Raw genomic sequence first — 144,179 nt, forward strand, 5'->3', positions numbered from 1 at the left:
TTCCGGGCGCCCGGATCCCTTCCGGGCGCCCGGATCCCTTCCGGGCGCCCGAACCTCCGGGCGCCCGGACCACCTTGTTCCAGAACGACTCCTTTTTCCTGCAAAACAAGGTTAGTCCGAGGCAAATATACATCCTGTAAAACAAATTGTTAGCACAGTTAAAGTTCAACAGATGGATAAAAAGAGTATGACTTAGATTCCGTCTTTCCGAGACCGGAATCTAGTCACGATCTCGACTTAGACATCCGAAATGGATCTAAGCCGGATCGACGCCTAATGTCCCCTTCCCGGGAACGCGTCCTCACAGTCACTCCCCTCCAGTGACTTACCTCACTTACCTGCCAGATCGACCCGCTTGGACTTCTCGCCAGCTATCCGGTCAGCCCGTCGACCTAGCTGGACTTCTCGCCAAGCGTCCGGTCAGCCCGTCGACCCGCTTGGACTTCTCGCCAGCTATCCGGTCAGCCCGTCGACCTAGCTGGACTTCGTGCCAGACATCCGGTCAGCCCGTCGACCTGTCTGGACTTCTCCTGCACGCTCGATCAAAGTGTCAGACAACAACAAGACTAACTTAACCTATTTGTCATTCATCAAAACCTGGGTTAAATCGTTAGTGCTAGCCGCACCAACAGAGTTAAGCCCCGAAGGCTGACTGTTTTGGGGGCGATTGAGTTTATGCTAGGAGTCATGTCCATAATAAATGCAGATTTGAGCTTCGATGGTCCGACCGACTCTAAGGACGATCATGTTTATGCTAGGAGTGATGTCCATGAGAAGTGAGAAACTAAGCCTTGAATAACTCGTGAAGCCTTAGGGTTTAGATATGATTCTTCCTTATTATATTTTAATACTCTCGTAGAAAATGAAATAAGCAAGGAGGGCACTGTTGTACTCCTTGAGTGTCAGAAATCCACAGAATCTGAAATGAGTTCAATCGAACATGTCTAGGTTCATAGTGGATTTTGACTGAAATCTACTGATGAACCTAGTAGGTCTGATTGAATATATTTCAGGTCCTTTGGATTTTTGAGGCTACAAGGAGTTCAACGGCGCCCTTTATTATTTATTTTGGTTTCTCTGAATATGTTAACACATTATTAGAAGAATCAACTCTAAACCCTAATGTGGGTCCACGTTGGGTTTGATATGATTCCATATCATTCTCACGTTGAGTTTTAGAGTCAATTCTTCAATTCCTTATTATATTTTTACACCTCTAAGAAGTCAAATAAGGAACAGAGGGTATTGTTAGACTCTTTGCAGTCTCAGAAATACATAAGATCTAAAATAGGTCTAATCAGATATATCTATATCTATCAGCAGATTTTGACCAAAATCCACTAATGATCACATTGGACCTAATATGATTCATATCAGGCTCGCGTTGAAGTTTAAAGTCGATTCTTTCTTATTATATTTTAACACATCCGAGTAGTCAAAATAAGCAACGGAGTGCACCGTTGAACTCCTTACAACCTTAAAAATCTATAGAACCTAAAATAAGTTCAATCAGACCTATCTAAGTCTATCAATGAATTTTGATCAAATTTACTAATAAATTTAGATAGATTTAATTGAACTCATCCCGTGTCCTATAAATTTCTAATGCTTAAAGAGTCCAATAATATCTTCTATTATCGATTTCAACTTCATCAGAAATGTTAAAATATTATTAAAAAAATATCTTTAAATTCAACCTATGAATATTTATAGGTACATGAATGAAAAAAAAATCATATTTAACCGGAGGATAAAAAAAACACAATTAAATACACCTTTGATAAATAATAAAGTAGTGTTCGCCTTTCATCAATTCGAAATCTTAATTGCGCTCTCTCATTAGTTGCCGTTATGTTTAAATTGTCCTTTCAAGTCTTAAATATCGATAGACAGACTAACCATTTCACACGTGGAACCATCTAATGTTGGAGCTCTTATGGTTAGGAACACGAATTTTTCCTGTTGGACCATTTCATCATGCCACCCACTATGATACAACGATAGGATATTCAGATTAACATTTAAGTATTCACAATTCGAGCCCCAACTATAATGAATTTGTAAAAAAAAAAATTTCCAAATAGAACACGCAACTAAAGAATATTGAACTCCTGAGCTGCCCGCTGCAAGCACTTTCCGATTTATCCTGATGATCGATGGAAAACTTATGTAAAATCGGACCGATCCTTTTAGGCTCGATGTTACCCAACTTGATTAATCATTTGTTTATATTGTTGAAAACTATTATTATGAGATTGCTTGAATCATGTAAGAAGCTATAATACACTAGACAATTTAGACCTAAAATTTAAAATAGTTTTTAATTTTATTTTTAAGATTATTATTAATTATTAAAGATGTCCTAATAATATTATATTTTATGAATTAATTATATCCTTTCTCATCTATTTTCATATTTAATTTCATAAATAATACCTAATTAATTTTTATTAATAATACTTAATTAATTTTTTAACTAACATAATTAATTTTTAAGCTAGATAAATTCAGATTTTGGCTCGTTAGATTTACCATAATACAATTTCTTATACAAATGAAAGCAAAGACGATCTTATCTTTTAATGTCGGGATGTGTTCTAACTCACTGTATTAACACAAGTTTCAATAAAAATTAAGTTGCTCAAATTTATGTATCAAAGCCAGCTTGTAACGTTTAGGTGTGAAGAAATTTGTCGGTGACTAACTTTTAGATCAATAGAAAGGATCGATCTCGTCTGACCAATGTATCATGGTGCGCAGCAACAAAATTTGATTAAACAGAGGAAGGAGCAAATAATGAACCCAACTAAATGCCAACCTATTTCACTTCTATGTTCAATCACAACTGCCTTCAGAATCGATGAAAATGCTGGGAAGATCACAAGATCCTTCTCGACTTGAGATAAGAGTAGAGTAGAAAAAACGCAGCCACTGCGCCAAATATTATCCCTGTTGTAGTCAACCAAAATGCCCACTGCACCGTATACCAGCATGACATCGTAACAAAATAATGCTTAAAAATAGCGATTAACTATTTAACTTTATGTTGGAGAATTAAAATGAAAAGGGAAGGAGTTAATACCGCATGCTCCTCAAGGTAGGATCTTAGATTCATGCCGAATATTCCTGCACAGTGAATTATATACAACCAATTCATCATCAGAAACAGGAATAACCTTACGATTCTGTTTTTCAATTTTTTTATTGAACATATTGATACAGGAAGCATGCCCCATTTGGCAATGAAAAACAGGATTTAATCTCTTTAACATCTAAGATCACGTCTATAAGAAAAGATAAAAAAGGAAAGCCATAGTTGGAATCCATGTCTGTTTCAGAGAATAGACAGCAGGGATCAGAATGGGGCCGCAGTACATTGACTGTCTAAATGGGCCCTTACAACTAGACTACAGAATGGCACCTTAGAGGAACCAATGGAGTTACATTATATCATATGCAGTGATTTAATTCATCCTCTCGGTAGGACTGATGCCTAAGTCTCTATAATAAGTTGAAAAATGTTAGCTTCTACCTTTTAACCAAAATAAATAAATAAATAAAAATTATGTGCAGCGAAGTCTGCAGGATTGTGAACTTTACTTAATTAATTGGCATGCTTCGGGGATGAAAAAAAGTCAATGCTCTAAAACCCTGTAGAATTAAAATAGCATGCAAAATTTCTGAGGATACGCTTCTGTTGAAGGTCATAGAGGAGGCAACTTTTGAAAAACAAACGCATACGATCTAAATTAGAGGTGCACATGATATAGAATTAAGAGTTCATGATCTAAAGAACGAGCACCAGTGTCCTCTTTCTATGGGGTTTCATTAAGGGCCCCTCTCGAATTCGCATCCAATAGTACAAGGCTTCAGTAACAAAGATCAGCCTTAGGAGATGAGTCATACCTGCTACTAAAGCCCCAACTGCAACACAGAACGTCCCAACTTGGAGAAGCAACTCTACTCTACTAACTTCAAGTCGGCGAGAGCTGGCGATAAATAGGTAAATGAAATTTGATCCATATAAAAATAAACTTACTGAATTGGAACATGAAAATTTTAGACTGCATGTACAAAATCTTTGCGATCCAGTTTATTGTTAAGATATACCAACCTTTAGAGTTTGAAGTTCAAGCCTCCATGTCAAGGTTGAATTTACACAAAATCAAATGATGTTTTCCTCTGTGAATGTTTTCTTGTTTGTAAAATTGGATTTGGAAAGGAAACAAGAAATTAGCATACTAAGGAGCTGAAAGGAAGCCTCAACAATCCATTTGAAGATCATATCATAGGCATCTCCAGGATAGTTGGTGTATTAATCTTAGTCTTTGTGGTCATATAGATTATCCCATGATAAAATGACCAAACATAAAACTATGATGTATTCATTTAATTGCTCTACTTGAACTTCTCTATTTCATTTTTTCAGGAAAATTTCCAACAAAAAGATCACCAACTCCAAGATCAACACAGAAGCAAGGTTCCTACATCAATATTTTTGAAGAAAAATTATATGCTTTCAGGAGGGAGAGTGCTACATCAACATTTCAGATGTTTTATACCATCCTAAGATTTAGGAGGATATTGACATGGATTGCTCAAAATACATCAAATTGAAGGAACAACAAATAAGATGGACAGATCCATCATGAGCCAGCAGTTGGGAATGCAGATATGCTCCGATATGCAGCAAAAATGATCCAGTAGTATGCTGATCTATCTTTTTTCATGACACAGTGTAAATATCATTGTCAAAAGCATCTATCGGACTTTTCACAAAAAAATTTGTAGTATGAACTAAGCTACTGAAAACAAAGCCTTTTAATCTTCTAGTTGCTCTAACTTTTATATGTTAGTGTCACAAAGACAACTTAATTTAGAAGAAATTGCAATCTCCAAGATGCAATACAAAAAATACTAATAATTTAAAATAAAAAAAAACAAGATGGAAGGAGTTATAATGGAAAATTTGAAATGAAAAAATGGCATTCTAGCAACTACACATGGCATAATGGTAAATTTGAAATGCAATATAGAAGAAGCAGCAGTTAAGTATATAATGTTACTAAGCATCATCAAGGCTAAGAAGATAAAAAATTGTAAACCTCAGGTTCACAGCAATAGAGTCTTCCATTTCCTTGGCAGAATCAAGAAGTCTTTCAGCTTGACCATGGCAGGATTCACATCTGAGAAAAGTGAAATAGGTTAAAGCGTCGCAAGAACTTGATCAGCTTATGGGTGTGCGTTGTGTGCTTCTGCTGTCAGTGATTGAAAGGTACAATCCACCCAAATGAGAGAAGCCCCTAAGTTGTTGAGAGCAAACACCATTAAATTGTTAAGACCAACCATTGGCTCAAAGGTGTTAAGCGCAAATGAATAATATTTCACTCATCCAAGCCTATGACTCACCACGTGAGACTAAATTAGGATGTCATAATTTCAAGCACTTAAGGAGGACCATCACAATAAAAATCTAAGCCCAATTCATAGACCAAACCATCCCTATTCAGCAGGTTCAAGTTTTCTTTCCAAAACACCTTCCATATCTAGAATTACCTTTGCTCCTATACCAATTGAAACAATTGCTCAGACAAGAAAACCAACTCAATAACTCGTGAACTCAATAACTCGTGAAGCTCAACTACTGACCCACAATGCTTAAGCCCAAGTTAGTGATAGTTCTCTGATTTACACCTATACCTCTTTAATTAGAGCACAACTCTACATGTGAACTTATTGAGATGCCAGTGTGCTTGAGAATTCCTTAGGAGAGTTAATGTTTTTGTATCCTCGAGTGACAACGTTATCATATCCTAGAAAATGATACACGGTCCCTATAAATGCCCCTGATTAGACGATGAGACTCTTTGCTGAAGTTTACTAAATGAATGAATTTGTCAATGCTGAGGCCGATCATGAAGGTTCTCTATTAAGGTATGAACGTTCCCAAGTAACAGAAAGGATATCTAGATTTATTTCCTTCTCACTATAATTTTTTAAACAAATGTGAAGTTTCATATTTATTAGAATACAGTACCGTTGAAGATAATTCTCCAAGAGCATTTCGATCTCTTCCTCTTCTTCTGTAGAATATTGTCCCATCATGAGACAAAATGAAGACATTAGTGGAAGAATACATTACACAATATTCTATGGTCCAAATAAAAAAACATGTAGTGTCAAATAAGTACATAGGAATCACAATAGTTACTTTAGAAAGAAACAAGATAAATTATAATGGAAAGATGACAAAATAAGCTTACGAAAATTTAATGTCAAACTAATAACAATATCTAAAATGTTATTTTAGCAATAGCAAGGAGTGGTTGTGGTGTGTAGAGTCTTAGATATTTTGATTTTAGAATATCTATTATTCTACCAATATTGATGAGAATCTATTATCCACAGAATTAAAGCTGTGTGGTTAGAATTTTTTTTTCCCATCACATCAAGCTCTAATGATGAAAAAAAATAAAAAATCAAGGACCCCAAACAGTTGTGGCTTGCAACTTATTATGGAAAAGTTATGGAAGTATGCAGGCCTTCCAAAGAGAATTTATATTAGAAGCCTGTATTTTATGAAGAAAAGCAACATAATCTATAAAACCAAGTATTTGACCGGGAAATATGTGTAGGGTACAAGCTACATCAATGCATGAGTTCATGCATATCAAAAAGATCCTACAAATTATACTGTCATACCTCATTTGCATAAAATTTGGCCACAGTGCATAGGATGGCAGATAAATATAAAATCACAAGTATACAATCTCTCTGATATCATTCTTCTAAGATGTGACTAGAGTAAGGAATCTGGAGAGAACCTAGAGTAGGAAAAAGAAGAAATACAAATTCATGCACCTTCAGCAATTTGTTTGTCCAAGAGAAGGGAACATTCCACGTCATTACTCCCCCGGCGAATTGTGCAATTTCTCCCCATTATGCATATGCGACGAATTTCATGAGGATCCTCAAGAAGATCAAGAAGCATCTGTTTCAACTCTCCTGCTCGTGAACCCAATTCAACCTTTAATTGCACACAGAAAGAAAAATTAATACACAATGTTACACACATCTAAAATCAAAGGATACTATATCAGTCATTTGACATGCCAAAGTTTGTTTGCTCAGACGTAGATCTTCCAACACATCGGCTGTCAATCTATTGGGAAGAAGAAGAACTTCAAGTAATGCAACCACCTAAGACAAAAATCCAGTCCATCATTTCATATTACGAATAGAGTATATTCGAGTAGAGAAGTATATTTGAGTAGAGAAGTTGGGAGGGCTAAACAAAATAGTATGATGATTTATCTAAATATGAGTGTCATAATTTCTGCTCTTGGATAAGTAATTTTCAATGATTATGGTTGTAATATTTGATAAATGCTCCACATAATTGAAAAGCTAATTATACTTTGAGAAAAAAAAATAATTTGAGGTTACTTGTGACAGCCTAGCAGAATGTGTTCTGTGAATAGAGAGAACTAATGCCAGTGTTAACAAAGTCCTATAAGAATAAAAGAGTAATCAAACAACTTAACAGATGTGGGAGGTGCAGTTACTCTTATCTGAATGTGGTTCCTAATAGCATAACTGCAATAAAAATTTATTTTCTAATCAACAAATCATCAAATCCAATCTGTAAAAAAATGCAAATGAACAATGCAGAGAAGCACTAGATGCCCAAGTAATCTCTCACCAAGTTATGCCTAAGTAACCACTAAAGGACTGTTGGGACACGAATGAGCTAGAATGGAGGGTGAATAGCTCACTTCGCTTCTTCGAACTTGATTTACAACGGAAACTTGAAGCGAAGACTCCACAATGCTAACACCTTCGATTTTATTTAGTATCCATCTCCGCGAGGTGACTAATCCAACGGTCCACTCCTTACTAAGCTTCACTATGAAAACCTCCTTCTCGGAGGCTGAGAAGCCTCGTACAATCTCGAACACGAGAAATACAATAAGAAATGAAAGTAAATACAATGAATACCAACAACTTTACATGAATGTTGCTTTGAGCGCTTTCTTGTTACTTGAAAATATCTCTTGATTGATTGAAAATGCAACAACACTTCCCTTCTAACTTCACAAGAACCAACCGCTCGTTCTCTTCGCAAAACCCCCTTTTCTAGGGTTTCTTTTATGCTAAAAAATGCCTCCCAATCGATTAGCCTTACCACGTCAAATTGACCGTTCAAAAAAGAACGACTCTTTTTTGTCCGTCCAATCAATTGACAACTTCTAATCAATTGACCCAATCGATTAGCCTTAGGGCATCTCCAACCCATCACCAAAACACCAAATTTGGTGTAAATTTAACACCAAATTGCTCCAACCCATACACCAAATCCCATCCCAAATATGGTGATGTGAATAGTGCAACACCAAATTCACATCACCATATTTGGTGATGGAGAAATTTTTTTTTTATTAATTTTATTATATTATTATAAAATCAAATGTAATTAATTAATCATTATTATTTTCTTTATCTTTATTTATAGTATAATTAAATGTAATTATTATTTATTATAAATTTAAATTAAGTGTATTTAATAGCATATTTAAATTTTATTATGTATATTTGTAAATATTTAATTTATTAAAATTATTATTTTAATTTTATTTAATATATTTTAATTATAATTACATTTATAAATTATCACTAATTTCATAAACATAATACAATAAAATATTAAAAAAATTTATATGCATAAATATAAAATACATTACCCATTACATTGACATAATATTCTAAGAAGTAGTAATTTTAAATATAATAATTATCATATAAAAAAAATTAATAAGAATAATAGAATATTCTAAAGAATATTCCTTTTTGGTGTGATATGGTGTTGATGGGTTGGAGTTGAAATAGTGTTTGATGTTAAAATTGCACCATTTTAGTGTGAAAATTACACCAAATTTGGTAATGTGGGTTGGAGATGGTCTTACCACGTCAAATTGACCGTTCAAAAAAGAATGACTCTTTTTTGTCCGTCCAATCAATTGACCCAATCAATTCAGAAGCTTTCTGTTCTCGCGAAAAGCACTGATTGCCCCAATCGATTCGAGCATCTTCTGTGTTGTCGCGAGAAATTGGCCAAGCCAATCGATTTCGAGACATAGTATGCTCCCAAATAATGCCTTCAATGGATCACACACTCTAATCGATTGCTCAACCCTAAGCTCTGATCCGAGCTTAGGGTTCTTTTGCCCAACACTAAAGTCTGACTCGTTGGGACTTCCCGTTGCCTAGCATCGGATCAACCTTGATCTGTCAGGGCTTCTTCGCCAAGTGTCCGATCCTCCTTGAACAACTTAGACTTTCCTTTTCCTACTTCCCATTGGACTTCCGATCACCAATTGTCCGGTCAACCTTTGCCCCAATTAGACTTTTTCTTTCCTAGCTCTGCTAGGACTTCCCCTTACCTAACTTCCAGTTAGAAATAATCACTCGGTAAACTTCCAACCTGCCTAACCTCCAGTTAGAACTTCCCGTTGTCGAACCTCCAATTAGGACTTTTCCTTGTTTAACCTCAGTCGGTAAACTTTTCACTTATCTAACTTTCAATTAGGACTTTCTATTACCTAACCTCTAATTAGTGTTTTCCTATGCCCAATCTAAATTAAGCCTTTCCGTTGCCTAATTTTCGATTAGAACTTCCTGTTGTCTAACCTCAATTAAGACTAATCACTTGATAAACTTCTCGGTTAGTGTAAGTACCCCAAGTTAGTTTTGATGTGATCAATCGAGTTAAATTAGGTCTTATGATGTTTTGATGCCTTGTGTCTAAATGTGCAAAAATTTAGAAGCACAAGAAGTTGAGCGGAAAATACAGCGAGCGAGAAGGATGACACAGAAAGAGAGCCAATGGGCTCAGTGCATCCAAGGGACGAGAAGATACGGAAATGTATACCGGTGGACAAGAAGGACGTGTGCGACGTTCAAGGGACGAGAAATCAGGGAAGAATCTTGCTTAAGGAGAAGGTCGGAATTGAGTTCGCTGAATGACCGGAGTTGCATCCAAGCGAGCGGGATCGAAGAAGATCAACTTAGAGGTTGATCTTGAAAACCCAAGGTGCCTCACTTGTGATTACATCTGCCAGTCGCCGGAGTGCAAGCGCCTCCAAGAAGCATGGAGGCGCCCTCGTGCCTCAAGGAGGCGCCTTGCTAGAGACTAGAGTCACCCTCACACCTCTATCAGAGGCACCCTAGAGCTTCTATAGAGGCGCCTCGAATGAATAGTAGTTGTTAGGCTACCGTTGAGAAGAGGATAACCTTTTATCCTCTTAAAAACACCTTGGATTCCCTTGGAGGAGCCTCCAAACAACGATAACTTTTTCCGAGAGGCTATAAAAAGTCCCCTTGGAGCTAGGAATTATATATCAATCATTGTACTAAGCTTTTTAGTAATTCCTGAGCTTTCAAAGACTATAAGAGGCTACTCCGCATTTACGAATGAGAATTTTAATAGAGCTTTCAACTATCTTGGATTAACAACCTAAGTTGAAACCAAGTAAAATCTTTTGTCCTCTTACTTTATTTCTGCTATTTTATGTTAATTAATTTTGCTTAATTAATTGTGCATCCTTGCTAAAGCAAAAGCAAGAGATATTATCCTAACTCAATTTTCAGGACTATTCACCCCCCTCTAGCCGACCTAACACAGGACCTACAATTGGTATCAGAGTCAAATCGCTCTAGAAGGACTAATCTAAAGCAAGAAGATAATGGCCGAATCGAGCATTTACCCGCCAAAGTTCGAGGGGAAGTTCACAATTTGGAAGTGCAAAATGGATGTATCCTTTAAAACAAGTTTTGAAATTCTTTTAACTATAAAATATAGTTATGTAGCACTCAAAGATCAGCATGGAGAGGAGAAAAAAAAACACACCTTTAGAGCAAAAAAAAAGCAAAACGACTTCGTGGCGAATTACTCCCCCGGAAAGAGAGATGAATGACACGGAAAGAGAGTCAATGGGCTTGGTGCATTCGAGGGACGAGAAGATACGGAAGAGTATACGGTGGACGAGAAGGACGTGTGCGCCGTTCAAGGGACGAGAAATCAGGGAGGAAGCTTGCTTAAGGAGAAGGTCGGAATTGAGTTCGCTGGATGACCGGAGTTTCATCCAAGCGAGCGGGATCGAAGAAGATCAACTTAGAGGTTGATTTTGAAAACCCAAGGTGTCTCACTTGTGATTAAGGGCACCTCGGGTGCCAGAATTACATCTACCAGCCGCCGGAGTGCAAGCACCTCCAAGGAGCATGGAGGCGCCCTCGTGCCTCAAGGAGGCGCCTTGCTGGATACTAGAATCACCCTCACACCTCTATTAGAGGCGCCTCGAATGAATAGTAGTTGTTAGGTTACCGTTGAGAAGAGGATAACCTTTTATCCTCTTAAAAACGCCTTGGATTCTCTTGGAGGAGCCTCTAAACAACGATAACTTTTTCCGGGAGACTATAAAAAGTCCCCTTGGAGTTAGGAATTATATATCAATCATTGTACTAAGCTTTTTAGTAATTCTTGAGCTTTCAAAGACTATAAGAGGCTACTCCATATTTACGGATGAGAATTTTAATAGAGCTTTCAACTATCTTGGATTAACAACATCCTAAGTTGAAACAAGTAAAATCTTTTGTCATCTTACTTTATTTCTGTTATTTTATGTTAATTAATTTTGCTTAATTAATTGTGCATCCTTGCTAAAGAAAAAGCAAGAGATATTATCCTAACTCAATTTTCAGGACTATTCGTCCCCCTCTAGCCGGCCTAACACGGGACCTACAATTGGTATTAGAGTCAAATCGCTCTAGAAGGACTAATCTAAAGCAAGAAGACAATGGCCGGATCGAGCATTTATCCGCCAAAGTTCGAGGGGGAGTTCACAATTTGGAAGTGCAAAATGGATGTATCCTTTAAAACAGATTTTGAAATTCTTTTAACTATAAAATATGATTATGTAGCACTCAAATATCAGCACGAAGAGGAGAAAAAAAACACATCTTTAGAGCAAAAGGAGCAAAACGACTTCGTGGCGAACGACAAAACAGAGTTTTTCTTCCACCCCAAGAAATCAATCGAATCAGTAGCTACGACTTGGCAAAAGAACTTTGGGAGAAATTCCTAGAGTTGTACGAAGAAATCTCGGAGGCCAAACTCATAAGACAGGACCTACTTCGAAACCAACTTAGCAACCTCCAAATGGAAAAGGAAGAATCGATCGCTAATCTACATATAAGAATCAAGAAGTTGCTTACCGGACTCGCAAACCTCGGAGAGTTGGTAATGAATCGGGATTCGCTAAGGTATGTGCTGAATGCTTTTCTAAGAACACCCGAGTGGGCGTCTATAGTAGATTCCTTCTACATCTCTGAGGACCACGAGGTAAGTACCTTAGAGAATTTATTTTCAACTTTTGAACTTCACGAGTCGAGATGTGCAAGTTTAAGAAATAAAGAAGAAACGTCAGCATAGAAGTTAGCATTAAAAGCCAACAAAAAAGATGAACCAAAGTCAGATTCTTCACTCAACGACGGCAAAAAAGCATTTATGGTAAGAAAAATAAGTTTATTAAAACTAATAGATTTAATAAGTCATCGGCCAAGAAGTTTCTTCCAAGAAAGAGGAAAGTCAGATGCTACAACTACCAAGAAGAAGGACATATAAAGGACAATTGCCCGAACTTGAAGAAAAGGGAGAAAGAAAAAGACAAATGGTCAAGACAAACGAAACATAAAAATCTAAAAACCACGTGGGACGAGTCATCGTCAGAGTCTGAGATTGAGGTCTACGCTGGACTTGCACTTATGGCAAATCATCAAGAAGCTGAAGATGAAGCAAGCTCATCCAAAATGAGCATTGAGAGCATCGATGAAGGGGGAGCTTCGAATTACGAATCAGACACGGTAAGTGAGGTACGACTATTACCTCCTGATCAGTTATATGAAGGTATAAAGATGTTATCCAGATCATTATGCAAACTACGAAATACATGTATGAATTTAAAAATAGAAAACAAGGAGTTAAAGATAAACTTACCAAAAGCATGTCTATTAGAACTTTTTGACAAAGTTCAGATGGAAAACTCTAACAGGGGTGTATTCAATCAAGAGATTGAATGACTTTCATTGACTTTTTTTTAATGATAGATTTTGGTGAAGTTGATAGATTTTTATTGACTTTTATAGAATCTCATATAATTGTGAAAAGAATTCCATGGAGTTCTATAGACTTTTTTGTAAGACTTTTACACACATTTATAAATTTCATGGAAACTTGTGGATTAGGGGGTGTATTCAATCTTGAAAAGCGTAAGCGGTCATGGTCTCGCACTATATTTATTTTCAAAGAAAATAAAAAATACCTAATTAAATTTATTTTTTTAATAAAATAATAAATAGCATACTTGTCCATAAAAAAACTTTTTCAACTTTTTATACTTTTATCTTGTTTTGGCGAGAAAATAACCTATCACTTAAAAAAAACTTTAATAATATAATTTTAAATCCAACAATATTATAATAATTTTAAATATTTTTATTTACAATTTTGATCTAAAATGTTGGTCGACCCTTTAATTTGGTCAAATTTTTAATAAAATATTGAATTGATAAATTTGATTAATAATAATATTATTAAAGTAAATAAATATAAATACAAAAAAAATATTTAGGAATTTTTAAAATTTAATAAATTTTATAGAATATTTTTATGTCGAATTTCATTAGACTTTATTAAATTATCTATTAATTAAGTTGAGAATTAATTTAATTTATTAATATATATTTTATATTAAAACCTAATGTCTCAAGTTTCTCATCCCTTTACGTACAGCGCCGCCATCCAAATCGACTTTGACTTCGATCTGCTCGCAAGTAGCCGACGGAAGCATTACCGGCCACCTCAAATAATTTTTTTTATTTGTTTTCCTCCTTTCGGCGCACCGCAGGCTTCACTGGATGACACTCATTGCTTCCCATCATGAGCGTGAGCCGCCGCTGTGAGCCGCTGCCAAAGAAAAGGCTACAAATGGCTGTTGTTTCATTCTAGCCGTTCCGATACAAATGGCTATTGTTATAATGTCGGAGAACGACATTTCAAAGGACTCTCAACTTCGCATGAAATACATGATGAGAGGTTGATATAAGTCGCCGAGAGGTTGGACAAGGACAGGGCCTTTAAGATCAAAGAAATAATCAAAATCGAGGAGCGATAAGAAAAATAACTTATTTGTATAGAAATCTCAAGGGTGAGGAGAAGACTTTTTATTTTATTTTTAAAATTGTACCAAATGTTTTGGAGAGCTCTTATTAGTTAAAATTTATATCTAAGGATTTCTAAAAGAAACCATGAAAATTTATTGAAACTTTGGATACCAAAAGATTTTCAGAGTTTTAAAAAGTCAAGTTTGAATACCACATGACTTTTTAAAACTCTATAAAAATCTAATTTGGATACCACTAGATTTCTATAAAGTTTATAAAAGTCTAGATTGAATACACCTAGACTTTTAAAATCCACAAAAATCATTCAAAGTAATTACAAGTCCAACATTAAATACAACCCCCTAAATTAAAAAAGCAAATAGAAATATTGAAAAAATGATACATGCTCAAATTTTTAGGACTAAATTCGTATATTATGAATTATAGGAGCCAAATTATAAAAATAGCTAGAAATTATGTTCCTAAAAAATATTTGATAAATCCCAATAGATAGAAACTTATATTGGATTCCCAAATCATGCTTAATCTGATTTACCTAATTTTTATATGCATGCTCAAAATTTAATTTACTTTAATTTTAATATTGTTTGTAAAAATTAATTAATAGACCTTCGTTTACATTTTCTCTCCAATTTTTTTTTGTGTGGAAATGAAATTCTTATCTGCTAACAGAAATATTTTCGATATTGTTTTGACCTCCATATTATTTTTTATGAATTTTCTAACGAAAATCGTATTTTTAAAATTAAAATTATTTCAAAAATTAATTTTTCTATAACATAACATAAGATTTGTTGTTGATAGAAATTATTTCAAAAAATTTCGACCGTTATATTAATTTTTATGAATTTTTTATTGACAGAAATGTTTTAACAATTAAAAATTCTTGAAAATTTATTTTTAAAAGATTTAATTTTTCAGTACATAAACATTACATTTCAAATACTTAAAAAAATTGGCATGATTTTTTGAAGTATAAAACTATTTTTAAACATTAAATTTTCAAAAAATCCATTTCTGTGTCAAAATATTTATTTTGATAATAAAAAAATAATTTGTTCATGAAAATTTTTATACTGATCCGTAAACTTATCTTTGACACCAACAAAAATTTTCAAAATTTTTCCCAAAGTTAAAATAATTTTTAAATTATTTTTAAGAAATCTAAAAATCAATTTATTTAGTAAAAATCAACAACTTTGGGAAGTTTATGTACAACCCCTAGAAAAATTTCAGATTTTTTTTCTAACTTTGCCTATTTTTCGTTTAGTTTTTTTTTTTTTTTTTTTTTTTTTTGATGTGATCAAAGGGGAGATTTTATTTATTTATTTCTTTAATTGCTATTGCATTCATCTTATTACATTTGACACTTGCACTTAAATATCATATTTATGTTTTAATTGCATTTTATTTGTCTGCTTTATCCTAATCTTAACTCGGGTTGATGCACATCAAAAAAAAGGAGAGATTGTAAATACCCCGAGTTAGTTTTAATGTGATCAACTAAGTGTATTTAAGTGTGCAAGAACTTAGGAGCATGAGAAGTCAAGCGTAAGACACAATGAGTGAGAAAGATGACACGGGAAAGAAGTCGATAGGCTTGGTGCATCTGATGGACGAGAAATTGTGGAAGAGTACACCGGTGGATGAGAAAGACGTGCACTACGTTCGAGAGACGAGAAGTCGGAGAGGAAACATGCTCGAGGAGAAGGTCAGAATTGAGTTCGGGTGAGCTAAACTATGGATGATTGGAGTATCACCCAAGTGAACAGTATCGAAGAAGATAAACTTGGAGGTTGATCTTGAAGATCCAAGGCGCCTCACTTGTAATTGAGGGCGCCTCGAGTGCCAAAATTACATCTGTCAGCCGCCAAGTGAAGGCGCCTCCAAGGAGCATGGAGGCGCCTTGCTAGAGACTGAAGGCGCCCTCGCGCCTTATTGGAGGTACCCTAGGGCTTCTATAGAGACGCCTCCAATGAATAGTAGTCGTTAGGCTACCGTTGAGAAGAGAATAAACTTTTATCCTTTTGGAGACGTCCTGGATCCCCTTGGAGGCGCCTCCCAGCAAAAAACCCTTTACAGCTAGGAATTATATATCAATAATTGTACTAATCTTTCTAGTAATTCCTAAGCTTTCAAAGACCGTAAAAGACTACTCCGCCTTCACGAAGGAGAATTTTAGTGGAACTTTCAACTGTCTTGGACTAACCACCACCTAGGTTATAACCAAGTAAAATCTTTTGGCCTCTTAGGCTCTTACTCTATTTCTAATATTTTATGTTAATTACTTTTGCATAATTAATTGTGCATCCTATTAAAGAAAAAGCAAGAGATATTATTCTAACTTAATTTTCAGGACTACTCACCCCCTCTAACCGGCCTAACACAGGACCTACAGTTAGGACTTTTTATTGTCTAACCTCTAGTTAGGGTTTTTCCTTGCCCAACCAAAATTAAGACTTTTTATTGTCTAGCCTCCAGTTAGGACTTCCCGTTGCCTAACCTCCCGTTATGACTTTCCCTTGCCTAACCTATAGTTAGAACTTTCCCTTGCTTAACCTATAGTTAGGACTTTCTGTTATCTAACCTCTAGTTAGGACTTTCCCTTACCTAACCTCCAGATAAGACTTTTCCTTACTTAGTCTCAATTAGGATTTTTCATTACCTAACCTCTAGTTAGGACTTTCCTAGTAAAGTATTCGGTCCTCTCTTAACCTACTTGACTTCTCTCATACATTGTTAAACATTGAAACTCAAACTAAGACCAACCCGAGCTTAGTCAAACTGATCATCGTTGACCCGAGAACAATTGCACCAACAATCTCCCTCTTTTCGATGTTTGACAATATGATGAAGTTAGGCTAACCCATATTAGCCCAACTTCATCTCATGCCAAAGCATAAATGAGGGGCTCCTAACTTAAATCCTACACACAAACTATAAATGTTCTCCCAAGATTCATCTAACCATGACAATGAAGGTTCTCTAACTTCCATTGTTTCGATTTTTCAAAATTCCTCTTATCACAATGAAGGTTTCAAGCTTCCATTGTTTCCAATGTTTAACCTTAAGAATACCATCCTTCTATAGATCTCGTTCCTTATCGAAATCATGTCTTTAAGGTGAAACTCCCCACTTAAAGCTTGCTTCAATTTCTATCATTGCACTAATAATGATTTGAAGTTCCTAAACTTTTAGGAAATCCTAAAATTAAAGTCATGAGACTAAAAATTCAACCTTGAATTTAAACCTCCTCAACTCCTCATTAGTCCCCTTTGACCATCCATTTCTCATTTTCATCAACAAAATATCCTCAAATGCTTGTCCAAGCATTTCATAGGGTTAGGAATAATTAAATAACCTAAATGTAGCTTAATCAACTAAAATAAACCCATTTCAATCTAAATCAATCACAACCAATCAATTGGTTTCAGTTATCAATCGGTTCCGGCCAATACCAATCGATTGGTGTTGAATACAATTTGATTCCACGAGTTTATGTACTCGCGGAAATTCACCACCAATCAATTGGTGTGTGGTAATCGATTAACGCAATCGATTGTTGTATCTAACATTCCTAATTGCAATTTCAGACTGAAATTCAGAAATCCATAAATAATTCTACGCTTTTCCAAAAATCATGAAATTTCATGTAAACATTAGGGGAAAAATAATTCTCTATGAAAATATATCTCAATATTGTACTCTAACTTTGTATCTAACTAATCATTGGTGATTCCTATCAACAAATAAACTTTCCTATGGTTTTCCAACATATTTTTGAAATCATTTTCAAAACAAATTTCCAACAACGATTTTTGCTTTAAATGCACATGACTTGCACATTAGCTTTCCCCATTATTGAACTTTACAAAATTTATGTGTTTTAGATGAAACTAAAATTCAAATAGATGCACTAAATCAACATCTTGAGTTTTGCTCATTCTCCTAACATCTCACTTGTATCTAATGTATCTCAATACACACACAAGTCACTTTATGATCATTGTGAGATGTAAAATAGATTTTTCCTAAAATCAAGGGATCATGTATCTCTAACTAGATATTTTGATTTTGATCATCCTACCTAGGATATCAATTAATATCATTGTCCTTAATTATAAGGAATTAAAAATACTGCGTGATAATGATTATGACGTACATTAAATGAGTTAATCGATGGCCCAATCAATTCCGGGGCATACTATGCTCCCAAATAAGGCCTCCAATCAATTGCACCCGATTAGTTTGAGCCAATCGATTATTCTAATCGATTGTCCAACCATAAGCTCTGATCTAAGTTTAGGGTCCTTTGTCTAACACTAAAGTCAGTCATGACTCATTGGGACTTCCCGTTACCTAGCATTCGATCAACGTTAACCTGCCAGGGCTTCTTAACCAAGTGCTTGATCCACCCACTTGGACTTTCCTTTGCCAACTTCCCGTTGAACTTCCGATCACCATGTGGTTGGTGATCCATTTGGACTTTTCCTTTCCTAGCCCTGCTAGAACTTTCCTTTGCCTAATCTCTAGTTAAGAGTAATCACTCGGTAGACCTCTCACCTGCCTAACCTTCGATTAGAACTTCCTATTGCCTAACCTCAGTTAAGACTTTTCTCTTACCAAACCTTAGTTAAGAATAGTTATTCGATAGACTTCTTACCTGCTTAATTTCAAGTTAGGACTTCTCGTTACCTAACTTCGTAGGATTTTTCGTTGCCTAACCTCCAGTTAGGGTTTTCCCTTGTCTAACCTCAATAAAGACTTTCCATTGCCTAACCTAAAACTTCCTGTTGTCTAACTTTTAGTTGAAACTTTCTCTTGCCTAACCTCAGTTAGGACCTTCCGTTCTCTAACTTCCCATTAGGACTTTCCCAAACATCCGGTCCTATCTTGACTTACTTGACTTTTCTCTCACATATTGTCAAACATCGAAACTCAAGCTCGGACCAATCCGAGCTTAGTCAAACTGGTCAACCTTCACCCGAGGACGATTGCACTAACAAGGACAACATGAAGCAATCAATATCTACTTATGCTTCAATAGTTTACCTAAACTGAACTTCATCTAGAAATATGGACAATTAATATAAAAGAAAACACTCACACGAGGTTCAATATCCATTATTCTGTGCTCCAACCGGTTTATTCGAGAAAGTAGTGCAGCTTCAACAACCTGCAAAAAATATTAAGTATTCCAATCCTTCAGATTTCATTGTCTTTACGAACCAAAATTACAACTAAAAAGGAACCAGAAAATTCCATATAATTTCAACACACAAACCTGAATTGTTTTATTGAATTGATAATTCTATACCTCGAGCTCAAAAGGCATGGCAAGTCCACCGCTGTTGCTTTTAGAATTTAAGCGAGGCAACAATGTTTTTAAGAAGGCTCTCCCTCCTTTTCTATAAAGTGAAAGAAACAGGCTATATGATTGTGTATGTGCACATAAAGCTGGTGAAATATACAATGAAAGACCTGCACCTGTTATAATCAAATATAAGAACACGTTCATTCATAACAATTGCCCTTAAGGAGCCCAAATTCATTAATATAGCTTGTTCTCGCACCTACCATAAAGTGGTGTAAAAAAGTAAATAAGTGCATATAAAATTGTAGGAAACATTATGCAAAAAATTGTATCTGTTAAATCTAGAAACAATTACTGGCACCATTAACCACCAAGCATGGAAAAGGCAGAAATCTGGTTATCTGTGCTAGTTACATATGAAGGCACATTGAGATGCATAAATTCCTGTTTTTATATTTAGCAAGTTATGCAAAACATTGTAAAAAGGGAAATAGAAAACCATGTCATTTTAATCCCAAGGCATAATAATCTATCAGGAGACTCAGAATACATAAATATAACATAGCTAAAATAAATAAATAAATAAAAGAGCATAGGATGAAGTTGTGACTTCACATGGCTACCAATATTCTGAAATAATTTTTTGTGCAAAACTGTTCCTGAGTAGCCTAATATCTAAGGAACCAAAAAAAAGGAATAATATGGATCATCAATTATGGAGCTATTGGTTAAAAAGAATCTTCTGTGGCTCAGGTCACCTCCCCTATCAAGATCAAGCTACTGGGAACCAGATGGTTTCCACTTAAACCATGTTAGTTTCTTTAAAAGTAGTGGAGAAAAGACATCATAAAAATGAAACAAAGAAAGGTCCGGTGTTCATGTATAAGAAAGAGAGTCCAAGATTGTGTTGCGTTTATCTTTTTTTTTAAAAAAGACCCAAAATGAAACCCAAGGATTATATAATATAGAAGAATCAGTCTGTTAACACCACAAGTTATTTATTTAAAGTCCATCCATAGCAGAAAATAACATAAAACAAAGTAATAAGGTTCACAAATTGCTTAATTTTACCAGCAAAGATGGCATTGAATTCATCAGCCACAATGATGGGTCTACACTCCTGACATCTCTGGGTCGTAGGCCTAAGACGCAATATGCATGAAGGAATTAAAATTACAATAACAATAAAACTAGAAGACAATTAGAAAAAGAATATTGTGATGTAGCATAAGAGCTCTGAAACCAAATTGATGTAGAACAAGAAGGCTCTAATGCCAAATCGAAGCGACAATAAATTGCTCTCATATCAAATTGATGTAACACAATAACACACTCTAGTGCCAACTTGATGTAACACCAAATTAAATCCTCAATTCCCACAAATTTTGGTCCGAAATTGATAAAACATAATATAAGTATCCCACAAAGAGAAGAACAATCTCACACGGAGAATTTGAAAAATTAGAACTTTATTGATTAAAAGCTAATTACTTCGTAGAGATGAAATTTTTATATGCTCAGAAGTGATTGATCTTGTCTTTGAAAAATAAAATTGCCAAATTATTGACCATACAGTAGATAAATAACTAGATGGGACCATAACTTTATGACAAGAAATTAAAATTGATAAAGTAGCAGGAAGTAGAAAGGATTGTACTGATATAATCAATAAAAACAGCTCAACGGTTGAAGTAGAAAATAAACAGAACAAGTACAACATATAGGAGATGGCAAATGATGCTGTCTATGATGCCAGTTAATCTTCTTTTGCAGTTTTGATATGAAATAAAATAATAAATATCAAGTTTGAGAAATTAGTTTCCCACCGCTAGATTTCAACAATTGTCGCCTGTTAATCTTCCTTGTAGACACTGTACCATCTGATTTAACTTCAATCACCTGGATGTAACAACTCCAATTACAAATCCATCATACGTTCTGATTTGAACTAGTACTCATTTTGAAACTACATCAAATGCCCACGAATACTCTACAAATCATATGGAGAGTCAGAAGAAATACACTGAAAAATCAGATTTTGCCATCCATGTGGAGAACAGAAGCGAACCCTATCAATCTTCATTCAGTAAAACGCCAACCATGCTTTTAGATAACAAGAAAGTAGTACAGGTATTTTCTAGTATAAGTCAAGAGTTATTGACATGGTTAAGTGTTATTTTTGGTGAAAGTATTGGGATGTGAAGTTACATTCTCACAGTAGGATAAAGAGATTCTATCAAGCATGAAATATACTATTAGACCAAAGAAAATAATTATATGACAGTAATCTAGCTTTCTGAAATCAAGAATAACAAGATGCGAATGTAAGCATATAGCAGCATATAGTCTATCTCTACAAACTTCAAATGTTTTGTAATGATGTCTCAAATAGTGAACTCAGTGCCCTTTTAGATTATTACCTATATATTAGTTCTCTGAAGGCACAAAGAAAGTAATATTTTTCCGTTGAGATATAAATTTTTTTAAACAGAAGAAAAGAAAAGAAACAGAAATGTCACAAGCTTTTTTCAAGATTATCAGTTATTATTCCGCAAAACTTTTTAGTTTATCCTATACCATGATGATTTTGAACAACTTTGAGGGGGAAAAAAGATTCTTCTAGTTCTTAATGAACTTTTTTTTATTGTTTAAGTTACTCCTATGATATGCCAGAATCAGTTAGGGGCGAGATAGAAGAGAAATAGAAGATCAGAAACTTCTAAGCCTTTTAACAATTTTGCTCTTACTTATTTAAACTATTAACAGATTATGAATAATATGAAGGTGACTTTTGGTGTCCTGCATGCAAATGGGAGATTTAGGCAAAATATCCCTTAGGTAATATTTTTCCGTTAATGGTTCAGGTAATTTATAAAAGTAGTATGCTAGTAGTTAATAGTGACAAATTGATTGACTATTAAATTTTGTGCATGTGTTATAACCATGTAGCAATTTTGTTATCGTAATCTTCCGGGTGAAATCATGTGCCGATCTTGTTGTTTTTAAGTGAGGCATTATTAACCTTGCAAACGCAGGACCAAGACTCCTCTTGGGCAGCAGTGATCAGGGGACCCTCGCAGCGTACCAACAGCACCGTGTTAAGGACTTAGTCTGACCTAGCGGGCCTGTCCAGGAATGTCCTCTTTATGTGAATTGTCTGCCCATAGTTTTGCCCTCTCTCCAGCGGCATCTAAGAAAGTAGGAAGGAGTTGGTTGTTGATCTTTTCTATCTGATTAGGTTTTCTACATTGTCTCGATCATGTTGGTCATACTAATTTTGGAATGAAATGTTGTTTTAAGTGTTCAAACAAAATGGATTCATGAATACTCAATTGGAAAAAAAAAGGGAAAAGAACACAAAAGAACAAAGACCACACGCAAAAACACGCACGACAACAAAGTCACACGCCAATTAAGGTGAAGAACTCCTGCGCTGGCAGATTTCCACCGACAGATTACCTCGTACACAGGTTCTCTGATGCCAAGCGAGATCGAATCCGCAGAGGCCACCATCCTGCGTCTCTTCTCCTGCTGCTGAAATGAAGGTTCCGACTCACTTGTGCCGCTAATACCGACGCCATCTGCCACAAACTCCTTCTCCGCTTCGGCCAACTCCCCCTCCGTATTCTCCTGCTGACTCCGAACGACAGCGCCTCCTCCATCGCCGCCTCCCTTCTCAGATAATGACCTCACGGTGGATCTGGAGACTGAGAGCACGGGATGGATCGAGAGGAGGCTCCGGGTCGGATATGTAGAGAGGGAAGTGGAGGAGACGGAAGCGGAGAAGGCGCGGAAGGGGAGTAAGGAGGCCCGGTCCGCTTGATGGAAGAATCGGGACAGGTCGAGGAAGAGGAGCAAGGAAGACGAAGACATCAAGCTTTGGGCGAAAGAGGGCTCCCCGGCTGAGCCACCGCGCCAAGGAAACAAATTGACGTACAACTGTACCACCATCACCCGCAAGCAACTTTCGCCTGCAAGTCGTGGCCCAAGTTTTTACCTTCTGATTTATTCGAATAAAAGATGACGTGTCTTGATAATAACTTACTTCTGCCAATAATATATCGAGTTTTACATGTTGGACAGATCGGCAGACGCGTCTGAAGTTACCCACGACGTTACCCAAATACAAAAAAGGACCATTTCATTGCCCCCGCGTGAATATTATCAAATCACGCCCAATACCAATTATCTATTCTCATCCTAACGTAATTCTTTTGCCATTTGGCCCCTTCTATTTCAAAATTTTCGATCTTAATTACTCTTGCTTAAAGAACTGATTTATAAATCCACTTATTATTTTCACATTTTTAAAAAAAAATTAAAATCTTGTCACTGCTTCACATCTTACAACTGTGAATATCCATGTAATTTTCTAAGGGGGAAAAACTCTTTTATAAGCAAAATTGATGAAATAAAATCAGGAATATGAACCAGCAAAAGCATTATTAAATAACAAGCAACAGCATGGCTTGGCTAAATCATCAACGTAGAAGTTCAAATCTAATAATAGCGGTTAAGCTAACCACCTTCAGAGACAAGACTAGCATAATAGTGGACAAGACAAACAACTTCCTCAGACAATTCCAAGTGCAGTAGAAGTAGTAGAGTTCTAGAGAAAAGGCAAAGGCTCGATCGCATGCATTTCTTATGAGATCAGATCAATGCCCTGGAGCAGGAGAGCATCAGACAAGACCCTGTTAGCAGCCTCCGAAGGATGAAAGCTATCCCAGAACACATACCCAGTGGCGTTAATGCATGTCCCCAGCGTTCCTGTGTTGCAAAGAAGCGATGTCTCGATTGTCCCTGTGCCACAGCAAGCTCGCTTTGACTCGAAGAAACCTTGGGACCAAATCAATACAATTGTCAGTTACATGTCTGAAACTTTTTGTATATTTTGCAGTGGGCTCGAACTATGCGTACCATTGCTCCCAGGGTTGTTGATCAGGTCCAGGAGAGGTTTATAGATGTCGAAGATGACTAGCCTCAGATCAGGGTGACTTCTTTTCAGGGCTTCAGCAGCCGTGTTGATCTTCGTGTTGAAGGCGACTGCATCGTTATTGAGCCGTGTCACGCAGCCATTATTGCCACCACCAAACAAAGCGATGGCTGCTGGAAGGCACCCCATTGGGGGTAGAGATGTGACACCGACTCTGCGCGCTCCCAAATCGTACACATTCTGGTCCACGGATATAGGCCAGTTATTAATGTGATCAGCAATGAAAATTGATGAATCAATGTCTGCAAGTTAAGAGAATCAGGGTTCGCAGAGCTCATCAATTCTTGTCTTGATTGCTCAACTACTACTAACGTACGGCGACCCAACTTTAGCTTGAACGCATTGAATGACATATAATGGAGTAGATCAATTATTTTGACTAAAGTAGGTATACGTATTGTGATCTAACTGTTGCTTTAAATAGATTGAATATGTGTATAGATCTTTGTTAAACAATCCCTAGAGCAACTTTGTGAAGTTTTGCAGGGAATGCACCTGAACGAAATTGGTAAAAGATTTCGCCAGCAAGCCAGAGAACTGATCAGGGGTGTAACTTCCACTGAGCATAGGATTGACGTAGTAGTTCTGGATGAAATCGCTATTCCCAGCGCTGAGAATGTAGATGGAACCACTGAATAGGGTCCTCGCTTTTTCTCTCCCGGCAATGGTTTCCACTTTGGACTGGTACTCCTTGTAGTACTGCACCTGCTGGGCTAGAGGGATTGCATGCTGCCAAAGAGAGACAATGATGGCAATCCTTACAATAGCTATGAAAATCCACGATGAAAATCTGAGAACGCTCACATAGAGATTTGCAGTGCTGTTCAAGTATCCAGACGCAGCAGAGGCAAAGTTGGCGCCATTCAAGAGATTTGTTCCTGCAGCTTCATTGCTGAGGTAGGCTGGTGGATATGAAGTGAATCCGAGGTTCTCGACTGCATGGGAAAAGGTTAAACCAGTAAGTTTGTTTTTGTTCATAAACGGATTGATTGAATTCGTGGTTGGTAGAAAGAAAGTTCATGTTCTTGACAGATAAAAACAGTCTTTTGACAATATCAGAGATGATGCAGTACCGGTGAAGTCAGTTGCAAGCTTGCCATTGCAGAACCTTCCTGTGGGCTTGTGCTGCAGAAAGTCTCTTCCATAAGGAGGGAAGTCGGCCCTGACAAGAGTGGCAAGGTTATTGTTGTTTCCAGCGTCGACGACGGAGTCTCCGAAGATCATGACACCAGGGACCAGCCCTTGCCCCGCGGAGATTTCCACCATTGCAGCCAACACAACAGCGACAAGAGCCAGATTCGTGGTTGCACCAGTTCTTCCTCTCCAAAACTCCATTGTTTCACTCCCTCACTAAGTGAAGTGTGCTCTACAGCTGCTCAATGGACAATGTTGATGCAGAAAGAAGTAGATGAGAGGGATTTAATTAAGAAGAGGAGAGGAGAAGTGAAGAATTAAATGTGGGCCGAACTGGCATCAGAAGATGAGCAGTTAAAGTGCCACAAGTTTAAGCATTGAAAGCTTTTATGGACCTGTGATATAGCCTTGAACTGTAGTATCTAGATCTTGCACTGCCGTTTCCTTATCTGGAAACAGATTGATTACAGGATCATAAAATTCATAATTCTTCTCTTTTATCACCAGCTACCTAACAGGATCCAATGTGCTATGACAAGAAAAAAAAAATGGTGATCCATCAATTGTGGTAGATAAATTATTTATTAATGTGAGTTTCAATATTTTGAGTAATTTAATGCAACAAGCTAATCCATCAATTCTGTTTCCGATGTTCTCTTTACTTTGGCCCATCCTCTAAGCTTGCGCAGCAACCTTGCTTTCTTCAACCCACAAGAACGACGGCTCTTCTTGCTGCCTTCAACTTCCAAATCCATGCAAGTTTCGTTGCTGATCTCTGCAGCCGCTGGGGAACATTCGGAGTCATGGAACTCCACCCTGCAACTCTTCACAACTTCATTCTCCATGATCAGCTGCTCTTCGATCTCCTGAACTGGATTCAAATCTTCTTGTTCTTGGTGTTCTTGGTTCATGGTGAGTTCATGGCTCAAGCAAGCACCGACCCAGCCTAAGTATATAAGCTCCTCCATTTCCAGGTACCATTGATACCGGAACAGCTCCAGTTGATCGAGCAACTCCTGGTTCGAAACAGTCCTGAAGCTTTCACTCTTGACCATCTCTGCTTTTGCCTGTGAATAGGAGCAGACATAATTTAACTTCTTTTCTAATCGAAAAACCAAGTTGGGGATATAGGATACGAACCTCTGATGCAGATTGAATGATTCCTGTCAATGCTTCCAGCTTGCAATCTAATGAACTGTTTTCCTGCATCAATCGATTTGCAAATTCCTTCACTTCTTTCAACTCCTCCTCTATCCTGGACAACTCATCTTCTCGAGCGCTCATAACCAGAGTTTGCCGCCGTGCTTCGAGATGATGAAGCCTCTCTATTTTTTGCATCTTGTTTATCTTCCTCTGCTGAAACTTGAGTTCCTCTCTCAGTTTCTTGAGATGTTGACTGCGAATGGTGCTCTCGAGCCTCCGGTTGTTGGCTTCCAGACACTCGAGCTTGTAACTTAAAGACATAATCTGTAGCTTGTGGAAATCCGCTTCATTCTCCTTTGCACTGTAGTAGTCCTGGAATTCTGACTCCATCTCATTTGCTCTGTCAGCAATTGCAGCCACAAGTGAGTTCAAAGATTCCATCTCTTCTTTTAGAGTCATCAGTTGCAGAGGTTCTGTTTCATCTTTGGTAGATGATGTAATCTCACAAGCTCTGCCATCAGTTGCAGCTTCTTGGATATTAACCGTCAAAGCATCGCTTGGATTTTCTAGACACCTCGGCAGGAACTCTACTTGTTCAAGATCAACATCCTCTTCTTCCTCTTGGTATATGGAGGATGAATCGAAATCATATGTGGAACAACTGGAAGCAGAAGAATCCATCAGGCTTTCTTCTTCGTGGAACGGAAGGCCACAAGGTTTTCGGTTTCTTTTTATGGTGATCTTTGTGAGGCCTGAGAAGATGAGGGCAGCAAAGGGGAGAGCTATTAGAAGCAGAGACTTCAGCTTGGCTGCTTCTCTTAAGGTCTTGGCCTTCTCCATGCACAAGGAAGGCGCTCTGTTACCTTGCGATCCATGCAATTGATGAGCGGTGTATTTGGGCAAGCTTCAGGCTTGCCTTGGGGCAGGTTCACCTCCAAAGTGGGCTTGGAATCCAAGTGGCTTCTGATTTGGGTGAATGATTAGTGAAGGATAATTTGATATCAAGCTTGGAATAAACGAAGATTGAGATGCACGATCATTATTCAGTGACTGCGAATCTTGTAACATGAATTTGACTACTTGATATATAACAATGTCGTTCAATATTTTGAGATTAACAAAAAGGAATAAAACTCGAACAAACAAAATTAGTCTTACATAGGGCCCTGTGGGAAAACTATATATATTTTGTTGAAACTGTGAATCTTGTAACATATACAACTCTCTGATCCCTCGACTTCTCTAACATGGAGGCTTGGACGAGTGTTCCAGCTCCTAAACACTGCACATTGCAAGACAGATTCCACTACTTGGGGTTTTACTTAATTGCAAATTGCTCATGCTGTGAGAAGGCTTCCTTATTACCTCTGCAGCGAGACTAGAAATTTCCGGCTGAAGTTTTCCCTCTCCAAACAAATGGATTCTGTTCCTTCATATGAATACTCATTGATGCAGAATAAACACAAGTTAAGTTTCGAACATGGCTGCGCCTGATGTAAGAGATGATAGAAGCCCTGCTGCAGGGCCAGGAAGAATGTCGCCGAAGGTCGACATGGCAGCAGCAGATCTGTCTTTGAGCCTACCAACTTGGCCATCAGAAAGCATAGAGCCCCATCTGGAGGTACTCTCCCCAAATTTGCTTCCCACCTGGGGGCAAAGTTATAAGAACAGCACCATCCACGTTTAGTATCATATTATATGACCAAATCTGAAGGTAAAACGTTATGTAAATGTACTAATAAGACTTGTAAAAGAGTCGTGACCATTAAATACAAAACATATTTTATGAGGCTTGCAAAAAATAAAGAGGTTTATGGTCCCTAAAATTAAACTTAACTCATCAAGAAGACATTGAATGTTGATAATAAACAGGGACAAAAAATCAAAAGCTAAGCCTGGATATTTAATATTGATTATAAAGCAATAATTTGACACTAAATGAAGTGTGTTATCTGGAAATAACATGGGATGTTAAACCAAAACACTGGGAAAATTAGAGGTACCACCAGGAAAAAAATCATGTATCATGATCAAACAGCAGTCACTTTTATATTTCTGGCTAAAGAGAATTTGGATTGTGAGTAATTAGTTGTATAAACTATCACCCATGACACAAAAGAATAGAGCTGACAATATTAGACAACCTAGGACATGACCAGAAAAACAATTAACGAAGACAAATTATGAAAGAGACACAATGCGACATAAATAACATATGAACTAACCTGTTTATAAATTTAATTTATTTTAAAAATATTAATCTTATACGACATAAAATTGTCATATAACTTTATAATCGTCAATCTTACACCTTATAAAATTATTTTTTAAAAAATATATAACTATTTTAATATTTTCTTATAATTTTTTTTTTGACCTAACACGATTATAACATAACATGACCCAAATTGCCACCCTTACAAGGGAATATGGACAAGTGATGCCTTAAAGCCAATCAAGGTAGTTGGCGCCAATAGGTGAAAAGTTTCACGTGCAAATTTTAAATATTACAATTTTTATGTTATGAAAATAAGCCTAAAACCACTGCACCCAAGGAGAAACCTAGAATAAGGTGGCACAGTGACTAATCAATTTAATATGCAACTGATGATATTTTCTGACAACATAATCATAGCACTAAAATGTAAAGAGGATTTGTTAAGAAAAAATATGTTGGATTTCCTACTATTGTACCTGTGTCATGATAGACTTGAGCAACGGTGCAGTAACTCCATAGTTTGGACTATCATCAAAGTCTGGCTTCGGAGATTGTTCCACACTTCCATATGCTTGCCAGGGGCTCCTCATTGAGGTATCATCAGAAGTCTGCAGAGCTAATTTATGTGCATTTCTTGACGATAATGCAGGAGCACTGGAGAGAAGTTTTCATATTAGAACCATACAATGAGATAATTGTAGAAGTACAACTACAAATACATTGCCATGAAACCTAAGAAGGAACCAATCTACTTTCAAGGAAAGATTACATCAAAAACAAAATTGATTTGCTTGAAGGCAAATATTGATTTGCTTGAAGCAAATATTGATTTAAAACTTTAGGGTAGTGAATGATCTTGCAAAAATCTCATTCTACATTTCAATGTTATCATCTGCCTTGTCAAGGCCGTCTCCAGAAAATTGGAGGCCCTAGGCTAATTGGAGACTATCAGTGCTGAACTAGTGGACTGTTGGGATTCAAGATTGGAGACTTGGAGCAGAAGATCAAAGATTGTTAGACTGCCAATCTCTCTGGAGAGTTTGTCTGTTGAGATTTGAAGTCGGCGTAGCGATGAGGCGAAAGATAGGGTAGAAAATTAGAGATAGGGTTGTATGAGAGAGAATAAAAGAATTGAAAAGGAAAAAGTGAATCGGCTTTTTTTCACTCAAATTGATTTTTAATGGTCGAACATAATAGATTGTGGATGCAAAAAGTTTAGTCAAGATGTGTCTCATGGTCCATGCGCAATTATAAAATAGGTGGAATGTTATAACTAACAAGGTAAGGATAAATATAAGATACGAAGTAAAAATATTATGTTAAAGAATAAGGATAAATTTGAACAATTTCAAATCGTGAATTGATTAAAATTAATAAAAAGAGATATTAATAATAAAAAAAAGGCTTGTTTAATAAAATATTTTTTGGTCTATCAACAAAATTGATCCATTATCAAATTTAATAAAACCCTCAAATATAAATATAAAATCTTAATAATTTGGAGGCCCCTAGAATAGGGAGGCCCTAGGCAGCTACCTAGGCTGCCTCCCCCTAAAGCCGGCCCTGGCCTTGTTGTAGGACGTTACATATTCGGGAAAGTAAAACTAACCTGATAGGGAGGTATTTAAATCGGGGAACTGTGGAACATCTCATAATGTTTGAACCTGCATTTGACTTTGTAGGCAATTTCTGGACAATGTCTGTGTACATACGATTAAGCTGAACTAAGAAGCCAAAAAGAACAGAATATCGCTTGTATGATTGCTTCTCATTCTCCCAGAGGTAAGACTCATACCTGCAAAATATTTTAAGATAAATGTCCAAGACAAGTCAATATTTATCATGATTAAAATCGCATAGCTCACCATTTTATTAGTGTGCTATTCAATCAAAATTCCTAACATTATAACTAAGAGGATGCTTACGTAGCCCAGTCAATGGGATCCAGCCTCTGTGAAAAGCTATTGATTAGTTTTGAAATGGTCTCCACATTTGCAGAATCAGGCTTGTTTTGTGGCTGTTTCCGTCTTGACGCAGGTTTTAGTATTTTAACTTTTAGTGAATCTTCTTTGGCATTTGATTCAGGATCACTGGCAGTAGAGTCTTTGCCTCCAGAGAGAACATCAGCAATGAATTTCAAATCTAGCAAAATCTGCAGTATTCCTTTATCTGAGACTTGATATTCACCATTTTCCAAGGCTGATAAAAATCTTTCATAGACTTCAACCATCTAATGACAACATTTAATACGAATCAAATAATTTCAGTTAATGAAAGTGTATCATGTAATAAATATTTTCATAATTCTATTTATGCAAAAAAATGAACACTTCTTCTAATCATCATAACTACTAATCAGCATTAATAATGTAAAATCACTTGTACCAGTTGGAAAAAAAAAATCAATTAGTATTACATTCACATTGCATGCAAAAACCGATAACTAAAATAACAAAGTACCGTTAATTAGGTCTTTACTATCCCATGAATCAAAATAGGGGAGTAGACGTATCAAGCTCTAAAATCTTGTTCCAGCACCGAGCTTCTATATGAGATCCATCTGGTCCTCACTGGCACAGCATGTACCAATACAAGGTAGTGTAGTCTATCCTTGTCAAGAGAAGGACAACTAACTTCTAAGGAGGAAGAGGATAAGAGGTAGAGAAGCAGGAAGAGGAAGAGGAAGAAGAGGAAGTTGAAGAAAAAGACTCAGGAGGCATACCTACTCAGATACCCCAATCCACCACAATTTCAAGCTATGGTTCATTGATTCTCTCAAGAACTCCATTCATTGCTGGTTCCTGAACACCTGAGTTATCACACTGAGGCCTCATCATCCTTTATCTCGAAAATGCCTACAACAATCCACTCAGTCTGTGCAGTGTGTATATCAAGTTGGAGTGGGAATTTCGATGTTGTTTGCATTTCAGCATGTGCACAGAGCACAGTTGGATAGAGTAGAATTTTATTCTATGATACAAATATAAAAGATAATGCCTTTGTCTTCATTAACTTCTCAGTATAGCCAACTATTCCAAATTTTGTCCCTTTTGATCTTCCTATTGCATCCTAAAGAACAGTTGGAACCTGTTATTGATGTTTTACTGAATTGAACCCAGAGTTGCCTTTACTGCTGTTATGTTTCAAATATTAGAATCTCAAGAACCACCATAACAACTTTGCGCATATGTGGTGTGTTTGCTGGACTAATGATTTCATTTTGCTAAGCCAGGTCTACGTTGCTTGACAATGGGTTTTCCAATCATCAAAACTATCAAGAAAATTACTTCCATTCAATAACTTAGATGTTTATGACACTTGATCCATATGCCTATGAATGCACACAGTCGATGTGTGAATCCAAGCTACTTTCTGTTATCTTTCTCCTATTTATCCTTGTTTTAATCACCCATTTTGAGCTTCTGTCTAAAGCTCATCAATCTGACTTGCACTCTTAATTCAGACCAGGCCTCAAGCTTAATCCAACTTAACTTGAGAAAATGCTGGTCATAATCCTATGCCATAAGCTCTTTATTAGAAGCCTATGCTTTTAGATAAGTCCAAAAGTGAACACCGAATCAAATTTTTAGAATTTTGGAATAGATATATGGAAAATTTAATTTGAGGCTGCAAAACCTCATCCTATGTAGAATTTTCTCTCATCAATGAGATGCTGAACATTTGCCAGACATAAATTGCACAATAGCATTACTGCTGTACTACTTGACAATACAAGTAGGCTGACACAATGAACCATTAAAGTTGACAAACATTTCATTCGTTAATTTAAAGATCTAGATTGAGCTTCTGGGCTACAGTTACAGAAGTGCATCTTGCATTCTTGCTAATAAATTAATTTGGGGATCAATTCTTCCTAGCAATGTTCATGACCTCGATGATGATTCAATGGCAGCTAATAGATTCAGTGAAGCAATTGAGCAACAAGTTCATGTTGAACAAATGATTATTTTTGTGTTACATCTTAGAGTTTTATTATGTATTGACTACCCTGGCATATTATACATCAAAACAACTGATCACAATTTAAACAATAAAATGCAACAGAAGAATTTGACTCATCCTAGTAAGTTTTTGTTGTGAAGCTTCTTGTGGTGTATTGTAGCTTTGCAGCAGTTCCCCCCTTGATCAAGTTTTTGGAGTTAACCTATGGTCCTACATTTTTTTCCTCAAACTGATCTAGTAAAAATCAGTGACAGAATAAGTATTGACATTGTCTATATAATTTGCATCAATTTGAAGTTTGATCTAACAATTATGTGGAATTCTTGACTAGTCCTATTTGTGCTAAGCAATTGGTATTCTGTAAGCTCGTTAAGCTAATATAATGCATGAGCATTTAGACTGGAACACAAAATTTCTAGTTGTTTAGTGGTTTAAATAAACACTGATGATAGAATCAGCATTATCTAGATATCAAAAAATGCATACATCCTAACAGAACCACCAAACCTAGATGCCACCATAAATTCAAAGTTGAAGCAAACTCATATCACTGACTATCCTAGTATGGAACATGTTAAAAATGTCCTAATAAAATATTCCTGTAAAAGTAAAACACGTCACATATTAGCACAAGGAGATCAATTTATAAAGTTAGATGGATGGAGCAATATACCTTCTGTAAAAATTTCCACGCAAACATCTGCAGTGTATGTCGGTCAAGAATATGACCTCCCATTCTGTGAATTTCTAAACAAGCCTGAAAGAGAATGGAGGTGATATAGAGTGAAGGCATAGAAGGAAGAGAGATTTTCATCTCCAAAGGGCCTTCCTTGGAATCATTTTGTTTGATGGTAGTCACTTCCCAGCCCTATATAAGAAATAGTTACCATGTAATTCAACTAGGCATGTAGCTATTTATCTTTTAAAACACATTAACATAATCTAAATATAAGAAAACAACAGCATACTATAAAATTACAGCGTATGCAACAAGTAACTCTAATGAAAAAAAAAACTTAACAATTAGCTAAACATATAACTATGTTATGACTTCTTTCTTCTACTCAAAGGAACATGTAATTGACGTCTGATCCATACGAATAATATATTGCTCTAACCAAAATTTGTTACTTTTCTACAATGGAAGCTTAAAAATAAGTTAATACTCTCATCCAGAGCGAGTTGTGACATCTTAGCTCTCTTTGTTTTTTTCTTTTTGAAATAAACCTTGTAGAATACGAGATGGCTAAGCAGCAAGGAGGGAACTTTGACAACCTTCACTTTAGTCATCAATGCAATAACAAAAGCAAACTGAAAGATCCTTTCCCTTTATCAAACAATGCAACTTTTTTCTAGCTTTCCTTCTATTACAAACAACTAACTTAAATTTAATTATCATACGGACTAGTGAACCTGTAGGTCCCAGAATGACCAAATCACTTACCTTAATTAAAGATCTCTACCAAATTCTTGTAGGTTTCCTTCTATCACAAATAATAGTGATAAGAAGAAGAGGTGAAATTCCATTTCCTTAAAGAGTTGAGCATTTGTAGGAATTTTGACTTTTTTATTTACATAATTTCCCTTTAATTTATGCTGTAAAATTCCCTAGAGAATGATTCAGAAATAATCGCAACTACGTAATTTTTCTATAAACAACAGGGACCATATACCTTCAAAGGAGTTGAAGAGGATAATGTTTCATCTCTGGTAAGATCCTTGGAAAGAATTAGTGCTAGCTCATTGGACAACCAAACAATCCACAGGCTGTGAGATTTGATGGACAGATCTTTAAAGATTTTGTTAAGTACATCAAGCTTTGGACTTGAGTTTTCATCCAGTGCAAACAACGCAGCAGCAGCTGAAATTGTCTGCCTTCTAGGATTACCAAGAAATTGTCTTCTCGGACTTTTGGAGCTATGACAGGGAGAGATTGGAGAATCAAAAGATGCATTATGTTTCCCAGACAAAGGAGAGGATAAAAAGCCAACAGAGACTGCACCAAGAGTATCTTTAACCCACTGCCTTGGAGATCCAAGAATTAGAGGTATATGACTCGAATGATTTTTTAATGCAAACAAAAGGCGTCCTATAAAGAGTGATCTGTCAATAAGGACAGTGTGAGGAAACTCCTTGTCCTGTGTGTTTCTCTCCAAAGCAGCAGTAAGAAGTGCAAGTTCATCTTCAAGTTCCTTCAGTAAGGCAACTATGGTGTTGTAACATTTTTCTTGAAGATATGGCGCCAGCTCTTTTAACCTCAAAAAAGAGTTGTGAGATTCCACATAGAACAAAAGATCCTCTAGTATTGTTTGACATTTTCTGTCCAATGCATCTCTAATCCGACTAACTTCAGGTCCAAGATATGCATTCAAGCTACTGTTGAAATCATTCTCATAAATTGCTGGTTTATGAGCATAAAGTAATCCTGTTTTCTTTTGAATTGACTCTGAGAACCAAATTCCGCCATCAGTTGACAGATTTTTTAAATAAGCTTGTGAATCATCTGGGTCATTCCACTCAGTAGTTTTCACAATAGCCTGGACAGAGTTCCTCAAGTTGATATCTATATTCAAGTTTGCAAATTCTAAATTCATGATTTCTTTCATTCTGCCAGTAAATGCCTCTTCCAACCTATCCTCTAAGATGTCTTTTCCGTTCTTCAGGATGAGCCCACTAATCTGGTTCCAAGGGGACTCAATGTCAGAGCCAAAGACACTTTTCAGCCAATGTTCCAAGCTCTCCTCCAATCCCTCTCGGTCATCTAAAGTATAACGAACCATCTTTTCCGCAGCTGCAAGGCCCTCTCCGCTAGCAATTGCATCAGTTATACGCTTACCATTTGGACACCTACCAAAAATTTCCTCACAGCAGTTTCTTAACCAAGAAGAACAGGTATCGGCAATGAAATCTGGTTCAAGCAGAACGATAGCTGCTTCCAATTTCTCCCTATGCGACTTCCAGAGCCTCACTTCGTCCTCTGGATGAGGGATTGCACCAAACAGCTGTGTCCCAGGGAGAGACCCTAGTACCATTTTGTAGAACAACGGCATTTCATTCAGCGCTTGAAGAAAGAGCTCGCCCACTTGCCCCAAGCTAGATCTTATCGTCCTAACCACATCACATAGCAAGGAAGAAGAGGAATCAGAATCAAGGATGCCACCTGCTAACTTCTGCGAGATCCACGACCTCCTCGAGTCCAAGAACAGGCCCAATACCTGCTTTGGCTCCAGGTCGTCGATGGTGGCAGCAGCAGCTAGGGCATCTGCGTAGGCGGCGATGGTGAGCCCCTGGTCAGTCAGCCTTTCGCGGGTCCTCTGCGAGATCTGGGCCCTGAAGCCCTCGACAATCTCCCATTGATGCCGAAGAAGAGGAAATTTGGCGAGCAATTCTCGATCGGCGGTGTTGATTAGGAGGCCGTAAACTTCGTGGGCGCGGAGGTACCGACCGGAGGCCTCAAGGAGCATGGACTCATCGAGGCAGCCCCAGATGTTCTCAGGGGTGTCAACGAGGTACTTGATCCTGGCGGAAATACCGTAGACGCGAGTGCGAGCGGGGTTAGACGCGAGGGTGGGTGCTTCGGGAGCGGAGGGGACGGAGAGGGAGCGGAGGGCGGCTTCGACGGCAGCAAGATTGGAGTCGATTGACTCGCAGGAGGAGTGAATGAGGAGAATGGAGTCGGCGGAGTCGATGAGATCTCGGTAGCTCTCGCCGACGAGCAGGCGGAGCTCCTCCTCCTTGGCCTTGATCTCCCGCCTCGTGGCTGCCTCAGCGGCGCGGATCTCGGGGATCGGCTTGGAGCGGAAGAGTGTCTCAGCGTCGCGGGCGCCGCCTCCGGCGGACGGCAACGGAGGGGAGCGCATGGAGACGGATCTGAGAGAGAGGACGAGGGGGAGGGAAGGAGGCACGTGACGAACGAATTACGGGGAGGGAGATGAGGTCAAGGGGTTAACGACGCGACCCGCGCCGTGATATTATCGGAGACATGAAAAACTAAGAGAAATGAAACAGAAAACTTCTTTGATATATATATATATATATATATACTGCATACCTCTTCCCTTCTCAATCCGCTCCTCTTTTCCCTATGTCAGACTCTAGACCAAGCCATGTTTTTTAGTGATCAACTAGGATGGAGTGCGTTAAGATTTTCGTCCAATTTATACGGCTCATCTCCTACATTTGTTTTTTTTTCTACTCGTGTTTTTCTTAATGATGCATTTCACAGAAGTTTATAAGATATGTTAAGTATTTTTCTTTTACATCTAAAATACAATTATTTAAAAATCATTACGAGATATACTGATTGATTTCAAAGAAATATAATGGTGTTGATTTTCAAAATTGAACACATATGATATTTTTTAAAAATCGCATATTGTTGTTTTGCAAAAAATGAAGCTCCTCCTATATGTTGATTTATTCAAATTGTCACATTGTAGCTAACTTTTACAAATCAACACCAACGTTGATACTGATTTTTGTAAACTAGCTACAATATGGTGTTATTTTTTCAATATCAATTACAATGTGTTGATTTGTAAAAACTAGCACAACATGTAATAATTTTTCTTAATCATATAAATATTATTTTATATATATATTTGTTTATTTAGGTTAATAATTGATATTTTACTATGAGATTCTAGTCATCAATTCAAGTTGATCATAAACTCCAATAGATCAGTATTTTAGGATATTTTTTTTTTATCTTCCAACAATGAAAGGACAAGATCGTAGTTCTGTTTGTTTACATGATCGACACAAAATGATCATTAAACCGTCCCATTTTGCTATTTTTTTATATATAAAATATTCAGTAAATTCGTGGTCTACAAATGAATATATTTCAAAGTTAAGACTGAATATTTCACACCTTTATATTTTTAGATACATTTTCTAGTTTTGAAAGTTAAAAGTGCATAATAGAAAACTAAGCAATTTAAATTTTTAACTGTCCCAGGATCTTTCACTAGAAGCGATGTTTCTCTATTACTTGATATTTCAGATAGAGGCGCTTCTGTTTTATGAAATCAACTAATGCATTGAGTGACCTTTTCCTTACTCACTTCTCCCATGAAAAAGAACCTACTAAATCAAGAATTGATGAGTTGCTTAAATTTTATTCTTATAGAGTTGAAGTAGATGCTGATATTTTAGTATTTTGTAAATTATACATTTTGTATATATTTATTTGTGTTTTATATTAGTCTAGTACATATAAGGTTCCATTAGGTCTTGTAGATATTGTAGAAATTTTTAAAAATTTAGGTAGATTCAATTGGGTTGAAGCGATTCACCAATTTATTACTCCTGAATTACCAACCATTGGGAATCTTTTTACATCAAGTTTGACATCTCATACGACTACTTCAATTCCATAGCTCAAGGGATTCGTTGGTCTTTTAACTATAAGTTTTTTTTATATGGTCATTATTATTTATGTAAGATTGCGTCTAATGTTGTAGGCATGGTTTTTGGAGTATGTCTGATGTACGTAGATTATATGCATCTTTAGGCATTGTTTGACGTACATCTACTTATATTTCATGCATATAATCTTTGTTTATTGCACTCTATTTCATTATAATGTCGTACTCCCATTATAATGTCGTACTTCAATTTTTGATATATTTAATAATCCAGTAATTTACCAAAGGCATATCCAGGTCTTCGAATTTACCAAAATCTGCTTACTACTTTGTTATTTACCAAAGGATGCACCTTTTTACATGTTTTCTCCATTTTACCCTCATGATTACTTTTCTTTTTATTTTCTCTGTCATTCCTCTCTCTCTTCTCTTTCCTCCTATACATATAATATTTTTCTCTTTCCTCACCTCTTTTTTCCTCTCTTTTGCACGTCGATTATTCTAAAAATATTTTAACACCTCTAAGAAGTTGAAATAAACAATGGATAGCATATTTGAACTCCTTACAATCTCAGAAATCCATAGGAACTGAAATGGGTGCAATCGGAGCTCTCTAGGTCCATCAGTGAATTTTGGTCGAATAGAGCTATGATTGCGTTCATTTCAGTTATTGTGGATTTCTGGAGTTGCAAGGAATTCAAATATGTTATGTATTGTTTATTTCGACTTCTCAGAAGTGTTAAAATATAATAAGGAAGAATCATCAAAATTCTTCACGTTGAGCCTGATAAGGAATCATATCAGGCCCAACGTGGGCCTGATATCATTCTATATCAAGCCCATATTATGCTTGATATGATTTTATATTAGACAAAACGTGGAGAATTTTGGTAATTTTTCTCTATTACATTTTAACACCTCTGAGAAGCCGAAATAAATAATGGATAGCATATTTGAACTCATTGCAACCTCAGAAATCCACAGGAATTGAAATGGGTGCAATTGGAACTCCCTAGGTCCATCAATGGATTTTAATTGAAATCCATTTATGGACCTAGAGAGCTCCGATTGCACCCATTTCAGTTCCTGTGGATTCCTGGGGTTGCAAGGAATTCAAATATGTTATCCATTATTTATTTCAACTTCTTAGAGGTGTTAAAATATTTTTAGAAGAATCGACATGCAAAATAGAGAAAAAAAAAGATGAGACGAAAGAGAAAAAAAGTTGCATGCATAGGAGCGAGAGAAATGAAAGAGAAAAAAAAAAGTAAACAAGAGCGTAGAATGAAAAAAATACTGTAAAAAAGTACATCCTTAGTAAATAACAAAGTAGCATGTATCTTTTGATAATTCAAAAATTTGGATGTCTTTTGATAAATTATCATTTAATAATTAAAAAAAAAACATGTTTTGTTGTGCGGTTTGGAGAGCAAATGCATTACCACGTTTGTTGCCATGAATTTCATTTTTTTTTTAAATACTACACGTAACACTTACATAGGGTACTTGCATTACTGTAAGTACCTTTATTTTATCCCTTTGAATGATAATCTATTAAATTTAGTATTTGGATAAAATAATAAATTATTTTATAATATTATTTTAATTAGATTATATGAGTTCTATTAATATCTTAAATTAAATTAAATTTAAATTATATGTCACCTTTATTATTTGAATTTAATTTTATTTGAAATATTGAGATATTATTGAGGTATTAAATAAAATACAAATGTGTATATTTATATGAGTATTAATCAATCCAAAGGAAGATTTATATTTAACAAATTATACTTTACTTATGATAATAAACACGTAACAATTATCAGGTTTTATTTGTTATGTTTCATGCATATAATAAATCGATCCAAAGATAGATTTATTATTTGTCATGCATTATTGTTAGTATTTGATTATTACAACAAGAGTATCACTTGCAAATGATATTACTGCCCAAAAACTTGACATTATTGTTGCACTAAATATCTTTATATGGGATTTACCATTTATTTTAATTGATTCCAAATAAGTATGTTATTTATGTTATAATTCTTGTGTTCTCTTTTTAGCAAATGTTGTTACTATTTCTGTTAACTTAAGTTCAGTGTCGATCCTTAATAGTACAAATTTTAAGGATTGGGAAAAGAACATTCTTATTGTTCTTGGCTGCTTAGGACAAAGCAACTCACTGCTCCTATAGATTCTAGTTCTTCTAAATAGAGGCTAAATATGAGAAGTGAGATCGCTCTAACTACATGAGTCTTATGATCATCAAACGCGGCATACCTGAGGCTTTTAGGGGTATGGTGTCTAATAGGGTCACCAAAGCTAAGGAATATCTCGACAAGATTGAAAAGTGCTTTGCCAAAAGCGATAAGGCGAAAACCAACACAATTCTAAAGAGCTTGATTTCCATGAAGTATAAAGGCAAAGGAAATGTTAGGGAATATATCATGAAAATGTCTCGCCTTACATCAAAGTTGAAGATACTTAATCTTGAATTATCGGATGATATGCTTGTTCATTTAATGCTGATTTCTCTTCCGAACCAATTCAGTTAGTTTCAGATCAATTATAACTGTCAAGGGGAGAAATGGACTCTTAATGAACTCATTTCTTGCTATGTTCAAGAGGAAGAAAGGTTGAAGCAAAACAAGGCTGAAAGTGTCTATTTGGCAAGCACCCCTAAAGATAAGGGCAAGAAAAGAAATAATGAGGCTACTAAAGGTCCTTATGTGAAGAAACAAAAACAAGATCATGACAAGAAAGGTTGTTTCTTCTATAACAAACGTGATCATGTCAAGAAAGAATGTCCTAAGTACCATACCTGGTGTGCGAAAAATGGTACATTTTTAAATTTGGTTTGTTTTGAAGTAAATTTAGTTTCAGTATCTAGAAACACTTGGTTCTTAGACTCAAGTGCCACTACTAACATCAGTGTTTCAATGCAAGGTTGTCTAAGCTGTTGAAAGCCACGTGATACTAAAAGAAGCATTTATGTGGGTGATGGCAAGTCGGTTGCGGTGGAAGCAACAAGGCATTTTATATTGTTGTTAAATACTGGTTATTATTTAGACTTAATAGATACTTTTATTGTACCGTCATTTAGACAGAATTTGGTTTCTGTTTCTCATTTTGGACAAATTAAGCTATTGTTATTCGTTTGGAAATGGTCAGTTTAGTTTATCTATTAATTCTATTGTTATTGAAATCGATTCACTTATAATTTATGACAATCTATATATGCTTGATATAAATGCTTCTTATATTGAAACTTTGAATGTGGAATCACGTAGTACTAAACATAAATTTAATAATGAAAACTCAGGCATCTTATAGCACAAACATTTAGGACATATCTCTAGAAATAGAGTTGAACGACTTGTATCGGATGGAATTTTACACTCCATTGATTTTACAAATCTAAATGTTTGTGTTGAATGCATTAACGGTAAACATATCAAAAGAAAGAAAGATGGTGCATATAGAGCTACAGAAGTATTAGAATTGTACATACAGATGTTTGTGAACCATTTTCAACATCTTCTTAGAATGGTTAACAATATTTTGTATCATTCATTGATGATTATTCTCGATATGCATACCTATTTCTTATTTATCAGAAGGCTCAAACATTGGATGTTTTCAAATCATTTAAGATTGAAGTTGAAAATCAACTCGACAAAAGAATTAAGAAAGTCAGATCTAATCGTGGTGGTGAATACTACGATAGATATGACGGTTCAGGTGAACAACGTCCAGGACCTTTTGTTCAATACCCAAAGGACTGTGGAATCATCCCACAGTACATCATGCCAGGCTCACCAAGCATGAATGGTGTAGTTGAATGACGTAATCGAACTCTTAAGGATATGATAAGAAGTATAGTTAGGCATTCAACCTTGCCAATGTCATATGGGGAGAAGCATTAAAGACAACAGCTTATATTTTAAATCGAGTAACCACTAAAGCAGCTACTAAAACACCTTTTGAACTTTGGACAAGGCGAAAGTCAAGTCTTAAATATTTTTATATTTAGGGATGTCCGACTGAGGCTAGACTGTATAGGTCACATGAAAGGAAACTAGACTCTAGAATTGTAAGTAGCTATTTTATTGGCTATTCTGAGCGATCACGGGGCTATAAGTTTTATGATCCCAAAGTAAAGACCATTTTTGAGACGGTAACCGCAACGTTCTTTGAGGAAATTGAGTTTAGGGGGAAGAATAAAGTTACAGACCTTGTCTTTGAGGAGGAATGTATTCCCACTACTCTTCAAGAGGAAATGATTCCTATGATTGCTTCTGATACTGATCAAGATTTTATTCCTGTCAGTGATCCGGATGTAATACAAGAACAATAAGACATTGTTAATCAACTCCCAAAAGAACAATCTTAACAACCTCAAGAACCGGTGTATGTAGAATAAGTGCCTTTACGAAGGTCCATTAGAGAAAGGAGGAGTGCTATTTCGGATGATTACATAATACTACTTCAAGAACATGAGGAAAATGATGGTATGGCGGAGGATAATCCGATCAACCTTCGTCAAGCTCTGCAAGATTCATATTCTCAAAAGTGGATCGAGGCAATGAATAAGGAATATAAGTCAATGCACGACAATAAAGTTTGGAAACTTGTCCTATTACCAGAAGGCGTGACACCCATTGGTTGTAAGTGGATTTTTAAAATCAGACGGGATTCAAACGGTAATGTGGAAAGGTATAAAGCACATCTTGTAGCTAAAAGCTATACTCAAAAATATGGGATTGACTTTAAGGAGACATTTTCTCCAGTTTCAACAAAGGACTCTATCATGGCACTTGTTGCACACTTTGATATGGAACTCCATCAGATGGACGTCAAGACGGTTTTTCTCAATGGAGATATTGAGAAAACAAACTATATGGTGCAACCAGAACACTTTGTATCAGGAGATCCAAAGAATATGGTGTGCAAACTTAAGAAGTCCATCTATGGGTTAAAACAAGAACCTTGTTAATGGTACCATAAATTTCATCAAATAATAATCTCATTTGGTTTTCAGGTGAATGTGGTAGATGATTGTGTGTATCATAAGTTTAGTGGGAATAAGCATATCTTTCTGGTTCTATATGTTGATGACATTTTCCTTGCCACAAACGATATAGGTATGTTAAATGATACCAAGAAATTTCTATCTAGATATTTTGAAATGAAAGATCTTGGTAACACATCTTTTATATTAGGAATCCAAATACATCAAGATCGTTCTCGAGGTATTCTTAGATTATCGTAAAAGAACTATATCGATAAGGTGCTTAAAAGATTTAACTTGCAAGATTGCAAACCAGGTAACACCCTGGTCGCTAAAGGAGATAAGTTTAGTCTTAAACAATGCCCTAAAGGAAGCCTTGAGACTCAAGAAATGCGAAAGATTCCCTATGCTTCGGTTGTAGGAAGTTTTATGTATTCTCAAGTTTGTACGCATCCGATATTGCATACATTGTTGGAGTATTGGACATATATTTAAGCAACTCAGTAATGGATCATTGGAAAGTAGCAAAGAGGGTAATGAGATATTTAAATAGAACAATTGATTATATGCTCACATATAAGAGGTCAAGTACCTTTGAGATCATGGGATATTCTGACTCTGATTTTGTGGGGTGTCAAGATAGCTGTTTTTCTGCTAGCCAGCGGAGCTATCTCTTGGAGAAGTGTCAAATAGGCACTGACAGATTCTTCCACCATGACCGCAGAGTTTATAGCATGTCATGAGGCAGCTAATCATGGAATATGACTAAAAAATTTTGTCACTAGGCTGTGTATTTTGGGAAGGGTTGAAAGACCACTGAAGTTATTTTGTGACAATCGATTAGTTGTATTGCATTTTAACAATAATAAAAGTTCGATAAAATAGAAGCACATCGATATCAAGTTCCTTGTTGTGAAAGAAAGAGTACAAAGTGGATAGATTTCGATAGAACACATAGGCACAAACTCTATGATAACAGATTCTTTTACGAAGGGTTTACCACCCAATATCTTTTATGAGCATACCACTTATATGAGTGTTATTCAATTTGGTGAAATCTCTAATGAGAGTTTGTACTATATATGTTTTCTATATATGTTTGGTTATGTTGTTGAAACTTATGTATTTGGAGATTATCTGATTAGATATAAAGTTCAATATTTATTTCATTACACTTTGTATAACTTAAGTTAAAGTTTTGATCTTACTTTGGTTATAACCAGGACCAGTTGAAAATTGACATGAATAGATCACCTTACATGTAATTTTTATGTCACACATTCATAATTGAACTATGTCATTTGATTATATTGATGTACGTGACCATTGATGATTTAGTTGTGATAGATACAACAAATACTATATTAATCCTATGTCTATATAATTAATGGACGAGATTGTTAAGGAAGTCATACGACTATAATGACAAAAGTTATTAGCTCATTAATGTTAACATTTATAAGTTTACATATATTGTACAGTGGGAGATTGTTAGAATTTTGAGACCATAATTGTAGTTATAAATGTCTAATGTCATCAATTAAATAAGTAATAATTTAATGTGATCAAATTTATGATTAAGGAATATGACTTAGGTGTTTAATTATTATGAATATATTAATGTGGATATCATGTGCAATTTCTGATTTATTGAGGGGCCAAATTAGAAATAGGCAAACTTATGCTTCTACGAATAAGGGTTATGGTCCTAGTTTACAGATGATGGTTTGTCTTGTTTCCTCATCGACAAAACTCTCTGAATACTAAGGAAAATCTGCAAATTAAAGATCTTGTCTAAAATAGACTACATACTATGGATTCTGGTACGCTTCCATAATTTTGTCTATCCAATTTATAATTTCTTAAGAATTGAATAGAATACATAAGATTTATATTGAGATTTATCAACCTATTTTGCTATCATGTGTTCTTCTGAACTTACATCACCGGAATGTTCAAGCAGATGCTAACTGGAGAGACCAAAATAAACCAGAAAAAGGTTTTATTTAAGTAAATACGATGATCAACAATGGAAATTTACACAGATTACTTATCATGTGATTCATCACTACCAGTGGTCTCAATAACAATTTAAAATCATACTACACAACTAGCCATACAGTAAACGGTTCTAAAATTTCTGATATTAGCTATTTAATCATGTCTGAAATCGATGAAGATTGTACACTAAATAAGTGACTCTGGTATCGGTGATGTGAAAACTCCAAGCTAGAAAAAATTATTTCGAACGGTCCTGCGTGTCCAAAGGAGCGTTAGCAACCAGGCCAAGGAGGAGGTCCTCGACGCAAATACTCAGATGCTCAAATCAGTGATGTAGTTGAAGAAGATGAACAGTAAGTGAACAGTGATTATGAGTATATAAAGTTGTGTAGCGTTGTATACCTAGACGAAGGCCCCTTTTTATAGTGTTACTGTTTGTTTTGCATGAATCTCAAAGCGTTTTCAAAAAAGGGCATACCATGCTGAAGCTCTAACACCTTTCCTAAAATGGACCCGCAATCCCTGTGTTTGGCTAGGTAGAAGCTTACAACTTACATATAGAATATTCTCTATCAAACGTAGCATGGAACGCCAAAAGGAATGTAAGACTGTTGGGTTAAGGGACCTTCAATATGCATAACTGGCCAACCGACCGAGCCTCTTATGTTGTTTGATCGACTGTTACTTACAAGAGAGATCCGGTCGGATTTGAGGAATATTGCCGGGGACTCATCCTTCACTCAGGCTAAGTTCCGTTTGACACCAGAGTTTGGTCGAACCAAGTATTTATTTTGTCCAATCAGATCATAGATCCGATCGGCTAGATCACTCAGCCAAAATAGTTAACCGGGTTAACCTCGAGTGACGAAGTGGACCTTGCTCTGGATGGCATTCACCCGGCTTAAAACTTTTTATTAATACTGAGAGGCTCGGTATCCGACCGACCCAAGGGTCCGATCGGATGAAATCGGCCGGATGACCTCTCGATTGGGATGATTGTCTGAGTTGGTCTCGAGTATTGACTCTTTCTTGATTTTGACCACTATATTAGCTATTATATCAGGAGGTAGGATCTCCTGGACCACTTTTTGTAGTCTAGGAGATGTGCCACTCGCATTTGCGGTCGGATCGCGATCCGACCCCAAATGGTTGCGATCCCTTCTTGGGTTCACCGTCCCCACTAGGTTATAGTTTTTGTTTGGAGCGGGCGGCCGGAGGCCGCCCGGAGGACACCCTCGCTCGGCGCCCAGTAACCTGGTCACTTATCCACCACCGAGGCCTTGGGCGCCGAGCGAGGGTGTCTTCCGGGCGGCCTTCTGCCGCCCGCTCCGAACAAAAACTATAACCTAGTGGGGACGGTGAATCCAAGAAGAAATTGCAACCATTTGGGGTCGGATCGTGACCGCGATCCGACCACAAATACAAGTAACACATCCCTTGGAGCACCAAAAAATGGTCCAATAAATTATCAACTGACCTTCTGAACTTTGACCTTACTCATGAGCTTGACCCGACTGAGGAGCCCACCAGCCACCATATTCACCGCATCACTATTGAGAACGGACACTTCGATTCTCGACCTCTAACAACAATCACTTCGTCAACCCAACCAAAGAACCGTACTTGACATGACAAAACTTCACAACAAATGAAAGCTTTAAACCCACTACGGAAACCGATATCGTTTAATAATGTAATGTGATAGTCAGTTAGTCACGAGCAGCAAGCGATTAAAAACCTAACGAATTTTAAATACCGGTCTTGGACCAAGAAATGCAAATCAAGTGATATGAGAAAATGAACGGAAACAGATTGAAAACGGGCACTTTTCAATTCTTGATCTCTAACAAATCACTTTATGAACTCAACCAAAGAACCGTACTTGACAATTGACATGGCAAAACTTCACAACAAATGAAAGCTTTGAACCTACTACAGAAACGATCTTGTTCTATGGAATGCGATAGTCAAGAGCAGCAAGCGATTAAAAACCTAACGGACTTCAAATACCGGTCTTGATCCAAGAAATGCAAATCAAAAGATGTGCGAAAAATCAGAGGAAACAGATTGAAACCTGAAATGGATACCAACGACGATTGCTGTTGGGAAGATCGAGATAAGCACCCAAATAGAAAACGTCGGCACTCTCCAAGCACCTGGCAAACTCTCAGTCGCCCTATTCTCCGCCAATTATTCTGTCGACGATATTCAACTTGGTTCGCTGACGGAATTCGAGAACGGAACCTTGGGCATGCCTATATATATATATATAGACATTTGGAAAAGGGGCAAAAAAGATCAGACGGTTGAGATGCTAATACCAGATGCATCTCAGCCATCCATCTGGAGATGACGACGAAATGGCACACTTATTCGTTATCCGTTAATTTTAAAGCCAGCGAATATTGAAAGCTAAAATCTAAACTTTAAGATAAATTATATATTTAGAGATACTGATACGATTGCTTAACAATAATTTAATTTAAATTTAAATTATTTTAAAATAATAAAATTAAATTAAAACTAAAAGGGCTACTTATATAATTATTAAAATTTGGTACCAAAAGAAATTTGGCACTTATTTCGACTAGATTAGATTATGACATATTACACCCTGAAAAATAACTAAATTGCAGCGATCGTTGTATCTTGTTAGTTTCCGATCAGTTTTTCATTTCGAACAAAATACATGATCAAATTTGATTTTCAGAACAATACTAAAATTCAGAAAAAAAATCAGCGAAAAATTCCCCCAGCACGTTAGCGTTATCTGAACAATCCTCCAAAACACGTTGTTTTCGCCAACAGATATTCGTCCATTCACCATTTCGTAGCTGACCGAACTTTACCAGTCTTGTTATTGCTGTTTGGCAATGGGACCCACTGTCCATCTTCTGAGAGCGACGAACGGGTTCCTCTAAGGTACGCACCAATAGGAAACCTTCTCTCTTATATACAACCTTTCATATATACACAATCACATTCTCCCCCTTCATCGCTTCTGTTCTCTCTTCGCGTTCTTCTCCTCGTCCTCGTTCTCGTTCGATCTCTCTCCGCCCTTTCGACCCCGCCTCTCCCCCCACCAAATCTCACCTCGAGGCCGCTCCTTGGCTCCTCTGCTTCCTTGTTTCCCATCAAGATCCGATCTTGTTCGTTTTTTCTCGTCGGATCCCCGCCGCCCCGCGTTCATACACGTGATTCGTCCATCAATGCCACACCTTGAGCTTTAGGAGCTACGCGCGACGACGTTCTTGTCGGAGGGTAGCTCGCATGAACGGTATGAGCGCGGCGGAGTGACGGGAGGCCTTCGACTGGAAGCAGACGCGGAGATGGCGAGCTCGGGGACGGAGGAGGATGAGGTGTCGGCGGCAGGGCCGGTCCAGGTGGTCGAGGTGAAGAGGAAGCTTCTTTCAGCGTGCATGACGTGCCCCATCTGCAATAAGCTCATCCGGGACGCTACCACCATCTCCGAGTGTCTTCATACGTGTGAGCACCATCGCGCCCTTCTCTCCCTTTCGCTTCTTCCTCTTATTTTGGTCTTTCGTATTTCGGATGTTTCATGGTTCTGATCGATGGTTTTGGTTTGTGCTTACGGGGATGGCTTGTGGCGTTGGGTTTCTCCGGTCTTTATTTTACGTATATGCATCTCTCAGGGTTACGATGCTCCTTGCGGTAAAAAATTGCTTGCTTTCTAGTTTCCAAGATCAATTAGGAACAACGAACGACTCAAAATATTTGATGTTTGGCATCAACTAAGCTTCCTAATTGATTCCCCTTGGGCACGAGTGATCATGGTCGTATGCATTGGTGTCATGATCCTGCTCGTATATGTAGTGTCTTTGTGTCTCTGCTTCTATGGCCAGGTAGAGAGTACTGTTTTTTGTATGAGATACATTGTGTTTTCGTTCCACATTAATTTCAATCGGTTATTTTCTCCGTTCGAAATTGTACTGTATGAACCAAGCAAGCCACGTCAAGGCATGCAACGGAATGACAGAGTTCATCTTTGCATTCTTATAGTTGCATATACGTTATAGAAAGGTTTTATAACTTCACTTTCTGGAAAATAAATCTTTGGTTTTGATTTTTTTTTTTCTTGTAACGTGCTAAGTCGAAGAGAGGTCGTCAAGGATAATTTATTCTTTGATTTGCATTAGTTTGTTTACATTGGTTTTCTCTCGATCAAGGTGGCATAGGTTTCACTTATATGCATATAAGTTCCATTCTCCTTTCTGTTGATCATTCAACTCTGAAGGCTATTATAGTCTGATCCTTTGGTTAGTATCGTCTTATTATGTGAATGTATACGTAATATATGTGAGTAATCATTTACTTGTTCAGATCTCTAGTTTCTTTCATATGTTAATGCTTTTATCATTGGCCATTCATCTGGACATGCATCTTTGGTAAAGTTCTCCTAAAGAATTTAAGTCTGAACCTTAAGTTGATTTATACGTAAATTAATAAATTCTACTTTACCAGTTTGCAGAAAGTGCATATTTGAGAAACTTGATGAAGAAGAAACAGATTGCTGCCCCGTATGCAATATTCATCTTGGTTTTCTCCCTGTAGAAAAACTTAGGTAATTTTTGTTTTCCTTAGAGATTTCATACTTTATATTGTATGGATTTCTCATCATGGCTCCTAATTTGATTCCATTGAATTATTAGTTTGCCACTGTTTTTTATCCTAGAATCTATATACTTAGCTACTAGTGTTATGAAATAGAGTGCATACTCTTGTGTTTTTTCAAAGTATATCTTCAACCTTTCTAGGATACTACTTTTACCTCGATATATGTGGATAATGCTAGAATGAGAGAACATTTTTTGACAAGAGGGATTCAGACCATCGACCTTTTGCTCTATGCCATGTTAAATTTCATCGGCTAATCATGTATCTCAAAAGCTCAAACTTTAGGGGAAAAACAATTTATATATTTATATCCTTAATATGCTTCAATGTAAGAAAGTTAATTGGTATGTAGTTTGAGTTTTCAGGCCTGAATAAATAGCACAGTGTGCTTTGTGTTCCTTTAGTAATGAAGCCAGATTTGACATCAGAGGAGCTTTCTCGAAGTTACAATATTGATGAGCCCAAGATTTAGAATATAAGAGTAAGCATGAAGAAAAGATTAGTGGAAAGAATTCTTCAGAATACACGGAAAAAAACCTTGAGGATGCTCCTTCTCCCTTTGTATTTGGTCAGAATGTCAAAGATTAGTAATCATCATCAGATTTGATGTTTTTGGGACTTTTTTTGTCTTTGCTACAGGGTGTCACCACACCACATTGGATGTCAGTATTCCTTGTTTAAGGCAAGAGCAACACAGTTTAACTTCTCCCAACAGTTCCTGAGAGAGTTGTGCTGGGATTTCTTGGATTTATTATGTTTAACTCATGCATATACGAGTTTGGAGCCTTTGGACTATGGGGATTTTGAGGAAAGCTAATACTTTTTTGGGAAAAGCATTATCGCAGTATAAATAGACTATTGTGCTGCAGCGCATGCCAATGGTTTCCTAGGAAATACCTTACTGATAATTATCAGTTTCCTATCAACTAGAGAACTCATCAATGCCAGCAACATAGATTGTCTACTTTGGGGAATATAATTTATGATTCACATCCTTTTAGTTCATCTAAGACACATGTAGATTTTGTTGGCACAATGGGGCCGACAAGAGGGGGGTGAATTGCCTGTCAAAATAAAACAAACATCTTTCCCGTTCTTTCAACTCTAATTAAAAGCAGCTATAATAATAAATGAAAATAACAACTTAAAAACGAGGCACAAGGTTTACTTGATTACAACATATATGGTTGTTAATCCAAGACCAATGAAAGCACTAAAAGAAAATCTCCTTTAACGAAGGCGGAGAAGCCTCTTACACTCGTTGAAAGCTTAGAAAGTTGCTAAGAAATTAAAACAAGAGTTGGTTTGAAGTTCTAGTCTATTTCCTAGCCCCAGGGGTCCTTTTATAGCTCCTGGGAAACTCTATCCGTGGGTGGAAGGCGCCTCCAACAGGCTGAAAGGTGCCTCCAGTGAGGCGCAAAATGATAAAGCTTTATCGCCTGACAATGGTAAAATTAGCCTGGTCAAAGGCCCCTTCCATAAGGCTGGAAGGTGTCTTTGTATTGTTCATCGAAGGCGCCCTCCAGCCATCGAAGGCGCCTTCCACAGTGAGGCGAGGAGGCGCCTTCAATTCCCTTTGAAGGCGCCTCCAGCAGTATTTCCAGCCTTCTTTCGCTCTTCTGCTGCTTCGATTGCCTTGGTGATCGTTGCCTTTCGGAATAGGACACATCCAGACCCATTTTCCTGCCTTCTCCTCGAGTAGGCTTCCGCTCCGGCTTCTCGTCCCTCGAACGTCGCGCATGTCCTTCTCGTCCATCGGTGTACTCTTCCGTAGCACTTCGTCCCTCAGATGCGCCGAGCCCGTCGGCTACCTTCCCGTGTCATCCTTCTCGCTGGCTGTGTCTTCCGCTCGACTTTCCGTATTCCTAAGCTCCTGCACACTTAGACACAAAGATCAAAATATAACAGGACCTAACTTAACTTGGTTGATCACATCAAAACTACCACGGGGTCCAACAAATTTATACAAATGAAATCAACCTAGTTACATGTAAATGTTGGATTGATGCAGGTCAACAGGTGGGAAGTTGGATTTTCCATAAACAAGTTGCATACGTGAACCTATGAGATCTTTATTTTGGTTGATATTCAGTAAGAGATACTGGTTTTATATGGAAACTTAATTTCAGAACAGATTAGCCTCTATTCTCTTTTAAAGTCTAAAGTCTAAAGTCTAAACAGTTGGAAGTATAATACGGTCTCATTTAATACTTGAATTTTATCACTATTTTCTTGTATATTACAGAAGTTTCCATCATAATCAGCCTAATGTATTCTCATAAACTTTCCCACAAAAGCCTTGCATCACATGGAACATCTTTATTGATCAGTGTGGAGTTCTTATTGAATGTTCCTAGCAAATAGGTAGCCTTATAAGTTTAACGAAACACTGCTCCGTTAAGTTAACAAGGGATTATCAACCCAGTCACCCACATAATTCTGAGCACTGCAGAGAAGTTTGTGACCAAATGGAGTGAGTGTGAGTGAGAATACATATAAATTGCTTGAAAAACCTTTTAGCCTTCTTAAAGTCCAAAGAGTCCAATCATTAATTAGGATAGTATATGAATTAAATGATATATTTTTGTCTTTCTATGCACAGTTATTTAGAACCATCAGGTATGATTATCTATCTTTATTGCTCATTTTTAATCAGCTTATATATGAGACCGCAAAGAGGATTTTTTTCCCCTTCTATTTTGTGGGGGATAATTGAGGAGAACCCTCGGGCTTGATCACCAAACTTAGGTTTCTTTTCAAGTTATATGCAAAATCACTATGGTGGTTCTAAACTTATGAACTTATATACAAGTGCTCTGGCATGCTTTGTCACAGGACATTTGTAATATTACATATGCTGGAAATGCAAAAAGCTTCTATCCAAGCAATGCAGATCAGATATTAATCAGATCATTTTATAAAGAACAACACTAATGCAAATAAGATATAAATATTCTCTATAAAAAGGGACAAGAGATTAATACTTGTGCTCCAAACTTGAGTTGATATTCAAGAATAAAATCAACCCATACAAACAAATTTAGTTAATTTCTCAAACTCACAGGCTGTACTGTTATGCATGAGTTAATGCTTGTCTGAAACACTATATCCCTTGCAGGGCTGATCATAATCTGCAAGATTTGAGAGTGAAGATTTTTCCTCTAAAGAAACCAAAACATGGAGCTTTTGATAGTGCCCCTTCCATCACATTGCCTGCTAGAAGAAAAGAAATTTCTCTTTCTTCATTGGTGGTGAACACTCCGAGAGTTACTATACAGATAGGTCCATTAGGAAGGCGAAAAAGACCAGTTGGCAACAGGCCCACATTTCATGGTAGTGAATCCTATAAAAATGAGGATGACACTGCGGATAAGTTTGCAAAAAAATCAAGTTGGAATGGAAACTCAACCAAGCAGGCCCTAAACAGAAGACAGGTGACATAAATGATAGTTTGTTTTATTTTGCAACTTAGCTTAGATGCTAAAGCTGCAAGTGAATTTTATTTGTATTTCTGCATTTTTGACAGCGAACCTATGTTTATTTCTTAAAACCTATTTCAGGCTGCTTTGCCTTCTGACAATTCCAACAGTGATGCTAATAAAGATACAGGGAGTGATGTAACTGCCACACAGGATAAGGCAGAGCTCTGGAAACCTTTAAATTGCTTAGTTGAAGCTGCAAACAGAACAAAATCTTTTAGGTCTGGTCTACAGAATTCTTTCATTAAGGCAGAGCAAAACAAGGTTGCTGATGGTGAAATAAATACTAACGAAACCAAGGTTATGGAGCATCCTCATAAGTCTAAATCTCAGGATGAGAAGAATGACAATGCTGAAATGGCTTGTATGACAATAAAATCCAGAAGGCTGAAGTCAGTTAACCAGAAAAGGAGAAACCATAACTCAACTCAAACAGTACATGAGGTTTCTGATGCTCTAAGTGACAAGAGAATAACTCCATTGTGGTTTTCCCTGGTGGCCTCTTTTGACCAGTTAAGGAGATTCAAAACTGGATGTTTTTTTGTTTTTATCTATTGCGTACTTTTTCCAAGTTGTTCTTTACTTATCTCATGCACAATGGTTTCAGGGCTGGAGGTTCCTCATTTCCCCAGATATCAACTAATTATTTGCGGATAAAGTGAGTTTACTTTTCTTATTATGCATTAATACTTTTGAAAAATTATAACTTGTCATTGTTTCTTCATCTTTCCTTTGGAATCACTTTAAAAAATAATGCCTACAAGTGTTGTTCTGTATGTTTTCTTGCATAGAATAGCTTTAAGTCGTGGCAAACAAACAATTGAGATAAACTTAAGACAAACACAAACAATCAAGTTGTATTTGGTTATGGAATGATGAAAAAACCACACTACGAACTGTTCATGTTGTACTTCCTCTTCGACTTAAACTTCTTATGGAAACATGACTAGTAAGTGGTCACTGCTGATGAAGTATAAATTCTTGTTCTATATTCAGTAAGAAAGTGAATCTCCAACAAGAACTTTGAAGACAAAGAAAGCATTTAAGTTGCTCTAAATTTCAATTGACTCATTGTTTGCTGGCCTAATGCCAACATCACTTTGTTGCTTTCCATTTTTGTTTGTTGATTTGTTCGCTGTTATCTTAATGGAGTCTTGAATTCAATTCAACTTACAAGGAAGATCTACAAAGAATAATTCTTGTCATTTTCCTAATGTTTTTATAAATGATGTCTCAGTTCATTATCGCTAGATATTTGATTTTCCCCACCAATATCTAGCATTAGCCATTTGACTGTTCTTTTTCTGATCCCAGGGATGGTAATGTACCTGTTTCTTACATTCAGAAGTACCTTGTCAATAAGCTTAATCTTTTCAGTGAAGATGAGGTGAGTATTCCCTAGACCAATAGTACTTCTTACCGAGCAGGGTTGTATACTAATATATGACTGCATCAAAAACAAAATTTGAAGTCTCACTTGCATGGAGGCATTTGCAAAATACTAAACTAATTTTACCTATGTAGTAACTCAAAAAAGGAAAGCATTGCACTGTCATTTGTGCTTCAATATATCATGAAGATAACCATAAATGGTTTTCTGTTCAATTACACTAAATATCCCTCAAAAAAGACAATACAACCACTAGCACAACATTAAAAAATGGATTGTGAGCTTAACTCTATTCGGTCATGGTGGAATTTAGCATAGACGTTCAAAAGTCAACTTTCTAGCCTAAATCTTAACAATTGCTTCTCGTCATTCTCTTCCCATAATAATAACCCAAAATATGACATGTAGGAATTGTTTGTTCATCTAGTTTAATTATTAGCTCAATGTTTGCATGTCTATAGTAGAGGAAAATATAATTAAGGACCTTAAATCGGTCACACTAGAGATCATGTTCTCAACTTAGTTTGAATGAGGGAATATGTCATAGTTTAGGCTCACTCTTTGTAACTCATCATATTACCTTCTCTAAGCTTTTTACAGCTAACTACTCCATTTTTGTAACACTCTAAGCATTTGCAGATCGAAATAACATGCCGAAATGAACCAATGATGCCCACAATGTCCCTGAACAATGTGGTAGTACAGTGGCTGAAAGGAACACCACCATCACAAAGGCTTCCAGCAGTTATCGGTACCTCAGCGAAAGACTTCATAGTGATGTTGGGTTATCGGCCACGCCAAGTTGGAGTGCCAATTCAATAAATGTGTTGACAACACCGACCTTAGCTCAAACCCTCTTCACGGCTCATGCTGACATTGCTCATTTCCATGAATTTCCTGTTGTTTAATTTATCGTCCTCTTCACTTAATTGTAGAGTGTGTTACCAGGCCTAATGCTGATTCAACTAATGATAATGTATTCTTAGTGATATAATGGTGGTATAAATGTGTTTCTCCCTGAATTAGAGCTAGTTTCTGTAAATTATTAGACTTTATAATGAATTTCTCTCCTTTAATGTGAAATTTACTTGGAAGGAGAGGAAAGGACTTAACAATATTGCGGGAGAAGCAATAATCATCCATTCACATTTCTTTTCCTTGTTCTCTATCTGTTCATCCAAGCAACTCCAGCTCAAATTATGATGAAATAATGAGTGGTACAGATAGTATTTTTCTTAAAGGAAATAATTAAAATTTTCAGACACTATCTTTCTTGTAAAATAAAGATGGTTGATAATGCATCTACTCCACAAACAAACAATTTCTTTTTCTATAAGAAATGGAAAACTCATAAGTTGATAATGCATCTTTATCATTTAGTGACCATGAATAGGATCCCATGGCTATTTGGAACCACACAATTTAGTCTATAATCCACTTGGTCGCACGTTTTAATCCATCGAGTCACGTTATTATCCTTTTTCAAAAAGTGATATATACCTATATAGCATATTTTAAAGGTATTTTTTTTAAAAAAAAATATTAATAATTTTTTTATGTCTGCTTTCAGAGTTCTTTTTTAAAAAAATATTTAGCTAATTGTTGTTATTTTTTTATAAATTTAATAGCTTTATGAAAAAATTAACGAAACATTGGCTAGTACACTTAATTGTCCGTACTCATCTCTATAACCGTTGTTTAGTAATTCCGTCAACCCCGACATAAAATTCCGTTAGATCGGGATCACATCACCGCACGGTGAATCGGTAAGCTTACATCCGCCAATAAAAGAACGCACGAGGAGCATGTGGGCACTGGGCAGAATTTCCGGAACCGCCGTTAGCTGCCGTCGTCAACGTCGAAGCTGCGATAGAGTTGGGTAACAGGGGGGTACTTACTGCTCTCTGCGGCGAGGAGGCGGACGAGGGCGACTGGGCGAGGCAAATCGACTAGTTGCGAGCTCCAGATCTCTCGAATCGGTGTCTGGGAAGTCATCTGTAAGTAATCTTTGGTGATTGCCTTAGTTTGGATGATTCAGTTCTTAATCTGTTTCGGTTTGTCAGTGTAATGGAATGCGTGGGCGATGAGGTGAGGTCGAAGTGGGTTCGAAGTGTTATAGTCGGATCTAAGGGTGATGGTTGAGATCTGGTGTTTTTGCTCATGATTTATGATGTTTTTCGTCTCCATGTCAAGCTTTCCCTTCCTATGAGTTGGATGGGAAGGGTTTAGTATAAAAGTTGAGGCCCTCCTAAAATGATTGTCACTTGATGAAGTTGGTGGGCATTGTTTTCTGCTTTTAGTTGGATGGGTAGGAAGGTTTACTGGGTTAGGGTAAAAGTGAGAGAAATTTACCATTTGTTGATGTTAGTGGACCTTGGTTTCTGCTTTCAAGCTGTTTTATTCTGATACATTCTCTTCCACATTGTCCGAGTGGAGTAAAGTTATGTTCTGGCTTTGTTCCACTTTCCTGTTGACTTGTAATGTATGATTCTTGTTGGGGGATTCTTTTAGTACAATACCTATTGTTATAGGTCAATACTGATTGGTATGTAGGGTAATGTTTTGTGCCTTTCTTTTAAAAAATGATTAGCTTTGAATGAGAATATAGATAATCATGATGGAGTCGATTTTGCATGTAGTTCTATCTGATAAAGGGATCAAGCGAATCAACATAGAGTAATTTGAGAAATATATTGTTTAAGACAATTAAATACGCTAAAACATGAAAAAAAAATTGAGAAAATGAGAAATATGAAATTCAGAGGCAATTTTTTGTGTCAGCACCCTAGAGTCTAGACCTAAGACACGAGTGGTTCAGTTCTTCCGTGACCAATATCCAAAAACCTTATTTGCAGTCCCTAACACTCTCGAGCATTGAAATATAGAAAGCAATGGCAGAAAACAGCACTATGTAGCAAATCATATGCCCAAGCACATCCAATCCAAGTTATGCACTAAAGTCTCAAGGATAAATGCAACTAATCAGTTATGCATCTAGTCTTTTGACCTGGCAAAACAAATCTGCAAGTTGTCCTAGCCTTGGTGATCCATGGTTCACAATAAGGACTAAAATCAGTAGTGGAACTTCAGTTCCTAGTAAATGTTATTATCGACGAATTAAAACTAATTTCAAATTACCAATGTGTGTCCATTTTAAAATAAATAAATAAATTTAGAATTAAATGAATAACAAATTTCTAAAGTTGGCAAAACTCTGGAAAAAAAATTCAAATAATACTCACAGGACATCTTATTTGCTTTTCTGGTTTAACAAAAAAAAAATAATCATGTTTTAGTGTACACTAGAAACTCTTGGAACTCAGTTGTTTTGCAGAATCAGTGAAGCAAAAACTTCTCTATTTGTTGTTTTCCTTTTCAACTACTATTTATAAAGGGCTTGCCTTTATGTTTTCCTGAATTTTAGTATGAAATTGATGCTATATGAAAAGGCAACATTAGAAGTGATGTTCCAGTTATTATCATTGAGCTGAATGAAAAACTGCTAATTTACAGATTGTTTTTCCTTTAACAAGTGCCTAACTGGATTCAACTTGATTGAAGTGATATTATCTGTTTTTAAGATATCAACAATGAGGAAAATGAAATCACTGTACTTGTCTACCTTTGATCTGCCCAATCTGTTCCTGTCATTTTCATCTTTTCAATTTCTTTATTGATTTTATTATTAGACACGAGAAGAAAAATGTGTCACTTGATTAACACAGATATCTCTCCAGTGGATGTTTTTTTTGCCATTTGATACATGTAATCTTATTTATACATTTGTCTCATTACCAATTCATTTTATACCATAACATTATAACTGCTTTCATATTATGTTAAATACTTGACATATGTTTGGCTATTGTCAATGTTTTTGTTTTTGATACTTTATTGGTTTCCCTTTCTGCGCTGATGTCAAAATAATTTTGCTTATAGTTTGTTTGTTATTGTATCTTTATTCCTTTCAGCAGTCAATGGGCAAGGAAGTTCCAGGAACCTCAACCAATCAAGAAAGAGATTTTGTCACCACTCATGTGCCCAACGGAAAAAATGATCAGATTAGTCATAAACCTCCCATAGTTGCTGTGTCAGGCCATGCCACTGATAATCGAGATGGTGCAAACTCTACTCGTAATGGAAATTTAAGTTTTGATCAGGACACTCCAGAAAGGAAATATGATGAACAGAACTCATTCAATCAAAAGACAGCAGAATCAGATTCTGCTAATGCAGCTGTACAACCAAACCACAATGTTCCTCAGACAGTTCCTAGTGCAAATGAAAAGCCTACTTCATGTGAAAACCATGTTTTTGTTGCTGGAGTGGCTGCTAATGGAGATAAACATCCTAATGTGAATGCACTGTCACCAAACATCCAAAAGAAGGATCAGGTCTGTTACAAATTGCTCTTTATGTCTGATCCTTCTTTGACTGCTACTATATCCTTCCCAATCATGGCATTCCAAAAGTTCAGCTTGGACAATCATCCACTGAAAACTATGTTAGTCCAATATGTTGGTGCAGGAAACACCAGATGATCGAACTTAAGTTTTGATAATGACAAAAGGTTCAAAGTTAAGGTTTATTGTTATTCTAATAAGTTTGATTAAGTATGCAGGAAAGTCCTAAGTAATCTTAGGTAAGGTGAAAGTCTTAGTTGAGACTATGCAAAGAAGTCTTAGTAGACATTAGGCAGGTGGAAAGTCCTAGTTGCCTAGGCAAGGAAGTCCTTGTCTATGGCACTAGGCGAAGTCTTGGCAGGTCGAGGACATCATCCTACGGTCAAGGACACTGATCCTGAAGCCTGCGAGGTGGTGCGCTGGCCCGGTGAACGATGATTTTTGATGAAGACAAACTCCTGAAGATCCGAAAGAGCTCCTCAACAATCCTACGCACAGTGAAACGAGCCAACAAAACGTTAGTGACCTAAGACCGAGGTGGGAATCCATGGTTAGGCCCTTCGACGCTCAAGTCAGTTCCTCTCTTGAAGGTGGAAGAAGAAGAAGAAGAAATACAGTAACTCAAGTACTTGGAAACAGAGTTTTGGATGTTAGAACTTGCTTACCTTGCCAACGGAGAGAATCTCCCTTTTTATACTACCTCATATAACCTCCATAGTCATGAGATGGTCCTCGGTTTGTTAGAGTTTGTTAGAAGATGAAGTCATTCTCTAGACTTCGTGTAATAATCCTTTAAGGAATCTTTTTTTACCCCTGTACTTTTTTTTGGCGTTTGTGATTTGTATTCATGATAAAGTATGCATAAGAACACGCCACTACAACTGAAGAAGCTTCTAGAAGATATTTCCTGCTAAATTCGCCAGACTGTCATACTTATGTACTTCTGTTAAACATGTCTCGACCGGTCGTTCAAGCCGCTCGTATATATCTTCTATTAAGCATGTCTCGACCGGTATATATATATATATTGAGAATACCTTCTACTAAGCATGTCTCGGCCAGTCATTCAAGTCGGTCATATATATATTGAGAATACCCTCTGTTAAGCATGTTTCAACCAGGAATATACTATAAGCTTTATAAGGCAAAATACCTTTACGCTCGGTCGGGCTTTGTTCGACCGAGCGCATGTAAGCACATTGGTGCTCGTTCGACCTTCACTCGGCCGGTAATATACTAAAAGTTGTATAAGGCTAAATATCTCTATGCTCTGTCGGGCTTTGTCCGATCGAGCTCGTGTAAGTACATTGGTGCTCGCTCGGCCTCACTCGGCCGGTAATATACTAAAAGCTTCTATAAGGCTAAATACCTTTACGCTCGGCCGAACTTTGTTAAGCCGAGTGCGTGTGAGCACATTAGTGCTCGCTCGGCCTTCACTCAGCCGGTAATATACTAAAATCTTCTATAAGGCTAAATACCTTTACGTTCGGCCGAGCTTTGTCAGACCGAGCGCGTGTAATCATATTAGTGCTCGCTCGGCCTTCACTCGGCCGGTAATATACTAAAAACTTTATGAGGATAAATACCTTTACAATCGGTTGGGCTTTGTCTGGCTGAGCGCATGTAAGTACATTAATGCTCGCTCGGTCTTCACTCGGCCGGTAATATACTAAAAGCTGTATAAGGTCAACTACCTTTATGCTCGGTCGGACTTTGTCCGGTCGAGCGCGTGTAAGCACATTGGTGCTCGCTCGGTCTTCACTCGGCCGATAATATACTAAAAGCTTTTATAAGGCTAAATACCTTTACGTTCGGCCGGACTTTGTCAAGCCGAGCACATGTAAACACATTGGTGTTGGTTTGACGTTCACTCGGCCGGTAATATGCTAAAAGCTTCTCTAAGGCTAAATACCTTTACACTCAGTCGAACTTTGTCAAGCCGAGCACATGTAAGCACATTGGTGTTCGTTTGACCTTCACTCGGCCGGTAATATGCTAAAAGCTTCTATAAGGCTAAATACCTTTACACTCGGTCGGACTTTGTTTAATCGAATGCCTACAAAAAGCATTGTATTTGGTCGTTCATTATCTTATTAATCATACATTCACCCAGCTATACACCACTCCTATCTTTCTCGACCATGACCTCTACTTCATTTGCCAGGCCGATCCATCATAACCCATATCACTAGTCTCCCCTTCAAGTCTAGTCGAAGGAGGTATGACCGACTGACTAGACATGAGTCTTAATTTTGTTTGTTTGCTCTACTCGTATAACTCATTATTTTATGGTTTCTTTTTTCTTCTCTTTTAACCATATTTTGAGAGTCGCACGGTTTTTCAAAATTGTTTCGTTGGTAATTGGTCCTTCAACAGAAAGAGAATGTTAGAGGCGCTTGAAGATATGACGTCTCAGCATATAATTTGGTCTGTTCTGTCTATCATAAATGCCTCCTTATGGGTGAGTGTCACGTAGCATTTTTTCCTATTTCTTGAAGTAACATTTAACATGCTTTTTTATCAATGTCCTATCACTAGAAGGTTCTTCAGTTGTAGTGACGTGTTCTTATGCATACTTTATCATGAATACAAGTCACAAACGACAAAAAAAAGTACAGGGGTAAAACAAGATTCCTTAAAAGATTATTACACAAAGTCTAGAGAATGACTTCATCTTCTAACAAACTAGGCACCACCTCATGACTACGGAGGTTATATGAGGTAATATAAAAAGGGGGATTCTCTCCGTTGGCAAAGTAAGCAAGTTCTAGCATCCAAAACTCTGTTTCCAAGTACTTGAGGTACTGTATTTCTTCTTCTCCTTCCACCTTCAAGAGAGGAACTGACTTGAGCATCAGAGGGCTTAGCTAAGGATCCCCACCTCGGTCCTAGGTCACTAATGCTTTATTGGCTCGTCTCACTGTGCGTAGGATCGTTGAGGAGCTCTGCCGGATCTCCAGGAATTCGTCTTCATCAGAAATCACTGTTCACCGGGGCGAGCGCACCACCTCGCAGGCTTTAGACAAGATCAGATACTAAGTGAAAGTCTTGGGGTCACGGACACTAGGCGGAAGGCTAAATGAGTCCGGGTTCGGACGTCCAACGAAAAGTCCTGAAATTTCGGATACTGAGCAAAAGTTCAAACGGTCTGGAGAATTGGTTTGGTACACTCTCCTGAGAGAAGTAGGTAATGGCGAGTTTCCCGTAGAGGGAACAATATGCGTCAGTTTGACCTTGAGTTTCTAGAAAATCCGAAAGTCAGAACCGGACAGTCTTTATTTCTATATTATGTATGTTCTTTTTTAACATTGTGATGCAGAATAATGAAGCTGAAAGCTGATTGGAAAAGGGCGGCCCAGGTGCACGGGAAGGAACCGAGCAAGTAACTAACATGCACTAAGGTGGCGCACCTAGATTGGCCTGCCTACGTCATAGTCTAGGCGCCCGGACAAGTCTAGGCGCCCAGAGTTGGATAAAGTTTTCGGAGTAGCGCGCAAGAGAGAAAGTCGTTGGAATTAATGTCTTTGAGGTGCTTGTCGAACCCTTCTTTTATAGCTTTATCCGGGCACCTCGACTAGTCCCCGGGTGCCTGGACTATGCCGATGTGGCTGCACTTTGGCAAAAGCTTATCTCTAAAAATTTATCCAATTTCGAGCCCCTGGACTGCGACGTAGGCTGGCCAATCTGCGTGTGCCACCTCAACACTTGTTAGTCACCCGCTTGGTTCCTTTTCGGGTGCTCGGACCGTGTCCGGGTGCCTGGACCACCTTGGTCCACCTTTTTCCAACCAGCTTTCAACTTTATTATTCTGTATCACAGAGTTAGAAAAAAAATAGACATAATATGAATATAAAATATTTGACAGTCTCTGGACTAATTTTGACTTTCGGACTTCTTAGAAATCCTAGGTTGAATCGACGCCTACTGTTTTCTCTACGGGGAACACATTTTCACTTACTCTCAGGAGAGTGTACCTGATGCCAAACCGGTCCTCCAGACTATTTGGACTTTTGCTCAGCATCCGACACTTCAAGACTTTTCGCTGAACGTTCGAACCCCGGCTTGTCCCTTGATGTTCGCGACCCCCAAGACTTTCACCTTGTGTCTTTGATCCTAGGATTTTTGCCCGACGTCTTCGATCTGCAAAGACTTCGCGCAGTGCCATAGAACAAGACTTACTTGCCTAGCCGCAACTAGGACTTTCCATTTGCCTAGTGTACACTAGGACTTCTTTGCCTAGCCTCAATTAGGATTTTCACCTTGTCTAAAATCACTTAGGACTTTCGTACATACTTAGTCAAACTTTTTAGAACAACAACAAACCTTAACTTTAAAATCTTTGTCATTATCAAAACTTAGGTTCGATCATCTGGTGCTTCCTGCACCAGCAATCTTCCCTTTTTTGATTATGACAATACAATTCAAAGTTAAGTAAAGTATAATAAATTGAGAATAACTGAGAACATAAACAAGTAAGATTTTTCAGTTTCTTTATCAAAGTTTACAATTTCTAAGTACACTTTTCAAGGTTTTCCTAAATATTTTAAACTTAAGTTCCTCATGAAAAATAACTCTTTAACTCTAAAAAACTTTTTTTAAAACTTTAGCTTTGAAAATACTTAGTTTTTGCAAAACTTAGCTTTTGAAATTTTGAAAGAACTTGATTTGAAATTTTGAAAAAGTATTTGATTTTGAAAAGCTTAATTTGAAACTTAACTTTCTCTTTCTCCCCTTTTACATATATCAAAAATAATTTAAAAAATATATAAGAAACTCTCCCACAATTAATGCCTTAGTTTTTAAAAAAAAAAACTTTTAAGTACTTATTGTTGAGCAAATATTTTGAATACAAAAGGACTTAAATCATTGTTTTGTTTTTAAAAAGTTTAAAAAATTAGGTAACGCGTGAGTAAAACCTTAGAGTCCAGGCATGTGTAAAACAAAATGATTAATTTTGAAAATAATATTTAAATTTATTTCATCTATTAACCTTAATAAAATATCTAACCTTTAGGTTGAATCTATATGATAATTCTTTCTAGGGGATAACCTAGTTTAAGGTCATTGCTCAATTTTGAAAATATTGATTTTAGAAAGATAGGGTTTAAAGTTTAAAACATATTAATTTTAAAATAGAAATTTTGAAAATGAATTTAGAAATTAAAGACTTAAAGATAAGGAAGTTATAAACCAACTTATGTTACCTTGCACATTCCTAATTGTCTTCTAGTGTACTAAACTCAAGCAAGTTGTAATTGTTTTCATACTTTCTGTACCAACAATTTTGAGTAGATTGAATTTTCTGATTTTCCATCTCACACATTCTATGTTATCAAACATGTTAAGCTTATGAGTTTTGTATGAGATGGAGTTAAATTAATCTTAACTTTAAGTTGATTTTAAGTTTGAATTTTGAAAAATATTAAGTTTGAATTTTTAGAAAATAATTATGTTTGAATTTTGAAAAATATTAAGTTTTAAAAAATTTTAAGTTTGAATTATATTAAAGTTGATTTGAATTTGATTCAATTGACTTGAATTTAATTGATTTAAATTTGATTAATTTATTTTTATTTAATTCAATTGACTTGAATTTAATTGATTTAAATTTGATTGGTTTGAATTTGATCAATTTATTTGAATTTGATTCAATTGGAGTTAGGTTAAGTAAGTTGATTGATTAGTTTGTGAAAGTTAGGTTAAGTAGGTTGATTAATTAGTTGTGAAAGTTAGTAGGTCTAGATTGATTAATCCTAACATCTCATCCATTTCTAGGTTTCCAATCAAGGAACCTTATAAGTTTTTATGAGATGCTTTTATTTTCAATTTAATTTGAAATCTAATGATTGATTTACATTTGAGTTAGACTTAGGTTTGATAGTTAGTAAGTTAAATATTCATTTCGATAATCTACTTCCAGGCTGTGCCGAGGCACTAGGTTTCTTGGTTATCGGAGCAGCGACCACTTCTAGACAAGGTCTTTTATGGAAATTGAATGTTTAACTTTCTTTCTGAAAATTCTTGGTCTAACTAGTTAAATGTCGATCAAGCCTAAGTCTTTATCTAATCATCCTAATCTATGCACAAATAAGAAAAGCAGTATATCAAGCAATCAAGAAAATAAGAAAATCTATCTAACAATAAAGATGATCTTTCTATTTGCTATCTAGTCCCGATAAGGCCTATCGAGGTAATGGATGTGATCTTTAGAGATCCAAAATTGATTAAATCCAACTTGATTAGTCAAAAAGAGTCATTTTATACCAAAGAGTCGTTAAGTCACGAGCGTTATTCAATCCTCCTCTAGCACTTTCGATCTAACAATTGATATCTGAGCCCGAACTGCTAGAAGAATTAACCGCCGACTGTGCACAAGAGTCATAGTCCAATCGAGTCATGTGGGTAGAATATTGACTTCTAACGAAGAAAGTGGAGACTCTTATATTTGGATCAAGATGACCAAACACTAGGCAGAAGTCCTATTTGCAACTAGGCAAAGAAGTCCTAGTAGGTCGGGTGGATCAAGGGCAAGGAAGTCTTAGTAGGTCGGTTGGACCGAGGGGCAGAAAAATCCCGGTGGGTCAAAGGGTCAAATGGCATCAAGCGGGTAGGCTTGAGGGGTGGTCCTTTGTTTGAGGGGAAATTATTGGGTTGCAATGGTTGCAAACAAAATTTCATATTGAAAAACATATGAAAATAATCATGGACTTATAAGGGAAAGATTTCTCTATGGTATGAGGCCTTTTGGGTAGAGCCCAAAAATAAAATCATGAGGTTTTAGCTCCAAAGCGGACAATATCCCATTGTGGACTTATATTTAAGTACTTAACTTAAGCGGATAGGCTTGTGGCTTTTTCACAATTTCATAAAACACAATAGAGGCAACTAACAAGTCATGAGTCCCAACTAATTGGAGTTAGCTACTTTGATTTTGTCCTACCATTAATTTGAATATATCTCTAGTAATATTTATATATCTTAAACCAAATTTAATTTTATTAAAGTAGGTTTTCTTCTTTTCCCTCTACAACTTAACTCGTTCAATTCTAATATACTCAACTTTTCCAACTATAGATTCTCTCGTTCATTTTTGGATTTATCCATATCATAACTGGAGTACATCAAATTTTTGCTGAATTGAAGGTTGCTTTTTTTCCTAGCTTAAGGGACAAGACACGTGACAATTATGAGACTCCATAATCTTATCTCCTTGTTAATCACCGATTCTTTATTCTATATTTTGATCAATATCTTCATTCTTGCTGAATAATATAGTCTAGATTCCTAAAAAAATTATTTTATTTTCAGAGATTTACTATTCACCCATTGTATGTATGTTAATTTGTATGCATGCGATCAGTATGCTTGTCCTATTTATTATTCAAATGTGATTTTATTCTAAATTTGGCCATATTTATCCTTTTTATGTCAATTTGGACATTGTAGGTTGAATTTCTTGCAATAACTGAATTTCCTTTCCAAACCATTCTTTATTTCTGTTTTCTGTTATATTTGACAAAAAAAGACTTGGAACATTTTCATAATCTATCTTGCACAACATAATGAATGTTCTGAAGGTTGAACCTTTTTAAAGTAGTGTACAAACCTGCTGTGTTTTTTTTTTCTGATTGGAATAAAAAGGAATTCAATCACATATTTGCTTATTAAGTTACCTCTGTAATGTGCTTGCAGAGGCACTTAATGCTCTCATCCAAGGAACCACTGCATCCTGATAACACCATGCAACTAGAAGAAGAGGATTCCTGTTCAATAACTTCTTCGTATCCTTGTTCATGTTTATTTATCTTCTTGGCATTTTTTTGCCTTTCTTGTACAATATGGTATTGTTTCTCCTGAACTATCCATAGTACCACACAGTCTCCAAAAAATTTGAGAACACATATTACTGTGGCAATTGCCCCTACATTCAAATGCAGTGAACGCGCAGAGAGGCGTAAGGAGGTACCTTATTTTGCTTTGCTGGAATTTGTTATAATGTCTGGTGTTAAGGAGAGTTTTGTATTAATTTTCTTCCTATTTCTAGTTCTACACGAAATTAGAAGAGAAACACCAGGCTCTGGAAGCAGAGAAGCTGGAATATGAAGCTAGGACCAGGGTATGTCTTCTTCCATTTAATTTTTGAGGAATAGTGCAAAGAAATTAAGCCTTGTTGCTAACATGTTTAAAGTTTGAAGTATCTGGGTAGGACATGAATCTTCTCTTTCTTTGAAATCATTGCTCAGAGTGTAAACTTTAGCTTATAAGACTTTGTCTTTGCAATTATGTAGCAAAATTTTTTGTCAATTTTATAGGAATCTATAATTTGTGAACTAATTGGTTTTGAATATATTTTCATCATGAGGCATATTTAAATGAGTTTGTAAAATTCATCATTGTAATGCATTGGACACTCGATTGTTATTCTTGTGGAAGCCTACCTATTGTATTATAAGATGTTTTTCACAATGCTCTTTATTCCTAAACAGTGGCTTCTATATTACAGTTTATCTTATTTGCCTATAATACAGTATACATATTGTAAAATTTGTGTAAAAAGAATATTTTAAGTTATGAGATAGCTATTTAAGGGATGAATGGAAACTAATTGGTTTTGAATATATTTTCATCACGAGGCATATTTAAATGAGTTTGTAAAATTCATCATTGTAATGCATTGGACACTTGATTGTTATTCTTGTGGAAGCCTACCTATTGTAGTATAAGATGTTTTTCATAATGCTCTTCATTCCTAAACAATGGCTTATAGATTACAGTTTATCTTATTTGCCTATAATGCAGTATACATATTCTAAAATTTGGGTAAAAAGAATATTTTAAGTTATCTTGAGATAGCTATTTAGGGGATGAATGAATTATGTGAATCTTTCTTTAAATTTCCTCAAAATATAACCACTTCTAGTTTATAAGAGTATCTCTGTAAAGGGTACTTTTAACTTTTCTTAGTTATTAATCCCACACTGTTTATTAAAGATAGAGTATTTTTTTTTTACTTGGAAGAAAAGTAATGTTATATTTCCTTCATAATATTCCTCATGCTTCTGAGCAAACATGTTCCAGCTAGTGTCATTTATTTGGTGACCTCGACTTCTTGTATATTTTCAGGAAGAACAAGAGGCAGCACTCAAGCAACTAAGGAAGAATATGACTTTCAAAGCAAACCCAATGCCTAGCTTCTACCATGATGGGCCTCCACCGAAGATTGAATTAAAGAAGGTAATTTGGCTGTGGCTTTTACTAGATTCACTAAAGTTAGCTATTTCTTACCTTGCTCGATTTCATCCCTTCGGAATGACACTTTGTATAGAGCTTAACATCAGGATAAGAACCATGTAACAGATCCCAAATGGTTATGACATACCGATTTTTCTAGGGACAAGGTTTTCCTGGAAACGAAATCTAGTAGAGTCCACACTGATTGGGTCAGTTTAAAATGTTCTAACATCCATAGTGGGTGCTGGTACAATAGAGTTAAGTTCAGAGTCGATAACTATTTAGCAGCAAAAGATAAAACCGTCATCTCGACGGCCCTGTCAAGGTAGCCCCCTACTGTCTCGAAAGGAGGTAAATCACGAGGGGCTTTGCTTAGCAATAGCAACGCAAGCAAGGAGAGGTTGAGGCAACCAGCGGCCAACAGGACATTCCGCACTTGCTGGGAATTCAAGCCTATTGGCATCAACACCCTTGCATGAACCAATGGCGCCGTGGGGGCTCAGAGTCTGGAACTCTTGATACTAAGCATGCTTAATTTGGAAACATTTAAGGTATTTCAGTACAGTCTCGCAATAGTTTGGGATTATAGTGTTCTATAGTGGAAACCTTAACAAACATAGCCATCGTTAATGTTTGATATCAAGATCATCATCATCGTTACCATGATGTTATCGCTTATTTATAGTATTATACTTCTCACATAATAAGTAGAATTAAGTTGCGTATTTGTTATTCCCTAATGAAGTGAAACATGTGAGGTTCGTTCCAGTTTCAATCACATGGGATTTCCTACAGGAAGATATTGCTGTTGTTTGTCACTTTTATGCATACAGGCGTAGGGTCTATTACTAACCTCCTTTATGCCGAAACTATTTCTCAATGTAATTCTGATTCTGTAATAATTCTTGGCGCAGATTTACCAGTATCATGTGAAATTCAGGTTTCCTTCCAAACGCCAAGTATCTTGCATATCATCTTGCTCACATATACCAAAAATTTTAGTTTTTCTATAACCATCAGGTTACACGTTGACTGTTAGGCTAATGGCCGACATTGTAAAGATTTTTCCTTTACTTATTTGGGCATCATGTTTTGATTTTTTTAGTTAATGAAACTAGTTTTGTGAATAACAAATTTCCATAAAAAGGTACCACCAACTAGAGCTAAATCACCCAAACTCGGTCGAAGGAAGGGCTGTGGTGATGCAAGTGCAACTAAGCTGACTGACGAAGATGGTTCCAGAAAAGTCTGCGGTCGGCTTCAGCGTCATAGCTTGGGTACTTCGAAGGATGCTACAAACACGTTACGAAACAGTCCCAATAACCGAAATGTAACTAAAGGCGGTGAAGGGGCTAAATCCAATAAAGAGAAGTTTAAGCCTCATGCTGAAATAGTTAAGGTTCCCATCAAAGACTCAAAGCCACGTGCCGATGAAGCAGCTCCTCCAGATATAAATGGAACCATTGTGCAGGCCTGATGCGTATGAACTTTTGGTCTTTCGTAATAATTTGTTCAAAATGTGTTAGTGGATTTGAGTTATATGCATAAATTTTGTATTTGTGCAAACTGCTTGAGTTGGCCGCTCTTAGTGACATCGAGCATGTTTCATTTTACGAGGCTGAATTTGGTTAATATTAAATGGGCAATCTGTATGTTCAACATTTATTCCCTTATGCCGGATGATGTATCGTGTACGACTGTGAGCAATGTGCATATATGACATTGTCAACTCGATTTTATTATTAAAAACTATTCTTTTTTTCTCTCTTCCTTTCCCCTTCTATTTAAAATGGTGGTGAGATTTTTTCTTATATCTGAATTTTCCTCACATCTCGCTCCCACTCCTTTTTGTCATCGTCTTTTATCACAGCGTGCTTCTGTTGGCACACAAAGCAAAGATGCTGTAAATTAAGCACACAATTTACAATTGCATGCTTAATTTCGTACTGACTGAAAGCTCTCCAATTGCTATCGAAAATATAACCGACGTTACTCTTCTGCATTCTCAATTATAAGTCTTTTCACTCCATTGTTCATTTTTCAATTTTGTATAATATTTTTTAATTATGATATATCTTATAACGTATAAGCCCTAATTTTTTTCTTACCAATTTTTACTTATATAAATTGCAAGGAATTTGCCAAACATCAATTACCATATTTCATAACCAACGGTAAGTCGTTTCATTTTAAACTATAATTCCCTCTAATCTTAATATATATTAGAATGATTTATACTACAACGTACAAGGGTGACCACTTGGACATTTAGTTGTTACAGAAATAAAGCAACTACTTGGACACTTAGCTCCTACACGTAGCAGCTACTTGGACTGTTAGCTGCTACAACGTGTAGTAACTACTTGGTAAGTTATTTCATTTTAAGTTACAATTCCCTCTATTCCTAATACATTATTTATATGTAATTCTATATAATCTATTAATTAATATAGGAAAAAACATATGCTGTCTTTATTAGACGTCAGCTCGGTGTTAATGACACATTGATAGAAACATTTATATAAATTAATCGTTTTAAGGTACTATACACTAGTCCTTCGAGAATAAACAAGGTGCAATAAGAATTTTTCAAGCTTACAACGTACTATCTTATAATGTTAATAATCTTTTTTATATAAAATTTAATTTTTTTTGTTATATAATTTGCAATAAACTTGACAATTTAAGGAGCTTCAATTCCCCACATTTCATTTGATGGTAAGTTATTTCAATTTAAGTTGTAATTCCCTCTAATCCTAATATATTATTATATTAGGATTTATACTACAGCGTAAAATCCTTGCAATAGCTGCTACAACTTATAACAAGTACTTGGATAGTTAGTTGCTACACGTTGTAGCAATTAACTATCAAAGTAGTTGTTACACGTTGTAGCAGCTACTTCGACAGTTAGCTGCTACAACGTTGTATCAGCTACTTGGACGGTTAGCTGCTACAACGTTATAGCAGCTACTTAGAACGTTAGCTGCTATAACGCTGTAGTAACTACTTTGACAGCTAGTTTTTGCATGTTGTAGTAGCTACCTAGACAGTTATCTACTACATGTTATAGCAACTACTTGGACAACTAGCTGCTACACGTTGTAGCAGCTATTTGGACAGCTAGCTACTACACATTATAACAACTACTTCAACAGTTAGCTGTTACAATGTTGTAGTAGCTACACTTGGACAGTTAGCTGCTCATGTTGTAGCAACTACTTTGACAACTAGCTCTTACACGTCTAGCAGCTAGTTGGACACTCCAAACAACCTTTTCTTATAATTTTTGGTTATATAATTTGCAGGAAACTTGCCAAACATCATTTCCCACAAATCATTCGAGTCATTTTTAACCCCTGTCGATTGGAGAATATAAAGAAGCGACCGACCCGGAGGACCACTTGCTCAAATTTGAAAATGTAGCTATCCTCCATCAATACACGGACAAAGTCAAATGTCGAGTGCTCCCCACCACCCTTTCTAGCTTGACACAGAGACGGTTCAACTGACTCCCGACCGAGTCCATTTGTTGCTTCAAAGATTTCCACAATGCATTCCTTCATTACTTCGCTTTCAACTGTCGTTACCATAAGACAACTATAAGAATGTTTTCCCTCAAACAAGGATCCAAATAGACGCTAAGGGCCTACATCAAGAAATTTAATTAGGTGACCATGGACATTCCCTTGGCCATCCTAGAGATTCTAGTAAGTGTCTTCTCTCACAGGCTCGCTAATGGTAATTTCTTCTGATCCCTCATTAAGAAACCTCCTAGGGACTTCAATCACCTATTCGGACTAGCAACTAAGTTTATCAACATAGAAAAAGCTCAGTCTGCTAGGAAAAAAGAAGTGGTCATACCTGTTCCTGTCTCCACTCTCGAGCACTGAGTTCCTCCTCCCACTCAGTCGCGTGAAGGACCCCAATCGGGTCACCTATCACATCACTACAAAAAGGCGGAATGCAATTCAACATGTTGAGGTTGAGCAAACGCGATTCCCCAAATCCTGTCGATGGACTTCAATGTTTTGTACCTACCACCAATCGAGAACGCACAACACTGAAGAGTGTTATCATTATAATCAAGAAATACGTCGATCAACCAATCAGAGGTTTCACTAGCGATCCCCTTCTCCCAACCGTCAACATCATCGTCAACTGAATGAACCCCCAAGGCAAAGCCCCGAGAGGGCCGATCGGAAGCAGCAACGACCTCAAGAAAGAAACAATCGAGCACCAGCTCGGACCTCAGCAGAACAACCCGCTAGTTGTCGCAAGAAGAATAAAATCATAGCAACCCCCCTAGGGACAACGTTGGTATGATAGCGGGCGACCCGACCGATGGTGATTCCAATCGGGCCAGGAAGTCACACACCTGCCGATTAGAGATTCATGCAATCAAGAGAAGGCACGGGGGACAGAAATTAGTTTCGGCCCCAAAGACTTAAAAGGGGGTGGAGATACCCATTATGATACTTTAATTATTAAGATTGTGATAGCCAACTATAACATTCATCATATTGTTTTTGACACAGACAACTCGATCAACATCATTTTCAAGAAGGCATTCGAGCAACTTCAGATAAATAAGAGCGAGCTCCAGTCAATGATAATGCCTTTATACAGGTTCACTGACAACGAGATGTAGTCGACCGGATAAATCTGATTAGCCATCTCATGAGATGACCCGTCAGTCATCTCATACCCATTATGCCTTTATACAGGAGCCCCTCATGAGGACCCGTCAGTCAAACTTTATTGTTGTGGGCGTACCTTCAGCTTATAATGTAATTTTGGGCCGACTAGCGCTGAACAAATTTCAAGTTATCATTTCCACATTCTGCCAAAAGATCAAATTCTCAGTAGATGACTTAGTCAACTATCTAGTGGCACGGAAGTACTACGTGGAAGTGGTGAAAGCTGAAGCTTGCATCGCTCAAAAAACTCAGCAGGTAGAGGTTAATGCTATTCAAGAAGCTTCCCCGACTTTAGTTTATGAAGAAACTTTAGTTTACGAAGAAAAGAAGGAAGTACAAATCCATCCTAGCCGACTAGAGGTTGTCACTCAAGTAGCAACAAATCTGAGTACGGAGAACAAAGCAGAGTGGATCGCTTGCTTAAGACGCAATAATGACGTCTTCTCTTGGACACCTCAAGAGCTCATGAGTTTCTCGCCAATAGTAATGGAGCATGTGCTTTACTTGAAACGTGCTTCACTTTTGAAGTCCTTGGAGCACAAATACTCCATTCAGAACCTCTCCAATCAATCAGGATCCCCTGCCTTGTAGCTAGCAAACTCGACCTTCGAGGCCTCTAGTTTGGCCTTCAAAGCCTCCAGCTCGGATTATTTTGCATCAAGGGCCTATTGTTTCTCCTCAAGTTGAAGGTCTTTGACAATTTGCTCAACCATTCGGCTGGTCTGTCCAGAGATAGGGGTGGCCTCTACTTCTTGGAAAGGGCCCGGGCCTCCTTGTTCTTGAGATCCAGGTTGTCTGACTCTAAGTTTTCGAGTTTTGGTCGATTAAAGGCGTGACTCCAAAGATTGAACTTGTTTCTGGAGCCTTTCGAGTTAGATGGCTTGGTCATGAATTTTATCTTTTTCCACTATGAGGGCCCACTCAGCTCCTAATAGTTACCCCGACTGGCTTTCCAGCTCCCTCTTTAGTCGGGCTATTTCAGCTAGTATCCGCTTGGCTAAGCCCTGAGAAGTGCTTGCTCCTCCTGTCGAGCCCTTAAGGATCTGATGCCCATAGCTCAACATTACTAATTTTAGCACAAAGCTAAGTGGATACCCAAAACTATCAAGGCAAAGAGAAAGTTAAGGGAAGCATACGAAAAAGACATATGTATAAGTGTGAAGGAAGAGGTTACCCTAGTAATGTCTTGGTTGGAACAATCGACTAGTACCTTCGGTGAGCTCAAGGTTGTGTGGGATTAGAAATTAGCTCAAATTTGGGCCAAAGAGCCTTGTATTTTTATTATGTGTTCAGGGGCGAGTGGCTCGGAGGGGTTAGCAGAAAGTCAAGCTTGTGTGGACAGCCTAAGTGTTGTGGTGATCCTTTTAGGCTTCGGTTGTCCGCTCTGCCCCAGAGCACTTGATTTCGTCTTGGACTTGGACTTTGGAGTTGAGGAGATCTTGGACCCGAGGAGGTATCAACTTGGTCAGAGGTGGTAGCACAATTGAAATTGGTTGTACGGGGATTGCCCTAACTGAAAAAATATAAAAGTCAGAGAGTCTGCTAGGATGATATAGGGGTAGTCTGATCGACGTCAGTTTCATGAGGGATAGAGGTGGAGCTCTCCCCCCGTTCAGATAGAGGATGCGTGGGCGGGGGTTCATTAGAGGCCTGCTACTTGGGTGTTACCGATCACACGAGTGTGGTTGATCGACGCCTCTTGTGTTGTTGCCAGAGGATCAGGGGTTCTCTAAAATTTTTGGATATAGAGGGAATTGTTATAAGAATAAAGCGGATCAAGGAGGTGACAACTCTTTAGTATTATTGGCCGCATCACTCCCCTTGAATCGACTGACTTCCTCTTCGGAGGGGCCAATCGACAATAGCCCATGACTTTCCAGTTTAGCGTCCTCTCAAGCATCCATCTCCTCATTAACTAACTTCGTGGAGTTACTTAGTAAAGCTTTCCAAGTGATTTTAGCTGTAAAATAGAAAAGAAAATTAGTTAGATTTAACAGCGAAAAGAGGTTGAATTGCTTATCGAAGCTATTGGGCAATCAGACTCGGATAGGATTCAATTCAACCATGTACAATACGGCCTTAGTTAGCAACTTATGGATATGATATTTCAAACTGAAGAACTAAGTGGACGTCGTGAGGTAGACCAACTCCCATCGATATATACCCAGCTCAAGAGGGTTGGGTAATTCTATTTGTCACTCGGTCAGGAAGGTTACTGGAGGGACCGATCGAAGATAGAAGTAGTGGGACTTCCATTCTTTATTGGATGAGGACATTGGTGTCGGCCATTTTCATGTCACGTGGCACATCAAATTAATTAAAATTGAAACTCATTAAAATTAATACAAGCGTTATAGCAACGAGTCCCAAGTCGTATTTTTTTCCCAAGAGTTACTAGCAAAATGTGTGAATTCTAGAGTTGATTCAAAATTGAATTCTCTCGTAAACAAGGTCAAATAGGCATTACCATTTGATGCATATGACAAATTGAATTCTTCTATTTGGCAATAATGCTCTAGTAAATTAAAAATAGAATCAATGGACAATTAAACTCATTTAGACATGATACTTATCCATCTCATCCAATTAACATCAGTAAAATTCGGCTACTAAAGCATGATCTAATCAAACCAACCAATTACCATATCCTCAACTTGCCATAACAATTGAAACTAAATTCTTTTTCCCAAACACACTTGTAAAAACCATTCAGCATCCACTTCATAATAACTAGCTTCAACAGTAAACAAAATAATGCTAAATAATGAAGATAACCATCAAAAACTCAAGTAAGAATTAAACATTCAAGCAAAATCACAGTAACAAAGATTGATTGTTAAGAACAAAGATTTGCTAGCTAATTATCCTAACCTACAAACAAACAGTAATAGATTTTCAGAAATAAATCAGAACCTAAATCAATTCTAATCGGTTAGTAAGGTCGGGATTTGAAAACAAGAAATCAAATATGTAATTCAAAGATTCAAACAAGAATGAAATCTCAATGTCATGAATCAGATCTGAAGATCTGAGCAAGTCGAACACAATTCAAAGACTAAGACAAAGAAAAACAAAACCTAAACATTCCTCATCCGAATCCATGCTTAAACCTCCACAATTTGCTGTGAAACAGAGGTGAATTGGAAACCTCCCCTCAACACCCAACGAGCAATGCACAAGTTTACAGCTATCACCAGGGATCGCTCACAGTCTTTAGAAACCTCCCCTCAAACTCGCAATCATCTGGCAACCCCAAACAGCCGAAGAACAGAGGATGGATCTGTGGTTTGCAAGCCAATCCGATTGATCAGATCGAGCCAGTCTTGCTATGGAATGACGATCGGAAAGTTGATCAGAAACTCCAAGAAACCTCCCTTGAAGCTCTGGTGGACGCGAAGATCGCTGATTGAGAAACCTCCCTCTTTCAGAATCGCGGCAGTGAACAAATCCAAAATCGCACCAGAGAAACCTCCCTCTGGCACTCACTGATCTCGGAAGATGGACGCCATCAGCTCGCAATCGCCGCCGATGAAGAAGCTCGCTCTCGGATCTGGAATTGAGGAAGGGAAACTCGGCGTCGCGGAAGAAGGAAGACGAAGGCACTGTAGTCGCGAAAACGCCGAGTCCAAGGTGTACACTGTAGCTTCTCAATGTTTTAAACCTCCCTCAAATTTGATCCGACGGCCAAGAATGCTCTGATCTCGATTAACGGTGGAGGCATCTTCAGATCGAACTAAAAACCTCTGGATATTCATCAATAATCCAGATCTACCCCTCCTTAGGTTGGATGAACCAGATGCTCAACGGATGGCTCAGATATGATCAATCTTGGATGAACGGCCTACAATGCTCCGAGGCTTGATCGACTTGATTAGCCCTTGATTTGAGCCCAAATGCAGCCTGATCTGATCGGGTCCATGACCCTTTTGATGCCTACAAAATAAGAATCAAATATTAGCACCAAATACCATGAAAATTAGCTAATTTGCAATTAGGTCCAAAATCAAATGCAATATTGAGATATGATGCTAATGTGAGATTAAACTATGAATAAACCAATAAAAACATACATTATGATTCAAAATAATATAGTCAAAATCATGGTTATCAGATATCTTATCAAAAAAGACCGCACTCACTCAGGGGCGTGGTAAAAGTAGTGGAAGATCCAAGGATGGAGCAGGACTTTGTACAGGTGAAACAGTATAATAACTCCACACAATAACCTAATGGAGTTATGTGCTAATTGTTGTAAGAGGATATGAAAATAAAAACAAACTTCAGAGAAAAAAGGTTCTAAGGGAAAACAGAGGTTGGTAAAGAATTGGTCTTTAAAGAAAGTAAGATATCCGACCGAAAGAAGATTGGGGAAGTTGTGGCCCGAAAGGATGACAATGCGATGATCGGGAGGGATATGATAGTTGAGGTGCATTTTGTCCATCGCCTTGCCATTGAAGTCAGAGACGGTGGAGGTGTGCCAGCAGAGATGGATCTTCCTTAGGGCTATACTGGGCTGTAGCCCATCCTTGTTGCCCAGCCCAAAATTTATTTTTATAGGTATATAACATATTAAATGTTGGCTTTCTGGCTTCCTGCGTACGAGTTGGCGATCGACGAATCAAGGAATCAGGGAATTGGTGAATCGGCAAGGCATCATCGCAACAGTGAAGTCAAAACTCAGAAGGAAGAGTCGGCGTCCACCATCATCGACAGAAGAAAGGTTAGTATTTTCTCTATTTTGTTCTTATAGTAATTAGTTTTTAAATCGATTGTTGCCCTAGTTTTTTTCTTGATTATTTCTGGATTTCTTGATTTCTTCTATTAGATTATATGTCAAGTTGTGAACTTGTGATGTTTCTACCATATGAATTGCTTGTCTGGATTTCAGAATGGCTGTTGTGCTTTTAGAATTTTGATTTTCCACTTCTAGTTGTTGTTTGATTATTGATGAACTTAAAATTTTTGCGCTCGGACATTGTGTGATTTTGTGAAATAACTCAATGCTTGTATGGATGCAACTTTGAGAATGAAATTGATGTCCCAATTCCCATGTTCAGTAGCGTCCATATGAATTGCTTGTCTAGATTTCAGAATGGCTGTTGTGCTTTTAGAATTTTGATTTTCCACTTCTAGTTGTTGTTTGATTATTGATGAACTTAAAATTTTTGCGCTCAGACATTGTGTGATTTTGTGAAATAACTCAATGCTTGTATGGATGCAGCTCTGAGAATGAAATTGATGTCCCAATTCCCATGTTTAGTAGCTTATGATTGTTATTCTGATTGCGAGACAATTCTAAAATGGTTGCCCTTTATTTCTTTTGTAAAAGTGCTTGTTAATATCTTACAGCACCACATCTCAATGGGTTTAACTCATATTTATTTGGTCTAAGTTGCTTTGTCTATTGAGCAATGAGCTTTGTGTAGAACTTGATTCTTGCAATTTACATCTTTGACAAAGTAGCTTTATCATGTCGAATCAATGATTCTTATCTCATTATAGATTAAGGTTATTATGAACTTTGAGATTTCATATTGAAGGAAGATTGAAAGTTAAAGCATTTAGAAGATATTTGTTGAAAATATATTTAAATGCTTTTTTTTTGTTTTCTTAGTATTGTTGCTTATATAGTTATATATAAGAAATCTACTTTAAGGAGAATGAAGCATCAGTTGCTCTGCCCCTGTTGATCTAGCATCTTTCCTTCTGACACTGTTTAATTTTTGTTCCAATACAACTAGTATTTTATTACCATTATCTTGTATCGTAGTATAACTTTAGTCACAACTTTGTAACCGAATCACTTTATAAGCAATAAGTTGTATCTTGATTTGGACACAAATGTCTAATCTACTAAAGTAGTTTCTGGAATCTGAATATACAATCAATAGATGATCTATGTACGTAGAGGTTTTTTGAGACCCTATAAAACCACACATCTAGATACACAATCTAGAATATGCATTTACTTGAGATCCTATAAAACCACAAATCTACAACACTGTTTCATTTGATTATTTTTTCAAAATAATTTGTCTTTTTCTAAATCTCAATTTTATTTAGGTAGAAGCTGCTTCTCTCGACTTTTTATTTTCTTACCTAATTTATTTCATTATGTCTCTTTCATCTATGTGATAGTGTTCAAATATATTTCTCACTTAGGATCAAAATGTTCTATTTGGTTAGCAGCTTGACAATGCTTAGAGATTTACATAATTCTTATTTATTTACATTTAAACTTTTCCTTGCCTCCTTTCCTGTGCAAAGGGATTTTTTTGGGTTAACTAAAACTCTAAAAGCTGATGATTTGGCTTCTTCTATAAGTGTTATAATTCCTTGAATGTTTTCTTCTTCAATAAATAACACTCTTAGAATATCATATGAAACACTGTTTAACTAATTCACAGAATTTAGTTTGTTAAAGATAACTGCTATTACATATATGATATTTTTTTTAAAAAAAATATTTAATTTTTGTTACCTTCAACTGTAAGGGCCCAATAGCAAACTAAAAACTAATTAACAACATCTGTCATTGTGGCGGCTACTATCATCTTGGTTTTTTGTGGTTAATCACTTGATTTTGATTTTGTCTATTTTATTCGTAGCATGTCATTGTTACTTTTACTTGTTTATTTATTCTATTGTTATTCCATTATTTATTTAGGATATAACATGAACTATTTTAAAATGGAACATCAATCTGCTGCAAAGAAAGGAAAGACGATAGCCTTGTATTTAAAAAAAAGAGATCGTCAAACTAGTGAAAACACTTCAATTCCCACTGTCCCTATAATGCAACATCAATCTTGTGAAAGTCTTCCAATTCTTAGTGTCCAAATTCCTTCAATTTCCTCTTCTAGCGATGATCATCAGTTATCCTCTAGTTGTATTGAACGAGATCTAGGAAAAAGAAAATATATATGTGAATATCATATTAATGTACGAGATGAGATAAGACGTTCATATCTAAAGATGGGGCCTTATCAACCAGATATGTTGGAGTATCCGGCTACAAAATTTGGAAGTCAAAATCTTCGATTTCAAAAAAAATGGTTCCAGAAATTTCATTGGTTGGAGTATTCGCCTTCAACAAATAAGGCATATTGCTTTTATTATTTTCTTTTCCTGAATGATGTTAATTCGTCTAATATCTCGGCATTGGTCAATGAAGGATTTGACAATTGGAAAAGGTAAATCAAGGAAAAACATGTGCATTTCTTGCTCATATTGGTTATGCAGCTTCTTCGCCTCATACTATGTGCGAGAGAAAGGCTGAAAATTTGATGAGACCCTCGCAACATATTGATAATGTCATGCATGCCCAATCTAAAGAGGAAAAAGAAAAAAATCGTTTGCGTTTGAGGACCTCAATTGTCACTGTTCGCTAGCTAGCACTTCAAGGGTGTGTCTTTCGAGGTAATGATGAATCTCTATCTTCATCTAATCATGGGAATTTTTTTGAATTAGTAAAGGTTTTTGCAAAAATGAGTTCAGAAATTGATAAAGTTGTACTTGAGAATGCTCCAAAACCTGCTTAATATATCGCTCCAGAAATTCAGAAAGAGATTTTACATATTATGGCTAATAGAGTATGAAAGATGGTTCGTGAAGAAGTTGGTGATAAATATTTTTGTATTCTTGTTGATGATTCAAGAGATATATCTAAACGAGAGCAAATGACCATTATCTTGAGGTTTGTGAATAATTATGAGGTTTTGACAGAAAGATTTTTTGCCATCAAAAGTATTTTAGCGATACTACCTCATTAAACTTGAAAAAAGAAATATCAAATGTTCTTGTTCATCATGACCTACAAGTTAAGAAAATCAGAGGCCAAGGATATGATGGTGCTAGCAATATGCGTGGCGCATGGAATGGACTTCAGGCATTATTTCTCAGAGATTGTCCCTATGCATACTATGTCCATTGTTTTGCCCATCGATTACAACTCACATTGGTTTCTGCAGCCAAGGATGTTAGTGTTATTTGGGAGTTCTTTTCTCATTTGGATAATATAGTAAATATTATTACTTCTTCTAATAAACGCATTACTGAGTTACATACTACACAGAGAATTGAAATCGAGCATATGTTGGCAATTGGAGAACGTGATTCTGGAAGTGGGGCTAATCAGATTGGTAATTTATAGCGAGCGGGAGCTACTCGTTGGAGTTCTCACTATGACTCAGTAAAAAGCTTGATAGGTATGCATGCTGCAACTTGCAAAGTTTTTGAAGTTCTTAGTGATCATTCTCCAAATGGAAGAGCTAAGGCTGAAGTTCGGGGGATTTATAGAAACATGGCAAGCTTTGAATTTGTGTTCATTTTGCATTTAATGCATAAAATTATGAGAACAACAGATACTCTTTGTCAAATTCTTCAAAGAAAATCTCAAGATATTTTGTCTGCTATTACATTTGTCTCTACTATCAAAATTATCCTCCAAGAACTTAGAGAATGCGGGTGGGAAGATTTTCTTCATGATGTGAAAGTTTTTTGTACGAGAAATGAAATTGATATGCCTGACCTTGATTGTGTATATAAGATTGGTAGTTCCCATCAGCAAACTACAGTTGAGCATCATTATCACTTTGATGTTTTTAATGCAACAATAGATTTCATCTTGATGGAGTTAAATACTCGATTTAATGAGTCATCAGTGGAACTTCTTTCTCTTAGTATCGCTTTAGATCCTAAAAATTCATTTGAATCAATTAACATTGATGATATTTGCAAGCTTGCAATGAAGTTTTATCCTGAAGATTCACAAATCAAGACATCATTGCTTTGAAGTATGAATTGGTACATTATAAACTTGATGTGATACAAAACTTGAAGGCTTCTACACTTGTTGATTTATGTCAGCGATTGACTGAGAGTGGATGGTCAAAGGTTTATGTTATGTTGACTAGATTGATTCATCTAGTTTTGACGTTACCTGTTTCTACTGCCACTACTGAGCAAGCCTTTTCAGCAATGAAGAATGTGAAGACAGCACTTCGCAATAAAATGGAGGATGAATTTCTTGAAGATTGTTTGACACTTTATATTGAACGAGATTTAGCTAAGGATATAGATGTAGATTCTATTATAGATTAATTTTATGTTTCAAAATCTCGTAGAGCACAACTTTGTTGAATAAAATAATGTAATGACTTTTTTTTGTTATACATTTATTTTTTATAATAATATATAATTTATTACATTAATTTTAAGCCCCCCCTAACTCGAATTCCTGGATCCGTCCCTGTGTGCCAGAGCCCATGGATAGCGACAGGGGGAGCGAAAACCACAGGAAAAAGGATGAGGATGAACAGAGGAAGGAAAGAAATGAAATTTACGAGGAGAACAAAGGGTTTGAACAAATGTCGACAATAGCAAGAAGAAAATGGAGAAGGAGAAGACTGAGAGAAGAACACGAGAACGATGAAGTGGCGTCAAAACGTGAACCTTAAAAATCCTACTGAGGGTTCTCGAAAGTGTTGAGGATCGTTGACCGACTAAAAGGAGGGCTGAATAGATGATGCTCCCAAATCTTGTGCTTCTCTACAAATTGTTAGTTGTGCAAGTAGAATAATAATAAAATAAAGTAAAGAGAAAATAAACTCTAACACAATTCATTTTACGTGGTTTGGAGATTGCTTGCTCCTACTCCACGACTTGTCTTTGAGGTGGACGAATCCTTAATCCTTCAATGGATTAGTCCTCGGCAATCTCCTGCTAGAATTTACTCCTTATTGGTGGAGTACAACCTCTCACAATGCACTCTTCTTTTTTTACAAGATGGAGATTAAGAGCATGAAGAAAAGTGTGGCTTGGAAGCTTTGGGCAATGACTAATGAGTGATTCAACAACAATGAGTAACATTTTTCATGCCCCAAAGCTCTCCTTAAATAAGAAGAGAGAGTTGATCATTAAGTCAACTCATCTCGGTACCGGTTGACGGGTAACCGGAGGCTGCTGACAGTGGGTTATAGTTTGGGTCGGGACGGGTAGCCGGAGGCCGCTGACAGTGGGTAAGTGGCCATGCAACCTGGAGTCGAATGGGGGGCGGCCTTCGAGTGGCCTCCGACCACCAGGCCCGACCCAAACTATAACTATAACTATAACTATATATATATATATATATATATATATATATATATATGTCCTGCGCGTCGCACAATGCACGACTGTACGCGCGCAGGACATCAACATCATTTTTTATTAATCTTTTTTTAATTTTTTAATTTTAAATTAAAAGAAATTAACATTTTCTCCCATAAATCCCAAATACATTAATATATCCCATAAACACATTATTATACCCTGTAAACACTTAAATTTTTTCTATTTTTAATTTTTTTTAAATTGAATACTATAATCCAATTAGAAAGTTTGAACCCTAGAGGTAAAGTCTTTAAAAAGTTTAGCTTAAACACTATAACCCAATTGGAAAACTTAAACCCTAAGGGTATGCCTAAATTTTTTTCATTTTTAATTTTTCTTTTAACTAAACACTATAATCCAATGGGGCAGTTTGAACCCTATAAGATCTTAAAAATTTTTAGCTTGAACACTATAACCCAATTGGGAAGTCTAAATCTTAAAGGTAAGTCTATTTTTTTATTTTTAATTAGATTATAATGTTTAAGTTAAAAATTTTAAGATTTTACCTTTAGGATTTAGATTTCTCAATTAGATTATAGTGTTCGGTTAAAAGAAAGAATAAAAACAAAGAGGTGTTTACAAGCTCTAATATTATATTTATTGAGTATAATAATTATTTAAGATTTATATTTAAGAAAATATAGTTTTAAAATATTAAAAAACAAAGAAAATAAAAAAAAAACAGGCGCTAATGTCCTACGCGCATAGCTATGCACTGTCTAACATGTAGGATAATAATTTTGTAGTGATGTCTTACGACGTCACACCATGCATGACGGTAAACGCATGACATCAACATTATTTTTTATTATTTTTTTTTTATTTTAAATTAAAATTTTCATATTTCCTCCTATAAATTTAAAATACATTAATATATCACATAAATACATTAGTACATTACTATACTATGTAAACATTTAAATTTTTTCTGTTTTTATTTTTTCTTTTAACTTACATTAATATATCCCATAAATACATTACTATACTCTATACTAGGTAAACATTTAAATTTTTTCCATTTTTAATTTTTCTTTTAATTGAATATTATAACCCAATTAGAAAGCCTAAGTCCTAGAGATAAAATCTTAAAAAAAATTAGCTTGAACACTATAACCCAATTGGAAAACCTAAACACTAAGGATGTGTTTGGTTCGGAGTTATCTTTAATAACCTTGGTTATCCATCTAAGGTTATCAATGAAAACCTTATTTGGTTTAGGTAATCGATGATTCCTGAGTAATGTTCTATACTCGACATGTCAGCAAAAGCGTCATGCAACACGGAATCGGAAAACCTTGGAAAACTGGGGTTTTTCTTGATTCCGGGGTTAACGAAATTTTTTTACCCAAAATACCCTCAAATAAGAGAAAAATATGATAAAAAAGGGAAATGTAAAGAAAAAAATTAAAAAATGAAAAATAAAATAAAAGACTTTTAAAAAAAAAGTAAAACACATAAAAAAAATTTTAAATAGAAAAAACATTTTAAAAAATTAAAAATAATAAAAGAAAGGAAAAAATAAGAAAACATAAAAAATAGAAAAACGTAAAAAAAATTTTAAAACGTAAAAAATCATAAAAACCATAAAAAATTTTAAAAATATATAAAAAAAAATTAAAAAACGTAAAAATGGGGGAAAAAATAAAAAACTTAAGTTTTCTTTAAAAAAAATGAAAAAAATGAAAAGAAATAAAAAAAACATATAAAAATAAAAAAAATCGTGAAAAAGGAAAAAATTAAAAAGCGTAGAGTTTAAATAATAATAATAATAATAATATGGTTAGTTTTGTAACTAATTAAGGATAATATAGTAAAATATTAAACTAAGGGGGGGTTTGGGTGATGAGTTTGGGAATGAGGGAATGGAATGATAGTAAAAGATAGTGTTTGGATTGTGGGTTTGGGAATGACATTTTGAGAATAATTATTAAATTTATGGGAATAACCAAACTCATATAACTTGATGGGTTTCATTTCCATTCCTATTCTCATTCCACTCTACTATCAAACTCATATCCATAGTCATTTCCATCATTTAACCAAACACCCCCTAAGTTATTTATTAAAACCTTCAAACGTTTTTGTTGCATTACCTGAACCAAATAACATTTGTTTTATTCCCCATAATATTGGTTATGTGATTACTTGATAATCACATAACCAAGATTATATATGATAACTTGAACCAAACGCGTCCTAAGGGTATGCCTAAATTTTTTTCATTTTAAAATTTTCATTTAACTGAATACTATAATTTAATTGAAAAACCTGAACCTTAAAGATAAATCTTAAAAAATTGTAGCTTGAATATTATAATCTAATTAGGAAACCTAAACTCTAAGAGTATGCCTAAATTTGGGAGAGAGGGAGGAGATTGAATATGCAAATGAGATTAGAATGGAATGATAAGCGTAAATAATCCTTTTTTTTGTTTGGTAGTTATTTTATCGATAAAGTAGAGAAAAATCCCTAATCATAATAACAACTTTGCATACAGTCCCCAATCATAAAAAACTTTGTTACCACTCCCTGCATGCAAAGTACTAGTTTCAACTCCCTCATGCAAATATTGTTACATAAATTGCCCTTCAGATTTTTTTAGTATAAAAAGTCTAAAAACGAGTATATTTTCAGTTAAATTCAGCACTTTACATTAGAATCTAGTACTTTATGCTAGAATCGAATATATTTCTATCAAAATTAACCCTCATATTTTTTTGGTACAAATAGTCTAAAAATGAGTATAATTTTTATTAAATTCAACACATTAAACTAGATTTGAGTATATTTTCTATTAAATTGAGTACGTCTTATAAATTCAACAACATTTACTATTTAAAGAAAATCTAGTATATGTTTCATCCAATTGAGTATCATTTAAAGAAAATATAGTATATTTTCTATCCAATTGAAGTGAAAAAAGAATCGTACTCAATTTGATAGAAAATATGCTATATTCTAATTTAATGTATTGAATTTAAGAAGAATTATACTTATTTTTGGACTTTTTATACCTAAAAGTATGGATAATTAGGTAAATATGTTTGGCTAAGGAGTGGAAATAAAGATTTTTATGAATGAGAATTACATACAAAGATTTATTTACCAATAGGGACTGCATGCAAAATTTCTCTTATTTTATTATATATTTATATATAAACGCACTTTAATAGTTTGACCATGGTTTTCACGTGAACACCTCAAAAATATATATTTTACATGCAAATAAACTCAAATATGAAACCAGAGAAATGTTTTGCGACACATTTTAGGCTCAAACTTGAAACAAAACAAATAAAACAAGAGAAAATTGCCAACTTTGACGAGAGAGAAAAAACACATAATTTTCGTTTCATTTTTTTTTCTGAAAATAACACTTTGTTTAAATTTCTCCCTTCCGTGTTCCCACGGACCAGAAAACAGATCATGCACGATTTCAATCCTCAAACCGAGTAAAGAATGATCTCGGCGACGGCGTCGAATCGACCTTCATCCATGCGGCGGCAGTGGGGGGCGTCGGCGGAGGCGGGGAGCGTCGGGTGGCGTAGGGCCTCTGGACGGGTTCGCCGGCGTCGGAATCGGTGGCGGGCGGCTTGTAGTACATGCGCGCCGTCTGGGGGCAGTGGGAATGGAACCGGGTCGCTATCCTCACACCCAAATCGAAGAACTCCACGTACTTGGCCATGCTTTTCCTCTTCCTCTTCCTCTTCTCTGCAAGTGCAACGATCAACCAATCGATCTCTTTCCTCCCCCTTTTCCCTGGAGGGATCCCTGCAAAGCAAAAAAAAAACTGCTCAGCAAGGTGAAGGAGGGGGAAGGAGATGGAGAGGGAGGAGATTGGCGTTGGTGGGTCAGAAAACTTCCCAGAGGAAGGTCATGGAACGGGGGAGGATGCAGAGGATCAAAGAAGGAACTTGTTTATAGCAACAGACAAAGTGGCGGGTCACCCGTAAATACAGCAGGCAACACGCGTTCGAGAAGGTATATTGTCAACTTGATCCTTTATATTTACTATTATTTCGAAAAGTCAATATTAAATGGAGTCAAAATAACTTGTTGCATAATTTTACTCTAACATACAAAATATATAGTATTTTTAAGATGGAAAATAAAATTAGATAAAAAGAGGGAGATTATAGTGATGCAAAAAAAAAAAAAAAAACCAATGGATGCGTTTGCAAAAATGTTGGAAGGCCACCAACCACCACAAGCCGACGGAAGCATGCGTTGATTTATTTATTTATTTATTTTTAAAAAGGGATTCATACGAGCCTTCCGGTATACAGCCGGTAGTTTGACTTTGACGAAACTTTTAAGAATATAATAAAATAGTTACCTATTCAATTAAATAGCTATTGACCATCTTGATTTTAAAGCACAAATTACTTTTAAAAATAGGAGGCCTTATTTTTTTTTGTTTTTTTTTTAAAAAAGGTCCACAAATTATTAGTTTGTCAAATAAAAAATAAATTTTAATTCCTAATATGAAGGGATATATATAAGGTAAATATTCTTATTTTTGGAAATCATTATAATCTAGATGCATTTAATTTTGAACCGATTGATTTATTATATAAATAGTTTTATAGTTACTATAATATGATTATAATGTATAGTAGAAATTAATATTTTTATAATTATAAAATTAATAAATAATAATAAAGTAGTTAATAGGACCTTTATCCTTTTCCTTATATGTATTTCTAAGAAAAAAAATTTATCCATTTTATTTTTTTTTTCAAAATAAGATAGACATACCTAGAAACTCTTGAATGGAAATTGAAAATGAATGAACCTCTAATTTCTTTGGAGATGATAAGATCTTAGGAGTAAGAAGAAAGGATGATCGATATCTTGACTTATTAACTTGGTTCTATTTTTTCTTTTTTTTTTTAATAATATTGAGTCTGATTCTTCTCCTTTCAATATCGAATAGAATATGTAGAATAAAATTTTCTTCATGTAAAACTTGCTCAATTTAGATTGAATTTTTTTTACATGATTTGTAACTACTACAATAAAAATATTAGATGAATCAATTAAATATGTATTGTAGCATATATAGAACTAGATTATATAGATAATATAATGTGAATATTTTTAAATAAGTTAAGTGTGCGTTGCAATATCTATAAAATTATAATTGCTACCATTTAAATATTATTAAACAGGTCAAAGTTCGCCCAAACTTAAAATTAATCCGATAAAAAATTAAAATGTGTCTGTCAAAAAATCAAAATTTGCCAAACAGTGTCTTGAAAATAACTATGTCATTTTATACGGAGAGTTGACGGATTGGATGCCTTCTTTTATTAAAAAAAAATAAGTATTTTTCTTGATTTCAATAAAAAAAAAAAAAAAAAAAAGAAGAAGAAGAAGAAGAAGAAGAAGAAGAAGACTCCGTGTAATTATTACTTTGTTTCCATGCACGCACACAAATAATTATGAACTAGACTTAAGTTAAATGAGAAATTAAAGTAATTAATAGTGGGTTATCTTTATTCTTGTATAGATTTCTAAGAAAAGTAATTTATCCATTTTTTTTTTTAGTTAAAAAAAGGTATGGATATATATAGGAATTCTTAATGAAAATTGAAAAAAATGAAGCTCCAATTCCTTCGGAAATAATAATATTTTTGGAGCAAGAAGAAGGGGTGATCGATGTCATCTTGACTTGTTGACTTGGTTCTACTTCCCCTTTTTTAACAATATTAAATCGGATTATTCTCTTACTAGTATCGCATAGAACATGCGGAATAAAATCTTTTTCATACAAAATCTGTTCAATTTAGATCGAGAAAATCATACATGATTTATATCTACTACAACATAAATACTAGATCAATTAGTCAAATATATATGGTAGCGTATACATAGCTAAGAAATCGTAGTTAATATAATGTATATTTTTGAATAAGTTAAGTGTGCATTGTAATATCTATAAAATTATAATTGTTACACTGAATATTATTAAATTGGTCTGTCAAAAAAAAATCAAAATTTGTCAAATAATGCCTTGAGAATAACTATATCATTTTATAAGAGGAGTTAGTGGGGTGGGTGTCTTTTTTATTAAAAAGATCGTCTTTTTTCATGATTTCAATATAAAAGAAAGGACTTCGTGTAATTATTACTTTGTTACCATGCACGCACACAAATAATTAAAAAGTTAAATGAGAAATTAGAGTAAACGAAATTACAATTAAATTGAATAACAAAATATATGATTTAACAATGGGCCAAGTAACCAAATGGGCTATCGGCCCATCTCTACAATCTCTGCCTTTTGCCTATTTTCTTACTTTACAATCACCAATAATATAAGTACTTTGTGTTCTTCAAAAATAAATCTTAATCACACATTAATTTTTAATTTTCCTCTCATATCTTGATTTATTGATTTATTTATTTACAACTCGATCCATCAACTCTTAATTGATGCTGAAGCAACAAGATACAGAACCCATCCAGCCGGTTCATGTGGCTGTCTCCTTTCTATAATTAAAGCTCCGACACTAGACCATGCTCATGGAGTTGAGTTCACCAAACTTAAATTTTCATCGATTTGTGTGATGAAAAATCCAAGAGCAGCCAACTGCTTCAGATCCACTGAATGTCTCGCAGTGTTGTGAAACCACAAAACAAACATGAATAATTAAACGACCGAAAGTAGGTGAAGCTTATTAATTAGCAAGCACCGTGTTGCAAACCAACATGCACCTTGGCATAATTATTTCTTCAACGGGTCTGGCAAAATTGCAAATGAAACGAAATGAAATGACACGACACGCACATTTCACTCTAGGTGAAATTACTGTGATAGTTATATATCAGATGAGACAAGGCATTTAGGCAAGCAAATGAAACACTAATTCCACACGCATGTGCGCATGCATCCTCATTATCATCGACCTTCAACGTCGTTCATGCATCCTCCCGTGCGTACATTTCATTCGATTAAATCGGTGAATTATTGGTGGTCCAAAAATTTTTGTTTCCATGTATCTTCCATATTCAATGCTCAATAAATTGGGTTGTTATAGGTTGCTATGCGTTTTGTGACGTTAATACACCACCTTAATTATTCAGGAGAGTATATAATAATAGATATATATATATATATATGATTAATTTCTAATTAGACTTGTTATTTGTCTCCTTGGATTCCATTCCACGTGATGAAAGTTGTTTATTTTAATGATAAATGAATATGATATTATGGTTATGTCATAGTTAAGATTAAAAATTATATCATCCTGATTAATTAGTTAAATGGTGATTAATCGATTAATTAAACGGTCTACTGACCGTGCCTAGACGCGTCGTGGACCATCTACTTCACATGGCGGCACATGGGCTGCCCGTCGGTTCGACGGAGGTGATCGTCCCTTGGCCAACGAATCAGGAATCTGAGCCGCACGTTCCCGACCGGGGGAATAATGGTTCGGCACACCTGCCCCGGCATTGGACCGGCGCGGTCCATTTCGTTGTCTGCCATCCACCCGACCGGCCTCGTTGTCGACTTCAAATCCCTAATTTGTCCACACGCCTGTCGACGATAAGTCCGCCTCTTCGTCTTCTACCTTTTTATTTTCTATTGCTCTATAAATCTATATCGCCATCATTTCCACAGCAAGTCGGCAGCAAATCGGGCTCAAGGTTGGAGCGTTGGATCGATCCGTGGTGGCCTTTGGAAACGGGCGGTGATTCTGCGGGAGGTTTAGAGGAAATCGAGTGACATGGAAGCTGTGGCAGCCAGCTACGTCAAGGACACCGAGCTGCGGCTCGGTTTGCCGGGATCCGAGGCGCCGGAGAAGCCGGCGATGAGGGGCGGAAAACGAGCTCTGCCGGAAGATGATGAGGCTGCCTTCTGCAAGTCTTCACCGGAGGATGCCTCCGGTCTCCGGAGTGTCGGTGCGGCCCCGGTGGCTAAGTAAGTCTCAGGTTTCGCATCAAAGGTGTGAACTTTGTGGCGGATCGGTTTTGCTGACCAGTAGGTGTTTGATGAAATGCCAGGGCGCAAGTGGTTGGGTGGCCGCCTATCCGGACGTACAGGAAGAACAACTTCCAGGCGAGGAAGGCTGAGACGGGGGCGGATGCCTCCGGGTTGTTTGTGAAGGTGAGCATGGATGGGGCTCCTTACTTGAGAAAGATTGATCTCAAGCTTTACCAGGGGTACAAGGAGCTCAAGGAGGCATTGGACAGCATGTTCAAATCCTTTTCACAAGGTAACAGAGCATGTTCTTATCGGTTGGGCGACCATACATGAAATATGCGTTTTGTAATAATTCATGATGCAAACTATGTTCTTCTCATCTCTTGCAGGGGAATCTTCACGAAAAGAAGGCTGCAATGGATCTGAATATGCCATCACCTATGAAGACAAAGATGGCGACTTGATGTTGGTTGGAGATGTCCCCTGGGAGTGAGTGTCATGAACTAATTTGTGTGTATACGAGGGATTGTTCTGTCTTCTTATGAGCTAACAGGAGTCTCTTTCATTTGATGTTTGCAGAATGTTTACTTCTTCTTGCAAACGACTGAGGATCATGAAAGCATCTGAAGCAAGAGGTTTAGAATCAAAACAATAAGAAGTCAACAAGTTCTACAAGGAGATACAACTAGAATTTTGAGCGTTTACTTCATGAAAATAGATGTTTTGTCCTTCTTCACGAACGGTGAACAAGCAAAAAAAAAGAAGTTTGGAAGTGATTTTTGGATCACCTTGTCATTCCTCTTCAAACAAGAAGTTAAAAATATCAAAAGAAAATTAGCAAGATATGCTAAAAGTTGTTCAAGCATGCTTGTATCCGAGAATATTATGCATCTTGTATATAAGAAGTTTGTCTACCTTTTTGAATAGAGAATAATTATATTTTATGTTCTTTTGCAAGTTATCACATTTTGAATGGTGGAGTTGAAGGACTGCTTACTGCTGTTATTAATTTCTTATTATTATTTATTAGATTTTGTAGATCTTTCTTGTTATTGTTTTTAATATCTGGGTTTGTGGTGATTCATTGTTGTCTAGTTGCAGTGTTGGCAAACTGCATCTCAAATTTCTTATTATTATTCATTAGGTTTGGTTCTACCAACTTAGTTAATAGTTTTTTTTATAATATAGATATTTAATTTTTATTAATTTTGGAGGTGATGAGTTTTTCACCGCGGGTAAATTCTAAAAATGCCAACTGGACCGACAATTTTTAAAATTAATCAGAATGGATTGCTTGCCACTTGAGCTGTGCGCGCCTCACAATGAATGAGACATTATTTTTTTAAATTTTCATTTTTTGAAAAAAGATTTATGAAATTGTTTTTGCTAAGTTGATTTGTCTGACGCAATTTTTAAAATAGGAGAAGACGTGAAAAATAAAAGTTTCTGAAAGTATCTTTTAATTCTTTTCTTTATTTTTTGAAAATAAAAATAAATTAATATAAATAATTTGTTGCTATTGTTTTTATTAACCATTATTAGTATTGAATATTTTAATTATTAGTGCTACTATTATTAAACAAGTGTTTAATAATCACCTATTATAGCTTTGCTATTATATAATAAAATTGATCTTACTATTCATTGCAATTTAAATTTGTTATTACTTTTCATTACTCTTTTTCTCTATAAACAATTTAAGATTATCAAACCAAACAAGTTTTCACATGTTTACATTTTCAGCTTAAAAGTATAAAAAATTATATACATTTCAGATTTTTATTTTAAAAAAAATCATTAATCAAAATGAGCGTGTTAATCAACTCTGCCCAATTAATTAATTTGTTTAAATACAGTTCAATCGATTGATGCCCACTCTCTACCTAGTGATTCAGAGCTTTTTCGATCCACACGTTGACGGTGATAAAGCACCCGACAACAAATGCGATGGAAAAGATATGAAACCGGAACAAGGACGACAGCTGATGAGCTGCCCTCTTGATGTCCTTCAGCATTAATGGTGGTGACCCATTTGTTTTCATTGATGGGATAATTATAAGTTGAGTAATTGTTATTTATCTAATACTCTTATAAAATTCAATAAATTAAATATAATTTACAGGTTAATTATATATGTTTTTAAACTAAGAAACAATGTGATCAATTATTTATTGACACTTGTTTGGTTTATCTACGTATGGATAATCTTTGGAGAAGAAAGGGCCCGATGCAATCCACACATCAGGCTTTCAATCGATTTAACATATTTAAAGAGACAGTGTGGTATGGGCAAGGACAGGAGAAGCAATCAGTCAAAGAGTCATACAGAAAATAATATAATAACAAGTCTTAATCAATAATGACACTACAACGAAACTTCCTTCTGATCATGTCCTAGCCTTTGCAAAGGCAAAGGATACTATAATGGACTTGGAAAGTAGAGGAGGAGCCAGAAGAGACTAGACACAAAGCCCTTTGAAGTACTTTTGACTAAGAACGAGTTCCAAGAGGCTTAAATGAATCACCCATTTTGAAAGAGTAACATGTTCCTAAGCAAATTATATTCAGGAAATATACGAGTGTGAGCAGAGACTTACAGTATAAGAGAAGAAGTGAAGAATTACTCGTGATTTTTGGCACTTGCAGTTTTGAGTCCTTGATCAGTAACAACTTTGGGGAGTCTTCGAGATTCTTTTTCAATTCAATTCAGTTTCAAATTCTTTTGCTGGCTGAAAAAATAAAGGATAAGACCAGGAATAGAACTCAAAGGCAATATGGTGAACTCGCGCTTTAGTTTTCCGGCACTAACTGTGTTAAACCCTGGCAAGCTCAATAAACACAAACAAATGAACTCCGTATTGTAAGTTAAGGTCCAATATAAATAAGTATCCCTGATGAAAAACATGCACTCTCAGGCATTCCAGCTCGAGTATGGAAACGGTTAAACATTTGATCCTTGTCCTGCATGTTAGCTGTAAAATTTCCCCAGCAGTAACTCCAGCTCAAGGAGGACCTCCAACTCAAGAAGAGTGTTTTACCTGGGTGTGCCTAGGCACAGGCCTGAAAAAAACTATGTGAACCCAAAATTTTTAAGCACTTTTCTAGTTCTTTTATTTTTTAAAACATGCTTCAGCACTGAAGTTGACAACAGGAATCTTGTGCCTACAAAGTACGAACCTACAAAAACTAGTCCATCTGCTTGCTGGTCTAAACTCGAGCATTATCATCTACCTGCTTATGATTTAGTGTCCTCGAGGTCAAGTGAATCGTGATTAATTCAGCTACACTGATGGCCAACTGAACACCCTTCTAGCCAACACATTTATGATTTGTGGCCAAACTAGGTCGCTCACTCTGACGTGTGATCAAACTAGGTTGATTACTTCTGCTTTATTCTGTATCTCGAATAGGCTTATGGACAATTTCACCTACTTGTGGTGTAAGAGAACATTGTCATGACTTGTTGAATGCAGAGGATTTAGAAGGGACCCTCTAGAATAAATCAGTACAAAGAGGGCCAGATGCAGCAACAAAGTATTCTATAGCTTCTCGTACCAGTTTAAAGAGAGGAGAAAATTAAGTTATTTTAACTGCAGAATGGATTTTGCTTCGCATATCAATGATTGAACTAGTAATGAAAAATCCAGAAATGAGCCATCCAAAGATGACATATTTATCACAAAAGGTAACCAAATACTATTATGTAGCAATATATTGGTCATTTGGCAAGTTTGGTTTGGTTAATGCTATCTTTTGACCAAAAAACAAAGAAGATCAATACTTTCTTTCCCAACGTTTCCAAGATGAGAGTTTGATATTGTTATAATATTACTTCCATGGCATTCTTCTGGAGCTTACAATTTTCTAGGAAATTTCCTCCATGTTTGCTAGAGCGAATTATATTTTTGGTCCTGTAAGTTGCATTTTTTCCAATTTGGTTCTTGTTATCTACAAATTCACATTCAGCATTAACTTGCATTTTTTCCCAATTTCAATCCTTTGTTTTTTTTTGGCCAGAATTCTAATTGACCACCTTTAATTGCCTAGCTAGCGGCGGCGATGCTGACATGGAAAATGAATTAGGTCATTTTTGCTTTTGGTGGTCAAATCACCTATGTGGTAAATTTTTTAAGTCCACCCGGGCATTAAAATAAATAAGGAACACAAAATCAAAGCCACATCACCTTAAAAATAAAATCAATAAAATGAAATTCTTAAAAACAAATATTACACCCATTATAGATCTTCCCCCCAAACCAACGATCCCCCATTCTTCTCCATCATAAATCCTAATCGGAAACCTGTAACTCGACCCAAGCTTCTGAATCTGATTTTCTCACATAAGTAGGAAGATAATGAAGCAACATTCACGTTTGGATCTGTAATTTATTTGAAAGAGCAAGATGTCTTCATCCTCCGGAAGTGTATTCATGTTCTATAAATGCGCGAAACGGTTAGTGTTGCAAACTTCTTGGACAAATAATAACCCCGGTAGGAGGTTTCATGGCTGTAGTGATCGGAAGGTGATATTTTTTTCCCTTTCATTTATCCTTAATCATTATTGATGTTATTGTGAATGTTAATGTCTCACACTCTTGTTTTTGACAGAAGGATGGTTGTGACTTTTTTGTTTGGAAAGATCCACCAATGTGCTATAGAGCACCATAATTCCAGGATTAAAACGGAAGTTAACTGTGCTTGAAAAAGAAAATCGAAAAATGGCGAGGGAGAATAAAGCTCTAAAGTTACTGGTTGTGCTGCCATGGTTGCTTTTGTTTGTTTTGTGGATGTTTTAATGGGTGATTTTGCAGATTTGAAGCTTTTAGAGTATTTAAGGACTTTGTATTTGATCTATCTTGTTGTGACTGTTGAACAATGGATTGAAGAAATATGATGAGTGTAATATTTTTTTTAAGAATTTTATTTTATTGATTTTATTTTTAAGGTGTTGTGGCTTTGATTTTGTATTCCTTATTTATTTTAATGGCCAGGTGGAAATAAAAAATTTGCCATGTACGCGATTTGTCCACCAAAAGCAAAAATGCCCAAATTCATTTTCTATTTCAGCATTGCTGCCGCCATCAGGCAATTACAGGTGATCAATTCAAATTCCAGACAAAAAAGGATTGAAATTGGAAAACAATGCAAGTTAATGTACTAAGAATGTGAATTTGTAGATAACATGATCAAAATTGAAAAAGTGCAACTTAGGGGACTAAAAATATAATTTTCTCTATTTGCTACATTCTTTAAGATACCTAGTTTCAATACAAAAGGCAAAGTAAACAACAACCAACTTGTCATTTCACACATGGTCATGAAAGAATCTCAAATCATACAAAAGTTATTGAACTGGGACTCTTATAGATAACAAATACACCTAGTATGATACCTAGATAAGGTTACCATCATTGATGTGCTACCCTGTACCCTAAATAAAAAATTCTCAGTTTTAAACGTATTATTGCCACCACATAAAAACAAGAGAGTAACTCATAGACCATGTCACTAACAAATCCACTTGATATGGAAGAAATTGTTCCATAAAAGTAGACTACATTTTTAATTAGATGCATCATTAGTGAGCACAACCTAATCACAACTATAATGCTTAGTGAGGGGTTATTGAAATTTTACTTGAATAACAGCAAGTTCACTCCAATTGAAACCAAAAAAATATCAAAACAATTTTAAGGAAAGTGAAACAAAAGAAAGACCCTGGTTCATTAGCGGTTGAAAATGGATGTCATGTGATTCAAAAGAGCAAGAATAAACTAAATCCAAAGATCCTGGTTCATTAGCAGTTGATAATGGATGTTAAGTGGTTCAAAGTAGCTAGAATAAACTGAATATAAACCATTTGGTACTACAGAATAAGTGTGTAGCAAGATTACTTGAAGTTCCACCACTAATAATCTTTAAGCTTCTTGAGAAGTATAGAAAGGCCGTATAATCAACAACCGAACGGGCATTAAACAAACCTAAAAAGTTTTTTTTTTGAAGAAAAAACACCGATAAATCCATCAAGAAATAAACAGACAAAAAAAAGAAGTGGGGGTGGGGAACGAACCTGTTGGAAGCCCTTGAGAGTCTTGCCGACGCTCCGTCCGATTTCGGGAAGCTTCCTCGGGCCGAAGACGAGCGCCACCACTCCATAGGTCACGAAGAGCACGGGGAAGCCAAGACCAAACACGCATCGGCACCCGAGGCCGCCCCCTCCCCGGTTTCCGCAGCCGCGGGCGGGCGAGGCGGGTATCGAAGGCGAGCGTCCTCCCGCCTAAAATGCGAGGGTGAGGGAAGCCATCGCCGGTAACCGAGGAGCCGACGCCATCAGAGTCGTGAAAGAACAGGACGAGAAGCCCATGGCCGCTGCCATCCTCGCCCCTCCGATGCTCCCACTCTCGTCGCCGCCTCCTCCGTGGTCCACACACGTGTTTGTTCTTTTTGTCTAATTAATTAATTATTGTTTTCTTGCTAATTAATTAGTATGAGCGTGCGAATCAGCCTTCGGAATCTCCGCCGAACTGGATGAGTCACCCATGAATTCACCCGGAGCGGTGCCTAATCACATCCACTGCACCTGAGAGGATTTCAGAGTAGTTTCTAGTTCCGCCACGTCAGCTGTGAAACTTCGGCAGGGTGACTCGACTAACCTCGGACGATGAATCCTGCCATTTATTCACGGACATTCAAGGAAAACGACCCAACATTATACCATTTTATATTAGTTAATATACAACAACTGGCGGATCCATATAGAATGCAAAATAAGGTGTAGACTGGATTAGGAAATGAGAGGGACGAAAAGTTTTTCACCTTTTTCACGTCTTTCCTTTTCTACTTGTCCGCATAAAAAAAGCAGCCAAGACAGTGCGATCGATCGATCGATCGAGAGAGTCGAGAGAGGGCGATTGAGATAGAGATCGGAAACGATAGAGATGGAGAGGGCCTTCTCATTGGAAGAGATCATTGAATCCTTCTGGGTTTCCTCCCCCATACCCATGCCGTCGGGGATTCCTCTGCAAGGAGGAGGAGGAGGAGCAGCTGGGGAAGGAGGCGTCATCAACATGAATGCCTCGGAGTGGTGTGTCGATAAGTTCCTCGAGGTCGTCGACGGGTGCAATGCTGATCCAGCAGCGGCTTCCCCCCACGACCGTAGCCTTAGCGTCAGTCGCAATTATGGCAGTAATCTTGCCCCCAATTCCGGCGCTCCCTCCTCCTACGTGGTGGCGAACGTTTGCGGTAGTAGGGGAGACTTGGGACGAGTTGGGTACCATGAGTTGGGGGAAATGAAGGCACCTGTCACGCCACAGCCCTCAAATCCTGCGGAATTGGTTGACCCGGAGGAGCACCAGGCGCTTCTCAAGAAAAAGCTGGACATTGTTTGTGCTGCCGTTGCCATGTCTTGGGTACGCTCTGTTTCATGATTTTTTTTTAGTAGTAATTTTAGCTCTATGGTAGAATATCTTCTTTTTGTGAAGTTGCATGTTTTTTGTTTTTTTTTTCTTTTTTGCTCTTGAAAACAATAATCTTGGCATGTAAATTTCTCTTTTATTTAAATCTCAGCATGTTCTGATTGCCTTTGCCAATTTGGTACTGATCTTGCATCCTGTATTATGAATATTTTTCATTTAACACTATCCATGTGTGTTTTTAATAATATTCTGGTAATGTTATATGGGAAACAATAGAAATGAAGCCTTGAAGAATGCTATCCAGATAGGTAGGTAAAGTGGAATGAGAAAAAAAATTCACAAGTGAAAAACCCTAAAATTCGACTAGCCTCTTCAAGAAGGTAATATGATAGTGATGGAGAAAACATTAACTCTGATTAGCTACAGTCAACAAAGTGGTAAATAAAATTGCTGCTAACTCGGTAAAAGTGGAATTCAGCCTAAACACAAGTGTATACTATAATTAACCCTGTCATTTAGCTTGGATTTTTTTATTCTTTAACAAGGTAAATACTAGTTTAAATTTAAATATATCACTGTATGATCATTTTTAAAAAACAATCAAAGATTCTTATTTTACAGGGTTCAAGTGTGAATACGCAGGATTATGCTTCTGTTGCTGACAGTAGGTCGCCTATTTCAGATGTTACACGGCCTGGTTCTCAAGTGCACACAATTGGTATAATTGAGTTTGTCAGTCCTATTTATTGCTCTATAACGAGATAATTATGTTATTTTTGATCTACATGTTAAGATAATGATGCATCACAAGTTTCTATGATATCAAGGTATTTCTTCTGAGATGAATAATATGTGCATATACCAAAAAGTGTAATTGTTTCAATGGTTTTTCGTAGTTCTTTTCATTTGGATTTGTTTTGTTTCATTTTCATGATTTTTTCTGGTCTGTAATGGAACTAAATGAGGAAATGCAACTTCCTGTCGACCATAGCTATATTATACATGTACATAAAATTGCAGATTGCAAATGTAGAAATTTGATGCATGCTTGTATACTATAGCTTAAAAAATTCTGAATCTTTGCATTAAATGTTGCATGGTCGATAAGTTCTTATAAAGTGCAATGTGAGCCTAGTACCTAGTAGACTTCCAACTTCATTTATTCTTCATACTTCAGTTACCCAAGGGAAGCAGGCTACAAGCAATTCATCAGGGGAGCAGTTAGATGAGGTTGATGAACTTGAAGGAGAAGCAGAGACCAACAACATTGGCCCTTCAGATAAACGCATGAGGAGGTAACGATGATTATTATAATATTCAAATAATTGTTCATTGAGATGGTAAATCTGTTTTCCCTTTCTCAAATATTGAGTATTGCACTGATTATATTATCTGAATTCAACAATGTGAACACTTGCTCTTTATAAATATAACATACTATTAGTGTTTGATTGTTAAAGCTTCAGAGTATTTGTTGGTAGTGCATAGCTGACTGCTAGAAGAACCAACGGATCTGTCTAATTATATCTGCCAGTGTTCTTCTTCTTACTATTTCTCGTTTACCTTTTGTTTCAAAAGTTTCTCGATTGTGTAGATTTATTTGAATCAATCCATGTTAATCCTAGTTAATTAGGGTCTGCTATAAGAATTTTATCCCACCATTTAACTCTTTTTGAGGCTATATCATTAGTAATATTTACACCTGCTAAATCACTTTTAAGTACATGCCAGAGTTAATTTCTTTTATCACCCAGTTCCACTTTGAAGCAGTTTCATTTTTTTTTTAATAGTATTATTCTATCAGCTCTTTGATAGCACTGAATTTCAGTAATCTGGTAGACTTTTTATTTAGACAAGGTATTTTATTGCTTGCGTTGGTACACCAAATGCTTTAAGTGCCCAATCGGTGTGCAGAATGCTTTCAAACAGAGAATCAGCAAGACGATCAAGGAGAAGAAAGCAAGAACATATGAGTGAGCTCGAAGCACAGGTCATTCAGATTGTTATTTAAATCCCATGTATCTTCATTTGTATTAACTATTAATACATACTTATTTTGCATTAGGTCTCACAATTAAGAATTGAACACTCATCACTGTTGAATCGTCTAACTGACATTAATAAGAAGTATAGTGATGCTTCGGTTAATAATAGAATACTAAAAGCAGATTTGGAGACTGTTAGAGCCAAGGTAAAGTATTCATCTCTTCATGTCTGTTTGGTCTATATATCGTTTTAGTCGCAGCAGGTGTTTCTTGAACTACTTGGTGGGTTTTTAAGTGTATTGGGGTTCTTTCATAATTCTCAAATTTGATATGCGCTGATTTGCAGGAATTGCCTGATAATATTAGCCCACCTAGTTTCTCACAATGATGTAGCACGTCTAGTTACTTCTTCAACGCCTTTGATTTTAACATAAGACATCCTCTGTATTCAGGTGAAAATGGCAGAAGAATCTTTAAAGAGGGCAACTGGGGTGAAGCCTTTATACTCGGTCATCTCTGACATGTCAAGTATCGATTTTCCCTTCACTCCGAGCATGTCTAATCCAACCCCCAACATGGTACTTCCTTTCCAAGAAGGGACGAATCACTTCTTCCACGCCTCGATGCATGTCCAAGATGTTCCTCATGGGCCTGAGTTTTAGAGCCACGTGAATCTTTTAAAAACAAAAGGAAAAGAAAAGGAAGATGCATTTGTATACGAGTATACCAGATCACCTGCAATGTACTCTATACAAAATGGGCACATCCACATGTTGAAGTATAAGCTTTTACATAACTCATACTTGAGACTAATAAATATGCCACTCAAACATTTTTACCATGGTAGCTAGTGAACATTTCTTCTAGTTTCTTTGACACCGACGTGGATAATGTCAGAACTTTAGAGTAACAACTAACAATGAGCAATTTCGATTCAAACTAGCTAAGCCGATCTCGATGTCTCAATAAAAAAAAGAATGTTAAGTAGACAAAACATATCAAACAATCTGCATATGGCTGTCTCTAAGCTTCTCCCTCTTGCATGCCCTCTAAGAATGTGGTACATTTGTGACGGCACCACCGTGATAAAGACTGCAGATGATGGAAGTACCAGATTTGTCGGGGTAGTGGAGTTTCATCTAAATTCACTTACTCAGATCTTGATCGGTTGGAACCACTTTTATGGTGACGGCCAATGTACAATGGCAACAGCGAACCAGATCCATGTTTCCTCCTACCAAAACATTGCCAATATAAGACCAGAGCCAGTAGCAATACACCAATTGGAATTGCCCATCTGTTGCAATAATGAAAATGTTAAACAAAAACAAAAGATCAGTGCTAAAAGTTGGGAATCAGTTTAGTGAGTTTTATTATTTATGTGCAGAGGAATGGTGAGAAACTTGCCTGTCCAAGTCAAGAATAGGACTATACACAATAGTTTCCCATGTAGACACAATGACATGCCAAGCAGGATTGTAATATAGCGACTCTGATGACCAAAACATTCTAGTGTATGTCTCTAGGAAAATGAACATCACCCAACCAGCAATCTCAAATAAAATAAACTTGACAATGAACCGGCCCACTATCGCCACAATGAGTGAGAAAGTCACCAACCAGTTACAAAGTCTCTGATTGTAATCTTTGATGAAAAGTGATCGAGCTTTACTCAGCATCTGAAGCAAAACAAAGTCCAATAAACACATTGGTTCACCGAATCATCCAAAGATGATACAATCCAGAGAGAATGACGGCGTATAAACAGATAGAGTAGCAAAAGTAGCTTACTAGATTATAACTCCGTCTGGCATCACACAATTAAACTCTTTTATCTCAAAATTAACCGAGATATCATAAATGAATAATTGCATAAAAACAAGCACATGTATCATCTGCTTATCCTTGATTTCTCACATGTAAAGGTTGAAATTATATATTAACCCCATCTTAGAAAACCTGATTCTCTAAATTCAATTAAAAAGAATATATTTAATAATATTGACTGGTTGAGATTACACAAAATAGAGGGGGCAAGAATTCCCTTTAACAGCATCATACAATGTCACCATTCTACATCAAATTTTTGCAAATGTTAGCAAACCACCTAGAAATAGTACATTTTTCTGAATATGCTTAACCAAGAGTAAATTATTTTGATCTGTACTGTTGGAGAAAATAGAATGTGCAAGTATATAAGATTAAGGGAAGCTAAGAACCAGACATTCAAAATGAAACATTGTGATAAGGTTTTTACAAATGGTTTATTTTTCAACCATTGAAGGAAAACAACTTTCCTTAATGACATCAACTGAAATAGTAGTTTGTTGGCGCAGGTACATTTTGGTCGACTATGGTAAAAGCCTAAAAGGTACATGATGTAGTTACATATACCTGACATGGAATAATGCTTTATACTTAGGAAACAAGAACTAGTTTTCCTTTCTATTTGTGTAATTTGCATTTAGATAACTTTCTTAAGCAATCAAAGGGGCTATTATGTATAGATTAAAACATACTCTGGTAATCAACTCAAAATTAGATCCTTTGACATGCATAAATTCTCATATTTAACTTCACAAGTATTAAAAAGATAATTAAATTAACAAAAGGAATTCCAAAACGTATTCTCTATCCTTTAGTTTATAAGCTAAGGCTTTAGTGTTTATTTTGCTGATAATCATCATATGCATTTAGATTTTTTTTTTCAATAATTAATTTTGTGAAGAATGTATAGTGTAGTAGAAGAATAAATCATTGATATATTAGTTTCATTCAAGATGCTATAGTTTTATTTTTGGTCTTTGACCACGAGATCTCACATCATGTTCAATGTGAGACAAATGTGTCCTCAGGGAGGGAGAGCATAGCATCAACTTTTAAGTAATTATGTAAAACTTTCTAATGGGAAAATCAAGTTGATAGTTATTTTAATTAAACTAATTTATTATTCATCATATAATTACTAAATTATTCTTATATTTATATTTATTTATGCAGTTTAATTGTTGTTAGTCTACTTTTTTGTTATGATACAAACATGTGTATCAGTGCAAATAGAAATTTCCACTCGTGCATGTATCAAATTAAAGGAAATCAAAGAACACACCATGTGAAATAATGACATACCATAGAAAGTCCACCAAATTTAGAATTTACTTTCAACTATCAAAAGAAAGAGAAAGAAAAGGAACCAACACTGCATTCTGCATATACTTTCCCATCATCCAGTTGTAATAAACAAATTTCTTAGAACTTTAATAATAACTAAAAACTGACTTTTTATTGTGCAAGTATTCAATTGGTTACTTAAGTTTTACCTTTGTCATTTTTTGCGTATACATTTCTTTTGAAGGCCCAACACACTCTCTCTCGAAAGTTTGATTGCAGTGAAGAAAACCATCATTGAATTTTGCCATGGAAGGAAGTCTCATAACTTGAAGATGATCCATTTTGTCTTCACACTGAGTATATCGGACTTCACACAATTTTGATGACTGATATTCATTAATACGGAGGAATGTTCTAAAAACCTGCTAATGGTCATTACATAAGTAAACAGAATATAAATATACACATATACTTTATGCATACATAAAATATAGGAAAGATGGAAGACTAAATTTAATAAGGAAAAAAACCATTTCACAAGACACAAGTATACATGTGTATCCAAAATTAACTTCAACGACATGAATAAAGAAGTATTATGATCTACCTCCATATGTGCAAATTCAATTTCATACTTGATGCATGCTCTGCAACTATTCATTGCATAAGTTTCCAAGTATGGTTAAACACCATTAAAATTCACAAGCAAATACAACCATGAGAACACAAATATTTCAAACAAACAAAAAACATGTTTATGTTTGAATCAATTAACAAAATTAATATGTATAAGCTATACTGTTAACACATGGCAAGCTTCAATGTGTTGTCCTTACGAAAAACAACGCACCTTTTGCATTTCATAATCGAGTTCTAAAACAGATTGTGCAGCATGATTCCGACCAAAATGCTGGTGATCAAACAACTTTTTAGCTTCTACTTTCAATTTTTCATGAAGCTCCTGCAGCCTGTTTTCTTCTACTGGTAATTGCAGAATTTCCATTTGCTCACTGTACAATCTCATGCAACGCTCAAGAATCACCTTATTGAACACTTCGACAATAGAGCCTGTGGATGGAATTTCTCCTTTATTCAAGGCTTCAATGATCTGAAAAGAACCCAAGGATAGATATTAGCATTTTCCAAAAACAAATTTTATTTGTGCCTTTCAGATTATGAAGGTGAGGCACCCTTATTAAATAATAAGAAAAATCAATCTGATGACTTTGGCAATCATTATTAATTCATTACCTGTTCCAGGAAAGCTACGAAATCATTTCCATTTTGAAGTTTTCCCTGAACAATCTTTGGGTGAATGATTGATACAACAAGCTGTTTCAATTGCTCCCTCTTTTTCACATACATTTGATCCAGTTCGCTGTCGTTCAAATCACAAAGTTTCGTCCTTTGGAGATGAGGCTGTCAAGACTCAAGGTTTTCAAACGTCTTCTAACCATGAAACCGAAACAGAAATACAAGATGTATGTTAACTTGCATGAGCATAATTTGATTACCAAGTGTGGGCAGCAAACAAAGTTATGAGAAGAGTTAAATGACAATTAAGAAAACAGAAATGTCAACAAAATACAATTTGGAGATTTCAATCAATATTCAGCTACAGAAGAACAGCACAAGATAAAAACTTGAAACACAACATGAATCATGCGGCTTCAAATTTGTATTCCATACACACTAGAAAAGACTATACATGGGAACTGATGCTGTCTAATATATTATGAACAGATGATAGCTCTCCTTTAGTAAATTATATATTGTTTGCTGAAAATAAGTGATTGAAAAACATACAAAAGAAATTACAAGAAGTATCTCATAATGTGCCTTTGAAAACAAAATTTTCACAAGTGACCTTCAGATTTTGTCTATGACCATTGATATGAAATTATGACATTGCACAACCAAGATAGATAACTCAACTTCACATATGTTTTTATAAATAAAAATGAAAAAAAACTGATGCTTCAATAAATGCAACTAGCTAATACCCACAATATGTGATGGGGGCAACTGATGGACCCAATTTAAGCACGAATGAAAACTTGATACCTTAATAAAAAGAGAAAAAAATCAAATGAAAAAACATTGTTATAAAAAGTGTGATAGGCCAAGAGAAGTGAAAGAATGCATACTTGTGGCAAGCTAAAAGCTGTGTTATTGTCACCCATTATTGCCAAGGAATCTCGAATTCGGTTTACCTGATTCAACATGTACAAATGAATAGAAAGAGATGAGTGAGCCCATCAACCACTACTTCCTTACAAACAAAAATGAATGTCAATAAAGGAAAGTTCATAGAGAGGAGAAAGGAAAGAAACACAAAGTTTGATCATTCAAGTTTGACATTACAGTTTGAATGAATACAATACCTGATCAATATTTTTATCACCTGAAAAACAGGAATAAGATGAACATAAGTTGTCAAGATTAATAGTAAGGATCCTGTTAATATCAATCACACACCAACAGACTAAAGGCTAAGACTAACCACTGCTATTTGGTACAAGCTGGAGGGCTTCATTCACCATTTCTTGCACCGACTTTCCCTCTGTTAGATAAACAAAAATGCATCTACAGTGGAATAAAGGCATACAAGACATATGCCACAGTCATGGAAATTGAAAGAGCAAAAATATATAATGGTAACATCAAATGATAACAAAACCATCATACATGGTAGTGCAGTATTAAACAACCAATGATGCCTCCCTAATCCAAGTGCAGAGTAAATATCAAAAGACTGTCTCAAGCATAAGCAGAGACACACCAAAAACATTGTTACTTCTGTTGGCGATGCAAAGATTTGTTCTAGGCCAACTGATCCTATTGAGCTGTTGAAATCTACATTGTTATTATAACATACATAGAACATAATCAACAGTACTAAATTAGACACTTGCAGCAATTATCAGAAAATTAAATACCTAAAGTGTGATCCGTGTGTAGATCACAGTATCAAGCACTTGCAAACTCTAATTAATACAGGAGAACTGAATTTATTCTCTTACAATTTAATTGGCTCAATGCAGCGAGTACAATGTATCCTTATGCCAGCATTTTCATGAACAATTAATATACAGTTAACGCATTATTGAAAGGCTAAAAAGATGATAGCTTACGTAGGAAATCTCGTTGAATAAGCCACAAAAGTTTAGCCGGCTCAAAAGCAACATCTTGCCCCTGTATAAACATGCAGCAAGGTGAATAACCAAAATTAAAACTTTCCAGAGAATAAGACTCTTGGTATGTTACATTACCTTGACCCTTTTGTTCAACAAGCAACATATAGGAAAAACACACAACAGTCAGGAAGAGAACCCCAATAAAATAAAATAATTGAATTCATTGCAAATGCTAAATTAGACCTTCCATAAAATTCTTCTGCAATTTCCACTGCAAATGATAACCGAGATATATCAGCCTCACGAATCTACAACAAAGACCACCAAAGAGAAAACAAAAATTGAGATTAGATTGCATGCCTAAGGAATCAAATGGATCTAGAGTTGATTGAAGAAGTTACAAGTGCCCATTATAAATTTCCAACAGATGAAGTACAAACCGTCTCAGGGAGATTATAAATCAGCACAGAGCTCATAATTGTAGCGAGAGCAAATATCCTGGAGAAGACAAAAAGAATAAATATATATCCTATATGTGATGGAGAAATTATTCTAATTTACGAATTACCTATCATCATAAACATTTGATTTCCCCACACTTTCAAATCCTTCTGTATCTAGGTATAAGACAGATATTTTTCTTCCATTGATATCAATTTCGAAAGGTGTTCCCCAAACCCATATTCCTGCACCAAAAGATAACTGCTTATTGAAGGATATTAAATCTGATAAAAAAGACTTGATAAGCTACCAAAAGGCATTGAGAAGTAGTTATATACAAGCTACAAAGACATAAAAAAATTGAATATATATGAACCTTTGGTTTTAGTATCACGCATATGTCCTACACCAAAACCTGCACCATGATAGTAAGGTCAAAGAAGAATAATAGCATTCAAGAATTTCACAAAAAAAAAATGAAAAATAGAAATATACCTTCATCACATGACAGGGAAAGGAGTTGGTTGAGAAGAAATGATTTGCCTGAGCGATATGGACCGATTACCTGGGAAATACTTGTTAGAACCATTTAGAGTAGGGAAACACATTTTGTGGAGTGAATGAATCCTCCATAGCACATTAAAGGCAAAGGATGATTTGAGCTCATGGTCAAAAGCTAATGTTGTTGAAGTCATGATTTAAATAGGGTGGCAATTCATCATAATCTAGAGTTAGAACAAATAATAAATGCAAGAATGAATCTTTAAGTTCTTGAATTTTAAACTTAATCTCTGTAACTTCCATGGATTCTCATTTTCAGTTAATGATTAAGTTGCCACTAACCGCAACAACAGCTATAGGGGTTGTAATTCTTTGAATTGCGTCCAAACCCTCCTTTGCAAGGCGGAGTTTTGTATGCTCAGAATCTGGTTCCACAATAGGAAAACTGCAAAAAGATTATCAAAGATAAGATTCCAAAATAAGAATCTTCTAAGTCAACCACACTGATATTTTAAAGTTATTTCAACAACTTATACGTGACTGTCAGACATAAAATGCAGGGAGTCATCAGACATAAAATGCAGATTTGACAAACTGAGAACCGATAAACAAACACATGATATCATGTTTTACTTATTTTTCTGCTTTTGTTGCCAGAAGAATGATCATTCTGATTCGAGTGAACAAGGAGGGCAACATAATTGGCACGAGAACTTCCGCATAGCCCTCCCATTATGCATTCCGACACAAAATTATTACCATTTTTTTCCGAATTACAACCCGAGAAAATTTCCTAATCGACCGAAAGTGAGACTACTACCGTCGATGAACGCAAACCGAAACCCGCAAAAAGTTCCGATCTTTCCACGTAGAAGAAATTGAAGACAACTAAAGGTATCGTACTTACGCACGGCGGAGATCGACTGCGTCATCGGAAGTACCAGATGCAAAGAAAAAGCAAAAGACCAGGACCCAAAACGCCAAAGCCCGCAAGCAAGCCCCCATCTTACTGCGCCTCGTCCCTTCCGGACCCAGATCTCATCGAGCAAACCCCTCCCCGGCACAGGATCGGAGGAACCGCCCCAGCCCCGCCATCAGGAATAGCTCCAAGAAAGGAGATTCCCACCTTCTCCAAGTTAGGTATCGCTTTCCCCCACTCACTTCAGAGATGCCCCGAGCTAAAATACCGACGAAAGGAGAAGCAATCGCAATCTTGGCGCTCGGGTTTCTTCCGAGCGAGGCAGAGAGAGAGACGACTCACTTCAAAGAAATAACATGCATCCAACTTTGAATCGTTTTAGGTAAGTCAATTTAAGGACCGCCGACTGATGCGGCCATTCGGGAGGGTAATTTACTAATTATACACTACGTGTGGGCCGTTTTGTCATTTTCATATATTTTTTTAAAAATATATTAATTATTTTAATATGCCAATAAATGGGGATGAACTCTCATTAAAAAATAATAATTTTTTATATCCGATATTAAAAATAGATAATATATTTAATTTTAACTAAAATATATTTTCTAATATTATTGACCTATAAACTTTTAGTTAAAAGAAAGAGAAAATATACTTTTTAATATTATTGACCTAAGGTATTTATAAAAACTTTTAGTTAAATGATATACTTCCTAATATTATTAGCCTAAGGTATTTATAGAAACTTGTTTGTTGGTGTTACTAATCTTAAGATTGAGGTTAAAAAAAATCATTATAGTGTATATTTTTTTATAAAAAAATTAGAGAAAATTATTAATAAAGTTTAAATTTATTTTTAATGTAAAAAAAGATATTAATGTAATTTTATTTTGGACTTCATCAAAATTACATAGTAAAGGGTCTAGTAAAATAATAGAATAGTAAGATAATAAATTGACTAAATCGGTGACAATGAAGGGGGTTTTATGAAGAGCCCAGATTTTTTGTCTATGAAAAAGTGAATTAGGGATTGACCACTTATAATTGAGGTCGGATCGTGATAGTGATCCGATCATAATTGGTTGTAATTTCTCCTTGGGTTTATCATCCCCTCAAGTTATAATTTGGATCGAAGCAGGTGGTCGGAGGCCACCCCGCTCAGCGCCGGGCTGTCTGGCCACTTGCCCACCACTAGTGGTCTCCGACCACCCGTCCTAATTCAAATTATAATATGAGGGAGGACGATGAATCTAAAAAGGTATCACAATTAATTACGATTAAATTACGACTATGATCCGATCGTAATTATAAATAGTCTATCACTAGAAGATTTATCGATTGATATCTTGATTGTTATCGGAGAATTAGTAGATTTTAAGATTTTTTTTTTCAAATACAAGTATATAAGCTTTAATAGTTTTTTAAATTTGAAAATGGAACAATAAGTCAAAATAATCAATTACAAAAGTTAAAATTTTAAATAAATCAAATCGAATTTTTAAATATTTAATGAATTTGATCGATTAATTCTACTCGACCTAAACATATTTGACTATGTTTGATAGAGTGTAATCTGTCTTGTAGTGTAATCAGGATTGCATTATAAGGCTGATTATTTTATTTGGTTTAATTTTAAATTTGTAATATAATGTAATCTAGATCACAAAGTAATATTACGTAATCTGATTACATTACGAAGTCATCGTTTCACTAAAATTTAAATGTCGAATATACCTCTAGTCCACCGCAGCCATCGGCCAGCATCGTTGGTTGTTGCCTCCACCGCCGGCCGCCTCCGCTAGTAGTCGGCGGTCGTCACCGTTGCCGATTGTCGGTTGCCGGCGGCGGCCGCCGGAGGAGGCCAATAGCGACAGCTACAAGCTCCGGCATAGGTGCGACGACCGTCGTTAGAGGTCGCAGGATATTTTTGTCATTTTATAATAATACGAATTACATTCCTTATAAAAAATAATAGACAACAAAAAAAATATAATTATCCTTCTAATCAAAGATTAGATATATTACATTACCAAACTTAGTAATATAATCAAGATTATATTATATTATATTACATTACAAATTTGATTACATTTTACACCCTACTAAATTTGGTAGGGTGTAATCTGTTTGTAATATAATCAGGATTACATTACAAGTCTGATTATTTTGTTTGGTTTAATTTTAAACTTGTAATGTAATGTAATCTGGATTACAAAAGGTAATGAAGTTTTGTAATCTGGATTACAAAGCAAATACTATGTAATCCGATTATATTACGAGGTCACCGTTTAATCAAAATTTAAACGTCGAATATACCCCTAGTCCACCGTGCCCACCGCCCATCGACGTCGGCCATCGCCGCCCACCGACGTCGACCGCCGCCGCCCACCGACGTCGACCGCCGCCGCCCACCGACGTCGGCCGTCGCTCAGCCGCAGCCACCGGCAACCGCCCGCCACCTCTGGCGGCCACTGTCGGCCGTTGCCTCTGGCGGCCACTGCCGGTCGCAGCCGTCACCGCCACCGCCCACCTCCGCCACCGGCTGTCGCCCGCCGCCTTCGGTGGTTGTTGCCGTCGCCGGTTGTCGGCTGCCTGCGACTGGCGGTTGTCGCCGTCGCCGGTTGTCAGTTGTCTGCGGTCGACATCAGCCAACGGTTGTCGCCATCGCCGGTTGTCAGTTGTCGACGATCAGCATCGGCCAGCGGTTGCCGGTGGCGGCGGTCGGTAGAGGAGGCCAACGGTGGCGGCCGATGGTTGCTACAAGCTCCGGCAGAGGTGTGACGACCGTCGATAGAGGTCGAAGAATATTTTTGTCATTTTATAATAATATGAACTACATTGTTTATAAAAAATAATGTACACCAAACAAAAGAATATAATAACCTTTGTAATCAAATATTACATATATTATATTATCAAATGTAGTAATGTAATCAAGATTATATTATATTACAAATTTAATTATATTACAAGATAGATTACATTACACCCAACCCAACTAAACGTAAAAAAAAAAAAAATGCTAATGTGCTATGGCGGTGGCTTTGGGCTTTTAAAGGGTGAATCTTCTTGCAAAAAAAAAAAAAAAAAAAAAAAGAAATATTTCGTTATGATTTACAGTAAAAATACTTATCATCGAAGTTGAGTTTAACATTTTATCAATTGACATAAAAGTAAAAATATTTTTGATGATCAAAATAACCACCTTGACCTTTAAATTCATCAAGAGTGTGCAAACTCTGGAACAATCATATCCCAACGATAAAAGCTCAAGGTCTAGTTGCAACTCGTGGCAATCAAAAGCTCGCAGCTTGTGAATCATAGTTGTCGTTGTTGGCTCTCTAGGGCAGGAATATATAAACAAGATCGGTAAATTGTAAACACTTACAGTGAGATATCACAAGATAGAGCAAACCTTTTGCTCAGCACCTCTTGGTGATGAATTCTCTGATTTCCTTTGGACGAATATATATGAAGAGAAGTGGGCGTTACTCCCACTCTCTCGGTAACATGTGCCATTATTTAGGAAGATGAATGGGAAAGTAATGCCCACTCTATATATATCATGTGTAGTAACTGTATATACATGAGGTCTTGGGGTCGAAACTCGGTATGACCGAGCATAACTTTCCCCATGTTTTGGTCATTTGCACTAATGATTAGTAGTCATCCGTGATTTATCTCCTCCGTGTTGACCTAGGGACGGGTTGACGGGGGCACTGGGGGCGAGCGAATCGCCTTTTTGCCACATATATAGTAACTGTATATATCCAACATCTTCAACTCGTCTAAATCAATTCATAAAAGTCATCTAATTACAAAGATCATATAAAAATATTCAATTTATAGTTCAGAAAAAATAGTTTATGCAATAGCAAACTTAATGCTAAGAAAGTTATTATGCTTAATTTAGCTACTCTATCAAACGAGTTAGAGATATCAATATCTTTGTTTACCACATATTAAATTATTTATATCAATATGATCATCTCTAATATCTCATAATAACTAATATGCCGAGAGCATATTCAATATTTCGAATCAATGCAATTATTTACAATCACATTTTAAGTACTTAACAAAAAAAATATATAATTGGTAATAAATGTCAAAGATATATATATATATATATATATATATATATATATATATATATATATATATATATATATATATATATATATATATATATATATATATATATATATATATATAGACTAAATTATCTATAGCTAATATGATACATACTAAAGTAATAAATACTGATTATATATATATATATATATATATATATATATAATATGCTTCGTAGACTGAATTATCTATAGCTAATATGATACATACTAAAGTAATAAATACTGATTAGAACTTCAGGTAGACGACTAAATAGTTATTTAGGATCAAATTGAGATTAACTTATAATCTCAAAGATCTCATATAGTAGAGAAACAGAGATTCATTCTCATACTACTTTTATTATCGCTATAGCACATGTGGTATGAATCACATATTACGATGTCTTTCTCTTTGCTAATAAAGAGTACATTTTTTTTTCTTCTCAAAGTTAACATTGCACATATTTTTGATTTAGACATTCTCAATGCCTAATCATTAATTCAACTTATGAATTCCAATATGACCTTCAATAGATTCAGTAAATGGTGGGTACATTTACTCTGATAATTATTTATTCATAAATGATCACATCTTGATACATAAATCAAGTCGATCCTTACTTATAGGTATGTCTCAGTGCACAATTTTATTAATTGTCTCATAATAATAATCTTGCCTCTATTTGTACTTAACAAAATAAAGATAATTATTTATGTGAGTGAATCAATCTCAAGTTGCCAACATGTTCATCGAGACTTTATTCAAATGTAACAAAGATATTTACATTGAATAGATCATGACTTTTTATATATATCTAATTATCTTTACAATGTGTTACATTTTACGAAGTTCCAAATACTTCACATGTCATTGAAATGACGTTTTAGTTAATGACTTAGTGAAAGGATCTGCAAGCATAGTACATGTAGGGATATACTCAAGGACTATCTTTTTCTTGTCAACAATATCCCTTACAAATTATATTTAATAGTTATGCGCTTGCCTTTACTGTGATATTTGGGATCTTTAGAAAAAATTATAGCAGCTTAATTGTTACAGTACACCATAACAGGACTTCCACTATCCCCAACAATCTTGAGATGCTTCAAAACTTTCTTAATCAGATAACTTCTTCTACAACCGTTGCACAAGTCACATACTCAGCTTTCATTGTCGATAACGTTAAACAAGCCTATTTTACTGTTCCATGAGATGACACCACTATTTAATAAGAATGTATAGCTAGATGTGGATTTTTTGTCATTAAGATCCCCTGCCTAATTTGCATCTGTGTAGTCCTTCAAACTCATCTTTGATCTTGGAAATATAGACAATAATTTGTTATCCTTTTAAGATATCTGAATATTCTCTTCACTGCTTTCCAATATCTCAATCCTGGATTTGACTAGAAATGGCTAACTAAGTTAACAATATAGCTTATATCAGGACGAGTACATGATATAGTGTACATTAAACTATCGATGACACTGACATATAGGTTTTTTTTTTCATTTCAGCTATTTCTTCAAGAGTCTTAAGATATATACTTTTGCTCAGAACAGTACCTCTCGCTGTAGGTATTTGTGCAATGTTACAATCTGACATATCGAAGTGTTGTAGTATCTTAGTGATGTAAACATCTTAATATATACCTAAAAGTCTAATGATCTTTACTCCTATGATGTACTCAGCTTTTCCCATATCTATTATGTAAAATTGTGATGAAAGTCATGATTTAACTTTTTATCACAAATTTTATGTCATTTTCAAGTATTAGAATATCATCAACATACAATGATAAGATGACAAACTTTCCTTGTGAATTCAATTCTCTCCGTTTCAAGTTCAACATAGCGTAAGACATTTATGAATGTCTTAATATTTTTACCGTGTGTAAGATTCTATTTCATTGTTTCCAAAGAATCGAAAAGGGAACTAATTATTGCCCGAATCTGTTGTTAATTAGTCAACTCATGACCAGTAGTCTTTATATCCTGAATTATATTCACTATTTCCCTCAGATGTTGGGTCATGGAGACATTCAGACATTGTTTTATAGATGTCAAGTTTTATTGTTATCTGATGAAGCTTGCTCAAGCTAACTCCATTGTATTTTTCTCACAAGGCAACCTAAACGGCATGAGCTGTTGGAACCCCGTGGTAGTTTTGATATGATCAACCAGGTTAAGTTAGGTCATGTTGTATTTGACCCTTTTGTCTAAGTGTGCAAGAGCTTAGGAACACAAGAAGTCGAGCGGAAGATACAGTTAGCGAGAAGGATGACACATAAAGAGAGCCGACGAGCTCGGTGCATTCGAGGGACGAGGTGTTGCGGAAGAGTACACCGGTGGACGAGAATGACATGCACGACGTTCCTGTTGGTTGATACTCGGAATATCGTATTAGTTCTCCTGTACAAAAATTTTGTACAAGTCCTGAACCATTCCTAACAACCTATTGTGTTCTTTAATCTTTAGAAATTAAATTAGGAATCGCAAGCGGAATTTAACATTATTGATTCCAAATTTAACTTATCTGTTCTTAGAGGTTTAGACTTGGATCGAAAATGATACTTAACATTATTAATCCAAGTCCACCCATGTTACAAAGTTGATTAAATATTTATTTCTATAATTGGCTTCCAAGTTAAACATGGCGAGGCACTAGACTTTCTTGGTTATGAGATCATTCACCACTTCCTTGACAAAGTCTTTTAAAGAAATTCAATATTCAATCTCCTTATAGTAACCCTAGGTTTAACTAATAAGAACAATCGAATCAAAAGATCAAAAAAGAAAAGAAAAGAAAAGAACACAAACTCGAATCACAAATTTGAAACCTAGAATCATATGTCTCTTGTGTTTGGTATTTCAAAATTTATACAAAGAAAACTAGTATGATGCGGAATAGAATTACTAGTTATACTTTTCTTTGTAAGCAACAACCTCTTGATCTTCTATCATATTCCTCTTCTTATCTCGGACGTCATGTAGGCGACGATCTACCGAGACTAGAACCACCCAAGCTTCCTTCTTCTCCAACAAGTTTCGGCCACCACAAGATCTCCAAGAGAAGATGAGGTTCGACCACCACCACCAAGCTCCAAGGGATGTTAGAAACAATGTCTCCTATCTCTCCTTCTTCCTTTAGCAAGATCTGGCCACCAACCAAGCTCCTTGAGATGAAGATTCCGTCGGCCAAGGAAGAAGAATAGGAGAGGGAGAGGAAGAGAGGGGTCGGCCACCAACCAAGGAAGAGATGAACTAATAGAAGAGATATTGTTATGAGGTGAGGCACCTTTACCCTCTCTTTTATATTTCTTGGTCTTGGCAAATAAGAAAAGTTTTATTAAAACTTCCTTATTCTCTTTGCTAATGAAAGGAAAGTTTAATAAAATTTCCCTTTCAAACTTTATATGGCCGGCCACCTTAATCCCTCCAAACAAAGAAAGTTTTAAATACAAAATTAAAACTTCCTAATTTGTTTCCAGAAATTTTTAAATAAAAATTTCTTTTTAAAAAATTCCCTTCATGGTTGGTCATAAAAGACAACTTTTATAAATTAAAATCTCTCTATTAAAACATATGAATGATTTATAAAAGGAAAGTTTTTTCTAAAATTAAAATCCTCCTTTCAATCTACAAATAAGGAAAGATATCAAATCTTTTCTTAATCTTTTGTAGAAACTATAAAAGGAAAATTTTAATTTTAAAACTCTCTTTTAAATCACGAGGATGGTTACAAAAAAAGAAAAGTTTTATCAAAAATTAAAATCTTCCTTTTAACTACAAATAAGGAAAGATATCAAACCTTTCACTTAATCTTTTGTAGAAAGCTATAAAAGGAAAGATTTAAATTTTAAACTCTTTTTTAAAACCATGACTTCCACATAAGAAAGATTTTTAAAAAATAAAATCCTTTTTAATTTAATGTGGCCGGCCACACCAAGCTTGGGTTCAAGCTAGGGTCGGCCACCTAATGAAACCAACTCACCTTGGTTTGACCGACCCTAGCTTGGGCTCCAAGCTTGGCTTGGTCGGCCACCTTAAGGTGGGTATGGGTGGGTATAATACTTTATAAATAAGAGGCTACGATAAGGACCGAGAGGAGGAATTGGTTTTGATCTCCCGATGAAATTAAGCTTCCCGTGTTCATCCCGAACGCCCAACTTAATTTCATCAATAATAATTCATACCACTAAAGAATTATTATTGAACTACCGCACCAATCACAAATTACATTTTGGGCTCCTTCTTATCATGAGTGTATTAATCTCCCTGTGTTTAAGATATCGAATGTCCACTAATTAAATGAGTTACTGACAACTCACTTAATTAATATCTAGCTCCAAGAGTAGTACCACTCAACCTTATCATCATATCGGACTGAGTCCACCTGTAGGGTTTACATGACAATCCTTATGAGCTCCTTTTAGGGGCATTATCAATATAGATTACTAGGACACAGTTTCCTTCTATAATCAACAACACACACTATAAATAATATCATTTCCCAACTTATCGGGCCTCTTGATTTATCGAACTAAATCTCACCTATTGATAAGTCAAAGAAATAAATACTAGATATATGTGTTTGTTATTATATCCAGATTAAGAGCACACACTTCCATAATATCAAAAGGTCTTATTATTTTATTTAGTCATTATAAAAAGAACTTACCTTAAATGATCCTACTCAATACACTCAGAGTATACTAGTGTAATTTTATAGTTAAGATAAACTAATACCAAATTACACTACGACTATTCCAATGGTTTGTTCATTTCCATCTTAGTTGTGAGCTACTATTTATAATTTATAAGGAATTGATAACATGATCTTCTGTGTGTGACACCACACACTATGTTATCTACACTATAAATTAATTGAACAACTACACTTAGCATACAAATGTAGATATTTGACCAATGTGATTCTTTATTTCAAAATAAATATTTACAAAAGCTAGGTTTAGTATACACTCTAACAGTTCCGAGGGACGAGAAGCCAAAGCGGAAACTTGCTCAAGGAGAAGGCCGGAAAATGGGTTCGGGTGACCCCTATTTTGGTTGACCGAAATCACATAGGCAATTGGAGCAGCAGAAGAGCAAAAGATGGTTAGAAGTGCTGCTGGAGGCACCTTCAAAGGGAGTTGAATGCGCCTCCCGCGCCTCATTGTGGAAGGTGCTTTCCATGGTTGGAAGGCGCCTTCGATGAACAATACGAAGATGCCTTCCAGCCCTATGGAAGGTGCTTTCGACCAGAAAAATATTATCGTTGCCAAAGGATAAAAGTTTATCCTTTGTGCATCGCTGGAGGCGCCTTCCAGCCTATTAGAGGAACCTTCCACCCATGGATAGGATTTTTCAGGAGCTATAAAAAGACCCTTGGAGCTAGGAAATAGATAACAACTTTAGTATCAACTCCTGTATTCTTTTCCTAGCAATTGTCTGAGCGTCTAACAATTGTAAAAGACTTCTCCGCCTACACGAAGGAGAACTTTTAGAGCTTTTCATTGCCCTTGAATTAACAACCATCTAAGTTGTAACCAAGTAAATAGTGTGCCTCATCTTTTTAGTTGTTAATTTAAGTTATTATTATTATTGCTTTTAATTTGAGTTGAAAGAACAGGAAAGGTATTGTTTTCTTTTTCAGGTTATTCACATCTCCCTCTTACCGGCCTCCAAGGGTCCTAATAAGTAGTATCAAAGCCAGGACGCATCAGAAGGACTAACCGTCGACTGAAGTAATAAGATGATGGCTAGTGCAAGCATTCACCCACCAAAATTCGAGGGAGATTTTGCGCAATGGAAATGCCGGATAGAGGTATTCTTTAAAATGAATTTTGAAATTTTGTTAATAATAAAATATGATTTTGTAGTTTCGAAAGACAAAGAAGAATATTAGTGGACGAAAAAAGAGCAAGTCGACTTCGTGGCGAATGGTAATGCAGAATTTCATTTGCTCAGCATCCTTCCACCCTAGGAAGTCAATCGAATCGGCAGCTACGACTCTGCCAAAGAGCTCTAGGAGAAATTTCTAGAACTCCACGAAGGCACTTCTGAAGCAAAATTGGCAAAGCAAGACATTCTCCAAACCCAGCTGACAAACTTGTGAATGAACAATGGAGAAAAGGTAGCGCAACTCCAAGCATGGATCAAAGAGCTCATTACTTAGCTCAACAATCTCGGAGAAACGGTAACGAATCGAGATTCAATTCGGTACATGCTCAACACCATCCCAAGAACTCCAGAGTGGTCATCCTTAGTAGATGCATACTACATCTCTAAGGACTTCGAGATAAGTACACTAGAGAATTTATTTTCTACCTTTGAACTTCATGAAACTCGATGTGCAAATTCTAAAGAAATCAAAAAATTGAACAATGATCTTGCCTTGAAATCCAAGATGGAAGATCCTGACTCCGAAGTGTCGATCGACGAAGATGAAGTGGCGCTACTTGTAAGAAAGTTTAATAAATTTATTAAAATTAATAAATTTAAATCGTAGTCAAGAAAGCATTATTAGAACAAAAGGAAAATTTGATATTACAACTGTAACGAAGAAGGGCACGTCAAGGATGACTGCTCAAAATTGAAGAGCAGGGACAAGGAGAAAGACAAGGGCAACATACCAAAGTACAAGAACTTGAAGGCCACATGAGACAAATCATCATCCTCTGAGTCCGAGATCAAGGCCTTCTCCAGAAGCCCTAATGGAAAGCCATCAAGAAGATGAAAGCAACTCAGAAATGAGCATCGACGAAGGGGAAGGATCCTCAGAGGAAAGCTGCGATGAAGGGGGAGCATCATATCATGAGTTAAGTGAGGTACGCACACTATCTCCCGAGTAGTCTTTAATTTTATCAAAATACTTTCTAAAAATTTGTGCAAATTAGAAAAATAAAATGCTAAGTTAAAATTAAACGTAGTAAATCCATGTCCCTTAAAAATGTATGATAATTTGAAGAATGACCATGCATGCTTGAATTTGAATAATTGTCAAAAACCAAAATCTAGAAAGTATGGTAGACTAAACTAGTATATTAGACATCACCAGGGGCAAATTAAGAATATTTCTAAAAATTATGTACCCCTCCCCGAATTTTTAATTATTCAGTAGGTAGGAACTTATATTGAGTTCCAAAAACATACTTAGAGTAAATCTTTTTTTTTTAAAAGGGTTTAATGCAAGAAAGAAAATTAAATATTAATTTCTTTAAAAGACTTTGTCTAAGAAAGTGATTATTGCTCCAATATCCAAGAAAGTCTAGTGTCTCGCCACAGCCTGGAAGCCTATTATTGAAATAAATATTTAATTGACTAACTGTTAAAATGATTTACTGTTATAATCTGTTAACAAAGTTAGACTTTTTTTTACAAAATGTTTTTTCATTAACTTTTTTTTTAAATACAAAGTATGACTTTATGAAAATTTTTAACCATTCTGTTTACTATTTTATTAAGTACCCCTCAAAATTAATTTTAAAATATTCTAACTTCTTATGTTTTTTTTTTATGTAATCAAAGAAGGAGGAATAGATACAGGTTGAAGATTTTAGGAGGAGATTTTAGGGGGAGATTTTAAAATTTTGAATTTTGCAACATTATACTTAATGTTCTTAAAATGTTTTTATTGTAATTTCTTTACAATACTTTTATTGTATTATTTTTACCCTAACTTGAACCCGAGTTGATGCACATCAAAAAGGGGGAGATTGTTGGAACCCCGTGATAGTTTTGATGTGATCAACCAGGTTATATTAGACCCTGTTGTGTTTGACCCTTGTGTCTAAGTATGTCGGAGCTTAGGAACACAAAAAGTTGAGCGGAAGATACAGCTAGCGAGAAGGATGACACGGGAAGGGAGTCGACGGACTTGGTGCATCCGAGAGACGAGGTGCTACGGAAGAATACACCGGTGGATGAGAAGGATGTGCGCGAATTTTTGAGGGACGAGACGTCGGAGCGGAAGCCTGCTCAAGGAGAAGGTCGGAAAATGGGTTCGGGTCAACCCTATTCTGGTTGACCAAAATCACCCAGGCGATCAGAGCAGTAGAAGAGCAAAAGATGGCTGGAAGTGCTGCTGGAGGCACCTTTAAAGGGAGTTGAAGGTGCCTCCCGCGCCTCACTATGGAAGGCGCCTTCCATGGCTGGAAGGCGCCTTCGATGAACAGTACGAAGGCGTCTTCTAGCCCTATGGAAGGTGCCTTGGACTAGAAAAATATTGTCGTTGCCGATAAAGCTTTCTCCTTTGATGCCTCGTTGGAGGCGCCTTCCACCCACTGATAGGATTTTTTAGGAGCTATAAAAAAGCTCTTGGAGCTAGGAAATAGATAACAACTTTAGTATCAACTCCTGTATTTTTTTCCTAGCAACTATCTGAGCATCTAACGATTATAAGAGCTTCTCCGCCTACACGAAGGAGATCTTTTAGAGCTTTTCATTTTCCTTGGATTAACCACCACCTAGATTATAAGCAAGTAAATAATGTGCCTCATCTTTTTAGTTGTTAATTTAAGTTATTATTATTGTTGCTTTTAATTTGAGTTAAAAGAACGGGAACAACATTGCTTTCTTTTTTAGGTTATTCACATTTCCCTCTTACCGACCTCTAAAGGTCCTAATATGAGCTGATAGTAATGACTCATATTCAAATATTAGGTCATCTATCACTGAACTAATCAAATCCCCTTAGTAGTTGAATCTTTTATAAATACTAGGTCGCATGTATCAAATGAATCAAATTCAAATGATTTTAAAATTTCACACGTGTAATTCGGACATGTGTTTCTTACTTATATTGCCAAGGTGACAGTGTCATGAGTAGGAGGTTAATTAATTATCTTATCGTTTACTATTCTTTTAGCCCACTTATATCATTACATATATAAGGCACTCCTTGTATTCAACAACCAAGTGTTTTTAAAAAAATAGTATTCAATCTCGAAGATATTTGAAGGAGAAAGGGGATTAAATGTCTTTCTCTTGTTTATGAACTCAAGATAAATCATATTGTTTCTTCTCCAATATTCAGTAACATGGATCATTTGGAGCCGGTTCTTCTTTCTTGGCCTTAAGAACAATTCTCAAGTTGTGAATTCAATCTAAGAAATTCGGCCTTGTCAGTTTAGTTGTTACCAAAGTTGAGCGAAAATTCAAAGAAAAATACTTATTCTAATAAACTAGAAATACACAATCAAGCAAATATGAGAAAGATGATTTTACAATGTATTTGTAGATTATTTACATACATTATAGAATCTCATTCATTTATCGAATTCAAGAGCCTTTATATTGAATTCGAGAGATCAAACATTTATACAAATAAACATCCATACAAACAAACTAATAGAAAAAAAATTACACTATCCATCTATATCAATAATCCAAATAGTATATTCATATATAAAATAGTAATACAAAATCCTGCAGAAAGTCAAATATGATATATTTATATCATATTTATGTAAAAATAAAAATATTGCATATATATATAACCAATTTTGATACCTGGATAGAAGAAATAAGCAAATGATGATCATTAATGTCAATAGGCCTAGACTTCTGAAACATATAGTAATATAATATTTAGACATTAGCATATTAGATTATCAAAACAGAATAAATATATTTTGTATGATTTATGTATGATAAAAAAATTGTGTTTAGTTGAACAAACCTTAGAAAAAGTTAATCAACATGATATAATAGATTCTGAGTCTCTTGTAAATCAAAATGAAATAGAACTGGTGGCGGAGGTAAATTAACTATAAGTGTTGCATATGAGCCATGAGAGTATCATGATTCTCAGCTCGCTTCCAATCCTCATCGGGTCTCCTCTGATCCTCCTTGACTCACCTTCGATTGTCCTCGGCTCTCCTTTGCTCCTCAACAGTCATCCACTGATCCATCTTCTGATCCATTAAGGTAATTTGAGTGCGCAGTTCTTAATTTTTCCATCTTAAAGACTGCACCTCAGTAGAAGAAGAGGAAGAGGCATCATCATGACCCTTAGGAATCCTCAAACGATCAAATACAACTTTAGCCTGGGATCCAAGCTGTAGAGGGTGGAGTTTTTTATCCGTCTACCAACAATATCATCATAAATCTCATTTAGTGCCTCGATGAATAGAGACTATGACTCTCCCCTCTGTTGGTGGCTAAGATGCCTTAACCACTCTATCTGTCATTTGATTATGTGTGAAAAAATATAATTTGAATATTATTCAATTTGATCATAATTACTAAAATTAATCAAGATAGAAACGATCAAATGTAATAAAGTAAATAATCTTATGTATATGACTGTCGATCTAGGATCGACAAAAGTGTCATCCTTCTCCTTGTGGATCTTAAGAAAGGCCTCCATACAACTAGGTTGGCGGGCTAGTTCACGTTCTTGCATATATAAATAATTTGGGACAAAATTATAGAAATTTAATAATAAATATAAAATTTTCTTATTTAACTTTAAATTAAACTCACCAGATCCATAACATGCTCAATAATAAATCTGGATCCTGACGTATGTCAAATTGTTTCGGTGCTCAGCCCACCTAGTTCTGTATTTCTATTTGCTCTAGCCTTTTCAACATTTGCTTGATACTTTTCTGCAACCAAGGTTGTCATCTATGCACTCCATATCTCGGCTGATATATACACCGGCCTAGTGCCTTTTTTTCTCATGTAATAAAGAAGGTCTCTGTAATATTTGAAACAATAACTATTCCAAGTATCTTTAAATTATAGCTTATGACTTTCATCCCATATATATATTTTGTGCTATTATAATTTAAATTAAACCTTTAGTATATTGAAGGATAAATATATTATAAAATACAAAATATATTATATATACTTTTGACAAATTCTTTATAATAAAATAACTTAGTCTCCTGGTCTACATGCCTCTATGTAGTACCAAAAATACAGACTCATTTTTTGAATTTGTTGATGATATATGTGGCAACTAGGTGGCCATCAGGGATAAACCCGCAAGAAAAAATATTAAGGTATGAGAAATATTATAAAAAAGTGATATATGAACTTGAATTACTAATAAAAAAAATACTTATCAGTCTCTAACAACTCATAGCACCTTGTAGCCACGGAGTGCTACTACCTACTGTTCTGCCGTAATAATGTCTGTAAAATGATATTAAAACACATCATAATAAAGTTTACTAACATGATAATATAAATATAAAATAATATGAAAGCATAACTTAATGAACAATAATGCTAATATTTAATCATCATTAACATCTGACTATTCAACATTAACAGTTTCTAAGTCTTCATCACTAGAATCTGTTAGTTCAACAAAATTCTCACCGTTGGACATCTCTCCATCATTTATCTCCTCATAAGTGACATTAATATTTACAAGTAAATGAGAAGTGAAGTGGAGTTGTGAGTCAATTAAATGTCTCTCCACTTCGTCATTCTGAAATCTACCATGGTTTTGAGCAGTGATTATGTTCGACATCTCTATGATTGAGTGAGGCTTGATTTGACAAACAGACAATCATTCACTAGATCTTCTTCTCTTCGTAGGGAATTCAAGATAGAGAACTTGATCCGCTTATACCCTGAAAATGAAAGGTTCAAACTTGTTGAACCTTTTATTTGCATTAACCTCAATTAAATTATAATTTAGATGTGTTTTGGTATCTATTCTTGAGGTCGAATCATACCATAAATATTTAAACAACACACACCTTTTTATAGTTAATGCAGGATATTCAATCTCTGTGATTTCGTCAAGTCTACCATAGTAATCAAACTCAGTATTATTGTTGTCCATAGATCCATTGACGCAAACACCAGAATTATAGGTTAATCTCCGTGAATCTCCTTGTGCCACATGAAATTTGAGGTCATTAATATAGTAACTAGAATACACCTTTATTTTACGGAGGGGCCCTGATACAATATTCATTTCTATCATCTTGTACATTTGATATTCTATGATCTTTCACCTATAAAGATAGTTATAATATAAATTAGGACACTTTTTAATAGACATGAATTAAAAAAATTCACAAATTCTCTAACTTACATATATTTGAAATCATAATATAAATTCGACCTCTAACTTTACAGCTATCTCACTTGCACCAATTAATGGATTTTGTAGATATAATTATTGTTTGTACAAGCTGAGAAGAAAATAATTTTAAAATAATTGGGATATCAAGCAAACAAATTAAATGGAGGATAAATATTTGAATAGTGAAGTCAACTTACTTTATATATGAGTTGACATCTTTACAATTTAAGAGTATGTATGTTCTTGCAGCATGGTATTCTTTTAGGTTAACTATCTAGAAAGCGACATCATTGATTTACCAGGAAACTTGAAAATATAAAGCATCAATGGGTCTATTGGCTGAGGAGCATCATCGAAATTTTTAGGACACTTAGATGTCTTGTTTTCACACTATCAGCAAAATAATGAAGCAGAAAGAAGATACTTCTTCAATCATATAAGCATTACATATTAACCCCTCAACTCTTACTTTGTTACAAACATCATCCTTTAATTTTCTAAAAAAAATTGTTCAAATGGATACATCTATCCGTACTGCACAGGACCAACTATTTGTGTCTCATATGATAAATGTACTAGTAGATGTTCCATTGAATCAAAGAAACTGGGTGGAAATATATGCTCCAACTTGCATAATATGAGAGAAATATTTGTTTCTAGCTGAAACATATCATCTATCATAATACACTTCGTTGTCAAGTCTCTAAAAAAATAGACTCAATTTTGTGAGTGTTTGCCAAATATTTTGATGAAGTAAGTCATGGAAAGCTACTAGAATAAGTCTTTGCATGAATACATGACAATCATGACTTTTCATTCCAAACATGTTTAGCCTGTTCATATCCATGCATCAAGTCATATTTGAGGCATGCCCATATGGAAATTTTATTTCTTTCAATCAATTACATAAAGTTTTCTTATCATTTTTATTTAATGTATAACAAACTTTTGGAAATCTATTCGTTGTGTCATTCTGATGCAACCCTAGTATGTTGTCTAGTTCTTTTAAATCCTCATATGATTTTGTAGTGTCTTTAGTTCTTTCAGACACGTTCATCACAGTGTTGAAGATATTATCGAAGAAACTTTTCTCAATATGCATGACATCTAAATTATGTTGAATAAGTAGAGACTTCCAATACGACAGCTCCAAAAAAATACTTCTTTTCTTCAAACCACACTAGTACATCCTAACAATATATTTATTTATCTCATAGGAACTAGATTAAGATACTAATAGAAATTCATAACTGTCTATTTGTTCAATGATTTGTTCACTTGAAACATGGATTGTTGGATGAGGTTTTCAAACTACAACATTCTTTAGATTTGTTTTTTTATTTCACTGGAAAGGATGATCAACTAGTAAAAATTTATGATGATTATCAAACCAAAATACCTTTATCACTATAAGAAAATGAAAATACATCAGACTATGTCATACAATGTGGGCATGCTAATTGACCAGCCGTGCTCCATCCCGATAACATTGAGTATGCTAGAAATTCACTTATCGCCTATGATCCTGTCCGAGCGCTGAGTCGACGGACGCTGGGGACGTGGCACGCTCCGCTGTCTCCGACTGGTGGCGTAGATCTCCGGCGAACCTACAAAGAAGCCGAGCCGGGAGGGGTTTCCCGGCGACGACCCTCCGACGCTCAAGTCAGGCAACGAGAGAGGCAGCGTAATGTGGCTACAGTAAAGATTTCCGCATACCTTCGTCGACGTCTGGGGGTTCTTATATAGGACCCCGGGGAGGCGCATGCACGCTTCTCTATGCGTGAACGCTTCCCCAAACATACATTAACAAGCCTCTGTCAGAAAAGTACCTCTGGCGTCATTCCGCAATCGTCCGAGCATATCCCGGATGTGACGGTGGAAGCTTTCGCCGTATGATCCTGTGTACGGCTCGGCCGCCAACTCTGCTGCTTGTTGGCGGCAGGTGTCTCGAGGATGATGTTATCCCCTGTCTCCTTTGTCCTCTTGCGTTCCCTGTCTGTTCTAGGGCCGAGCGGGTCAGCCGCTCGACAGGCATATAACTTCTGCATCGGTCGTATGCTCGAATAAGACTGCTCCCGCTTGTGTTGCCTTGTGCACCGACCGAACGGACAGCCCACTCGGCCCTTGAAACCTTTTTACCTTGAGCATCGGAAACCCGACCCCTAGTCGGGTTGTCTTTCATTCGGCTCGGGGGGATTCACAGTCGGTCGGCTCGATTCATCCGCTTGGTCGGCCTGCTTCTCCCGGTCGGCCGGGTCTCAGGGTTGAATCTCTTGACCTTTGACCTCCACGTGTCGTTGACCTTCCGCCAGCGAGGGTCCTCTGCCCTTACCACCGGATCACATGCCTCCCCCTCAAGTCTAGTCGAAGGAGGCGCTAAGTCTGACTGACTGGACAGCCGGTCGGCCTGAGTGATACCGCCCTGCCACTCAGGAGTGTTCCTCCAAATGATCGTTCGGCCTCTTCCGAGCGCTGGGTTTGCTGCCGTGTTGACGGTCCTCGCTGACGCCCTTCGGATCTCCTCGAGATTCATGCAAATCTTCTCCATTAAAACCGAGCACGCGCGTTGTGCGTCGTAATGGCGCTCATTAAATGCGCCCCTATGACATGGTGCCACGTGGCGCCTCGCTGGCGCCATCGTACGGCTCGGTGATGTGTTCGATGGGACATCGACGGTTTGAAATGAACGGGCCGATGGGGGCCTCGGTTCTTGTGACCTGCATCGGACGGTCGAGGGCGATTAGGCCTGACCTTATAAAGCCGTCACCTTCCTCCTCCGTCACACTTCTGCCTTCGCGTGTCCCGCCGCCTTTCTTCGGTGCTTCAGCATTCCGGTGACTCCGCTTCACTATTTTCTGACGATTCCCCGCCGTCTTCCTTCGATCCCCAGCCTCTTCGTAAGGTTCCTCCGCCTTTCCTCTCCATTTTCCTCATCTTTTTTGTCGAGTTCTCGTCTTCTGGTCGCTGTCCCTATCATCGTCTCCTTGCCATGTGTCATTTTCTATTCTCTTGGCTTCTGTTTTCTTGCCCGATCGGGTAATGGCCAGTTTATCCCAACCCGTAGATCCCACTTTAGGTCCCTGGTATACTACCATGGAGTCTCCCTTCGATCGGCGTGATGCCAAGGCTTTGCTTGATGGTTTTGACATTCCGTCTGACTTTGAACTTATTCTACCCTCACCAACCGCTCGGCCTCACAAACCGTCGAGCTGAGCCATTTGTTTTTTCCGAGACCAATTCACAGCCGGTCTGCGGTTTCCTCTTCATCCCTTCTTCACCGACGTTTGCAACTTCTTTGGTCTTCCGCTCGCCCAATTAGTTCCCAATACTTTTCGACTTTTGTGTGGAGTGGTGGTACTGTTCAAGATACACCGCATCCCTCTCCGACCGAAATTTTTTTACTATTTTTATTATCCCAAGCAGTCCGAGCTGGGCACCTATCTATTCCAGGCTCGGCCCAGTCTATTCTTTTTTGATAAACTCCCCTCCTCCAATAAACACGGGAAGGAGTACTACTTTTATCTTCGTCTCCCCGAGCGAGCTCCCTTCCGAACCAAATGGCAGGTCGGACCGCCTACTTCTCCCGAGCTAAAAAGATTTAAGACCCGACCGGATTATCTCGAGGCCGCGAACATGCTTGCTGGTCTGAAGCTCGATATCAACAAGCTTCTGCCTGAAGGCGTGTTTTATATCTTCGGCCTGAGTCCGAGCCGCACTCCACTTCCGAGCAGCTTCGGTAAGAATTTCACTTGCACATGTACTTTGAGTGCTAACTGATTTTCTTCTTTTTTTCTTTGCAGCAAATATCGTCATGGAGTCCGTGATGCTCGGGATTTTAAAGAGGAAAGCCGAGGCGCTCGAGGCGGCAGCCGCCAAAGAGATGGAGCAACTGGGCATCACTCCGGTCGGCTCTCACGAGGGTGAGAGCGAGACAAACGCGGAGGAGTCGGCCGCTCATGCCTCCCCCGTGGAGGTGACGGGAGGCGCTACGTCGGACAGGGAACCGGCCGCCCCAGAGGAAGGCTCCGATCGGGAAGACAAGCGCCCGCTCAAACAAAAAAGGCGCCGGACGGAGACTCCGTTGCGATCGGCTACTTCTGCTGTTCGTGTATCCGAGCGGGCGGGATCCGATTCTCATGGGAAAACTCCAATGGTGGAGGCAGTATCGTCCGATCGGACTCTGTCTCAGTTAAATTTGCCCGCCAACCCTATTGAGGCTGTGCCGGTCAGCGCTCTTCCACCTGCCCCCCGCCGGGTCCAGCGCTCGGCTATTTTGTCCAAGTTCTCCGCCTCGACCTCTGGTCCCTCCGCATATGCTCACACGTCTCCCGGTCAAAGCTGCACGATCAGGGTCACCCTACATCTTCCCACTGAGGAACTTTTGCTCGAGTCTGATCGACCGACCGCGCCTGAGCATATGATCAGCATGAAGGGGCCCCTCGCCGAGATGTGGGCCGATGCTCGGGCCCGTGTTGCAATGATTCCGCTCGGTAAACTGGCCAACAGCCATATGCAGTAGGCCACTGGGGTAAGTGTGTTTTCTTCCGAAGTCCTTAACGCCCTCTTTCCGATCGGCTATCAATACTTTTGTTTATGTCAGAGATGGGTGAAGGAGATTGCTGTCTCCAATCGACTGGCCATGGTGGACGAAGAGCAGAAGAAGCTGAAGGGTTCCGGCGGTCCATCCTCCCAGAGCCCCTCATATGCCGAGCTGCAGAAAGAGCTTAAGAAGACCAAAGACTCGTTGGAGGCGGAGCGAAAGAAGACAGCCGACCAGGCCCATACTCTGGCTGAACTCGAAAGACAGTTCAAGACACTTGACCGGAAAATAAGCCTAGCCACCGATCGAAAGAAAACGACCATCGCCGATCTGGAGAAGAAAAACGTCGAGGCGTGGGGCCTGGAACAACGAGTTAAGGAGTTGGTGGAGCAGCTGGACGGCGAGCCGCTCGGGTGAAGCGATCAAACATAAGGACGAACTGAAGAACTTGCAGGAGGCTCTTGAAGCTTCCCAAGCTGCCTTCAAGGAGTATCAAGAGGTCGAGCCAGGCCGGGCCGCAGTCCTGAAGTAACAGCATATCCGCTCGAACGAATTTTCTGAGAAGGTCTGCGAGAGGATGTATACTGCCTTTGAGTTGGCCATTACCGCCACGACTGACTACCTAAAGTCCAAGGGTCAGCTTCTCGACTCCACAACCATCCCGGCTGAAGACTACGTGGCACTCCTCTCTTCCATCCCGAAGACCGTTTATGATTTCCTTGAGTAGTGTTTTTTGTAACCCTTCCGATCGGCTCTAAGAGCCTGAATTTTAATGAAGATATGCAGCCTTTTTATTAGCTTACTCTTTTTTTGTCAATACTTGTGTCTTCCGATCGGAGCACGAACTACTGCCGTTCGCGTCTCCCCCTTTTTCTTCTCGTTAATCGTTTCTTATCCTGCCTTGCTTTCCAAAGGTATTTTTCACGAAGTATTCTCTGTAACTAGGCCGCTCGCCTGAACACCCCCACTTCTTTAAATGGAATCCCTGATAGATGTTCACGAAGTACCTTTGGTAACTTGGCTGATCGGCCTCTCGACTCATAGGTCGACCTTTTTATTATCTTTTCCTGACCGGAGGATTTATAGTCGTCGGTCCGAATCTAGAGTTTAACGTCGCCGCTCGACGGTCTTCAAGCCGGGGGATAGTCGCCGGTCCGACTCTAGAGTTTAACGTCGCCGCTCGACGGTCTTCAAGCCGGGGGGTTTATAGTCGCCGGTCCGACTCTAGAGTTTAACGTTGCCGCTCGACGGTCTTCAAGCCGGGGGGTTTATAGTCGCCGGTCTGACTCTAGAGTTTAACGTCACCGCTCGACGGTCTTCAGGCCGAAGGGTTTATAGTCGCTGGATCGACTCTAGGGTTTAACGTCGGAGCTCGACGGTCTTTAGGCCGGAGGGTTTATAGTCGTCTGTTCGACTCTAGGGTTTAAAGTCGGAGCTCGACGGTCTTCAGGCCGGAGGGTTTATAGTCGCCGGTTCGACTCTAGGGTTTAACGTCAGAGCTCGACGGTCTTCCAGCCGGGGGGTTTATAGTCGCCGGTTCGACTCTAAGATTTAACGTCGCTGCTCGACGGTCTTCCACCAGGGGGATTTATAGTCGCCGGTTCGACTCTAAGATTTAATGTCGCTGCTCGACGGTCTTCAGGCCAGTGGGTTTACAGTCGCCGGTTCGACTCTAGGGTTTAACGTCGAAGCTCAACGGTCTTCAGACTGGAGGGTTTATAGTCGCCGGTTCGACTCTAGGGTTTAACGTCGGAGCTCGACGGTCTTCAGGCCGGAGGGTTTATAGTCGCCGGTTCGACTCTAGGGTTTAATGTCGGAGCTCGACGGTCTTCCAGCCGGGGGGTTTATAGTCGCCGGTTCGACTCTAAGATTTAACGTCGCTGCTCGACGGTCTTCAATAATGAGCCTATGGCTCGGATAATCTATGCCCGGCCGAACGACACGGGGTTTTCGCCATCGAGCCTATGGCTCGGATAATCTACGCCCGGCCGAACGGCATGGGGTCTTCGCCATCGAGCCTATGACTCGGATAATCTACGCCCGGCCGAACAGCACGGGGTCTTGGCCATCGAGCATATGGCTCGGATAATATACGCTCGGCCGAACGGCACTGGGTCTTCGCCATCGAGCATATGTCTCGGATAATATACGTCCGACCGAACAGCACGGGGTCTTGGCCGTCGAGCATATGGCTCGGATAATATACGCCCGACCGAACGGCACGAGGTCTTCGCCATCGAGCATATTTCTCGGATAATATACACCCGGCCGAATAGCACGGGGTCTTGGCTATCGAGCATATGGCTCGGATAATATACGCCCAGCCGAACGGCACGGGGTCTTCGCCATGGAGCATATGGCTCGGGTAATATACGCCCGGTCGAACGACCCGGGGTCTTCGCCATCGAACATGTCTCGGATAATATACGTCCGGCCGAACAGCACGGGGTCTTGGCTACGGCATCATGCAGCTACCCGCTTGGTGCACCATGATCATGCCTTTGCTTTGTTCTTATAGCTTTCATTCCTGCGATCAAACGATACATCCGAACGGGATATTCATTAAATATATTACATCAGCGCACCTTTCATCCAGCCCGATAGGGCTGGAGGTGGTTTGTGCTCCATGACCTCTCTAGCCGTCGTCCACGTACACTTCCAAGTTGCGTCCGATCTGCTCCCTGAATACCTTGTTCAATAGACGCTGGTAGATGACTCTTGCATTCTTCAGCCCGAACGACATTACATTGTAGCAGTAGGTGCCGTCCGCCATGACGAAGCTAACCTTCTCCTGATCTTCTCGGGCGAGCGACACTTGATGGTAGCCTTGGTATGCATCCAACATGCATATCAGCTTGCACCCGGCCGTGGAGTCCGCCAATTGATCGATCCGGGGCAGGGGGTAGAAGTCTTTCGGGCATACCTTGTTCAAGTCCTGGAAATTGATGCAGACTCTCCACTTGTTGCCCGGCTTGGAGACCAGAACCATATTTGCAAGCCAACTCGGGAATTGTACTTCCCTTATGTGTCCGGCCTCCAGAAGCTTTTCTACCTCCACCCGGATGATTACATTCTGCTCCGCGCTGAAGTCCCTCTTCCTTTGCTTCACCGGCCGAGCGTCCAGCCGGACGTGAAGTTCATGTTGCGCTACGCTTGGCGAGACCCCTGCCAGCTCATGGGTCGACCAAGCGAAGACGTCGCAATTTCGCCGTAGGCATATGATCAACTTCTCCTTCTGCTTCTCCTCCAGATCGGATGCTATGAAAGTGGTAGCCTCCGGTCGGGAAGAGTCAATCTGCACCTCCTCTTTTTCTTCATAAACCAAAGAAGGTGGTTTCTCAGTTATAGTATTTACCTCGACTCGCGGCACTTTCCGAGCGGACTTGGATTCGCCTCGAACCATCTCCACATAGCATCTCCGAGCCGCCAGTTGGTCTCCCCGCACCTCCCCTACTTGATCTTCCACCAGGAACTTGATCTTTTGGCAGAAGGTAGAGACGACCGCCCGGAACTCGTTGAGCGCCAGTCATCCCAAGATAACGTTGTATGCAGAAGGAGCATCAACCACGATGAAGGTGGTGGTCCTTGTCCTTCTGAGCGGCTCCTCGCCCAACGAGATAGCTAACCGGACTTAGCCGATCGGCAAGTGTTCGTTCCCAGTGAACCCGTAGAGGGGGGTCGTCATTGGCAGTAGTTCAGCTCAGTCTATTTGCAGTTGGTCAAAGGCCTTCTTGAATATTATATTGACCGAGTTGCCTGTGTCAATGAAAATGCGGTGAATAGTATAGTTGGCTATTACTGCTCAAATGATCAGGGCGTCATCGTGTGGGACTTCAACTCCTTCGAGGTCCCTAGGCCCGAAGCTGATCTCGGGTCCGCTCGCCCTTTCCTGGATACAGCCGACCGCGTGGATCCTCAGCTGCCTTGCGTGCGCCTTTCTGGCTCTATTGGAATCTCCGCCGGTCGGGCCTCCGGCGATGATATTGATCTCGCCCCGAGATACGTTGCCCCTATTTTCCTTCTCCCAAGCGGAAGGTCTTGGTCGCTCATGCGACGCCCGATGGTGGACTTCGGGCTGCTGACGGTGCTGCCGCTCGGGGGATCTCCTTTCTATCCTTTGAACGGGGCTCCGTTGTCGATGTGGCCGGTCTAGTGAAGGCGATCGACGACGGTAGCTCCTTGGCGCAGGATGAGCGATGGGGGGGAGGATCTGACAGTCGCGGGTGTTGTGAGTAGCCGACTGATGGAGTGAACAAAACATCGGGGTCTATACCTTCCCCCTGGGCTTGGGCCTATCAGTCGCGACTTGCTGGACGGCGTGCGGCCGAGTGTGCTGATGAGGATGGGCAGCTTCGGCTCTCGGTCCTCTGGGTGGCTGGTGACTGATGGGCTGCTTCGGCTCGACGGAAGCTGGTTGGTCACTCAGGGCTTCTTTTCTTCTCGCCGCCTGGGCTTCCTCCACATTGATATATTCGTTGGCTTTATGCAGCATGTGGTCGTAGTCCCGGGGAGGCTTCCGGATGAGCGAGCGGAAGAAGTCACCGTCCACGAGCCCTTGCGTGAACGCGTTCATCATTGTTTCCGAAGTGACCTTTGGAATGTCCATGGTCACCTGGTTGAAGCGCTGGATGTATGCTCGGAGCGGCTCCCTCGCGCCTTGCTTGATGGCAAACAGATTGACGCTTGTCTTCTGGTGGCGCCTGCTACTTGCAAAATGATGGAGGAACGCCGTTCGGAATTCCTTAAAACTTGTGATGGATCCGTCCGGCAGTCTCCGAAACCACCGATGCGCCAATCCCGAAAGCGTGGTGAGGAACACTCGGCATTTCACACCATCTGTGTATTGATGCAGAGTGGCGGTGCTGTCGAACTTACCCAGATGGTCGTCTAGGTCGGTTGTCCCGTTGTACTCCCCGATCGCAGGGGGCACATAATGCCTCGGCAGTGGATCGCGAAGAATGGCCTCTGAGAACTGCCGGTTTATCCGTTCGGGCGACGCGTCCGTTCGGGGCGCCTTTCCTTTTCTGACATCCCGGATGGGTGCTTCGTCCGATGAAGATCCCTTGTCTTGATTAGCTTGTGCTACCTCCAGGGCGTCTGGAACAGAGCTCGATGAAAAGGTATCGGGGCGGGCGGCGCCCCCATCTGGGTACCGGCTGGTCCCTTATTTTGCCCCCATATTGAGAGCTGCTCCTGCCTGTCTTCGGGTGGCGCTCGACCCCCCGAGGCTGATGTCGCCTGCTGCACTGCCCGCTCGGCCTGAGCTTTCTGCTGCTACTCCACGATTTTTGCTGCTCGTGCTTGAACGAGTGCTTCGAGCTCCTCGGGAGAGAGCGTTACCAGAAGTTGACGTCCAGCTTCTTCCATCTTCTTAGCTCGGATTCAGGTGCGTTCCCACAGACGGCGCTAATTTGATCCTGTCCGAGCGCTGAGTCGACGGACGCTGGGGACGTGGCACGCTCCGCTGTCTCCGACTGGTGGCGTAGATCTCTGGCGAACCTGCAAAGAAGCCGAGCCGGGAGGGGTTTCCCGGCGAAGGCCCTCCGACACTCATGTCAGGCAACGAGAGAGACAGCGTAATGTGGCTACAGTAAAGATTTCCGCATACCTTCGTCGACGTCTGGGGGTCTTTATATAGGACCCCGGGGAGGCGTGGACACGCTTTTCTATGCATGCACGCTTCCCCAAACATACCTTAACAAGCCTCTTTCAGAAAAGTACCTCTGGCGCCATTCCGCAATCATCCGAGCATATCTCGGATGTGACGGTGGAAGCTTCCGCCGTATGATCCTGTGTACGGCTCGGCCGCCAACTCTGCTGCTTGTCGGCGGCAGGTGCCTCGAGGATGATGTTATCCCCTGTCTCCTTTGTCCTCTTGCATTCCCTGTATGTTCCAGGGCCGAGCGGGTTGGCCGCTCGACAGGCATATAACTTCTTCATCGGTCGTATGCTCGGATGAGACTGCTCCCGCCTGTGTTGCCTTGTGCACCAGCCGAACGGACAGCCCGCTTGGCTCTTGAAACCTTTTTACCTTGAGCATCGGAAACCCGACCCCTAGTCGGGTTGTCTTTCATTCGGCTCGGGGGGATTCACAGCCGGTCGGCTTGATTCATCCGGTCGGTCGGCCGGGTCTCAGGGTTGAATCTCTTGACCTTTGACCTCCACATGTCGTTGACCTTCCGCCAGCGAGGGTCCTCCGCCCTTACCACCGGATCAGCCTATAATAATGCAGCATGCAATCTAAAATTAGTTTTATTTGCAACATTATAAGTCGCTGACCCTACATTCCATAATTCATTCAACTCGGTAATCAGAAATTGTAAGAAAACATCTATCTTCTCTTTGGAATTGATTAGACCAGGAATAAGCACATTAAGGAATATAAATTCATCTTTCATACATATCCATGGTGAAAAATTGTACAGTGTTAATATAACTGACCAAGATTAATATTGTTACCCCGATTGATTAAATGACTGAAATCCATCTACGGAAAGTCTCAATCTCACATTACATGGTTCTATTATAAAAGAGGGAAATACAACATCAAGATGTTGTTGGTGTTGTAAGTACAAATGGTCAAACTCATGTTTTGATAAATAATAAATGAATTAAAGTTAGATGTTATGTTGTCTAACCTCTTTACCGAGTGTGCAGAAATTGACGGGTCTAGAGGACCTGATACCAGGCTGAAGCTCAGTTAAGTATGAGGACTTGATAACTGGCACAAAGTCTAGATAAGTCAAGGAGTGATCCGATGTCTAGCTGGAAGTTCAGCGGGGTCTGCGGATTTGACAACTAGCGGGAATACATGGTGGGTCAAAAGACAAGTCAATTGACTACAAATGGTAAGTGAGGTAAGTCACCGAGGAGAAAAATCCAGTGAGAACAAGTTCCGATGGGACTATAGGCGCAGTCCAGCTTAAAACCATTTAGAAAGTCTAAACTGACATCATGACTAGATCCTGGTCTTGGGAAGACAGGATTTAAGTCATAAATTGTTCATATTTTTAATATGTTAACTCTATTTTATAGGATAATTTTTGTTGCTTAGACTAGCATATTTTATAGGGAATTGCAATAAAGTGGTTGAAAAAAGGGCTCCAGGCGTCCGAACACAATCTAGGCGCCTGTAGGTCCGAGCACTTGGAGGTGGTCCAAGTGTCCGGACAAGGAGATGAAGCAGTGTGCGACTAGCTGAGGTGGCACGCACTGGTTGGCCGACACTCGTCAGGTCCGAGTGCCCTAAGAAGGATAAACTTTCATAGATAGAGTTTCACTGATGAGCCTTCATATCAGTAACCCAGGTGTCCGGGGGTGGTCTGGGCGTCTGGAGGAGGATAAGTCAATGACGGATCAGGCCCTGTTGGAGGCACCTGAGGGTGGTCCGGGCGCCCAAAGATGGCCTATGAAAAGGCCTTCAACCAAAGCCTTCAGGGCATCATTCGCTACAACTTTCATTCTTTCACGCTGCTCAGAGAAAGCTCCGACGATACTGAAAGGCTGCTTGGACAACTGACGATCGAGCAATTGTGTTCATACATCCTTCTTGTCAGCAGCTTTTTATTTTACAGCTCGTGTACTCAAAGTTTGTAACTCAATTTTTGAACTAATAGTGATTGCTCAACGAAAGCACTCAACGAGTGCGGGCCTTGGAGTAGGAGTAATCGAAGGCTCCAAACTAAGTAAAAAAAATACTTGTTTTAACACTTACTCATTCAACTTTCTCTTTTCCGATGCGTTTATTTTAATTCATGATTTTTAAAAAAGAGATGAATATTATTCACCCCCCCCTCTAATGTGTTTTCGATCCTACAAATGTTTCAACACAGGGGAATTACAAGGATACACATTATACCTCCTTCGTACTTATGCTCATGATGTCGCATCATGTGGCAAGCTGTAGTAGCAGATGCATACAAACGTTGGAGTCTAGTAGTTAACGAAAAATAATGTAACATTCCAAGCATTTTTTTCTTCTTTTTCCTTGGTATGTGAGTATCATGCTTATAATGAGGGTGTATATAAATTTTACATTCACTTAAATCATTGTCTTCATTCTAAAATATCATGTAGTTATTTATACAACAATCAATCTTCTTTATAGGTAAACGTAAACCTCTAACCAATTTCTTTATACTGTAAAAACTATCCATCATTATGTTATCAGCAGGAAGCAACTCTGACATTAATAAGCATATGCCATCGTAATATTTTTTAAAAAATAATATTTTACTTTCATATTCAATAACCTTGTAGTAGCTGATAGTTGGGAATGACTAGAAGGAATGTCTTCCTACACTTCTTTTTCACTAGCTTTTAACATTTCATATAGTTACTAATATTTAGGTGTTGGTATTTCGTTGATATTGGAATAATCAACTGCAGTATTCATTACATCGTGAACCATTAATTGCATTGCAATATCATTAGTTGATAATTCTCCAACAATAATTGTGCCCGATGATGAACCACCGAAGACTCAATTAGTTCATACAAATAAAGCTCTCTGTGACAACATCAATTATATATAGTAATTTAACACAAAATCATTTTCTACATATATGTACATTCATGATATCCTCATTATAAAAGACTCTATTTTTAAATTTTGAATGATTACATGGACACTGTAATTCGGTAATATTCATACATTCTGGATGACTCTTAGTAAAGTTTACAAACTCTTCAGCTTCAGCAATAAAATCATTTGTAATAAATCTATTTTTTAATTGATTGTACATTCAAGCTTTATTCATGGATATTGTCACATAATGAGAATATAATTTCATACAATTTATTATAAAGTATATGAGTTGTTAAGACTATTGAATTGAGAATTAAAAATATAATTTGTGAAACCACACATTTAACTTATAGTATGCATCAACCTAAATCACAAATAATAAAGAAATGAGATCTAAAATTATTTTAGATGTAAATAAATTATACTTGAAAATGAGTAGTGTAGTAACCACGACCACGCTGCCAGCCGCATGCTGGCGGCCGAGAAAGGTGACGATCAAGTGTTGGTGGCTGGCAAATTCGCTAGCCAAGTGCTGTTGGCCGGCGAAACCGCCAAAACGTAGTTGCGACAGGTGAAACCGCCAGAACGCAGTTAGCGATGGGTGAAACCGCTAGAACGCAGTGAGCGACGGGCGAAGCCACCAGAACACAGCTGGCGACAGGCAAAACCACCAGCATGCGAGTGGCAACGGCGAGGCCGCCAACATGCGGCTGGCGGCCAACAAAGCCGCCAACATTCGACTGACTGCCGACAAAGCCGCTAGCACATGGCTAGCGGCCGGTGAAGCCGCCAGCAAGCGGTTGGCAATCGACGAAGTTGCAAGTACGCAGTTGGTGGCCGACGAAGGCGCCAGCACACAACTGGCGACCAACGAAGCAGCCAGCACGCGACTAGCCGCCAATGAAGCCTCCAGCATGCGGCTAGCAGCCGACAAAGCCACCAGCACGGCATTGGCGGCCGACAAAGTTGCCAGGATGCTGTTAGCAGTCGGCGAACAGCAAGCAACTAGTGGCAGGAGAAGGGAAGAAGGAGAGGCGACACGACGAGGTTTATCGGAGAATTGCCAATAGATTTGGAAAGAAATAAGCACGTAAGGGAAAATCGGTCCTATGCCCTAATTTTGACTAAGTGTTACCTACGGAATATAATTTCCGTCGGTAATCACGATCTTTCCGATGGAATTAAAACTCCGTCGGTAAACCGTTGGTAAACGTTGCGCCTTTGCAGGCCAATTAAAGCTTTACCGATGGAAATCATGTTCCGACGGAGTTTTCTAACGGAACTCGCATTCCGTCAGTATTTTTCAATGAAACATGATTTTCATCATAGAATACCGATGAAAATAATTGCCGTCGGGATTTCCATCGGTATTCTGGATAATTTTCATCGAGATAGTTCACAAACTAAAACCCTTTGCTGATAAATGTTCCTCTTCACCAAAGGCTTTACCAAGACACGTAGCCTTGCGGAGCAAACCTTTCGCACAACACCCCCTTGTCGTTGAATTCTTTGATTTCCTTTTGGACAAATATATACGACGAGGAGTGAGCATTACTTCCACTCTCCCAATAATGTATGGAGTAACGGTACATTACTAGTGAAAAAAACAAAGGGTCCATTATTTAGTAAAAGGAATGGGCAAGTAACGCTCACTCTCTCAATAACATGTTTAGTAACTGCACATGCAGTCGTGAGCTCCGCTTTGGGGAGGCCATTGCGATGGCCACAAACCCCTCGCAATGAGCTATCAATTTAGTTACAAATCATGGCCTCCGACTCAGACTTGTCGTGAATTGCAGCCACAGAAGAGAAAGCGGTCCTTTTTATCTCCTTCCTCCTCCTTTCCTTCTCTTTTCCCTTACATTAATTTTCATTAATATCTTTTCCTCCTCTATTCGTGGCGAGTAAACTGAGACTCAATCATACAATGGTCCTGCAAACTGCTGCCATGGATGGATATGCTTCAACAATGGGACCAAAACAAGAGGCCCGGAAGCCTCGATGCCCTTGCCAGTTGCTGAGAAAGCCACGCAGTGCAGCGTAAAGCTTAAAAATAAATCATACATCCAGTATCTTAGCGGTCTTCTTAATACCCGTCTTACGGATATAGAGAAAACTAAATATAGATACACAACTCATAGACATATGATAAAATTAATTCAAAATCGTCAATTTCTAAGAATCGATTACTGATCATTATACCAAAATACTATGTGTCCACTGTTTCAGCTACGCCATGAGAACAGTGCAAAGCCTAGAAAGAGTTGGTGCCCAGTAGCTTTCCGGGAACAACCATAATTACTCACATTATTTCTATCATGCTGGTCCATATCACTAAACTCATCAAGAGCTTTTTTTTTTTTTTTTTTTTTTTTTTTTTTTTTTCCTTTTGGAAAAACAGGGGGGAAAAAAGCTCAACACAACCCAGCATCAAATAATTAGGAAAATATTAGAGTAAAAATCAAAAGATTACACTTGTTTTAAAAAAATAGGGTAAAAATTAAAAAGACATTCTTTTTTATTGTTAGAATAGTAAACACAACACTAAGAATATTTCATCCCGCATTTATTATTAGAATCGTCAAAAAAAAAAAATACTCCAAAAAATGTTTCACAGTAAGTACATTTATATTTCTATTTTTTTTATTTTTTTATATTATTATATTTGTTATAAGCTAATAACTGTTATAACATTGACACTTCAACTTATATTATATAACAGTTACAATTGATAATTATCCATATTAGGTAATATTATATTATACCAATATTTTAATTCTTATCAATACTAATTAATAATATTATATTATAATGACTATAATTCATAATTCTTATAACATGAACACTTCTCTCGTTAATACATATCAATATTATAATATAAATCATAATTATACAATAGATAATTTATTTATAATAATATTAATCAACATTTAATTATAAATGTCTTCGATTATATATAATTACTACAATTGTAATGACAATTGGATAGAAGCAAAATGAAGTCCATTTTTTTTTTTTAAATTTCCAATATAAAGAGTATCCTCCCGACTTTTCTCCAAAATATTAAATCAAAATATATTGAAAGAATATTATATTATGGCAAGACCTTTGTTCATTGTAAGGAAAGATCTCTTACAGTAATAAATCCTCTTTAAAAGGGTTAAAAAAAACAGGAGATATGTGATGTAATATATAAAGGCTAGTGAACCTTTAGACTCTTAAAAGACGTCATATATCACTCTCTTTGTTAAAGTAAAAATAAAAATAAAAATAAAAATAAAGAAAGAAGGATAGACTTCTCAAGGCACCGCAGTTAATGATGCTGCGGTGTGAGCACCTCCAATGAATAATATTGAAAGCGCTTTCAAATATATTGAAGTCATCTTCAAATATAGTTGAGCTGTTAAATGATTATTATTATATGGATAAAAATTTATCTAATTAAAGGAATTTTGAATCATCTTGGAGGCGCCTCTGAGTTATAGATAGTTTTTTTTTAAAGACTATAAAAAGACACGTAGAATTAAGAATTCAACAACAATTGAACTACAAGTCTTATAATCACTTTTTAGTCTTTCTTGTGAGCTGTTAATGTCTGTAAGAAGCTACTCCATCTTCAACAAAGGTATTTCCTAGTGGAGCACTTTCAAAGTCTTGGATTAACAACCACCTAAGTTGTAACGAGGTAAATCCTCGCCTCTTCCTTATTTTAGTTGTTCAGTTTATTTTTTATTTAATTGCGCTTACTAATCAAAATCCAAAAAATGAGAAAGAGATTGTTTTATTTCTGCAGACAATTCACCCCCCCCCCCCTCTTGCTAACTTTTGCTGCACCAACAGTCTAGGACTTAGCGCGAGAGATACTCGAACATTGACTGTGCGAAGACTTTTAATTGGAAAAAATGGACACGAATTGGATCGAAAAATTCTCTCTACACACACTAAAATGAGCAAAAAATGTCGGTGACAAAAACTAGGGAAGGGGTCCCTAGTGAAGACCCTTCGACACTCAAGCCAATGCGGTGCCCGAGCGGGAAGAAGAAGAGTAGATGAGTAGTAGGGCATGCACGTAGTAAAAAATGTATTCAACGTGTACCTTACTATCGGAGAGGACCCCCTTTATATATCACCTCTATAATCTTCGTAATTATGAAATGACAGAGAATGTCGAGTGTCAGAAATTGTCGAATAAAAAAATATGCGTAGACTGGGAGGTGTACAATCACCGTCCGAGGAATCTTTTGTTACCAATATCGACCATTTTTGTAACTAACGTCATTAATGAGATAGTTGAAGAAATATGTTGTCATAATGATGGAAAGTGTAGAGTAGTTACCTTTATAGAAGGTTTCATTTAATGCTCATATAATAACGAAAAAATATTCTCTGACAAACGGTTGTTATTCTCTGATAGGTTGTTGTGATTCTTTGACAATGTTGTCCCTTGAGTATATCCTTGCCAGACATTTAGCCGACCGGGTGCATATCATAGCGGTAGATTGATAAATGAAACACTGAGTTATGTAAGGATGTTCAACCCTTAAGGCTGCCCTGATATATGTTATATGATGTTAGAGATCTGATTATGAAGTGACAGAGAACCAAGTCCCCTAGGTCTTGGCGGTTCTATGATCGATCAACTATTTGCATGGATACTTGTTCCTGAAGAATGGAGAATTGAGCCTCGAGAGGCCTGATTGATGTTTTCAACCGATCGTCCTTGTATTGGGAGACTCATCCCTGGTCATTGAAGTAATATCCTAAGCTTTAGGAATCTGATCGAGTTTCTTCTGAGATTTGCATATGTTTACTTTGCAGAGACAAGAATACTAAGCCCTATAACTCTGATCAACTTTATACCCAACCGCTTATATATAGGATGATGGGGAAATGAACAATGAAAATCATATGTTTGACTGACTGTATATTAAGCTATATTTTGAGAGTGAAAAACTGATCCATGAGACCTGGTTGAATATATTCTCGGTCGGTCATGTGACAGGATGGTCCTCTTTTAAACCCAAGCAGTCTAGGAACAATCAGTTATATGCTAATTATCCTGGAACAAGAGCGATACACTAGGCCCCTCAAGTTCGGTCGACTATAAGGTCGGTCATCCTTATATTGGGAGCCTTAGCATTAGATGAGGAGCCAAGCCCTGTTGAGAGTTACCTTTTGACTGTCATCTCCCTTGACTTGGATCGCTATCTCACCTTGACTTTAAATGCCCTATCATCTTGACTTCGACCTCCGTATCACTCCAAGGTCCGTGCTTAACACCCCGTATCACTAGCCTCACCTTTAAATCTAGTCTAAGGAGGTTAATAGTGTATGAATATAAATACACTAGAGGGGGGAATAACGTTAATAGAAAATCGTGATTTAAAATAAGTCACGCAGTAGAAAAGAGAGAGAACAAAAGCACATGCTAGCATAAGTAGTTTTACTTGGTTCAGAATCTTTGTCAACTCTTACTCAAAGGCCTACATGTGAGAGTGCTGCTGATGGGCAATCACTATTAATTCAAAATGGATTTACAAAGTTAAGTACAATAGCTAAAATGTAAACATTATTGATAAACAGGTAGGAAATATGAAGAAGTCTTCATTCTTCAAATTTCGGAGCAGCCTTTCGATGTTGTTGAAGCCTTTTCGGAGCAGCATGTGAGTATGAAAGTCATAGTAAATGTTATTCTCAAACTGCTGGTCGAAGACGATTTTCATAGGCCCATCCGGGCGCCTGGATCCCCTCCCAAGCACTTGGACTGTGTTGACGTGACGAGCTCTAGTAAAAAATTCATCCACGAAGTTTATCCACCTCCGAGTGCCCAGACCCCCTCCGGGCGTCTGGACCATTGAAGTGGGCTCGGATAGTCAATGCGCTCTAACTCAACTTCTGGATAAATTTTCTGGTCCGGGTGCCTGGACTAGCTCCGGGATCCCAGACCACCCGAGTGCCTAGCCAAGCACCCTGCCCGACAAAGCTAGTTCAGGCGCCCGGACCAACTCCGGGCTCCCGAAGTCCGGACACCCAGACACTCTTTTTTTTAGCCCTTTCTTTCTTGTAAAAAAGAGTTAGTCCAGACAACCAAAATATGTTTATCTTGCAGAA

At 37.2% G+C, this 144,179-nt stretch overlaps 9 protein-coding genes and 1 long non-coding RNA gene across 16 annotated transcripts; 4 read left to right on the top strand and 6 right to left on the bottom strand.

Moving 5' to 3' along the window:
• Window positions 1-2,681: 2,681 nt before the first annotated feature.
• On the bottom strand, window positions 2,682-23,552 carry LOC122017335 (magnesium transporter MRS2-11, chloroplastic-like). 3 transcript variants are annotated; one of them, XM_042574918.1, is made up of 13 exons: window positions 23,012-23,551; window positions 21,379-21,451; window positions 20,624-20,694; window positions 19,726-19,811; window positions 19,556-19,646; window positions 19,346-19,414; window positions 7,114-7,200; window positions 6,862-7,027; window positions 6,038-6,083; window positions 5,106-5,186; window positions 3,907-3,989; window positions 3,083-3,126; window positions 2,682-2,974 (listed from the first exon to the last, which is right to left on the bottom strand). In XM_042574918.1, the coding sequence occupies exons 1-13, from the start codon at window positions 23,501-23,503 to the stop codon at window positions 2,879-2,881; spliced, it is 1,485 nt and encodes a 494-aa protein (XP_042430852.1). In that variant the 5' UTR covers window positions 23,504-23,551; the 3' UTR covers window positions 2,682-2,878. The 3 variants fall into 3 exon arrangements, with proteins under 3 accessions (XP_042430852.1, XP_042430853.1, XP_042430854.1); XM_042574919.1 differs by lacking the exon at window positions 7,114-7,200 and having other exon boundaries at window positions 23,012-23,552; XM_042574920.1 differs by lacking the exons at window positions 2,682-2,974; window positions 3,083-3,126; window positions 3,907-3,989; window positions 5,106-5,186 and adding an exon at window positions 5,195-5,303 and having other exon boundaries at window positions 23,012-23,552.
• Window positions 23,553-23,978: 426 nt separating this feature from the next.
• On the bottom strand, window positions 23,979-25,979 carry LOC122017338 (GDSL esterase/lipase At5g03820-like). Its single transcript, XM_042574922.1, has 5 exons — window positions 25,622-25,979; window positions 25,353-25,483; window positions 25,044-25,277; window positions 24,473-24,728; window positions 23,979-24,391 (listed from the first exon to the last, which is right to left on the bottom strand). The coding sequence occupies exons 1-5, from the start codon at window positions 25,881-25,883 to the stop codon at window positions 24,198-24,200; spliced, it is 1,077 nt and encodes a 358-aa protein (XP_042430856.1). The 5' UTR covers window positions 25,884-25,979; the 3' UTR covers window positions 23,979-24,197.
• A 139-nt stretch (window positions 25,980-26,118) lies between these two features.
• On the bottom strand, window positions 26,119-27,711 carry LOC122017337 (protein CHUP1, chloroplastic-like). The gene is made up of 2 exons (XM_042574921.1): window positions 26,823-27,711; window positions 26,119-26,749 (listed from the first exon to the last, which is right to left on the bottom strand). The coding sequence occupies exons 1-2, from the start codon at window positions 27,663-27,665 to the stop codon at window positions 26,309-26,311; spliced, it is 1,284 nt and encodes a 427-aa protein (XP_042430855.1). The 5' UTR covers window positions 27,666-27,711; the 3' UTR covers window positions 26,119-26,308.
• A 220-nt stretch (window positions 27,712-27,931) lies between these two features.
• Window positions 27,932-37,011, bottom strand: LOC122017334 (conserved oligomeric Golgi complex subunit 1-like). The gene is made up of 6 exons (XM_042574917.1): window positions 34,680-37,011; window positions 33,680-33,874; window positions 30,969-31,273; window positions 30,653-30,838; window positions 29,520-29,697; window positions 27,932-28,472 (listed from the first exon to the last, which is right to left on the bottom strand). The coding sequence occupies exons 1-6, from the start codon at window positions 36,864-36,866 to the stop codon at window positions 28,293-28,295; spliced, it is 3,231 nt and encodes a 1,076-aa protein (XP_042430851.1). The 5' UTR covers window positions 36,867-37,011; the 3' UTR covers window positions 27,932-28,292.
• Window positions 37,012-48,389: 11,378 nt separating this feature from the next.
• On the top strand, window positions 48,390-55,967 carry LOC122017264 (E3 ubiquitin protein ligase DRIP2-like). Of its 2 annotated transcripts, none has more exons than XM_042574825.1 (7): window positions 48,390-48,879; window positions 49,876-49,975; window positions 53,147-53,462; window positions 53,589-54,019; window positions 54,115-54,165; window positions 54,822-54,894; window positions 55,537-55,967. In XM_042574825.1, exons 1-7 carry the CDS (start codon window positions 48,723-48,725, stop codon window positions 55,717-55,719), a joined length of 1,311 nt encoding a protein of 436 aa, XP_042430759.1. In that variant the 5' UTR covers window positions 48,390-48,722; the 3' UTR covers window positions 55,720-55,967. The 2 variants fall into 2 exon arrangements, with proteins under 2 accessions (XP_042430759.1, XP_042430760.1); XM_042574826.1 differs by having other exon boundaries at window positions 54,822-54,826; window positions 55,537-55,696.
• Window positions 55,968-56,684: 717 nt separating this feature from the next.
• Window positions 56,685-70,280, top strand: LOC122015001 (protein WVD2-like 1). Of its 2 annotated transcripts, none has more exons than XM_042571595.1 (7): window positions 56,685-56,894; window positions 58,869-59,291; window positions 66,993-67,081; window positions 67,169-67,262; window positions 67,345-67,416; window positions 68,424-68,534; window positions 69,679-70,280. In XM_042571595.1, exons 2-7 carry the CDS (start codon window positions 58,875-58,877, stop codon window positions 70,006-70,008), a joined length of 1,113 nt encoding a protein of 370 aa, XP_042427529.1. In that variant the 5' UTR covers window positions 56,685-56,894; window positions 58,869-58,874; the 3' UTR covers window positions 70,009-70,280. The 2 variants fall into 2 exon arrangements, with proteins under 2 accessions (XP_042427529.1, XP_042427530.1); XM_042571596.1 differs by having other exon boundaries at window positions 58,872-59,291.
• Window positions 70,281-90,996: 20,716 nt separating this feature from the next.
• Window positions 90,997-92,268, top strand: LOC122017556 (auxin-induced protein 22D-like). Its single transcript, XM_042575205.1, has 4 exons — window positions 90,997-91,316; window positions 91,400-91,611; window positions 91,709-91,808; window positions 91,899-92,268. Exons 1-4 carry the CDS (start codon window positions 91,123-91,125, stop codon window positions 91,972-91,974), a joined length of 582 nt encoding a protein of 193 aa, XP_042431139.1. The 5' UTR covers window positions 90,997-91,122; the 3' UTR covers window positions 91,975-92,268.
• Window positions 92,269-93,617: 1,349 nt separating this feature from the next.
• Window positions 93,618-97,820, bottom strand: LOC122017395. Its single transcript, XR_006121330.1, has 2 exons — window positions 97,390-97,820; window positions 93,618-97,300 (listed from the first exon to the last, which is right to left on the bottom strand). It is a non-coding gene; the product is annotated as an uncharacterized LOC122017395 (long non-coding RNA).
• Window positions 97,821-98,007: 187 nt separating this feature from the next.
• LOC122017394 (bZIP transcription factor RISBZ2-like) lies at window positions 98,008-101,585 on the top strand. Of its 2 annotated transcripts, XM_042575001.1 has the most exons (6): window positions 98,008-98,728; window positions 99,356-99,452; window positions 99,912-100,029; window positions 100,649-100,724; window positions 100,800-100,925; window positions 101,172-101,585. In XM_042575001.1, the coding sequence occupies exons 1-6, from the start codon at window positions 98,258-98,260 to the stop codon at window positions 101,379-101,381; spliced, it is 1,098 nt and encodes a 365-aa protein (XP_042430935.1). In that variant the 5' UTR covers window positions 98,008-98,257; the 3' UTR covers window positions 101,382-101,585. The 2 variants fall into 2 exon arrangements, with proteins under 2 accessions (XP_042430935.1, XP_042430936.1); XM_042575002.1 differs by lacking the exon at window positions 100,800-100,925.
• Window positions 101,468-109,203, bottom strand: LOC122017393 (guanylate-binding protein 4-like). 2 transcript variants are annotated; one of them, XM_042574999.1, is made up of 17 exons: window positions 108,817-109,203; window positions 108,252-108,354; window positions 107,904-107,973; window positions 107,785-107,823; window positions 107,536-107,653; window positions 107,408-107,465; window positions 107,211-107,275; window positions 107,103-107,109; window positions 106,965-107,025; window positions 106,334-106,393; window positions 106,215-106,234; window positions 105,978-106,043; window positions 105,082-105,249; window positions 104,681-104,938; window positions 104,040-104,252; window positions 102,127-102,398; window positions 101,468-102,016 (listed from the first exon to the last, which is right to left on the bottom strand). In XM_042574999.1, the coding sequence occupies exons 1-17, from the start codon at window positions 108,912-108,914 to the stop codon at window positions 101,869-101,871; spliced, it is 1,824 nt and encodes a 607-aa protein (XP_042430933.1). In that variant the 5' UTR covers window positions 108,915-109,203; the 3' UTR covers window positions 101,468-101,868. The 2 variants fall into 2 exon arrangements, with proteins under 2 accessions (XP_042430933.1, XP_042430934.1); XM_042575000.1 differs by having other exon boundaries at window positions 108,813-109,203.
• Between the last annotated feature and the right edge of the window lie 34,976 nt (window positions 109,204-144,179).

The sequence above is a fragment of the Zingiber officinale genome, chromosome 8B (genome assembly GCF_018446385.1).
Source record: "Zingiber officinale cultivar Zhangliang chromosome 8B, Zo_v1.1, whole genome shotgun sequence".
NCBI classification, from domain to species: domain Eukaryota; kingdom Viridiplantae; phylum Streptophyta; class Magnoliopsida; order Zingiberales; family Zingiberaceae; genus Zingiber; species Zingiber officinale.

Bases quoted from the DNA above. Each gene is read 5' to 3' on its own strand.
- LOC122017335 (XM_042574918.1), bottom strand. From the start codon at position 23,503: ATGGTGGTACAGTTGTACGTCAATTTGTTTCCTTGGCGCGGTGGCTCA. The intron at 20,695-21,378 runs GTGGGAAACTAA...ATTGCGTCTTAG, and splicing joins ACAATTGTTGAAATCTAGCG to GCCTACGACCCAGAGATGTC. The intron at 5,187-6,037 runs GTACTGTATTCT...CACTTTTCTCAG, and splicing joins TTGGAGAATTATCTTCAACG to ATGTGAATCCTGCCATGGTC.
- LOC122017338 (XM_042574922.1), bottom strand. From the start codon at position 25,883: ATGGAGTTTTGGAGAGGAAGAACTGGTGCAACCACGAATCTGGCTCTT. The intron at 24,729-25,043 runs GTGCATTCCCTG...TCCGTGGACCAG, and splicing joins CTTTTACCAATTTCGTTCAG to AATGTGTACGATTTGGGAGC. The intron at 24,392-24,472 runs GTACGCATAGTT...TTTGGTCCCAAG, and splicing joins CAACAACCCTGGGAGCAATG to GTTTCTTCGAGTCAAAGCGA.
- LOC122017337 (XM_042574921.1), bottom strand. From the start codon at position 27,665: ATGGAGAAGGCCAAGACCTTAAGAGAAGCAGCCAAGCTGAAGTCTCTG. The intron at 26,750-26,822 runs GTTCGTATCCTA...TCCTATTCACAG, and splicing joins TCATTCAATCTGCATCAGAG to GCAAAAGCAGAGATGGTCAA.
- LOC122017334 (XM_042574917.1), bottom strand. From the start codon at position 36,866: ATGCGCTCCCCTCCGTTGCCGTCCGCCGGAGGCGGCGCCCGCGACGCT. The intron at 33,875-34,679 runs GTATATGGTCCC...TTTCTTATATAG, and splicing joins CCTCTTCAACTCCTTTGAAG to GGCTGGGAAGTGACTACCAT. The intron at 31,274-33,679 runs GTATATTGCTCC...TGTTGTCATTAG, and splicing joins CGTGGAAATTTTTACAGAAG to ATGGTTGAAGTCTATGAAAG.
- LOC122017264 (XM_042574825.1), top strand. From the start codon at position 48,723: ATGGCGAGCTCGGGGACGGAGGAGGATGAGGTGTCGGCGGCAGGGCCG. The intron at 54,166-54,821 runs GTGAGTTTACTT...TTCTGATCCCAG, and splicing joins ACTAATTATTTGCGGATAAA to GGATGGTAATGTACCTGTTT. The intron at 54,895-55,536 runs GTGAGTATTCCC...AAGCATTTGCAG, and splicing joins ATCTTTTCAGTGAAGATGAG to ATCGAAATAACATGCCGAAA.
- LOC122015001 (XM_042571595.1), top strand. From the start codon at position 58,875: ATGGGCAAGGAAGTTCCAGGAACCTCAACCAATCAAGAAAGAGATTTT. The intron at 67,417-68,423 runs GTATGTCTTCTT...GTATATTTTCAG, and splicing joins AATATGAAGCTAGGACCAGG to GAAGAACAAGAGGCAGCACT. The intron at 68,535-69,678 runs GTAATTTGGCTG...TTCCATAAAAAG, and splicing joins CGAAGATTGAATTAAAGAAG to GTACCACCAACTAGAGCTAA.
- LOC122017556 (XM_042575205.1), top strand. From the start codon at position 91,123: ATGGAAGCTGTGGCAGCCAGCTACGTCAAGGACACCGAGCTGCGGCTC. The intron at 91,317-91,399 runs GTAAGTCTCAGG...ATGAAATGCCAG, and splicing joins GGTGCGGCCCCGGTGGCTAA to GGCGCAAGTGGTTGGGTGGC. The intron at 91,612-91,708 runs GTAACAGAGCAT...CATCTCTTGCAG, and splicing joins GTTCAAATCCTTTTCACAAG to GGGAATCTTCACGAAAAGAA.
- LOC122017394 (XM_042575001.1), top strand. From the start codon at position 98,258: ATGGAGAGGGCCTTCTCATTGGAAGAGATCATTGAATCCTTCTGGGTT. The intron at 98,729-99,355 runs GTACGCTCTGTT...CTTATTTTACAG, and splicing joins CTGCCGTTGCCATGTCTTGG to GGTTCAAGTGTGAATACGCA. The intron at 100,926-101,171 runs GTAAAGTATTCA...CTCTGTATTCAG, and splicing joins TGGAGACTGTTAGAGCCAAG to GTGAAAATGGCAGAAGAATC.
- LOC122017393 (XM_042574999.1), bottom strand. From the start codon at position 108,914: ATGGGGGCTTGCTTGCGGGCTTTGGCGTTTTGGGTCCTGGTCTTTTGC. The intron at 107,466-107,535 runs GTAATTCGTAAA...TGTCTTCTCCAG, and splicing joins TCAAATGTTTATGATGATAG to GATATTTGCTCTCGCTACAA. The intron at 102,399-104,039 runs GTAAAACTTAAG...GTTTTGCTTCAG, and splicing joins ATACGCAAAAAATGACAAAG to ATGCTGAGTAAAGCTCGATC.